This window comes from Rutidosis leptorrhynchoides, chromosome 11 (assembly GCF_046630445.1).
Source record: "Rutidosis leptorrhynchoides isolate AG116_Rl617_1_P2 chromosome 11, CSIRO_AGI_Rlap_v1, whole genome shotgun sequence".
Classification (NCBI taxonomy): domain Eukaryota; kingdom Viridiplantae; phylum Streptophyta; class Magnoliopsida; order Asterales; family Asteraceae; genus Rutidosis; species Rutidosis leptorrhynchoides.
The window spans coordinates 239,381,295-239,525,473 of NC_092343.1; the positions used below are offsets into that span (position 1 = coordinate 239,381,295).

A 144,179-nucleotide genomic window follows, 5' to 3' on the forward strand; every position below is an offset into this window, starting at 1 on the left:
AACCATAGAATGTAGTTTCACGTACTTGTGTCTATTTTGTAAATCATTTATAAAACCTGCATGTATTCTCATCCCAAAATATTAGATTTTAAAAGTGGGACTATAACTCACTTTCACAGATTTTTACTTCGTCGGGAAGTAAGACTTGGCCACTGGTTGATTCACGAACCTATAACAATATATACATATATATCAAAGTATGTTCAAAATATATTTACAACAATTTTAATATATTTTGATGTTTTAAGTTTATTAAGTCAGCTGTCCTCGTTAGTAACCTACAACTAGTTGTCCACAGTTAGATATACAGAAATAAATAGATAAATATTATCTTGAATCAATCCACGACCCAGTGTATACGTATCTCAGTATTGATCACAACTCAAACTATATATATTTTGGAATCAACCTCAACCCTGTATAGCTAACTCCAACATTCACATATAGAGTGTCTATGGTTGTTCCGAAATATATATAGATGTGTCGACATGATAGGTCGAAACATTGTATACGTGTCTATGGTATCTCAAGATTACATAATATACAATACAAGTTGATTAAGTTATGGTTGGAATAGATTTGTTACCAATTTTCACGTAGCTAAAATGAGAAAAATTATCCAATCTTGTTTTACCCATAACTTCTTCATTTTAAATCCGTTTTGAGTGAATCAAGTTGCTATGGTTTCATATTGAACTCTATTTTATGAATCTAAACAGAAAAAGTATAGGTTTATAGTCGGAAAAATAAGTTACAAGTCGTTTTTGTAAAGATAGTCATTTCAGTCGAAAGAACGACGTCTAGATGACCATTTTAGAAAACATACTTCCACTTTGAGTTTAACCATAATTTTAGGATATAGTTTCATGTTCATAATAAAAAATCATTTTCTCAGAATAACAACTTTTAAATCAAAGTTTATCATAGTTTTTAATTAACTAACCCAAAACAGCCCGCGGTGTTACTACGACGGCGTAAATCCGGTTTTACGGTGTTTTTCGTGTTTCCAGGTTTTAAATCATTAAGTTAGCATATCATATAGATATAGAACATGTGTTTAGTTGATTTTAAAAGTCAAGTTAGAAGGATTAACTTTTGTTTGCGAACAAGTTTAGAATTAACTAAACTATGTTCTAGTGATTACAAGTTTAAACCTTCGAATAAGATAACTTTATATGTATGAATCGAATGATGTTATGAACATCATTACTACCTTAAGTTCCTTGGATAAACCTACTGGAAAAGAGAAAAATGGATCTAGCTTCAATGGATCCTTGGATGACTCGAAGTTCTTGAAGCAGAATCATGACACGAAAACAAGTTCAAGTAAGATCATCACTTGAAATAAGATTGTTATAGTTATAGAAATTGAACCAAAGTTTGAATATGATTATTACCTTGTATTAGAATGATAACCTACTATAAGAAACAAAGATTTCTTGAGGTTGGATGATCACCTTACAAGATTGGAAGTGAGCTAGCAAACTTGAAAGTATTCTTGATTTTATGAAACTAGAACTTTTGGAATTTATGAAGAACACTTAGAACTTGAAGATAGAACTTGAGAGAGATCAATTAGATGAAGAAAATTGAAGAATGAAAGTGTTTGTAGGTGTTTTTGGTCGTTGGTGTATGGATTAGATATAAAGGATATGTAATTTTGTTTTCATGTAAATAAGTCATGAATGATTACTCATATTTTTGTAATTTTATGAGATATTTCATGCTAGTTGCCAAATGATGGTTCCCACATGTGTTAGGTGACTTACATGGGCTGCTAAGAGCTGATCATTGGAGTGTATATACCAATAGTACATACATCTAAAAGCTGTGTATTGTACGAGTACGAATACGGGTGCATACGAGTAGAATTGTTGATGAAACTGAACGAGGATGTAATTGTAAGCATTTTTGTTAAGTAGAAGTATTTTGATAAGTGTCTTTAAGTCTTTCAAAAGTGTATAAATACATATTAAAACACTACATGTATATACATTTTAACTGAGTCGTTAAGTCATCGTTAGTCGTTACATGTAAGTGTTGTTTTGAAACCTTTAGGTTAACGATCTTGTTAAATGTTGTTAACCCAATGTTTATAATATCAAATGAGATTTTAAATTATTATATTATCATGATATTATCATGTATGAATATCTCTTAATATGATATATATATACATTAAATGTCTTTACAACGATAATCGTTACATATATGTCTCGTTTAAAAATCATTAAGTTAGTAGTCTTGTTTTTACATATGTAGTTCATTGTTAATATACTTAATGATATGTTTACTTATCATAGTATCATGTTAACTATATATATATCTATATATATATGTCATCATATAGTTTTTACAAGTTTTAACGTTCGTGAATCACCGGTCAACTTGGGTGGTCAATTGTCTATATGAAACATATTTCAATTAATCAAGTCTTAACAAGTTTGATTGCTTAACATGTTGGAAACATTTAATCATGTAAATATCAATCTCAATTAATATATATAAACATGGAAAAGTTCGGGTCACTACAGTACCTACCCGTTAAATAAATTTCGTCCCGAAATTTTAAGCTGTTGAAGGTGTTGACGAATCTTCTGGAAATAGATGCGGGTATTTCTTCTTCATCTGATCTTCACGCTCCCAGGTGAACTCGGGTCCTCTACGAGCATTCCATCGAACCTTAACAATTGGTATCTTATTTTGCTTAAGTCTTTTAACCTCACGATCCATTATTTCGACGGGTTCTTCGATGAATTGGAGTTTTTCGTTGATTTGGATTTCATCTAACGGAATAGTGAGATCTTCTTTAGGAAAACATTTCTTCAAATTCGAGACGTGGAAAGTGTTATGTACAGCCGCGAGTTGTTGAGGTAACTCAAGTCGGTAAGCTACTGGTCCGACACGATCAATAATCTTGAATGGTCCAATATACCTTGGATTTAATTTCCCTCGTTTACCAAATCGAACAACGCCTTTCCAAGGTGCAACTTTAAGCATGACCATCTCTCCAATTTCAAATTCTATATCTTTTCTTTTAATGTCAGCGTAGCTCTTTTGTCGACTTTGGGCGGTTTTCAACCGTTGTTGAATTTGGATGATCTTCTCGGTAGTTTCTTGTATAATCTCCGGACCCGTAATCTGTCTATCCCCCACTTCACTCCAACAAATCGGAGACCTGCACTTTCTACCATAAAGTGCTTCAAACGGTGCCATCTCAATGCTTGAATGGTAGCTGTTGTTGTAGGAAAATTCTGCTAACGGTAGATGTCGATCCCAACTGTTTCCGAAATCAATAACACATGCTCGTAGCATGTCTTCAAGCGTTTGTATCGTCCTTTCGCTCTACCCATCAGTTTGTGGATGATAGGCAGTACTCATGTCTAGACAAGTTCCTAATGCTTGCTGTAATGTCTGCCAGAATCTTGAAATAAATCTGCCATCCCTATCAGAGATAATAGAGATTGGTATTCCATGTCTGGAGATGACTTCCTTCAAATACAGTCGTGCTAACTTCTCCATCTTGTCATCTTCTCTTATTGGCAGGAAGTGTGCTGATTTGGTGAGACGATCAACTATTACCCAAATAGTATCAAAACCACTTGCAGTCCTTGGCAATTTAGTGATGAAATCCATGGTAATGTTTTCCCATTTCCATTCCGGGATTTCGGGTTGTTGAAGTAGACCTGATGGTTTCTGATGCTCAGCTTTGACCTTAGAACACGTCAAACATTCTCCTACGTATTTAGCAACATCGGCTTTCATACCCGGCCACCAAAAATGTTTCTTGAGATCCTTGTACATCTTCCCCGTTCCAGGATGTATTGAGTATCTGGTTTTATGAGCTTCTCTAAGTACCATTTCTCTCATATCTCCAAATTTTGGTACCCAAATCCTTTCATCCCTATACCGGGTTCCGTCTTCCCGAATATTAAGATGCTTCTCCGATCCTTTGGGTATTTCATCCTTTAAATTTCCCTCTTTTAAAACTCCTTGTTGCGCCTCCTTTATTTGAGTAGTAAGGTTATTATGAATCATTATATTCATAGATTTTACTCGAATGGGTTCTCTGTCCTTCCTGCTCAAGGCATCGGCTACCACATTTGCCTTCCCCGGGTGGTAACGAATCTCAAAGTCGTAATCATTCAATAATTCAATCCACCTACACTGCCTCATATTCAGTTGTTTCTGATTAAATATGTGTTGAAGACTTTTGTGGTCGGTATATATAATACTTTTGACCCCATATAAGTAGTGCCTCCAAGTCTTTAATGCAAAAACAACCGCGCCTAATTCCAAATCATGAATCGTATAATTTTGTTCGTGAATCTTCAATTGTCTAGACGCATAAGCAATCACCTTCGTTCGTTGCATTAATACACAACCGAGACCTTGCTTTGATGCGTCACAATAAATCAAAAAATCATCATTCCCTTCAGGCAATGACAATATAGGTGCCGTAGTTAGCTTTTTCTTCAATAACTGAAACGCTTTCTCTTGTTCATCATTCCATTCAAATTTCTTCCCTTTATGCGTTAATGCAGTCAAGGGTTTTGCTATTCTGGAAAAGTCTTGGATGAACCTTCTGTAGTAACCAGCTAGTCCTAAAAACTGGCGTATGTGTTTCGGAGTTTTCGGGGTTTCCCACTTTTCAACAGTTTCTATCTTTGCCGGATCCACCTTAATACCTTCTTTGTTCACTATGTGACCGAGGAATTGAACTTCTTCCAACCAAATTGCACACTTTGAAAACTTAGCATACAATTCTTCCTTCCTCAATACTTCTAACACCTTTCTCAAATGTTCTCCGTGTTCTTGGTCATTCTTTGAGTAAATAAGTATGTCATCAATGAAAACAATGACAAACTTGTCAAGGTATGGTCTACACACTCGGTTCATAAGGTCCATGAACACAGCTGGTGCATTAGTTAAACCAAACGGCATGACCATAAACTCATAATGACCGTAACGTGTTCTGAAAGCAGTCTTTGGAATATCATCTTCTTTCACCCGCATTTGATGATACCCGGAACGTAAGTCAATCTTTAAATAAACAGACGAGCCTTGTAGTTGATCAAATAAGTCATCGATTCTCGGTAGTGGGTAGCGGTTCTTGATGGTAAGTTTGTTCAACTCTCGGCAGTCAATACACAACCTGAATGTACCATCTTTCTTCTTGACAAACAAAACAGGAGCTCCCCACGGTGATGTGCTTGGTCGAATGAAACCACGCTCTAAAAGTTCTTGTAATTGGCTTTGCAGTTCTTTCATCTCGCTGGGTGCGAGTCTGTAAGGAGCAAGAGCTATTGGTGCAGCTCCTGGTACAAGATCTATTTGAAATTCAACGGATCGATGTGGGGGTAATCCCGGTAATTCTTTCGGAAATACATCGGGAAATTCTTTTGCGACGGAAACATCATTGATGCTCTTTTCTTCAGTTTGTACTTTCTCGATGTGTGCTAGAACAGCATAGCAACCTTTTCTTATTAGTTTTTGTGCCTTCAAATTACTAATAAGATGTAGCTTCGTGTTGCCCTTTTCTCCGTACACCATTAAGGGTTTTCCTTTTTCTCGTATAATACGAATTGCATTTTTGTAACAAACGATCTCTGCTTTCACTTCTTTCAACCAGTCCATACCGATTATCACATCAAAACTCCCTAATTCTACTGGTATCAAATCAATCTTAAATGTTTCGCTATCCAGTTTAATTTCTCGATTCCGACATATATTATCTGCTGAAATTAATTTACCATTTGCTAATTCGAGTAAAAATTTACTATCCAAAGGCGTCAATGGACAACTTAATTTAGCACAAAAATCTCTACTCATATAGCTTCTATCCGCACCCGAATCAAATAAAACGTAAGCAGATTTATTATCAATAAGAAACGTACCCGTAACAAGCTCCGGGTCTTCCTGTGCTTCTGCCGCATTAATATTGAAAACTCTTCCGCGGCCTTGTCCATTCGTGTTCTCCTGGTTCGGGCAATTTCTAATAATGTGGCCCGGTTTTCCACATTTATAACAAACTACATTGGTATAACTTGCTCCGACACTACTTGCTCCGCCATTACTCGTTCCGGCACCATTTGTTCCTTTCGTTCTATTAACCCCTGGTCCGTAGACCTCACACTTCGCCGCGCTATGACCATTTCTTTTACACTTGTTGCAAAATTTGGTGCAGAACCCCGAGTGATACTTTTCACACCTTTGGCATAGCTGCTTCTGATTGTTGTTGTTGTTGTGGTTATTATTGTTGTTGGGATGATTGTTGTAGTTGCTGTTGTTGTTGTTGTTGTTGTTGTTGTTGTTGTTGTTGTTGTTGGGCCGTTTGTTGTAGTTGCGATTGATGTTGCGATTGTTGGGATAATTGTTGCGATTATTGTTGTAATTGCTGTTGTTGTTGTATTGGTGATTCTTATCACCGTTTTCCTCCCACTTTCTTTTGACTTGCTTCACATTGGCCTCTTCAGCAGTCTGTTCTTTAATTATTTCTTCAATCTGATTCACTAGTTTGTGAGCCATTCTACATGCCTGTTGTATGGAGGCGGGCTCGTGTGAACTTATATCTTCTTGGATTCTTTCCTGTAATCCTTTCACAAACGCGTCGATCTTCTCTTCCTCATCTTCGAATGCTCCCGGACACAATAGGCACAATTCTGTGAATCGTCTTTCATACGTGGTAATATCAAATCCTTGGGTTCGTAACCCTCTAAGTTCTGTCTTGAGCTTATTGACCTCGGTTCTGGGACGGTACTTCTCGTTCATCAAGTGCTTGAATGCTGACCACGGTAGTGCGTACGCATCGTCTTGTCCCACTTGCTCTAGATAGGTATTCCACCATGTTAACGCAGAACCTGTGAAGGTATACGTAGCGTACTTCACTCTGTCCTCTTCAGTATACTTACTTATGGCAAACACCGATTCGACCTTCTCGGTCCACCGTTTCAATCCGATCGGTCCTTCGGTTCCATCAAATTCCAAAGGTTTGCAGGCAGTGAATTCTTTGTAGGTGCATCCTACACGATTTCCTGTACTGCTAGATCCAAGGTTATTGTTGGTATGTAGCGCAGCCTGTACTGCGGCTATGTTTGAAGCTATAAAAGTACGGAATTCCTCTTCATTCATATTCACGGTGTGTCGAGTAGTCGGTGCCATTTCCTTCAAAATAGTCAAATGGAACAAGTTAATCATACAGATTATTAAGAGTAGTTAATAGTATTTCGTAGCATAATATGAACTTATTTATAAAAGCTTTTTCTTCATATTAGCGTTTTATAAGTTTAAATTCGGGTAGTACCTACCCGTTAAGTTCATACTTAGTAGCTAATATACAATTCAACTACTACAATTCTATATGAAAAACTGATTATAATAATATTTCGCATTCAAACTTTTACACAATATTTTACAAACTTACAATACCGCTTATTTTACATATAGCATGAAATATAGCACACAATAAATTTGATACAAGATGGTTGTGAAGATAATTCTAGCTAGTACACAAGTCGTTCAGCAAAGGCAATAAAGACACGTAATTCATACGTCCAGAAACAAGTCATGCATTCTGGTTTTACTAGGACTACTTCCCATCCTTGGTCTTGTGGAACATAACCGTTATGGCCGTTGATAAGACAGCGTGTTGTAACGTCGTCAAAGGGACGAGGGTTACGTAATGTCCAACAGTCCCATAACAATCTAAAAACCTCATTTCTTACCCCAATTACCGACTCCGTCACTTGTGGGAACGTTTTGTTTAATAGTTGTAGCCCGATGTTCTTGTTCTCACTTTGGTGAGAAGCGAACATTACTAATCCGTAAGCATAACATGCTTCTTTATGTTGCATGTTAGCCGCTTTTTCTAAATCACGAAGTCCAATATTCGGATATATTGAGTCAAAATAATTTCTTAACCCATTGCGTAAAATAGCATTTGGGTTCCCCGCAATATATGCATCAAAGTAAACACATCGTAACTTATGGATTTCCCAATGTGATATCCCCCATCTTTCGAACGAAAGCCTTTTATAAACCAAGGCATTCTTGGAACGTTCTTCGAATGTCTTACAAACTGATCTCGCCTTAAGTAGTTGTGCCGAAGAATTCTGACCGACTCTAGACAAGATTTCATCAATCATGTCTCCGGGTAGGTCTCTTAAAATATTGGGTTGTCTATCCATTTTGTGTTTTTATACTGTAAAATAGACAAGAGTTAGATTCATAAAAAAAATACTTATTAATACAAGCAATTTTTACATATATCATAAAGCATAAGCACACTATATTATATATATTACACCACACGAATACAACTATCTTATTCCGACTCGCTTGTTTCTTCTTCTTCGGTTTTGGTTCGTTTTGCCAAGTTTCTAGGGATATATGATGTTCCCCTAATACTAGCTGTTATTTTCCACATTGGTTTAGAAAAACCTGGTGGTTTAGAGGTTCCCGGGTCATTGTTACAACTTAAGGACTTCGGGGGTTGACGATACATATAAAGTTCATCGGGGTTGGAATTAGATTTCTCTATTTTTATGCCCTTTCCCTTATTATTTTCTTTTGCCTTTTTAAATTCAGTTGGGGTAATTTCTATAACATCATCGGAATTCTCGTCGGAATCTGATTCATCGGAAAATTGGTAATCCTCCCAATATTTTGCTTCCTTGGTGGAAACACCATTGACCATAATTAACCTTGGTCGGTTGGTTGAGGATTTTCTTTTACTTAACCGTTTTATTATTTCCCCCACCGGTTCTATTTCTTCATCCGGTTCCGATTCTTCTTCCGGTTCCGATTCTTCTTCCGGTTCCGACTCTTCTTCCGGTTCCTCTTCGGGAACTTGTGAATCAGTCCACGAATCATTCCAATTTACATTTGACTCTTCATTATTATTAGGTGAGTCAATGGGACTTGTTCTAGAGGTAGACATCTATCAAATAATATCAAACGCGTTAAGAGATTAATATATCACAAAATATTCACATGTTAAAATATATAGTTTCCAACAAAATTTGTTAAGCAATCATTTTTCAAGTAAACACGGTCGAAGTCCAGACTCACTAATGCATCCTAACAAAATCGATAAGACACACTAATGCAAAATTCTGGTTCTCTAAGACCAACGCTCGGATACCAACTGAAATGTCCCGTTCTTATTGATTAAAAACGTTCCATATTAATTGATTTCGTTGCGAGGTTTTGACCTCTATATGAGACGTTTTTCAAAGACTGCATTCATTTTAAAACAAACCATAACCTTTATTTCATCAATAAAGGTTTAAAAAGCTTTACGTAGATTATCAAATAATGATAATCTAAAATATCATGTTTACACACGACCATTACATAATGGTTTACAATACAAATATGTTACAACAAAATAAGTTTCTTGAATGCAGTTTTTACACAATATCATACAAGCATGGACTCCAAATCTCGTCCTTATTTAAGTATGCGACAGCGGAAGCTCTTAATAATCACCTGAGAATAAACATGCTTAAAACGTCAACAAAAATGTTGGTGAGTTATAGGTTTAACCTATATATATCAAATCATAATAATAGACCACAAGATTTCATATTTCAATACACATCCCATACATAGAGATAAAAATCATTCATATGGTGAACACCTGGTAACCGACATTAACAAGATGCATATATAAGAATATCCCCATCATTCCGGGACACCCTTCGGATATGATATAAATTTCTAAGTACTAAAGCATCCGGTACTTTGGATGGGGCTTGTTGGGCCCGATAGATCTATCTTTAGGATTCGCGTCAATTAGGGTGTCTGTTCCCTAATTCTTAGATTACCAGACTTAATAAAAAGGGGCATATTCGATTTCGATAATTCAACCATAGAATGTAGTTTCACGTACTTGTGTCTATTTTGTAAATCATTTATAAAACCTGCATGTATTCTCATCCCAAAATATTAGATTTTAAAAGTGGGACTATAACTCACTTTCACAGATTTTTACTTCGTCGGGAAGTAAGACTTGGCCACTGGTTGATTCACGAACCTATAACAATATATACATATATATCAAAGTATGTTCAAAATATATTTACAACAATTTTAATATATTTTGATGTTTTAAGTTTATTAAGTCAGCTGTCCTCGTTAGTAACCTACAACTAGTTGTCCACAGTTAGATGTACAGAAATAAATTGATAAATATTATCTTGAATCAATCCACTACCCAGTGTATACGTATCTCAGTATTGATCACAACTCAAACTATATATATTTTGGAATCAACCTCAACCCTGTATAGCTAACTCCAACATTCACATATAGAGTGTCTATGGTTGTTCCGAAATATATATAGATGTGTCGACATGATAGGTCGAAACATTGTATACGTGTCTATGGTATCTCAAGATTACATAATATACAATACAAGTTGATTAAGTTATGGTTGGAATAGATTTGTTACCAATTTTCACGTAGCTAAAATGAGAAAAATTATCCAATCTTGTTTTACCCATAACTTCTTCATTTTAAATCCGTTTTGAGTGAATCAAGTTGCTATGGTTTCATATTGAACTCTATTTTATGAATCTAAACAGAAAAAGTATAGGTTTATAGTCGGAAAAATAAGTTACAAGTCGTTTTTGTAAAGGTAGTCATTTCAGTCGAAAGAACGACGTCTAGATGACCATTTTAGAAAACATACTTCCACTTTGAGTTTAACCATAATTTTAGGATATAGTTTCATGTTCATAATAAAAAATCATTTTCTCAGAATAACAACTTTTAAATCAAAGTTTATCATAGTTTTTAATTAACTAACCCAAAACAGCCCGCGGTGTTACTACGACGGCGTAAATCCGGTTTTACGGTGTTTTTCGTGTTTCCAGGTTTTAAATCATTAAGTTAGCATATCATATAGATATAGAACATGTGTTTAGTTGATTTTAAAAGTCAAGTTAGAAGGATTAACTTTTGTTTGCGAACAAGTTTAGAATTAACTAAACTATGTTCTAGTGATTACAAGTTTAAACCTTCGAATAAGATAACTTTATATGTATGAATCGAATGATGTTATGAACATCATTACTACCTTAAGTTCCTTGGATAAACCTACTGGAAAAGAGAAAAATGGATCTAGCTTCAATGGATCCTTGGATGGCTCGAAGTTCTTGAAGCAGAATCATGACACGAAAACAAGTTCAAGTAAGATCATCACTTGAAATAAGATTGTTATAGTTATAGAAATTGAACCAAAGTTTGAATATGATTATTACCTTGTATTAGAATGATAACCTACTGTAAGAAACAAAGATTTCTTGAGGTTGGATGATCACCTTACAAGATTGGAAGTGAGCTAGCAAACTTGAAAGTATTCTTGATTTTATGAAACTAGAACTTTTGGAATTTATGAAGAACACTTAGAACTTGAAGATAGAACTTGAGAGAGATCAATTAGATGAAGAAAATTAAAGAATGAAAGTGTTTGTAGGTGTTTTTGGTCGTTGGTGTATGGATTAGATATAAAGGATATGTAATTTTGTTTTCATGTAAATAAGTCATGAATGATTACTCATATTTTTGTAATTTTATGAGATATTTCATGCTAGTTGCCAAATGATGGTTCCCACATGTGTTAGGTGACTTACATGGGCTGCTAAGAGCTGATCATTGGAGTGTATATACCAATAGTACATACATCTAAAAGCTGTGTATTGTACGAGTACGAATACGGGTGCATACGAGTAGAATTGTTGATGAAACTGAACGAGGATGTAATTGTAAGCATTTTTGTTAAGTAGAAGTATTTTGATAAGTGTCTTTAAGTCTTTCAAAAGTGTATAAATACATATTAAAACACTACATGTATATACATTTTAACTGAGTCGTTAAGTCATCGTTAGTCGTTACATGTAAGTGTTGTTTTGAAACCTTTAGGTTAACGATCTTGTTAAATGTTGTTAACCCAATGTTTATAATATCAAATGAGATTTTAAATTATTATATTATCATGATATTATCATGTATGAATATCTCTTAATATGATATATATATACATTAAATGTCTTTACAACGATAATCGTTACATATATGTCTCGTTTAAAAATCATTAAGTTAGTAGTCTTGTTTTTACATATGTAGTTCATTGTTAATATACTTAATGATATGTTTACTTATCATAGTATCATGTTAACTATATATATATCCATATATATATGTCATCATATAGTTTTTACAAGTTTTAACGTTCGTGAATCACCGGTCAACTTGGGTGGTCAATTGTCTATATGAAACATATTTCAATTAATCAAGTCTTAACAAGTTTGATTGCTTAACATGTTGGAAACATTTAATCATGTAAATATCAATCTCAATTAATATATATAAACATGGAAAAGTTCGGGTCACTACAATCACGAGCATTATTTCATGTTTATAACATTCGCTATGATTTTTATTTTGCCGATTAATTAATTGTTTTGTTTTGCAGGCGATTCACCTTTCAATCCAGTTTATCCCAGCCCACATACTGTTGAGCAAATTACTGAGTTATTCCGCACCCCACCCGACTCTTATGGTATGAGAATTGACGGTTTATCGGGATACACTTATGCCCCCTCTGCTGCAGCGCAAGATCAACACCAACAAATGAAGATGGCAATCCTCAACGAGCTTCGCCGCGAATTTTCAAAGCTCTCTGCGCTTGATACGCACGACAGTTTGGTGCAGAATTTCTACATGTGCTTCAATTCTGCTTATGATATGATATGCCGTTAAGAACAGTTCTTCAACATTCTTGAGGCTGAAAAACGAAGTATAACACCGAGAAGGCCAAAGATGCGGACAATGAAAAGCGGTGTGTTAACCTCTCTTATGAACTCACCGCAGCAAAAATCGCTATTGATGATTTAAAACAGCAGGTTTCTACTGCAGCTGAAAAAGAAAACAGCCTCCAAACTACTATTAATTCATTGACGGAGGAGGTTACTAGGCTAACTGCAGAGCGATACAACGCTCTAGCTGCTACAGCTTCTGCGAAGCTTGTGTTTACCAAGCTTCGCCAACATTTGCCAGAGTTGGCCAGAAAAATCCTTAACTCTCAGCCTATTTCTGCTCAATTTTCAACATATGCTGCTGTGCTACAATTGCGCGAAAGAGTGGAATTCTTGGATGAAATCGCTCCCTACCGCACCATACCAAATCCACTACCATCCGCAATGGAAGACCGCATATGTTCGCTGGCAGATGCCCGAGATGCATTTGCTACTGCGAAAGAAAACATAGCGGATATTTCAATCCCAAAAATTACGGTGATAAGCGAGCAGGATGATGCTACTGTAGATGACATCATCGAGCTCGATTTATCTAAGCCATGATTATATTGTAAAATTTAGCACGCAGCTATCTCTGCGCCATTATTAATAAAATTTTCGCATTTCCATATATATTTGCAAGTACTTTTATTTATATAGTGCTTTCATCAATAATATTCATAACACGGACTTGTCCTTTGCAATTTTCAACTTTTATTATCATGCACATAATAAGTATGTACTTTTGCGAAACAATCTGTATGCGTGTATATTTATACGTTATGAATCTTCTAAGTCCGCCAAAGCGATCCTTAGGCAATCAATTAGCATTGCGAAGCATCTAAGTATGACAAAATCAAATACTTAGGATTTTAAGTTCCTTTCGCAATAGTTATTTTCTGCGAAAGTGGGCAATTTCATCACTTCGCCGCTTAAACATCGCGAAACACCTCAGCACTATGAAACAAAATACAAAACATTTCATAAACTTTTGGCATTTCACAAACAAACTTTTTTGCATATTCTTACAAGTGTCTACTTTTTATACTCTTACAAGTGTGATCAAGACTTGCAAAAATTAAAAATAAAAACACATAGAAAGAATATCAAGTATAGGCCTTGCAACTAATTTCGCACTTTATACATATGCATTTTGGCCTTCACGTTATTTTCCCAGAGTTACGCATAATATCGCTTTAATAAAGCGGCATGCCACACATTAGGTAAAGTTCGCCCTTCTACATCTGCGAGCTTATATGAACCTGCTGCATTAATTGCCACAACTTGATAAGAACCCCCTCAATTGGGTCCTAATTTGCCAAGTTTTTCTGCTCTACTTGCATCATTATTTCGCGTTACCCATTCGCCTATATCAAAAGATAAAGCACACACTCTTTTGTTATAATACTTGGCAATTTGTTGTTTATTATTTGCCTCTCTGATAGCAGCAATCAACCGTCGCTCTTCGATGAAATTCAGATTTTCGCCCAATGCATCATCATTTGCTTCTTCCTCGAAGTTAGTGACTCTATGCATTGGCACAAGAATTTCAGCGGGTATTACTTCCTCAGAGCCATATACCAAACTAAAAGGTGTTTCCCCGGTACTTTTCTGATCAATCCTATATTAAGTTGTTGCTTAATTAAGGATTGAGTGCAATAATAGGATGAAGGATGGGATGTTTGATGATTATTTTGGGCCCCGATGATCGTCTTTCACTTTAGCAATTAAGTGATCAACCACCCCGATCCGGTCTTGATTGTTAATTAGCATAATTCACCTTAGCACAATGTAAAATCCCTTGGGCAAGATCACAAGTGGAAATCATAAAGGCTTGGGCAAAATGGCAGAGAATCAACAACCCATAAATGAGAGTCCAAGCTCTCTATTTATAGTATTCGAAATATCCGCGGTCTGCGAATTGCTTAAGTGTCCGCGAAAACACAGCGGATTAAACCGCAGTCCTTTATTAGCGCGAAAATATAACTGCTGTACTTATTTTCAGCGAATATCTCATAGCTTTGCATTATAGCTCACGCAATTCTGCTTTTGACTTTTAGCAAATAAAATATACATATACAATGTTATGTATATGATCAAGTCCCTCCAGTTTATTATGATACATTTCGCGAAGCAGATGTATCTTGATAAACTCTAAAAAATAAAGAAATAATCATTAACAATTTTTCGCAAGTGATATTTTATAATTTTTACCACTCATTTATTACCGTTGATATTATTAAACTCAACGCATAGGCACAACGGTAACTTTCGCAATTCTGTCAAATCAAAACACTGTAACGGCTAGAAAATTACCGTATACACGTTGCGGTAATTTTAGCCATTTAAATGTAATCATTACTCTTTCAACTTACTCGCCCTAATTCCAATTATAAATAGCTGAATAACTCGCATAAAAACTTTACGCTTTCTCTCTCAATTACGTGTTCAATCATATTCATCTGATTACACTCGTTCTTTGCAATTAATCTAATCAACCCTTAATACCTTCAATTCATCATCCATTCTACTTTTCTGAGTATAAATGGCGTCTTCTTCATCTGCCCATACTCCTGGAGGTTTCGTTTCCTATATGAATGAAGCGAAACTCCGAATCCTACAAAAGTGGTATCCTCCAATCGCTCAATTTGTTCCCACTGCACCTTCATTAGATGATCGAGCAAACACTCCCCCTAAAGGGATGATTACTATATATGAGGCCGCCATCTCTCAAGGCAACATACGTTTCCCACTTACCCAATTTTTTCGCAGTGTCTGCGAATATTATAAAATCGCCATTGCGCAACTCCATCCAAACGCGATTAACAAAATTGTGTTGTTTGAGATGTATTGTAATGCTATCAGCCAACAACCGCTGCTTAACGTGTTTCGCGCATGCAATAGCCTCGTTCTATATGATGGGGGATGTTTCTCTTTCCGCAGTAAACTTAGCGTAATGACTTCGCCAAAAGATTCGATTGGCAATTGGCGCAGCTCTTTCTTCTTTATCAACGACACCGCTCATGTGGATAGTAGTATACCAAAAAAGTGGTGTACTGAACTCGATGGCACTCTGAATGATAAACCCATACTTGATGATCTTGAGAACGACATTCTCAAGACGCTTAAGGGTGCAAGCCTAATTCTGCGAACATATTCAAATGTACCGATGTACATTGGTAGGGTTTAGATTCAATGGTCTTGGAGCGACTGCGATGTTCTTCTAATCGACCAGATGAATAATGGTATTTCGCCTAAACTTTTCGCATTATATAATTTTTTGTTTTTTCCTTCGCATATCGTTATGCATTTGTATTTTCGCAGTGATTGAGCTTGGCTTAATCATGAGATCGGCGGATATTAGCAGAATCAGACCTGCGCACCGCATAAAAGGCGGCAACGGTAAGATTATCCCATTGACGAACCAATCACCAACACGCTTTTCATTTCCGTCTGTGAAGACCGCGGTAAGCGGAAAGTCGCAGAAAGTGCAACGACCCCGCGCAAAAAACAAGTGCGCACTATATTTGAACAAGAAGCAAGTAAGCAATTGTTAATTTCACAATATTTGTTTATTATACCCGTATTATTTTCGCACAGATTTGAGGTTTTTGCTTATCTGTTTGTAATTGTCCTTTCAGATTCAACTGGTGAAGCTACACCGCTCTATAATATTACGGGGAATATCCCTATAGATATTCTTGAAGAACCTGGTCATGAAGATTTAACATTTCCTTCTAACACAGAAGCATCTAATCAGGAAGAAGAAGAAGAAGAAAAAGAGGAAGAAGATGCGGAAGAAGCCACAGAGGCAGAAAAAGCCGATCGATTGTACCGTAGGATCTACAAATTCATTACCAAAGAAACCAAAGAATAATACCGCAAGCTGACGTATCCACAAGCGGAAAGACAACGACTGCACAATTGCTATAATGCAATTTGCCTAGCTGTTGACAACATTGAGCGCTTTACTGAGATTTCAGATGAATATGAAAAGCAAGTCAAAATTGCTACTGCTCATGAGAGGAAAGTGCGGAGGGTGGAGGCACAGCTTAAAAAGGCTGCAGAGGAAAACATCCAACTCAAGAAGAGGGCGGAGAAAGCTGAAAAAGAATTCGCTCAGCTTGTGAAATATCTGCCAGAATTTGCAGATAAAGTGATGGATTCGCAACCAGTCACTAAAAAATTCCGAGCATACGCACAAGCATCCAACTCGCCACACGCTGCGAGTGGCATGACTTATTGTGCAAACTTGGTGACTTCTCTCAACCACTCCCCTCAGATATGGCAAGTGAAATATGTGCCACAGACGATGCCCGAGAAGCACTCTCAAGGGCAAAGAAGGAGGTTGAAAAAGTTAACATACCAGCCTTAGAGGAACTGGTTCAACAAGAGGGCATTACTTTTGCAGACATTAAAGCGTTAGAGCTATAAATTGTCTTAGTTAGATTTCAAACAATTATTTCACAATCCTTGATTGCGTTTTTTGTAATTATCCGTGCTGTTTCGCGCTTAATATAAGTGACATATTTTCATTCCACAGTTGCAACTTCGTTTATTTATATAGCGCTTTAATTACTTTATCATATATTCATAATTCAGACTTGCCCTTTGCAATTTTTGCATTCGCTATTGTGCACATAAGAAACGCGTACTTTACGCGAAACAATCTTTTAATCATTTTGAATCTTCTAAGTCCGACAAATCGATCCTTAGGCAAATTTTAGCATTGCGAAGCATCTAAGTATTGGTAAGATCAAATACTTAGGGAATTTTATACTTTCACAATATTTACAATTTAATATAAGTGGGCAATTTCATCACTTTGGCTTTTAACACATTATTTCATAATGCATACGTGCATTATTATAACATTTAAGCAGACCATGTTTAGCGAAAATCTTGCCATTTTACTTAAAGTATCCGCGGATTCGTAATTATATACACATAAACATTAACTTAGTGTTATGATAGAATGAGTAATAGCATTCTGCAAAATAATCACTACGCGTGGCCACACGCAGTGTTTTCGCTTTGTAAAGAGACAATTACTAACACTGAGATTAACTTTGCTTTATTCATTACTCTTTCGCGTTACATAGTTCAGAAAATAAAAGTAGCATATCAAGTATTGATCAAGTTTGACTATGCAGTCTATCACAACTTTCTTTACTTCAATTATTCGCATTATTCAGAGTGAATTGAATACCCTTCAACACCCATGTATTCGCTTGCCATAATCATAGCGCAAAACAGCTCTACGTCCGTAGAAGTTAGCGTTCCAATTCCCTTATTAGCAGAAAATTTGACCATGCCATGTATAGTAGAAGGGATAGCGCCAAACATGCGCAAAGCAGTACGCCCAAGTATCTTATTGAATCGCGACTGAGTTCGCATTATGTATAGATTCAATAAAGCTTGGCACCTCAGTGACTCATCACAGTCATCAACTAACTCCATTTGCAATTCCAACTGGCTAACAGGCCAAGTTGACTCTCCTGAGAATCCAGCAAGTGAAATCGCAGTAGGTTTCATCAAAACCTGAATTTCTGCGGGCAGTTTACTAAAACATTATTCGTACATGACATCTACACTGCTACCAGAGTCTACATGTACCTTCATTATCATAATACCAGTATTTGCAATGCGGCATGAAACCACCACTGGTTTGTCCACATCCGCGGTCAGACTTGCAGGAGGAAAAGTAATAGAGGGACATTTCCAACTGATAATCTGCTCAGATATTTGAAGTACAGACATTTCGCCTTGCACCTCTACCATATTAATGACCTGGATTCCACGCTGGTTTTCTTTCTTACTCACCATCTTTACACCCAAATTTTTCACTGCGGGAGCCTTTCGCTCAACCACATTTGGCGCATTTGAGGTCTTGGCTTCTGTAGGCATTATAATCGCATTTGCAGTACTTGCAGCTTTCTGCGGGATTAAATGGTCCAACTTACCTTGTTCATATGCCTCCGCGAACAATTCCGCCAAATCTCTACAGCGGTTGGTGTCATGTCCATAATCGTCATGAAAAACACAAAACTTTGACCGATTATGCCTACTATTCTCTCCCAAAGGCTGCGGGTCAGGAAAAGACTTAGCAACCCTTTCTTGTAAAAAAATTTCTTTAGGGGTTTTTGTTAGCATTTGAATGATATTGAAAGATTCGTTGTTCCACTTTTGTGTAGAATAACGATCGCGACGACCATAACCATGGTTATCATGCTGACCCTGAAACCTTTCATTTCGTGGGTAACTACCGCTGTTATTTCTTCGGGGAAATCCAGAACCATGGTAACTATCCATGTTACCATCACGAAAAGAATCATTGTCATCCCTCCAGCTTTTGTCTCTACCTCACCCACATGCAGGGGTTATAGTGCTATCCTCTCCACCCCGGAGATAATCATATGTTTCTTGCTGAACCTTAGCAAAAGTCTGCGGGACATCTCTTCGCAATCTTCGCACAAGCGTTGGATGTCGCTGCGGATTAATAGCGTGCAAAAAACCTGAGATTTTTTTATCTTCATTCAAGCTTGGGATCTTTTGGCACTCATAAATGTACCGCGTGAGTAATGCACTTAAAGTTTCCTTGTTGCCTTGTTTAATATCATGACATTCTATATGCGTCTTTTTCTGCGGTAATAGATTCTGAAATTGTAACAAGAATTTTTCGCGAAGATCGACAAAGCCTATAATACTGCGAGCTTGTAGGCTATGAAACCACTCCCTTTCTGACCCTTGCAAAGCCATAGGGAAAACTTTACAAGCAACTGGCTCATCCCAGTTATAGGTGCTCACCACCCCTTCAAAGCGTTGCAGAAAGTCTAAAGGATCGGTTAAACCGGAGTAAACCCCCAATGTTGCCGGCACAATTGGCGTAGAAACAATTGGATAGTCAGAAATATGCTGGACAAACTTGTCCGCAGCAGTAGTGATTTCAGTTGCCTTTTTTGTGCTAGTATTCGCATTCTCCGCACAAAACTTGGCTATCATATCTTGCAAGAAATTTGGCTGTTCAAACTTGTGTTGCATTGACTTTGGCACAATGCTTTTGAAAGCGTTCGGTAAAAAATGCCAAGCATCTTCTCTGCGAATATCATCAGATGCTTCACCTTCATTCCCATGACGAGGGAAAGGTGTTGGTGGTCGCCTTCGCTTAACATGTGGAATTTTTACAAATTCTTCCGCACTGTCCAAATCATTAGAAAATTCATTCTCTTCTCTTGGCACTTTCGCAGTCTTCAAATTATAAACAGAATTTAAGATAACACGTTCATCCGTGCCATCGCTATCACTGTTGCAATGATCAATGACTAAGCGATCAGCTTGTGATCCAGAATCATTCAATGGCCGTAAATAAGTTCGCGGTAAACGAGTTTCGCGAAAATCTTTTCTAGCGTGCTCAATAGCAGTACCAAGTACTTTGTCTGCTTTTCAAGCCAAAATCTTTAATCGCTTACCATCAGTGATGGTTTCTTCGCGATGTTGCTGCAAATTCCTGCGTGCAACCATTTTTTCTGCAACAACTTTTGGCTGAGATTCATTAGCATTGTTTGCAGCAGATATCTTAGCAGTCGGTTCTTGAACCGATTTACCCGTGTTTACATTAGCATTTGCTTGCGTTGGAAATGATAAAACATTCTGCGAATCACTAGACAATGCATCAGCGTTTGCACACACACCTCTTTGCTTTGCGTTTGTCATCATGACAATCAAGCAGATCAACAGATTACACCATCAAAAAATACCTGCAAATCATCACAACAAAAAGGCGATTGAAATTAAACCAACAAATTAATTGTTTGATAGCTCAAAACAAAAAATTTCAAGTTTAAATCGCAAAACGCGTCCTACGAATGGCGCCAATTGATCAATCCTATATTAAGTTGTTGCTTAATTAACGATTAAGTGCAATAATAAGATGAAGGATGGGATGTTTGATGATTATTTTGGGCCCCGATGATCGTCTTTCACTTTAGCAATTAAGTGATCAACCACCCCGACCCGGTCTTGATTGTTAATTAGCATAATTCACCTTAGCACAATGTAAAATCCTTGGGCAAGATCACAAGTGGAAATCATAAAGGCTTGGGCAAAATGGCAGAGAATCAGCAACCCATAAATGAGAGGCCAAGCTCTCTATTTATAGTATTCGAAATATCCGCGGTCTGCGAATTGCTTAAGTGTCCGCGGAAACACAGCGGATTAAACCGTAGTCCTTTATTAGCGCGAAAATATAACTGCTGTACTTATTTTCAGCGAATATCTCATAGCTTTGCATTATAGCCCACGCAATTCTGCTTTTGACTTTTAGCAAATAAAATATACATATACAATGTTATGTATATGATCAACCTGAAAGTAGTGCGATGTGCCCATAACACATTGGGCAATTCATCCACCCAACCAGTTCGCTTTTTGCATAACCTCTTTTTAATACCGCTTACAATATCGCGGTTGGTTACTTCGCATAAGCCATTAGCCTATGGATGCACCACTGATGTAAACTTTTGGATTATATTTAAATCAGTGCACCATGTGTTAAAAGGATCTTTCGCTATTTGGGCACCATTATCACTAACCAATTCACGTGGAATACCAAACCTGCAAACAATATACTCTCACACAAAATTTCGCACCTGTACTCCAGTGATAGTGCGAACCGCCTTAGCTTCAACCCATTTTGTAAAATAGTCAGTTGCCACAATCAGGAATTTGACATTGCCAGGACCTGCGGGAAATGGTCCTACAATGTCAATAGCCCACTTGTGAAATGGCCATGACAAATTAACAGGAATCATATCATGTCTTGGCATCCGATTCTGCGGAGCATGCCTTTGGCAGCTTTTACAATGCTTAACAATCTTTGCAACATCGCGATATAGGGATGGCCAAAAGTAACCCATCCGCATAATTTTTGCCGCAATAGTTTTGTAGCCTGAATGCAATACACAAGAACCATTATGCACTTCATCAATTATCATTTCTGCTTCAATTGGGCCCACACACCGCATCATTGGACCGCAATATGAATTACGATATAAGATGTCATTTTGAATGATATACATTGGTGCTCGCTCTCTTACTAAGCGAGCTTCTCGCTTATCACTTGGCAAAATATCATTGCGGATGTATTGCAAAATTGGTTCCATCCAATTTGGCTGTTCTTCTACAACAGACACAACCATTAATTCATTATCTATTGATTTGCTTGGCAATTCCTCGACCCAAACTTGTTTTCGAAAGTGCGAAAATGTTAGAGCGGCCAACTTACTCAAAGCATCCGCCTTCTTATTTTGACTTCTTGGCACTTGCGCGAGTTCAAAATGCTCGAACCGCACTGCCAATTCTTTCAACAACTGTAAATATTTATGCATTGGGGAATCATGTGCCTCAAAAGAGCCATTAAACTGATTTGCCACTAACTTCAAATATGTAAATGCGCGCAACTTAATGATATCCATTTTTCGCGCAATATTTTAACCAGCAAGCAAGGCTTCATATTCCGCTTCATTATTTGTCACATCAAAATTAAAACGTAACGCGTATGTATGCTCCTCACCACTTGGGCTTGCCACCACCAAACCCGCACCAGCGCCTTCTGCACATGAAGCTCCATCAGTAAATAAATTCCATGTTTCGTCGACTACTGATTTTAATTATGTTCGCTCATTAACCACCTCCAACTCCCCGGTCATTTTGGCGAGATAATCCGCCAAAACGTGGCCCTTTACAGCATTGCGCGGAAGGTAAGAGATTTGATAAGCACTTAACTCTACTGCTCACAACACAAGTCTACCAGATATCTCTAGTTTTGTTAAGACTTGCTTAACGGCATGGTAGTTAACACGTGCACCGGATGCCCTTGAAAATATTTTCTTAACCTTCGCGATGTTAATATGAGCGCATATACAAAATTTTCAATCGGCACATAGTTTTTCTCACTTCCTATGAGAGCTTTACTGACAAAATACACAGGTTTTTGTATTTAATCTCTTTTCACAACTAGAACTGAGCCAAAAGCTTCATTTGCTACCGATAAATAAAGGTAAAGAGTTTCGCCATTAATTGACGCTGTTAACGAAGGCAAAGTTTTTAATAACTTCTTCATTCCCTGAAACGCGGTTTCAGCTTCACTTGTCCAAACAAAGCACTTTTATTTCAAGCACCCTTTTAAAGTTTTGAAAAATGGTAATTGTCTTTCAGCGGCCTTAGACAAGAAACGCGTTAATGAGGCTAATTTTCCTGTCAAACTTTGCACTTCCTTGACCGTCTTTGGTGCCGTTATATTTTCAATAGCCGCAATTTTCTTTGGATTAGCTTGAATACCTTGCTCTGTAACAAGATATCCCAAAAAAGTGCTTTGTATCAAATGTGCTTTGTATTTTCAATAGCCACAATTTTCTTTGGATTAACTACACTTTAGCGAATTAATATTCATGTTTATCCTGCACAATGTATCAAATGTTTCCCGCATATCGTCAATAATGCGCTCTTGCGTTGTGCTTTTAATTACTAAATCATCTACATAAGCCTCAAGATTACGCCCAATTTGATTTTCGAACGCAGTGTCAATTAAGCGTTCGCACCCGCATTGATTAAACCAAAAGGCATCATTATATAAGAGAATATGCCTTTGACTATATGAAAAGTGATTTTATCTGCGTCTTCTTTGGCCATTGGGATCTGATGATATCCCCTTGCCGCATCCAAAAAACATTTATATGGAAAAGCATGTAAATATTCCACTTTCAAATCAATTTCTGGAAGTGGATAATTATATTTAGGGCATGCTTTATTTAAATCCTTGAAATCAATACACATTCTCCACGAGCCATCAGGCTTTTTTACCAACACTGGGTTCGCAATCCATGATTGATATTGAACTTCGCGTAAAATTTCAGCTCTCACCAATTTTGTTACCTCTTCGCACAGCCACTTAGCGCGATCGGGGGCCATGCCTCTACGCTTCTGCACTACAGGTTTTAAAGCTGGATTTACATTAAGTCTGTGTTCCGCAATATGACGCAGAACACCAGTCATATCATTTTCACACCAAGCAAAAACATCCATGTACTGCCCAAGTAACTGCACAATTTGTTTCTTGGTATCCGCACAAACATTGCATCCCACTTTAATTTTTTGATCGGGATATGCAGGATTAACCACTATCATGTTGTCTGCGGCATCAGCAGTTTCTTGAACTGCGCTTTTTACATTAACAGCCGCACAAATGGGCATGATGCTTGTTGAACTTATTGTCGCAACACCTTTATGCGTTGCGAATTTAATCATGCCATGAATTGTAGATGGAACAATTCCGAATTTACCTAAGGCAGCCTAACAACATGTTATAGCGAGATGAAGTCCGCATAACATAGAAATCTAACCGTGTAAGACCCAAATATTTGTTGTACATATTTAAATGGGAGAAATAATCTGATCTGGGGGAGTGGCGAGCCACGCAGGCCTTTGGCGTGCCGTACCAATGGTCTGTGACAGATTCCTTTCTCTTTTAATTAGATATTTTGAGGGCAAATTGGTAAATTCACTAAAGGGCCGACTTTAAGGCTCTAGATTCAGTTTGGTGAGCCTCATAACACCATTTTCACCTACTTCACCTCTTCCAAATTAATTTAGTGAGAGAAAGGGTTTTCTAGAGTGAGAGAACTCAAATCAAGGAAGAAGAAGCCGATTTCGGGTCTAAGTGTAAGCATTAAAGTTGTTCACCTACTTCCTAGCTACATTTTGAGTGTAGTGGTATGTTTTAATCTTAATTTCCTTGTTAATTTGATTAAGGGTTAGGGTTTGGGGTAAATGATGAACTTAAAACCCATTTGTGGGTGAATTGGGTGTTTTGGGTGAAATTGGGTCATGTAGACTCAAAGATGACTAACTAGGGTTTTCAAAGTATTAGATTGATGTTTATGAACTTAAATTAGTTAGTAAATTGCTAGCACACCTATATATATGTAAGTGGGTGTTGTGTGGGTTAGTGGATGACCCAAAACGGGTATGTTAACTTTAAAATGGCCAAATGGGTCATAATGGACCTAAGTTGGTTAATGTTGGTGAAAGATGCATAAAATTTGTATTGAAATGTGTTTTAAGCCTATCTTGGCTAATTTTAGGGTTTTGGTGTAAGTTAATCCAAAATTTGGGTTAAGGGTGCAAATGGGTTGAAATTGCACCTTGGGTCAAAATGGCCTTAGAATGGTGAAAGAATTGATTGACCAATTTGGGTTTGTGATTTATAATATGTATAATATGATAGGTACGATACATTGAGGTCTTACAAGCTCGGGTATCTTTTCACAAGAGATTTTGAGGTGAGTGGAATATCTATATATGTATGTATATGATTTATGTGCCGTATTGATGGTGTCACATAGCCGTTTGTGATAGTTGTGAGACATAGCCATTTTTGTCCACGTTTTATATTTATGCACATAGCCATGTTTATGCATATAGTGGCGAGTAATAGCCGTGTTTTACTCCCACGTTATTATCCAATTTATTGTGCGCATAGCCGTGTTTGTGTACATGATTGTGAGTAATAGCCGTGTTTTACTCACACGTTGATCAAGTGATGCCATAGCCATTTTTGGAACACTTGGGGGTGATGCCATAGCCGTTTTTGGAACACCTCGGGGGTTAGCATACCATAGCCGTTTTTGGGAGCTAACGGTTGTTATGAACATCGATGACTTGTTTCGCGAAGTCATTCCCTTGCGAAGAACTTGGTTAACCATGGTGTATAGTTGTTGACGTTAGCATTTAATTATTATTATGATTATTATGCTATTGATGTTGCTAGTTGTACGGATTGACGATACTAGCTTGGTTATTGAGACGTTATGTGTTTGTATGCGTTATATGATATCGTGGATGCGAGTAGGTAAGTCTTATATGCATGTATATATTTATTCTACTCACTAAGCGTTAGCTTACCCTCTCGTTGTTTACCATTTTATAGGTTCCGGCGTGGATAAGGGTAAGGGCATACGGTTGGATTAAAGATCCCGCTTATTGTTAGGGGACGCTTCTTTTGGATGTGTTAGCTTTTGGAGTTTGACCATGACTTGGGTAGTTTAATCCCAAACACCATGCTCATCGTTTCGTTTGGTACTTAAACTTTTGGTGGTCAAAACTCACGTTATGTATTAAACTCGTAAAACGGCCAAAGTGGGCCCCGCTTTGTAAAACTTATTTTATGTTTGAATTGTGTTAGTTTTACATGTTTGAATATGTTGTTAAAAGCGTTTTGTCTAATTATGTCGGGAAGTGGCCGATCTTTTTCGCGTTTCATGACTTTTGGGACAGACCAGTTTGGCGCGCCGCGCGGCCATATGGCGTGCCACGCCATATGCTGTTCTAGCAATTTTTTTTTATGATACCTTTACACGGGTTTGGTCGAGGTTTTGGTTTGGGGTTGTTACAAGTGGTATCAGAGTATAGTCTAAGGGATTTCGGCAACTTGAGATAGGTGCCTAGACTTAGACTTTATTGTGTGTACGCTTTATGCGGGACTTGTAGGACTTTGGGTCTAATCGGGAATTGTTAGTGCTTTGATTTATGTGAACTAACATTGTGCTAATTGATTTGTGTTGTGTTTAGCAATCATCAAGCGAGATGGACGTTGTATTAGCGAGTTAATGCGACGTGTTCACGTAACAATGATTAGCTACCATTGTTACGGGTTCAAATCGTGTCAAACAAGCGATGTACGATGATTGTCGAGCAAGATGGGGTAGCGTGGTGTATATGTATATACCTATGTGTTGAGTCCTTTCGTTTTGTTGCTTAATTTACTTCGTTTTATAGAATGAAGATGAGAAATGGACACGACACCAATGACGGAAGTACGAGTGTAGACGTTGAACTACGGCTAAGGTTGAGGCCATCTTTAAAAGGCTAAAGAATGATTTTCTTGACATCGTCCGAAAGTTCTTCCAAGAGTCGGTCGATGGACAAGTGACCGAAATGATCAATGATCGAATGAAAGCCGCAATAGAAGAGGCTTTAGAGGCTAGAAACATTTATCCTCGAGGCGAAGGGGGTGAAGCTAATGGTGGGGGTGGAAGGCGGGACTTCCACTACAAAAATTTCAAGGATACTCAACCTCCGATGTTTAATGGGGTGAGGGATCCATTGAAAAGCACATGTTGGATTTCCGATATCGAGGGAGCGTTCCGTACCGCGGAGTGTCCTCCCGAGAAGGAGATGAGGTATGGGTCTAGCATGTTGCGCGAAGAGGGCAAGTTGTGGTGGGACGATAAAATCAAATTATATGGTGAAGAGCAATGCATGTGCCTGACATGGGAGGAGTTTAAGAAAGAATTTTTCCAAGAATACCAAACTTCTTCCGATCTTGATAAGATCCGGGATGAGTTGCACAATTTGTAACAAGGTTCAATGGACTTGATTACTCTCAAGTCTACCTTCTTGGTAAAGACTCGTTTTTGTCCGGAGTATGTTGGCGATGATCAAAAGTTGATGCTAGATTTCTACCGTACTTTAAGTGATGAGTTGAAGGGTAAGATTAGCCGGGTATGGCTAAGTCTTTTGAAGATTTATACGAATTGGCTAGGGGTTTTGAGCCGGAGGTTCCAAGAAAGAGTGATTTCGCTTTTTCCAAAAGAAAGTTTGAAGGTTCTAGTCATTCTAACTTTTCAAACAAGAAAAACAAGAACAAGAAGGGGTCCGAAAGCGTCGGAAGTGTGAAGAAGGGTGGTTCAAATACTTTTACGCCTACTTGTTATAGTTGTGGGAAGTCGGGTCATTACGCCCGTGATTGTTTGACCAAGTCGGTCACGTGTTTTTATTGTGGAAAGGAGGGGCACAAGAGGCCGGATTGTCCCGATTTGAATAATGATCATGTCAAGAAGTTAGAAAAGGTGGCGGTCACGGCTAGGGGTCGCAACTACTTGATGACCAATGATGAAGCAAAACAATCCAACAAAGTTGTCTCAGGTACTTTTATGGTTAACTCTACTCCGGCAAGGATTCTTTTTGATAGCGGTGCAAATTTGTCGTTTGTGTCTCCTAAATGTGTGCCTAAACTTAATAGACCGTTAGCTAAGTTAAGTCATCCGGTAGAAGTCGAAATAGTGGACGACAAGACAGTGCTGGTGGTCGATGTGTGTAAAAATTGTGATGTTGTGTTTGGTGCCGAAAACTTTGAGATAGATCTCATTCCGATGACCTTGGGCGATTTTGATATTTTTGTGGGTATGGATTGGCTAGATCGTAATAGAACTGATATTGCATGCCATGAAAAATTTATTCATGTGAAGACCCCAAGTGGGGGAGAGTTAATTATTCACGGTGATAAGCGTAGAAGACTTGTGCCGATATGCACTTTTGCACGGGCACGTCGTCTCCTTGATAGTGGTGGCATGGCTTTTCTTGCCCATGTTGTTGATACTCGTGATGAGCCACCACCCATTCGTGAAATTCCGGTGGTTAGTGAATTCGAAGACATTTTTCCGGATGAGTTACCGGGTGTTCCGGCGGAAAGACAAGTTGAATTTCGCATTGAGTTGGTTCCGGGAGCTACTCCCATTGCTAAAACTCCTTATCGTTTAGCGCCGACGGAAATGCAAATGTTGTTAAATCAAACCCAAGAGTTGCTTGAGAAGGGTTTTATTCGACCGAGTACTTCGCCATGGGGCGCTCCGGTTTTATTAGTGAAAAAGAAGGATGGAAGTATGCGGATGTGCATCGATTATCGGGAGTTAAATAAAGTGACGATCAAGAATCGTTATCCATTACCTCGGATTGACGATTTGTTTGACCAACTCCAAGGTGCAACGTATTTCTCTAAAATCGACCTACGGTCCGGTTATCACCAAATGCGGGTCCGTGAGGAAGATATTGAGAAAACGGCTTTTCGAACGCGTTATGGGCATTTTGAATTCATAGTTTTGCCTTTTGGTCTTACGAATGCACCGGCGGCATTCATGGATCTTATGAACCGAGTGTGCCAACCTATGTTGGACAAGTCGGTAATTGTGTTCATCGATGATATACTTCTTTATTCGAAGAGTATGAACGAACATGAACGTCATTTGCGTGAAGTATTGAAGACGTTACGAAAGGAGAAGTTGTATGCTAAGTTCTCCAAATGTGAATTTTGGCTAAGGGAGGTTCAATTCCTCGGCCACATTGTGAACGAAGACGGTATTCAAGTATATGGGAAGATAGAGACGGTGAAGAGTTGGAGGCAACCGACTATGCCTACAGAAATCCGAAGTTTTCTCAGATTGGCCGGTTATTATCGTCGGTTTATCCAAGACTTTTCTAAGATCGCTTCTTCGTTGACGAAATTGACGAGGAAGAACGCGAGATTTACTTGGGAGAACGAGCAAGAAATTGCTTTTAAATTGCTAAAAGAGAAATTGTGTCAAGCTCCGGTGCTAGTGTTGCCAGAAGGAGTGGAAGACATGACGGTTTATTGTGATGCTTCGTTAAATGGGCTCGGGTGTGTTCTAATGCAAAGAGGTAAAGTCATCGCTTATGCCTCTCGATAACTAAAGGAACACGAAACGAGATATCCGACTCATGATCTTGAGTTGGCGGCGTTTGTGCATGTGTTGAAAATTTGGCGCCATTACTTGTATGGTGTCAAGAGTACGATTTATTCGGATCATAAGAGTTTGAAACAACTCTTCAATCAACGAGATTTGAATTATCGCCAACGTAGGTGGATGGATGTGGTGAAAGATTATGATTGCGAAATACTTTATCATCCGGGCAAGGCGAATGTGGTCGCGGATGCGTTAAGTCGAAAGAGTCATCACCCAGCGTTACGATTGGGATTGTTACGTATGATTATTACTAACGATTTTCTTGAAAAACTTGGTGTGATTCAAATAGAGGCTTATGTTCACAACAAGCATGCGGAACGAATCATGGGGCAATCGGAGTTCATTACCATGGGCTCGCGTGGTTTGTTGTCTTTTCAAGAAAGAGTGTGGGTGCCTAAGATGGGTGATTATCGACAAGTGCTACTTGATGAAGTACATAAGTCAAAGTATTCCATTTATCTGGGCGCGACGAAAATGTATCTAGATTTAAGAAAAGATTATTGGTGGCCGGGCATGAAACGTGATGTTGTGAAGTATGTTGAGCAATGCGTCACATGTTTGCAAGTTAAGGCCGAGCACCAAAAGCCGTATGGTAAGTTACAACCGTTAGCAATCCCAAAATGGAAATGGGAGCACATTACCATGGATTTCATCACAAAGTTACCTAAAATGGCGAGAACCCAATTTGATTCGATTTGGGTTATAGTTGATCGATTGACGAAAAGTGCTTTGTTTCTTCCCATTCAGGAAGCGATATTGTCGGAGACCTTGGCTAAGTTGTTTATCAAGGAAGTCATCTCTCGACACGGAGTTCCTATATCGATTATTTCGGATCGAGATACTCGTTTTACATCTCGGTTTTGGGAAAAGTTTCATGAAGATATGGGTACACAATTGAAATTGAGCACGGCATATCATCCTCAAACGGACGGTCAAACCGAACGTACGAATCAAACTTTGGAGGATATGTTACGGGCTTGTATTATTGATTTCGGTGGTAGTTGGGATGAGCATTTACCTTTGGTGGAATTCTCGTACAATAATAGTTATCATACTAGTATCGGGATGCCACCTTACGAGATGCTTTATGGGCGGAGGTGCCGAACTCCGATTTTGTTGGGGTGAAATTGGCCAAAAGGAAATCGGGAGTACTGATTTGGTCTTAGAAACGAATTGTAAGATTGATATGATTCGGGATCATTTGAAAAAGGCGCAAGATAGACAAAAGTCGTATGCCGACAAGCGTAGACGAATGATCGAATTTCAAGAAGGTGACATGGTGATGCTTAAGGTTTCGCCATGGAAAGGTGTTATTCGGTTTCGAAAATGGGGAAAGTTAGGTCCTCGGTTTATTAGACCATTTAAGGTTTTAGCTCGTGTTGGTGAAGTCGCGTATCATTTGGAATTACCCGAAGAGCTTGCGAGGATCCATAATACATTCTATGTTTCCCATCTCCGTAAGTGTCTTGCGGATGATTCATCTTGGGTACCATTAGACGAAATTGAGCTAAACAACAAGTTAGAATATATTGAGGAGCCGATTGCCATACTCGATGAGAAGGTCAAAAGGTTGATAAATAAAGAAGTGAGGACTTTTAAAGTTTAATGGCGTCAGAGTAAAGGTTCCGAGTTTACATGGGAGCCCGAAGAATTCGTGTTAGTTTATCTTCCTTCTTGTCATACGGCTTGGATCGCGAGGACGCGCTCCGACTCAAGTGGGGGAGAGTTGTAAGACCCAAATATTTGTTGTACATATTTAAAAGGGAGAAAGAATCTGATCTGGGGGAGTGGCATGCCGCGCAGGCCTTTGGCGCGCCGCGCCAATGGTCTGTGACAGATTCCTTTCTCTTTTAATTAGATATTTTGAGGGCAAATTGGTAAATTCACTAAAGGGCCGACTTTAAGGCTCTAGATTCAGTTTGGTGAGCCTCATAACACCATTTTCACCTACTTCACCTCTTCCAAATTAATTTAGTGAGAGAAAGGGTTTTCTAGAGTGAGAGAACTCAAATCAAGGAAGAAGAAGCCGATTTCGGGTCTAAGTGCAAGCATTAAAGTTGTTCACCTACTTCCTAGCTACATTTTGAGTGTAGTGGTATGCTTTAATCTTAATTTCCTTGTTAATTTGATTAAGGGTTAGGGTTTGGGGTAAATGACGAACTTAAAACCCATTTGTGGGTGAATTGGGTGTTTTGGGTGAAATTGGGTCATGTAGACTCAAAGATGACTAACTAGGGTTTTCAAAGTGTTAGATTGATGTTTATGAACTTAAATTAGTTAGTAAATTGCTAGCACACTTATATATATGTAAGTGGGTGTTGTGTGGGTTAGTGGATGACCCAAAACGAGTATGTTAACTTTAAAATGGTCAAATGGGTCATAATGGACCTAAGTTGGTTAATGTTGGTGAAAGATGCGTAAACTTTGTATTGAAATGTGTTTTAAGCCTATCTTGGTTAATTTTAGGGTTTTGGTGTAAGTTAATCCAAAATTAGGGTTAAGGGTGCAAATGGGTTGAAATTGCACCTTGGGTCAAAATGGCCTTAGAATGGTGAAAGAATTGGTTGACCAATTTGGGTTTGTGATTGATAATATGTATAATATGATAGGTACGATACATTGAGGTCTTACAAGCTCGGGTATCTTTTCACAAGAGATTTTGAGGTGAGTGGAATATCTATATATGTATGTATATGATTTATGTTCCGCATTGATGGTGTCACATAGCCGTTTGTGACCATAGTTGTGAGACATAGCCGTTTTTGTCCACGTTTTATATTTATGCACATAGCCTTGTTTATGCATATAGTGGCGAGTAATAGTCGTGTTTTATTCCCACGTTATTATCCGAATTATTATGCACATAGCCGTGTTTGTGTACATGATTGTGAGTAATAGCCGTGTTTTACTCACACGTTGATCAAGTGATGCCATAGCCATTTTTGGAACACTTGGGGGTGATGCCATAGCCATTTTTGGAACACCTCGGGGGTTAGCATACCATAGCCGTTTTTGGGAGCTAACGTGTGACGCCCCGTACTAAATCAACATGTACGGACCATCAACAATAGGATCATTACAAGGTCAAACACTATATGCATTTTCAAAACAAGTTTGCATTCAAGATAAAAGGTGACGTCATAACCAACGTCAAATGTTTTACATCAAAAGCATGCTTCTATGAATAGAAGCAATTAATAATTGTACGTGACCCCAATGGTCGTTACAAATCATAGTTCAAGAGTATTAAAGTTATGAATGTAAGATAAACAGTTCATGCGGTGATAACTCTAGAGCAGCGGGTGTCTACAGCAAGACTAGTACACAACGGAAGCAACCTTAAGCACCTGAGAAAAACATGCTTAAAAATGTCAACACAAAGGTTAGTGAGCTATAGTTTAAGTATAACAGTATGTAAGGTAGGCCACGAGATTTCAGTGCTACAAAGAGCGTTTCAAAACAGTATGATAAAGTATATGTTTAACCGTGGGCACTTGGTAACTAACTTAACGTTTATACCCCCTGAAAGTGCACTTGGAAAGTGCGTATGTATTACGAAGTATTAAACACCCGTTAAATGCTAGCGCTACTAGCCCGAGTGGGGATGTCAAACCCTATGGATCCATATCTAAGATTCGCGTTCACCGGTTCAAAAACCAATGACTAAACGTTACCGAGCTAAAGGGAATGTTTATGCTGTTGTATAACCCACAAATATATAAGTTTAAGTACTCATGCCTAGTATGTAAAACATAAAATGCGCATGTATTCTCAATTCCCAAAATAGTTAAAGTAAAAAGGGAATGCTATAACTCACAGTGATAAAGTGGTAGTAAAGTCGAGTCGAGAAGTAAGCAAGTACGTAGGTATGTAAAGTCCTCAACCTAAGTCCCAATAGGTTTAAATGTAAGTAAATTAGGTATTAAGGGTCATCATCATTCATCATCAAACAAAAGGTGTAAAGTAAGTTTTGTTCATGAAAGAAGTTTAAAACAAAGGCTGATTTCAGTCAGTCACCACGGCCTCTAAACCTACTGAAATAAGGTGAGACTAGTGGCCATGGCTCCGCATATGAGTCCTTTAGTTATGGTAAAAATCCCAGAAGCAAACTCATCTTTGTTTGACCGTGGCGACGGTCTAAGTGCGAGTAGGTCAGAATTTTTCAGCACAACGTTAAAAGGACATAGTGACGATCGGAGGGCCATAAATCCTAAACCGTAACTCGGATTAAGACGAGTCCTAAATGAAAAGTTATCTGCTTGAACAGAGCTAACTGAAAACCATCTTTACAGTAGCCCAGGTCTTACTTATCAGACCCAAAAACAGTAAAACTGTAGGTTCCAGTGGTTCTTGGTACTCGATACTTATCACGGTTCTCATCCTTGATGCATACAGCTTCAAGTGTACAACTCGTTGATGTGTTTGCATCATCTTCACCAAGTTTTGACCATAATAACCCAAGTATAAGTCTAATACATGTAGCACAACTCACTTAAGTGTTGTAAGTGTTTTGATGAACCAAAGTTACATCAGAGTCTTAGATTTAACACATACATGGAATATAAAAGTAATATTGAACTACAAACTTGAATGTAAACTAACTAATAAAGATCTTAAGATGTAGAACATAGTTCTTAGTTAGATCTTGAAGATCCAAGACCCAAAAGTCTAGATCTAAAGTTATTAAGTTACATCTAACACAAGTGTATGAAGTTATAACTAAAAAGTTATACTTGCATGTTCTTGAACTTTTAAAGTTAACCTTTTAGTTCCAAGAAGTATGAGATCAAGTCTAACTTGTAATACTTGACCAAATCACAACTTTAAAGTACATAAAATGAAGAAATAATCTAAATACACAAGTAATAAGTTCATGGGTTTCATACTTTTAAAGATTCAAGCCTAAGTCTTGATCTTTAGGAAGTAAACTTTTAAGTTTACTTCATGAACACAAGTTTGCTTTCAACACATGAACTTTAATCTTTTAAAAACAATAAGTGTAGAACATAACTAGAAAGTTTTGTTCTTGTTTGTTCTTGTAATATAAGATGATAAGAAGAATCAAACTAGAAAGTTTGATTCTTGTACTAGTAGGTAAATAATAATTAAGAACAAGTAACAAATCAACAACAATAACAACTAGTAAGTAATTAAACAACAAAGAACAAGTAAATAACAATCAAATGATGATGATATGTGAGTTCTTGGTCACGGTTTTGAAGTAGAAAAGGAAGAGAAGAAAGTCTCATGTTACTTACAAGAATGTAGAGAAAAATGAGAGAAAGTTGAGAGGATTTTGCAAGTAAAGTGTGTGTGAGGAAATGAGAGTAACTAGTGAATGAAGTAGTCAAAAAAAAAGAAACAAAGACTCCCTTAATGGCCTCCTTGGCCGACGGTTGCAAGGAAAGAAGGGGGAGGGCAAAAATCCACTAGTTTATTTCATGTAAAGTCTTACAAAGTTGGTTATTATGGGGTGTATGCATGGGAACAACAAGTAACTAGATTTCAAGTGTAACTTAATCCATTTAGTTTAGTTTTAAGTAATACTTACATGATTAATGGGCTAATTAATCCACTAAAGAAGTAGGGTGGGCTCTTTATGAAATGTCCCGTTCTTATTGATTAAAAACGTTCCATATTAATTGATTTCGTTGCGAGGTTTTAACCTCTATATGAGACGTTTTTTCAAAGACTGCATTCATTTTAAAACAAACCATAACCTTTATTTCATCAATAAAGGTTTATAAAGCTTTACGTAGATTATCAAATAATGATAATCTAAAATATCCTGTTTACACACGACCATTACATAATGGTTTACAATACAAATATGTTACAACAAAATAAGTTCCTTGAATGCAGTTTTTACACAATATCATACAAGCATGGACTCCAAATCTCGTCCTTATTTAAGTATGCGACAGCGGAAGCTCTTAATAATCACCTGAGAATAAACATGCTTAAAACGTCAACAAAAATGTTGGTGAGTTATAGGTTTAACCTATATATATATCAAATCATAATAATAGACCACAAGATTTCATATTTCAATACACATCCCATACATAGAGATAAAAATCATTCATATGGTGAACACCTGGTAACCGACATTAACAAGATGCATATATAAGAATATCCCCATCATTCCGGGACACCCTTCGGATATGATATAAATTTCGAAGTACTAAAGCATCCGGTACTTTGGATGGGGTTTGTTAGGCCCAATAGATCTATCTTTAGGATTCGCGTCAATTAGGGTGTCTGTTCCCTAATTCTTAGATTACCAGACTAAAAAGGGGCATATTCGGTTTAATAATCCAGCCATAGAATGTAGTTTTAAGTACTTGTGTCTATTTCGTAAAACAGTTATAAAAGCAGCGCATGTATTCTCAGTCCCAAAAATATATATATTGCAAAAGCATTTAAAAAGGGAGCAAATGAAACTCACTTTCACAGATTTTTACTTCGTCGGGAAGTAAGACTTGGCCACTGGTTGATTCACGAACCTATAACAATTTATACATATATATCAAAGTATGTTCAAAATATATTTACAACACTTTTAATATATTTTGATGTTTTAAGTTTATTAAGTCAGCTGTCCTCGTTAGTAACCTACAACTAGTTGTCCACAGTTAGATGTACAGAAATAAATCGATAAATATTATCTTGAATCAATCCACGACCCAGTGTATACGTATCTCAGTATTGATCACAACTCAAACTATATATATTTTGGAATCAACCTCAACCCTGTATAGCTAACTCCAACATTCACATATAGAGTGTCTATGGTTGTTCCGAAATATATATAGATGTGTCGACATGATAGGTAGAAACATTGTATACGTGTCTATGGTATCTCAAGATTACATAATATACAATACAAGTTGATTAAGTTATGGTTGGAATAGATTTGTTACCAATTTTCACGTAGCTAAAATGAGAAAAATTATCCAATCTTGTTTTACCCATAACTTCTTCATTTTAAATCCGTTTTGAGTGAATCAAATTGCTATGGTTTCATATTGAACTCTATTTTATGAATCTAAACAGAAAAAGTATAGGTTTATAGTCGGAAAATTAAGTTGCAAGTCGTTTTTGTAAAGGTAGTCATTTCAGTCGAAAGAACGACGTCTAGATGACCATTTTAGAAAACATACTTCCACTTTGAGTTTAACCATAATTTTTGGATATAGTTTCATGTTCATAATAAAAATCATTTTCTCAGAATAACAACTTTTAAATCAAAGTTTATCATAGTTTTTAATTAACTAACCCAAAACAGCCCGCGGTGTTACTACGACGGCGTAAATCCGGTTTTACGGTGTTTTTCGTGTTTCCAGGTTTTAAATCATTAAGTTAGCATATCATATAGATATAGAACATGTGTTTAGTTGATTTTAAAAGTCAAGTTAGAAGGATTAACTTTTGTTTGCGAACAAGTTTAGAATTAACTAAACTATGTTCTAGTGATTACAAGTTTAAACCTTCGAATAAGATAGCTTTATATGTATGAATCGAATGATGTTATGAACATAATTACTACCTTAAGTTCCTTGGATAAACCTACTGGAAAAGAGAAAAATGGATCTAGCTTCAACGGATCCTTGGATGGCTCGAAGTTCTTGAAGCAGAATCATGACACGAAAACAAGTTCAAGTAAGATCATCACTTGAAATAAGATTGTTATAGTTATAGAAATTGAACCAAAGTTTGAATATGATTATTACCTTGTATTAGAATGATAACCTACTGTAAGAAAAAAAGATTTCTTGAGGTTGGATGATCACCTTACAAGATTGGAAGTGAGCTAGCAAACTTGAAAGTATTCTTGATTTTATGTAACTAGAACTTGTAGAATATATGAAGAACACTTAGAACTTGAAGATAGAAATTGAGAGAGATCAATTAGATGAAGAAAATTGAAGAATGAAAGTGTTTGTAGGTGTTTTTGGTCGTTGGTGTATGGATTAGATATAAAGGATATGTAATTTTGTTTTCATGTAAATAAGTCATGAATGATTACTCATATTTTTGTAATTTTATGAGATATTTCATGCTAGTTGCCAAATGATGGTTCTCACATGTGTTAGGTGACTCACATGGGCTGATAAGAGCTGATCATTGGAGTGTATATACCAATAGTACATACATCTAAAAGTTGTGTATTTTACGAGTACGAATACGGGTGCATACGAGTAGAATTGTTGATGAAACTGAACGAGGATGTAATTGTAAGCATTTTTGTTAAGTAGAAGTATTTTGATAAGTGTCTTAAAGTCTTTCAAAAGTGTATGAATACATATTAAAACACTACATGTATATACATTTTAACTGAGTCGTTAAGTCATCGTTAGTCGTTACATGTAAATGTTGTTTTGAAAGCTTTAGGTTAACGATCTTGTTGAATGTTGTTAACCCATTATTTATTATAACAAATGAGATGTTAAATTGTTATATTATCATGATATTATGATATATAATATATCTTAGTATGATATATATACAGTTAAATATCGTTACAACGATAATCGTTACATATATGTCTCGTTTCGAAATCATTAAGTTAGTAGTCTTATTTTTACATATGTATTTCATTGTTAATACACTTAATAATATATTTACTTATCATTTAACATAATTAACCAAGTGTATCAATATCTTAATATGATTCATATGTACCTAGTAAGACGTTGTTATAACGATAATCGTTATATATATCGTTTTCGAGTTTCTTAAATTAATAGTCTCATTTTTATGTATATAACTCATTGTTAAAATACCTAATGAGATACATACTTATAATAAAATCATGTTAACTATATATATAACCATATATATGTCATCGTATAGTTTTTACAAGTTTTAACGTTCGTGAATCACCGGTCAACTTGGGTGGTCAATTGTCTATATGAAACCTATTTCAATTAATCAAGTCTTAACAAGTTTGATTGCTTAACATGTTGGAAACACTTTATCATGTAAATATCAATCTCAATTAATATATATAAACATGAAAAAGTTCGGGTCACTACAGTACCTACCCGTTAAATAAATTTCGTCCCGAAATTTTAAGCTGTTGAAGGTGTTGACGAATCTTCTGGAAATAGATGCGGGTATTTCTTTTTCATCTGATCTTCACGCTCCCAGGTGAACTCTGGTCCTCTACGAGCATTCCATCTAACCTTAACAATTGGTATCTTGTTTTGCTTAAGTCTTTTAACCTCACGATCCATTATTTCGACGGGTTCTTCGATGAATTGAAGTTTTTCATTGATTTGGATTTCATCTAACGGAATAGTGAGATCTTCTTTAGCAAAACATTTCTTCAAATTCGAGACGTGGAAAGTGTTATGTACAGCCGCGAGTTGTTGAGGTAACTCAAGTCGGTAAGCTACTGGTCCGACACGATCAATAATCTTGAATGGTCCAATATACCTTGGATTTAATTTCCCTCGTTTACCAAATCGAACAACGCCTTTCCAAGGTGAAACTTTAAGCATGACCATCTCTCCAATTTCAAATTCTATATCTTTTCTTTTAATGTCAGCGTAGCTCTTTTGTCGACTTTGGGCGGTTTTCAACCGTTGTTGAATTTGGATGATCTTCTCGGTAGTTTCTTGTATAATCTCCAGACCCGTAATCTGTCTATCCCCCACTTCACTCCAACAAATCGGAGACCTGCACTTTCTACCATAAAGTGCTTCAAACGGCGCCATCTCAATGCTTGAATGGTAGCTGTTGTTGTAGGAAAATTCTGCTAACGGTAGATGTCGATCCCAACTGTTTCCGAAATCAATAACACATGCTCGTAGCATGTCTTCAAGCGTTTGTATCGTCCTTTCACTCTGCCCATCAGTTTGTGGATGATAGGCAGTACTCATGTCTAGACGAGTTCCTAATGCTTGCTGTAATGTCTGCCAGAATCTTGAAATAAATCTGCCATCCCTATCAGAGATAATAGATATTGGTATTCCATGTCTGGAGACGACTTCCTTCAAATACAGTCGTGCTAACTTCTCCATCTTGTCATCTTCTCTTATTGGCAGGAAATGTGCTGATTTGGTGAGACGATCAACTATTACCCAAATAGTATCAAAACCACTTGCAGTCCTTGGCAATTTAGTGATGAAATCCATGGTAATGTTTTCCCATTTCCATTCCGGGATTTCAGGTTGTTGAAGTAGACCTGATGGTTTCTGATGCTCAGCTTTGACCTTAGAACACGTCAAACATTCTCCTACGTATTTAGAAACATCGGCTTTCATACCCGGCCACCAAAAATATTTCCTGAGATCCTTGTACATCTTCCCCGTTCCAGGATGTATTGAGTATCTGGTTTTATGAGCTTCTCTAAGTACCATTTCTCTCATATCTCCAAATTTTGGTACCCAAATCCTTTCAGCCCTATACCGGGTTCCGTCTTCCCGAATATTAAGATGTTTCTCCGATCCTTTGGGTATTTCATCCTTTAAATTTCCCTCTTTTAAAACTCCTTGTTGCGCCTCCTTTATTTGAGTAGTAAGGATATTATGAATCATTATATTCATAGATTTTACTCGAATGGGTTCTCTGTCCTTCCTGCTCAAGGCATCGGCTACCACATTTGCCTTTCCTGGGTGGTAACGAATCTCAAATTCGTAATCATTCAATAATTCAATCCACCTACGCTGCCTCATATTCAGTTGTTTCTGATTAAATATGTGTTGAAGACTTTTGTGGTCGGTATATATAATACTTTTGACCCCATATAAGTAGTGCCTCCAAGTATTTAATGCAAAAACAACCGCGCCTAATTCCAAATCATGCGTCGTATAATTTTGTTCGTGAATCTTCAATTGTCTAGACCCATAAGCAATCACCTTCGTTCGTTGCATTAATACACAACCGAGACCTTGCTTTGATGCGTCACAATAAATCACAAAATCATCATTCCCTTCAGGCAATGACAATATAGGTGCCGTAGTTAGCTTTTTCTTCAATAACTGAAACGCTTTCTCTTGTTCATCATTCCATTCAAATTTCTTCCCTTTATGCGTTAATGCAGTCAAGGGTTTTGCTATTCTGGAAAAGTCTTGGATGAACTTTCTGTAGTAACCAGCTAGTCCTAAAAATTGGCATATGTGTTTCGGAGTTTTTGGGGTTTCCCACTTTTCAACAGTTTCTATCTTTGCCGGATCCACCTTAATACCTTCTTTGTTCACTATGTGACCGAGGAATTGAACTTCTTCCAACCAAAATGCACACTTTGAAAACTTAGCGTACAATTCTTCCTTCCTCAATACTTCTAACACCTTTCTCAAATGTTCACCGTGTTCTTGGTCATTCTTTGAGTAAATAAGTATGTCATCAATGAAAACAATGACAAACTTGTCAAGGTATGGTCCACACACTCGGTTCATAAGGTCCATGAACATAGCTGGTGCATTAGTTAAACCAAACGGCATGACCATAAACTCGTAATGACCGTAACGTGTTCTGAAAGCAGTCTTTGGAATATCATCTTCTTTCACCCGCATTTGATGATACCCGGAACGTAAGTCAATCTTTGAATAAACAGACGAGCCTTGTAGTTGATCAAATAAGTCATCGATTCTCGGTAGTGGGTAGCGGTTCTTGATGGTAAGTTTGTTCAACTCTCGGTAGTCGATACACAACCTGAATGTACCATATTTCTTCTTGACAAACAAAACAGGAGCTCCCCACGGTGATGTGCTTGGTCGAATGAAACCACGCTCTAAAAGTTCTTGTAATTGGCTTTGCAGTTCTTTCATCTCGCTGGGTGTAAGTCTGTATGGAGCACGAGCTATTGGTGCAGCTCCTGGTACAAGATCTATTTGAAATTCAACGGATCGATGTGGGGGTAATCCCGGTAATTCTTTCGGAAATACATCGGGAAATTCTTTTGCAGTGGGAACATCATTGATGCTCTTTTCTTCAGTTTGTACTTTCTCGACGTGTGCTAGAACAGCATAGCAACATTTTCTTATTAGTTTTTGTGCCTTCAAATTACTAATAAGATGTAGCTTCGTGTTGCCCTTTTCTCCGTACACCATTAAGGGTTTTCCTTTTTCTCGTATAATGCGAATTGCATTTTTGTAACAAACGATCTCTGCTTTCACTTCTTTTAACCAGTCCATACCGATTATCACATCAAAACTCCCTAACTCTACTGGTATCAAATCAATCTTAAATGTTTCGCTAACCAGTTTAATTTCTCGATTCCGACATATATTATCTGCTGAAATTAATTTACCATTTGCTAATTCGAGTAAAAATTTACTATCCAAAGGCGTCAATGGACAACTTAATTTAGCACAAAAATCTCTACTCATATAGCTTCTATCCGCACCCGAATCAAATAAAACGTAAGCAGATTTATTGTCAATAAGAAACGTACCCGTAACAAGCTCCAGGTCTTCCTGTGCCTAAGACGCATTAATATTGAAAACTCTTCCGCGGCCTTGTCCATTCGTGTTCTCCTGGTTCGGGCAATTTCTAATAATGTGGCCCGGTTTTCCACATTTATAACAAACTTCATTGGCATAACTTGCTCTGACACTACTTGCTCCGCCATTACTCGTTCCGACACCATTTGTTCCTTTCGTTCTATTAACCCCTGGTCCGTAGACCTCACACTTCGCCGCGCTATGACCATTTCTTTTACACTTGTTGCAAAATTTGGTGCAGAACCCCGAGTGATACTTTTCACACCTTTGGCATAGCTGCTTCTGATTGTTGTTGTTGTTACGGTTATTGTTGTTGTTGGGACGATTGTTGTAGTTGCTGTTGTTGTTGTTGTTTTTGTTGTTGTTGTTGTTGTTGTTGGGCCGTTTGTTGTAGTTGCGATTGATGTTGCGATTGTTGGGATAATTGTTGCGATTATTATTGTAATTGCTGTTGTTGTTGTATTGGTAATTCTTATCACCGTTTTCCTCCCACTTTCTTTTGACTTGCTTCACATTGGCCTCTTCAACAGTCTGTTCTTTAATTCTTTCTTCAATCTGGTTCACTAGTTTGTGAGCCATTCTACATGCCTGTTGTATGGAGGCGGGCTCGTGTGAACTTATATGTTCTTGGATTCTTTCCGGTAATCCTTTCACAAACACGTCGATCATCTCTTCCTCATCTTCGAATGCTCCCGGACACAATAGGCACAATTCTGTGAATCGTCTTTCGTACGTGGTAATATCAAATCCTTGGGTTCGTAACCCTCTAAGTTCTGTCTTGAGCTTATTGACCTCGGTTCTGGGACGGTAATTCTCGTTCATCAAGTGCTTGAATGCTGACCACGGTAGTGCGTACGCATCGTTTTGTCCCACTTGCTCTAGATAGGTATTCCACCATGTTAACGCAGAACCTGTGAAGGTATGCGTAGCGTACTTCACTTTGTCCTCTTCAGTACACTTACTTATGGCAAACACCGATTCGACCTTCTCGGTCCACCGTTTCAATCCGATCGGTCCTTCGGTTCCATCAAATTCCAAAGGTTTGCAGGAAGTGAATTCTTTGTAGGTGCATCCTACACGATTTCCTGTACTGCTAGATCCAAGGTTATTGTTGGTATGTAGCACAGCCTGTACTGCGGCTATGTTTGAAGCTAGAAAAGTACGGAATTCCTCTTCATTCATATTCACAGTGTGTCGAGTAGTCGGTGCCATTTCCTTGAAAATAGTCAAATGGAACAAGTTAATCATACAGAATATTAAGAGTAGTTAATAGTATTTCGTAGCATAATATGAACTCATTTATAAAAGCTTTTTCTTCATATTAGCGTTTTATAAGTTTAAATTCGGGTAGTACCTACCCGTTAAGTTCATACTTAGTAGCTAATATACAATTCAACTACTACAATTCTATATGAAAAACTGATTATAATAATATTTCGCGTTCAAACTTTTACACAATATTTTACAAACTTACAATACCGCTTATTTTACATATAGCATGAAATATAGCACACAATAAATTTGATACAAGATGGTTGTGAAGATAATTCTAGCTAGTACACAAGTCGTTCAGCAAAGGCAATAAAGACACGTAATTCATACGTCCAGAAACAAGTCATGCATTCTGGTTTTACTAGGATTACTTCCCATCCTTGGTCTTGTGGAACATAACCGTTATGGCCGTTGATAAGACAGCGTGTTGTAACGTCGTCAAAGGGACGAGGGTTACGTAATGTCCAACAGTCCTGTAACAATCTAAAAACCTCATTTCTTACCCCAATTACTGACTCCGTCACTTGTGGGAACGTTTTGTTTAATAGTTGTAGCCCAATGTTCTTGTTCTCACTTTGGTGAGAAGCGAACATTACTAATCCGTAAGCATAACATGCTTCTTTATGTTGCATGTTAGCCGCTTTTTCTAAATCACGAAGTCCAATATTTGGATATATTGAGTCAAAATAATTTCTTAACCCATTGCGTAAAATAGCATTTGGGTTCCCCGCAATATATTCGTCAAAGTAAACACATCGTAACTTATGGATTTCCCAATGTGATATCCCCCATCTTTCGAACGAAAGCCTTTTATAAACCAAGGCATTCTTGGAACGTTCTTCGAATGTCTTACAAACTGATCTCGCCTTAAATAGTTGTGCCGAAGAATTCTGACCAACTCTAGACAAGATTTCATCAATCATGTCTCCGGGTAGGTCTCTTAAAATATTGGGTTGTCTATCCATTTTGTGTTTTTATACTGTAAAATAGACAAGAGTTAGATTCATAAAAAAAATACTTATTAATACAAGCAATTTTTACATATATCATAAAGCATAAGCACACTATATTACATATATTACACCACACGAATACAACTATCTTATTCCGACTCGCTTGTTTCTTCTTCTTCGATTTTGGTTCGTTTTGCCAAGTTTCTAGGGATATATGATGTTCCCCTAATACGAGCCGTCGTTTTCCACATTGGTTTAGAAAAACCTGGTGGTTTAGAGGTTCCCGGTCATTGTTACAACTTAAGGACTTCGGGGGTTGACGATACATATAAAGTTCATCGGGGTTGGAATTAGATTTCTCTATTTTTATGCCCTTTCCTTTATTATTTTCTTTTGCCTTTTTAAATTCAGTTGGGGTAATTTCTATAACATCATCGGAATTCTCGTCGTAATCCGATTCATCGGAGAATTGGTAATCCTCCCAATATTTTGCTTCCTTGGCGGAAACACCATTGACCATAATTAACCTTGGTCGGTTGGTTGAGGATTTTCTTTTACTTAACCGTTTTATTATTTCCCCCACCGGTTCTATTTCTTCATCCGGTTCCGATTCTTCTTCCGGTTCCGATTCTTCTTCCGGTTCCGACTCTTCTTCCGGTTCCTCTTCGGGAACTTGTGAATCAGTCCACGAATCATTCTAATTTACATTTTACTCTTCATTATTATTAGGTGAGTCAATGGGACTTGTTCTAGAGGTAGACATCTATCACATAATATCAAACGTGTTAAGAGATTAATATATCACATAATATTCACATGTTAAAAATATATAGTTTCCAACAAAATTTGTTAAGCAATCATTTTTCAAGTAAACACGGTCGAAGTCCAGACTCACTAATGCATCCTAACAAACTCGCTAAGACACACTAATGCAAAATTCTGGTTCTCTAAGACCAACGCTCGGATACCAACTGAAATGTCCCGTTCTTATTAATTAAAAACGTTCCATATTAATTGATTTCGTTGCGAGGTTTTGACCTCTATATGAGACGTTTTTTCAAAGACTGCATTCATTTTAAAACAAACCATAACCTTTATTTCATCAATAAAAGTTTATAAAGCTTTACGTAGATTATCAAATAATGATAATCTAAAATATCCTGTTTACACACGACCATTACATAATGGTTTACAATACAAATATGTTACAACAAAATAAGTTTCTTGAATGCAGTTTTTACACAATATCATACAAGCATGGACTCCAAATCTCGTCCTTATTTAAGTATGCGACAGCGGAAGCTCTTAATAATCACCTGAGAATAAACATGCTTAAAACATCAACAAAAATGTTGGTGAGTTATAGGTTTAACCTATATATATATCAAATCATAATAATAGACCACAAGATTTCATATTTCAATACACATCCCATACATAGAGATAAAAATCATTCATATGGTGAACACCTGGTAACCGACATTAACAAGATGCATATATAAGAATATCCCCATCATTTCGGGACACCCTTCGGATATGATATAAATTTCGAAGTACTAAAGCATCCGGTACTTTGGATGGGGTTTGTTAGGCCCAATAGATCTATCTTTAGGATTCGCGTCAATTAGGGTGTCTGTTCCCTAATTCTTAGATTACCAGACTAAAAAGGGGCATATTCGGTTTAATAATCCAGCCATAGAATGTAGTTTTAAGTACTTGTGTCTATTTCGTAAAACAGTTATAAAAGCAGCGCATGTATTCTCAGTCCCAAAAATATATATTGCAAAAGCATTTAAAAAGGGAGCAAATGAAACTCACTTTCACAGATTTTTACTTCGTCGGGAAGTAAGACTTGGCCACTGGTTGATTCACGAACCTATAACAATATATACATATATATCAAAGTATGTTCAAAATATATTTACAACACTTTTAATATATTTTGATGTTTTAAGTTTATTAAGTCAGCTGTCCTCGTTAGTAACCTACAACTAGTTGTCCACAGTTAGATGTATAGAAATAAATCGATAAATATTATCTTGAATCAATCAACGACCCAGTGTATACGTATCTCAGTATTGATCACAACTCAAACTATATATATTTTGGAATCAACCTCAACCCTGTATAGCTAACTCCAACATTCACATATAGAGTGTCTATGGTTGTTCCGAAATATATATAGATGTGTCGACATGATAGGTCGAAACATTGTATACGTGTCTATGGTATCTCAAGATTACATAATATACAATACAAGTTGATTAAGTTATGGTTGGAATTGATTTGTTACCAATTTTCACGTAGCTAAAATGAGAAAAATTATCCAATCTTGTTTTACCCATAACTTCTTCATTTTAAATCCGTTTTGAGTGAATCAAATTGCTATGGTTTCATATTGAACTCTATTTTATGAATCTAAACAGAAAAAGTATAGGTTTATAGTCGAAAAAATAAGTTACAAGTCATTTTTGTAAAGGTAGTCATTTCAGTCGAAAGAACGACGTCTAGATGACCATTTTAGAAAACATACTTCCACTTTGAGTTTAACCATAATTTTTGGATATAGTTTCATGTTCATAATAAAAATCATTTTTTCAGAATAACAACTTTTAAATCAAAGTTTATCATAGTTTTTAATTAACTAACTCTAAACAGCCCGCGGTGTTACTACGACGGCGTAAATCCGGTTTTACGGTGTTTTTCGTGTTTCCAGGTTTTAAATCATTAAGTTAGCATATCATATAGATATAGAACATGTGTTTAGTTGATTTTAAAAGTCAAGTTAGAAGGATTAACTTTTGTTTGTGAACAAGTTTAGAATTAACTAAACTATGTTCTAGTGATTACAAGTTTAAACCTTCGAATAAGATAGCTTTATATGTATGAATCGAATGATGTTATGAACATCATTAATACCTTAAGTTCCTTGGATAAACCTACTGTAAAAGATAAAAATGGATCTAGCTTCAACGGATCCTTGGATGACTCGAAGTTCTTGAAGCAGAATCATGACACGAAAACAAGTTCAAGTAAGATCATCACTTGAAATAAGATTGTTATAGTTATAGAAATTGAACCAAAGTTTGAATATGATTATTACCTTGTATTAGAATGATAACCTACTGTAAGAAACAAAGATTTCTTGAGGTTGGATGATCACCTTACAAGATTGGAAGTGAGCTAGCAAACTTGAAAGTATTCTTGATTTTATGTAACTAGAACTTGTAGAATATATGAAGAACACTTAGAACTTGAAGATAGAATTTTAGAGAGATCAATTAGATGAAGAAAATTGAAGAATGAAAGTGTTTGTAGGTGATTTTGGTCGTTGGTGTATGGATTAGATATAAAGGATATGTAATTTTGTTTTCATGTAAATAAGTCATGAATGATTACTCATATTTTTGTAATTTTATGAGATATTTCATGCTAGTTTCCAAATGATGGTTCCCACATGTGTTAGGTGACTCACATGGGCTGCTAATAGCTGATAATTGGAGTATATATACCAATAGTACATACATCTAAAAGCTGTGTATTGTACGAGTACGAATACGGGTGCATACGAGTAGAATTGTTGATGAAACTGAACGAGGATGTAATTGTAAGCATTTTTGTTAAGTAGAAGTATTTTGATAAGTGTCTTGAAGTTTTTCAAAAGTGTATGAATACATATTAAAACACTACATGTATATACATTTTAACTGAGTCGTTAAGTCATCGTTAGTCGTTACATGTAAATGTTGTTTTGAAACCTTTAGGTTAACGATCTTGTTGAATGTTGTTAACCCATTATTTATTATAAAAAATGAGATATTAAATTGTTATATTATCATGATATTATGATATATAATATATCTTAGTATGATATATGTACAGTTAAATGTTGTTACAACGATAATCGTTACATATATGTCTCGTTTCGAAATTATTAAGTTAGTAGTCTTATTTTTACATATGTATTTCATTGTTAATACACTTAATAATATATTTAATTATCATTTAACATAATTAACCAAGTGTATCAATATCTTAATATGATTCATATGTACCTAGTAAGACGTTGTTATAAAGATAATCGTTATATATATCGTTTTCGAGTTTCTTAAATTAATAGTCTCATTTTTATGTATATAACTCATTGTTAAAATACCTAATGAGATACATACTTATAATAAAATCATGTTAACTATATATATAACCATATATATGTCATCGTATAGTTTTTACAAGTTTTAACATTCGTGAATCACCGGTCAACTTGGGTGGTCAATTGTCTATATGAAACCTATTTCAATTAATCAAGTCTTAACAAGTTTGATTGCTTAACATGTTAGAAACACTTAATCATGTAAATATCAATCTCAATTAATATATATAAACATGGAAAAGTTCAGGTCACTACACTTTAAGTCCATTATCACTAATAAAGGCCCAAGTTCAAGTAACTAACAAGTAAATCCAATAAAAGCCCAAGTAATTAACTAATAACCTTAGTTAATTAAAATGATTAATAAAACTTAATCATGAATGTAAATAATACTCGAAAATATTATTCGTGTAATGTACGTGTGTCACAAAGACGTTTCGGGCATTTAAAGTTAATCGCGGTAACAAGTAAATGTATAACAATACATTCATTTAAACACAAGTATTAATAATAAATATTAATAAATAAACGTTGAAAAATCCAGGGTCGTTACATTACCCACCTGTTAAAGAAAATTTCGTCTCGAAATTTTAAGCTGAGGTAGATGGAGGAGTCGGGAAAAGGTGAGGATACTTCCGCATCATTTGATCCTCTCGCTCCCAGGTAAACTCAGGTCCTCGTTTGGCATTCCATAGTACTCGTACAATCAGAATCTTGTTGCATTTCAAAGTTTTGATCTCACGATCCATAATTTCAATAGGTTCTTCCACAAAGTGGAGTTTGTCATCAATTGTAAGTTCCTCAAGTGGTATGATAAGTTCGGGTGCAGCAAGACACTTCTTCAAGTTTGACACGTGGAAGGTAGGATGAACTGAACTCAATTGTGCTGGTAGATCCAAACGGTAAGCAACGGGTCCAACACGTTCCAAGATTTCAAAAGGACCAATGTATCGTGGGTTTAACTTTCCACGTTTTCCAAAACGAATCACACCTTTCCAAGGTGAAACCTTCAACATTACACGGTCGCCCACGTTGAATTCAAAGTCTTTACGTTTAAGATCAGCATAACTCTTCTGACGATCGCGGGCAGTCTTAAGTCTCGCTTGAATCTGAGCAATCTTCTCCGTTGTTTCGTGGACTACCTCGGGTCCGGTGATTTGTTTTTCGCCTACTTCGGCCCAACAAATAGGGGATCGGCACTTGCGGCCATACAACGCTTCAAAAGGTGTAGCATTAATGCTTGAGTGATAACTGTTGTTGTAAGAAAATTCGGCGAGTGGCAAATGCCTTTCCCAGGCCTTTCTGAAATCGATAACACATGCAAACAACATGTCTTCCAAGGTCTGAATCGTTCATTCACTTTACCCGTCGGTCTGTGGATGATATGCAGTACTCATGTCGAGACGGGTTCCCACGGCTTCTTGCAAAGAACTCCAAAATCTGGAAGCAAAACGGGGATCGCGATCTGAGATGATCGATAAAGGTACACCATGACAAGATACAACCTCTTTGATGTATAATTGAGCAAGTCTCTCCATCATATCCATTTCCTTCATAGATAGGAAGTGAGCAGATTTGGTAAGATGGTCAACGATAACCCAAATGGTATCGTATTCGCCCACCGTCTTTGGTAGCTTAGTGATGAAATCCATCGTTATGCTTTCCCACTTCCATTGCGGGATTTCCGGTTGTTGAAGTAATCCAGAGGGTCTTTAATGTTCGGCCTTAACTTTTGAACAAGTCAAACACTTACCAACATAAGTTGCAACGTCTTTCTTAAGATTTGGCCACCAGTACTGCTCCTTAAGATCGTGGTACATTTTGCCCGCTCCGGGATGAATCGAATATCTCGACTTGTGGGCTTCATCAAGTATAAGGTTCCGTAGATCTCCATAAAGAGGTACCCAAATTCTTCCGGTATAGCATCGGAGTCCAGACTCCCTAACCTCGAATCGAGAGACAAGAATGTTCAAATGTTCATGAGATATATTCTCCTCCTTGAGAGCCTCATCTTAGGCTACTCGGATCTGGCTGTTGAGGTTCGAATGGATGGTGATGTTCAGAGCCCTAACACGAAGAGGTGCCGTCCTCTCCTTTCAGCTTAAAGCGTCAGCTACAACATTGGCCTTGCCAGGATGATAGCGAAGTTCACAATCGTAGTCGTTCAACGTCTCGATCCATCGACGCTATCTCATATTCAGTTGCTTCTGATCGAAGATGTGTTGGAGAATTTTGTGGTCGGTGAAGATAGTGCTTTTTGTTCCATAAAGATAGTGTCTCCACAATTTGAGCGCAAAGACAATGGCTCCAAGTTCAAGATCGTGAGTAATGTTGTTCCGCTCATGAATCTTTAATTGACGGGAAGCATAGGCGATAAACTTTGATCGTTGCATCAGTACACAACCAAAACCACTTTTCAAAGCATCGCAATAAACGACTAAATCGTCACTGCCTTCAGGAAGAGATAGGATAGGTGCGGTGGTTATCTTCTTCTTCAAGGTTTGAAATGCTGATTCGTGTGCGGGTTCCTAAATGAACTTCTTCCCTTTGTGAGTCAGCGCGGCCAAAGGACGCGCAATCAGGGAAAATCCTTCAATAAACATTCGGTAGTAACCGGCGAGACCTAGGAATTGGCGAATGTGAGTTGGAGTAGTGGGGGTCTCCCACTTGCTGATAGCTTCAATCTTGGCGGGATCAACTTTGATACCCTGGTCGCACACAACATGGCCCAGAAATTGGACTTCCTTCAACCAAGATTTACACTTGGAGAATTTTACATAAAGTTGCTCTTGTCTCAAGAGTTCAAGTACTAATCGGAGGTATTGCTCATGCTCTTCTTCGCTCTTAGAGTAGATGAGGATATCATCTATGAAGACGATAACGAACTTATCCAGGTACGGCTTGCAGGCACGATTCATGATATCCATGAACACGGCAGGTGCGTTGGTCAATTCGAACGGTATCACGAGAAACTCATAATGACCATACCGAGTTCTGAATGCAGTCTTCATCACATCACTTTCCTTCACCCTCAATTGGTGATAAACGGATCTCAAATCGATCTTTGAGTAAACGCTCGATCCTTGTAGTTGATCAAAAAGATCGTCAATGCGGGGAAGAGGATACCGATTCTTGATCGTCAATTTGTTGAGTTCACAGTAGTCGATACACATATGGAAGGATCCATCCTTCTTCTTCACAAATAAAACAGGTGCTCCCCAAGGCGAGAAACTTGGTTGGATAAATGGTCTAGCAGTTCTTGTAGTTGACTCTATAATTCTTGCATCTCGGAAGGTGCGAGTCTATAAGGTGTACGAGCTACAGGCGCAGCTCCTGGCACTAAATCGATCTGAAATTCTACTGCTCTTGGCGGAGGTAATCCAGGCAATTCTTCAGGGAAGACATCGGAAAATTTGTTCACAATTTGAACATCGTTCACGCTCTTCACCTCAGTTTTTACCATTTTCACATGTGCTAGGACAGCAAGACGTCCATTCTTCATGATCTTTTGCGCTTTCACGCAAATAATGAGGTTCAGCTTCGAGGTACATCCCTCTTCGTAAATGACCAGTGGCTCACCATCTCCTTGTGGTATACGAAGAGCTTTATCTCTACAGATAATGTCAGCCTTTATCTTGGTCAACCAATCCATATCGACGATCACGTCAAAACTTCCCAATTTGATGGGTATCAAGTCAATTTTGAAATCTACACCAGCTATGTTGATAATAGCTCCTCGACTAATATGGTCAACTTTTTCAAGTTTTCCATTGGCGACCTCGACAAGAATACTCTCTTTTAAAGGGACTAACGACCAATTAATCTTATCGCAAAAGTGTCTACATACATAACTTGTATCGGCACCAGTATCAAATAGGACAGAAGCTAATAAATTGTTGATAGTGAATATACCTGTCACCAAGTCAGGATTATTGCGTGCAACCCCTTGCATTAACGTTGAAAGCTCTACCACGGGGTGGTCCGCCGTCTTTTCTTTTGTTGGGGCACGCATTTTTGAAATGGCCTGTCTGTCCGCATTTTTAGCACTTTTTTGGTCCATTGGTGTTCGGCTTCCCATTCAAAGTGGTGACCTTACAGTCCTTCCTGATATCCCAGTCCGTTGGCACTTTTCGCAAACAACATTACAATACCCAGTATGGTGCTTGTAGCACCACTTGTATTGTGGTAAGGTTCCCTTGTAGTTAGGGTTTGAGTTGGTGTTCGGATTGGGGTTTCCACCATTGTTGTTTCCTCTCAAACCCTCATGTCGTTTCGCCGGGTTTTGATCATAGGTCCTTCCCCCGTTGTTATCCCATTTGCGCTTCTCACTACTACCTGCTTCAGACTTACCCTTCTTCGGTTCATCGATGATAATTTGATTCATTAAAGTATGCGCCATGCGCATTGCCTCCGGGACATTAGGTGGCTTGGACGAGGTGACGTTTCCCTTAATACTCTTAGGAAGTCCCCAAAATTATCGTTCCATATTCTTGAATTCCGGGGTGACCATTGTCAGACACATCAGGGCTAATTTCAAAAACCTCCGGTTGTAACTATCAAGGTCGTTCCCAACAGCCTTTAACTGCATAAATTCAATCTCCATCTTCTGGATCTCGGTCCTAGGGCAATATTCCTCAATCAGGGCCCCTTTGAATTCCTCCCATGGGGTAGCAAATGCCTCATCGATACCCTTTGCTTGAGCCAACGTGTTCCACCACGTTAGTGCGCCGTCAGACAGCGTGCATGAAGCAAACTTGGTTTTATTCGCTTCGAGCGGTTACTAACTCGAAACACAGATTCTAATTTCTCGAACCATCTAGTGAGACCAATCGGTCCCTCTGTTCCACTGAAGTTATGAGGTTTGTAGCTTTGGAACTCTTTGTACGTGCACCCATTACGAATGGGTTGAATAACCGGTGGCGGTGGCGGTGGAGCTTGGGGTTGCATTTCCGCAATGGCTGCGGCTACCCTTTCGGCAATCATCTCCTCGATTTGGGCTGAGGTAGGTGTTGATGTTGATCGTCCGTTGGCCATGGTGTTCTAAACAAAAATTTTGACTCAAGTCAAAATCCAGTATGCAAATAGTAATAATACAGTATATGTAACCAACACGGAATCAACACATCACATGTTTATTAAGTAATACAACCAAGTACAAATACCACAGAATCATACAGTAACGTAAATAGAACATCGTGCAGGAATTAAATACGCAAAGTTCCATTCATTAATAATAAGTTGCATACATCTGTAAAGGTTCGTACAATACATAAGTGAAACATAAAACTACAACTAGATTACATATGAAATCTACTACAAAGGCCCTACGGTGATGGTGGGTGTAGGATGTACAACACGTGGGACATCTGGTCCTCGAGCTCAGTTACCCGAGCACGGAGGATCTCCACCTCCCTCATCAGTTCCTCGACAGAGGGAGTGGGTGAGGCAGGCGGTGCAGTCGGCACGGGTGGTGCTGGTGGAGCTGGTGGTACAGACGGTCCGGCTCCAGAAGTAGAGGCTGCCAAGCAGTAAGGCTTACGGATGAAGGGATTAGCAAGATACAGCACAAGCTGCTTACGGGCGGTAACCCTACGACGCCGACCAAATGCGTCAGTGAATGCTCGACCTCTGTTGATCCCCGAAATAATGGTGCCGTTGAAACGGTACCACTTCTTCGGCGGGGTGGAGGGTGGCTGAATAGGTGCATCGTCAAGGTCCTCCTCGTCGGAGTCATCATCACTAGAGTCGTCTGTGGATGAGTCGTCGGATGAAGGGTCATCAGAATCATGTGGAGGTAGCTGCACGGGTGGCTGTACTGGCTCTCCTCGGGCGGCCATCATCTGTCGGTATCTAAAAGGCGGGATCGGCACGAGTCATCCATCAGGAGTGCATCGGCACCAATGATGATACTGATTACGGAATGGACCTTCCCCAAATTCTGCAGGAATCACAACACCACCGGGATGGTGCTGTGGCTCCTGAGGTACCGGGGCAAGTGGAGCTGGAATCTCTGGGAGGTCTTGGGCTCCATCTGCAGTACCCACTGGGGCAGGCGCATGAATGCTAGCTCCGGAGGATGAAGCGTCGGGGTCACTGGTGGGTAACGGGATCGGTGTGTCGGCATCAGCAGTAGGTGAGGTGGCTGATGTAGTGACCCGAACTTTTCCATGTTTATATATATTAATTGAGATTGATATTTACATGATTAAATGTTTCCAACATGTTAAGCAATCAAACTTGTTAAGACTTGATTAATTGAAATATGTTTCATATAGACAATTGACCACCCAAGTTGACCGGCGATTCACGAACGTTAAAACTTGTAAAAACGACATGATGATATATATATGGATATACATATGGTTAACATGAGATTATGATAAGTAAGTATCTCCATAAGTATATTAACAATGAGTTATATACATATAAACAAGACTACTAACTTAAGGATTTCGAAACGAGACATATATGTAACGATTATCGTTGTAACGACATTTAAATGTATATATATCATATTAAGATATATTAATATATCATAATATCATGATAATATAATAATTTAACATCTCATTAGATATAATAAACAATGGGTTAACAATATTAATTGAGATCGTTAACTTAAAGGTTTCAAAACAACACTTACATGTAACGACTAACGATGACTTAACGACTCCGTTAAAATGTATATACATGTAGTGTATTTAGATGTATTAAAATACTTTTGGAAGACTTCAAGACATATATCAAAATACTCATACTTAACGAAAATGGTTACAGTTACTTTCCCATTCTTTTCTTTCATCAAGAATTCTAGTCGTATTCTTACCCGTATTATACACAGCTTCAAAACGTACTTACTATGGGTATATACCAATAGGAACTAGCATGGGATTCCACTCTTGATTATGTCATGTATGACTAATCAATTTTAACTTCTACCATGAGCTAGTCAACTAACTAGAACTCCTTTTAACCCCACTCACCACTCACCAATTAACACTCATCATTCACTCCATTTCACTTCTAATTCTCTTTCTAATTCTCTCTCAACACACCCACACTATTATGAACGTATTTTTCCAGTAGTTAATCATCATCTTCATCAAAAATCACTTCAAGAATCAAGCTATAATCATCATAGGAAGAACACTTCAAGAATACTTCAAAAATCCCTTCAAGTTTACTAATTTACTTCCAAGCTTTCTAATCCATTCCAAGTAATCATCTAAGATCAAGAAACCTTTGTTATATACAGTAGGTTATCTTTCTTATTCAAGGTAATATTCATATTCAAACTTTGATTCAATTTCTATAACTATAAACTATCTTAATTCGAGCAAAAATCTTACTTGAACTTGTTTTTGTGTCATGATCCTACTTCAAGAACTTTCAAGCCATCCAAGATCCTTTGAAGCTAGATCATTTCTTGTCACTTCCAGTAGGTTTACCTACTAAACTTGAGGTAGTAATGATGTTCATAATATCATTCGATTCATATATATAAAACTATCTTATTCGAAGGTTTAAACTCGTAATCACTAGAACATAGTTTAGTTAATTCTAAACTTGTTCGCAAACAAAAGTTAATCCTTCTAACTTGACTTTTAAAATTAACTAAACACATGTTCTATATCTATATGATATGCTAACTTAATGATTTAAAACCTGGAAACACGAAAAACACCGTAAAACCGGATTTACGCCGTCGTAGTAACACCGCGGGCTGTTTTGGGTTAGTTAATTAAAAACTATGATAAACTTTGATTTAAAAGTTGTTATTCTGAGAAAATGATTTTTATTATGAACATGAAACTATATCCAAAAATTATGGTTAAACTCAAAGTGGAAGTATGTTTTCTAAAATGGTCATCTAGACGTCGTTCTTTCGACTGAAATGACTACCTTTACAAAAACGACTTGTAACTTATTTTTCTGACTATAAACCTATAATTTTTCTGTTTAGATTCATAAAATACAGTTCAATATGAAACCATAGCAATTTGATTCATTCAAAACGGATTTAAAATGAAGAAGTTATGGGTAAAACAAGATTGGATAATTTTTATCATTTTAGCTACGTGAAAATTGGTAACAAATCTATTCCAACCATAACTTAATCAACTTGTATTGTATATTATGTAATCTTGAGATACCATAGACACGTATACAATGTTTCGACCTATCATGTCGACACATCTATATATATTTCGGAACAACCATAGACACTCTATATGTGAATGTTGGAGTTAGCTATACAGGGTTGAGGTTGATTCCAAAATATATATAGTTTGAGTTGTGATCAATACTGAGATACGTATACACTGGGTCGTGGATTGATTCAAGATAATATTTATTGATTTATTTCTGTACATCTAACTGTGGACAACTAGTTGTAGGTTACTAACGAGGACAGCTGACTTAATAAACTTAAAACATCAAAATATATTAAAAGTGTTGTAAATATATTTTGAACATACTTTAATATATATGTATATATTGTTATAGGTTCGTGAATCAACAGTGGCCAAGTCTTACTTCTCGACGAAGTAAAAATCTGTGAAAGTGAGTTATAGTCCCACTTTTAAAATCTAATATTTTTGGGATGAGAATACATGCAGGTTTTATAAATGATTTACAAAATAGACACAAGTACGTGAAACTACATTCTATGGTTGAATTATCGAAATCGAATATGCCCCTTTTTATTAAGTCTGGTAATCTAAGAATTAGGGAACAGACACCCTAATTGACGCGAATCCTAAAGATAGATCTATTGGGCCTAACAAACCCCATCCAAAGTACCGGATGCTTTAGTACTTCGAAATTTATATCATATCCGAAGGGTGTCCCGGAATGATGGGGATATTTTTATATATGCATCTTGTTAATGTTGGTTACCAGGTGTTCACCATATGAATGATTTTTATCTCTATGTATGGGATGTGTATTGAAATATGAAATCTTGTGGTCTATTGTTACGATTTGATATATATAGGTTAAACCTATAACTCACCAACATTTTTGTTGACGTTTAAAGCATGTTTATTCTCAGGTGAATATTAAGAGCTTCCGCTGTTGCATACTAAAATAAGGACAAGATTTGGAGTCCATGTTTATACGATATTGTGTAAAAACTGCATTCAAGAAACTGATTTCGATGTAACATATTTGTATTGTAAACCATTATGTAATGGTCGTGTGTAAACAGGATATTTTTGATTATCATTATTTGATAATCTACGTAAAACTTTTTAAACCTTTACTTATGAAATAAAGGTTATGGTTTGTTTTAAAAATGAATGTAGTATTTGAAAAACGTCTCATATAGAGGTCAAAACCTCGCAACGAAATCAATTAATATGGAACGTTTTTAATCAATAAGAACGGGACATTTCAGTTGGTATCCGAGCGTTGGTCTTAGAGAACCAGAATTTTGCATTAGTGTGTCTTATCTAGTTTGTTAGGATGCATTAGTGAGTCTGGACTTCGACCGTGTTTACTTGAAAAATGATTGCTTAACAAATTTTGTTGGAAACTATATATTTTTAACATGTGAATATTATGTGATATATTAATCTCTTAACGCGTTTGATATTATGTGATAGATGTCTACCTCTAGAACAAGTCCCATTGACTCACCTAATAATAATGAAGAGTCAAATGTAAATTGGAATGATTCGTGGACTGATTCACAAGTTCCCGAAGAGGAACCGGAAGAAGAGTCGGAACCAGAAGAAGAATCGGAACCGGAAGAAGAATCGGAACCGGATGAAGAAATAGAACCGGTGGGGGAAAGAATAAAACGGTTAAGAAAAAGAAAATCCTCAACCAACCGACCAAGGTTAATTATGGTCAATGGTGTTTCCGCTAAGGAAGCAAAATATTGGGAGGATTACCAATTCTCCGATGAATCGGATTCCGACGAGAATTCCGATGATGTTATAGAAATTACCCCAACAGAATTTAAAAAGGCAAAAGAAAATAATAAGGGAAAGGGCATAAAAATAGAGAAATCTAATTCCAACCCCGATGAACTTTATATGTATCGTCAACCCCCGAAGTCCTTAAGTTGTAACAATGACCCGGGAACCTCTAAACCACCAGGTTTTTCTAAACCAATGTGGAAAATAACGGCTCGTATTAGGGGAACATCATATATCCCTAGAAACTTGGGAAAACGAACCAAAACCAAAGAAGAAAAAACAAGCGAGTCGGAATAAGATAGTTGTATTCGTGTGGTGTAATATATGTAATATAGTGTGCTTATGCTTTATGATATATGTAAAAATTGCTAGTATTAATAAGTATTTTTTTTTATGAATCTAACTCTTGTCTATTTTATAGTATAAAAACACAAAATGGATAGACAACCCAATATTTTAAGAGACCTACCCGGAGACATGATTGATGAAATCTTGTCTAGAGTTGGTCAGAATTCTTCGGCACAACTATTTAAGGCGAGATCAGTTTGTAAGACATTCGAAGAACGTTCCAAGAATACCTTGGTTTATAAAAGGCTTTCGTTCGAAAGATGGGGGATATCACATTGGGAAATCCATAAGTTACGATGTGTTTACTTTGACGCATATATTGCGGGGAACCCAAATGCTATTTTACGCAATGGGTTAAGAAATTATTTTGACTCAATATATCCGAATATTGGACTTCGTGATTTAGAAAAAGCGACTAACATGCAACATAAAGAAGCATGTTATGCTTACGGATTAGTAATGTTCGCTTCTCACCAAAGTGAGAACAAGAACATCGGGCTACAACTATTAAACAAAACGTTTCCACAAGTGACGGAGTCGGTAATTGGGGTAAGAAATGAGGTTTTTAGATTGTTACGGGACTGTTGGACATTACGTAACCCTCGTCCCTTTGACGACGTTACAACACGCTGTCTTATCAACGGCCATAACGGTTATGTTCCACAAGACCAAGGATGGGAAGTAGTCCTAGTAAAACCAGAATGCATGACTTGTTTCTGGACGTATGAATTACGTGTCTTTATTGCCTTTGCTGAACAACTTGTGTACTAGCTAGAATTATCTTCACAACTATCTTGTATCAAAGTTATTGTCTGCTATATTTCATGCTTTATGTAAAATAAGTGGTATTGTAAGTTTGTAAAATATTGTATAAAAGTTTGAACGCGAAATATAATTATAATCAGTTTTTCATATAGAATTGTAGTAGTTGAATTGTATATTAGCTACTAAGTATGAACTTAACGGGTAGGTACTACCCGAATTTAAACTTATAAAACGCTAATATGAAGAAAAAGCTTTTATAAATGAGTTCATATTATGCTACGAAATACTATTAACTACTCTTAATATTCTGTATGATTAACTTGTTCCATTTGACTATTTTGAAGGAAATGGCACCGACTACTTGACACACCGTGAATATGAATGAAGAGGAATTCCGTACTTTTCTAGCTTCAAACATAGCCGCAGTACAGGCTGCGCTACATACCAACAATAACCTTGGATCTAGCAGTACAGGAAATCGTGTAGGATGCACCTACAAAGAATTCACTGCCTGCAAACCTTTAGAATTTGATGGAACCGAAGGACCGATCGGATTGAAACGGTGGACCGAGAAGGTCGAATCGGTGTTTGCCATAAGTAAGTGTACTGAAGAGGACAAAGTAAAGTACGCTACGCATACCTTCACAGGTTCTGTGTTAACATGGTGGAATACCTATCTAGAGCAAGTGGGACAAGACGATGCGTACGCACTACCGTGGTCAGCATTCAAGCACTTGATGAACGAGAAGTACCGTCCCAGAACCGAGGTCAATAAGCTCAAGACAGAACTTAGAGGGTTACGAACCCAAGGATTTGATATTACCACGTACGAAAGACGATTCACAGAATTGTGCCTATTGTGTCCGGGAGCATTCGAAGATGAGGAAGAGAAGATCGACGCGTTTGTGAAAGGATTATCGGAAAGAATCCAAGAAGATATAAGTTCACACGAGCCCGCCTCCATACAACAGGCATGTAGAATGGCTCACAAACTAGTGAACCAGATTGAAGAAAGAATTAAAGAACAGACTGCTGAAGAGGCCAATGTGAAGCAAGTCAAAAGAAAGTGGGAGGAAAACGGTGATAAGAATCACCAATATAAAAACAACAGCAATTACAACAATAATCGCAACAATTATCCCAACAATCGCAACATCACTCGCAACTACAACAAACGGCCCAACAACAACAACAACAGCAACTACAACAATCATCCCAACAACAATAATAACCGCAACAACAACAACAATCAGAAGCAACTATGCCAAAGGTGTGAAAAGTATCACTCGGGGTTCTGCACCAAATTTTGCAATAAGTGTAAAAGAAATGGTCATAGCGCGGCGAAGTGTGAGGTCTACGGACCAGGGCTTAATAGAACGAAAGGAACAAATGGTGTCGGAACGAGTAATGGTGGAGCAAGTAGTGTCGGAGCAAGTTATGCCAATGTAGTTTGTTATAAATGTGGAAAACCGGGCTACATTATTAGAAATTGCCCGAACCAGGAGAACACGAATGGACAAGGCCGCGGAAGAGTTTTCAATATTAATGCGGCAGAGGCACAGGAAGACCCGGAGCTTGTTACGGGTACGTTTCTTATTGACAATAAATCTGCTTACGTTTTATTTGATTCGGGTGCGGATAGAAGCTATATGAGTAGAGATTTTTGTGCTAAATTAAGTTGTCCATTGACGCCTTTGGATAGTAAATTTTTACTCGAATTAGCAAATGGTAAATTAATTTCAGCAGATAATATATGTCGGAATCGAGAAATTAAATTGGTTAGTGAAACATTTAAGATTGACTTGATACCAGTAGAGTTAGGGAGTTTTGATGTGATAATCGGTATGGACTGGTTGAAAGAAGTGAAAGCAGAGATCGTTTGTTACAAAAATGCAATTCGCATTATACGAGAAAAAGGAAAACCCTTAATGGTGTACGGAGAAAAGGGAAACACGAAGCTACATCTTATTAGTAATTTGAAGGCACAAAAACTAATAAGAAAAGGTTGCTATGCTGTTCTAGCACACGTCGAGAAAGTACAAACTAAAGAAAAGAGCATCAATGATGTTCCCATTGCAAAAGAATTTCCCGATGTATTTCCGAAAGAATTACCGGGATTACCCCCACATCGATCCGTTGAATTTCAAATAGATCTTGTACCAGGAGCTGCACCAATAGCTCGTGCTCCTTACAGACTCGCACCCAGCGAGATGAAAGAACTGCAAAGCCAATTACAAGAACTTTTAGAGCGTGGTTTCATTCGACCAAGCACATCACCGTGGGGAGCTCCTGTTTTGTTTGTCAAGAAGAAAGATGGTACATTCAGGTTGTGTATCGACTACCGAGAGTTGAACAAACTTACCATCAAGAACCGCTACCCACTACCGAGAATTGACGACTTATTTGATCAACTACAAGGCTCGTCTGTTTATTCAAAGATTGACTTACATTCCGGGTATCATCAAATGCGGGTGAAAGAAGATGATATTCCAAAGACTGCTTTTAGAACACGTTACGGTCATTACGAGTTTATGGTCATGCCGTTTGGTTTAACTAATGCACCAGCTGTGTTCATAGACCTTATGAACCGAGTGTGTGGACCATACCTTGACAAGTTTGTCATTGTTTTCATTGATGACATACTTATTTACTCAAAGAATGACCAAGAACACGGTGAACATTTGAGAAAGGTGTTAGAAGTATTGAGGAAGGAAGAATTGTACGCTAAATTTTTAAAGTGTACATTTTGGTTAGAAGAAGTTCATTTCCTCGGTCACATAGTGAACAAAGAAGGTATTAAGGTGGATCCGGCAAAGATAGAAACTGTTGAAAAGTGGGAAACCCCGAAAACTCCGAAACACATACGCCAGTTTTTAGGACTAGCTGGTTACTACAGAAGGTTCATCCAAGACTTTTCCAGAATAGCAAAACCCTTGACTGCATTAACGCATAAAGGGAAGAAATTTGAATGGAAGGATGAACAAGAGAAAGCGTTTCAGTTATTGAAGAAAAAGCTAACTACGGCACCTATATTGTCATTGCCTGAAGGGAATGATGATTTTGTGATTTATTGTGACGCATCAAAGCAAGGTCTCGGTTGTGTATTAATGCAACGAACGAAGGTGATTGCTTATGCGTCTAGACAATTGAAGATTCACGAGAAAAATTATACGACGCATGATTTGGAATTAGGCGCGGTTGTTTTTGCATTAAAGACTTGGAGGCACTACTTATATGGGGTCAAAAGTATTATATATACCGACCACAAAAGTCTTCAACACATATTTAATCAGAAACAACTGAATATGAGGCAGCGTAGGTGGAACGAACTGTTGAATGATTACGACTTTGAGATTCGTTACCACCCGGGGAAGGCAAATGTGGTAGCCGATGCCTTGAGCAGAAAGGACAGAGAACCCATTCGAGTAAAATCTATGAATATAATGATTCATAATAACCTTACTACTCAAATAAAGGAGGCGCAACAAGGAGTTTTAAAAGAAGGAAATATAAAGGATGAAATACCCAAAGGATCGGAGCAGCATCTTAATATTCGGGAAGACGGAACTCGGTATAGGGCTGAAAGGATTTGGGTACCAAAATTTGGAGATATGAGAGAAATGGTACTTAGAGAAGCTCATAAAACCAGATACTCAATACATCCTGGAACGGGGAAGATGTACAAGGATCTCAAGAAACATTTTTGGTGGCCGGGTATGAAAGCCGATGTTGCTAAATACGTAGGAGAATGTTTGACGTGTTCTAAGGTCAAAGCTGAGCATCAGAAACCATCAGGTCTACTTCAACAACCCGAAATCCCAGAATGGAAATGGGAAAACATTACCATGGATTTCATCACTAAATTGCCAAGGACTGCAAGTGGTTTTGATACTATTTGGGTAATAGTTGATCGTCTCACCAAATCAGCACACTTCCTGCCAATAAGAGAAGATGACAAGATAGAGAAGTTAGCACGACTGTATTTGAAGGAAGTCGTCTCCAGACATGGAATACCAATCTCTATTATCTCTGATAGGGATGGCAGATTTATTTCAAGATTCTGGCAGACATTACAGCAAGCATTAGGAACTCGTCTAGATATGAGCACTGCCTATCATCCACAAACTGATGGGCAGAGCGAAAGGACGATACAAACGCTTGAAGACATGCTACGAGCATGTGTTATTGATTTCAGAAACAGTTGGGATCGACATCTACCGTTAGCAGAATTTTCCTACAACAACAGCTACCATTCAAGCATTGAGATGGCGCCGTTTGAAGCACTTTATGGTAGAAAGTGCAGGTCTCCGATTTGTTGGAGTGAAGTGGGGGATAGACAGATTACGGGTCCGGAGATTATACAAGAAACTACCGAGAAGATCATCCAAATTCAACAACGGTTGAAAACCGCCCAAAGTCGACAAAAGAGCTACGCTGACATTAAAAGAAAAGATATAGAATTTGAAATTGGAGAGATGGTCATGCTTAAAGTTGCACCTTGGAAAGGCGTTGTTCGATTTGGTAAACGAGGGAAATTAAATCCAAGGTATATTGGACCATTCAAGATTATTGATCGTGTCGGACCAGTAGCTTACCGACTTGAGTTACCTCAACAACTCGCGGCTGTACATAACACTTTCCACGTCTCGAATTTGAAGAAATGTTTTGCTAAAGAAGATCTCACTATTCCGTTAGATGAAATCCAAATCATTGAAAAACTCCAATTCATCGAAGAACCCGTCGAAATAATGGATCATGAGGTTAAAAGACTTAAGCAAAACAAGATACCAATTGTTAAGGTTCGATGGAATGCTCGTAGAGGACCCGAGTTCACCTGGGAGCGTGAAGATCAGATGAAGAAGAAATACCCGCATCTATTTCCAGAAGATTCGTCAACACCTTCAACATCTTAAAATTTCGGGACGAAATTTATTTAACGGGTAGGTACTGTAGTGACCTGAACTTTTCCATGTTTATATATATTAATTGAGATTGATATTTACATGATTAAATGTTTCCAACATGTTAAGCAATCAAACTTGTTAAGACTTGATTAATTGAAATATGTTTCATATAGACAATTGACCACCCAAGTTGACCGGCGATTCACGAACGTTAAAACTTGTAAAAATGACATGATGATATGTATATGGATATACATATGGTTAACATGAGATTATGATAAGTAATTATCTCCATAAGTATATTAACAATGAGTTATATACATATAAACAAGACTACTAACTTAAGGATTTCGAAACGAGACATATATGTAACGATTATCGTTGTAACGACATTTAAATGTATATATATCATATTAAGATATATTAATATATCATAATATCATGATAATATAATAATTTAACATCTCATTAGATATAATAAACAATGGGTTAACAATATTAATTGAGATCGTTAACTTAAAGGTTTCAAAACAACACTTACATGTAACGACTAACGATGACTTAACGACTCCGTTAAAATGTATATACATGTAGTGTATTTAGATGTATTAAAATACTTTTGGAAGACTTCAAGACATATATCAAAACACTCATACTTAACAAAAATGGTTACAGTTACTTTCCCATTCTTTTCTTTCATCAAGAATTCTAGTCGTATTCTTACCCGTATTATACACAGCTTCAAAACGTACTTACTATGGGTATATACCAATAGGAACTAGCATGGGATTCCACTCTTGATTATGTCATGTATGACTAATCAATTTTACCTTCTACCATGAGCTAGTCAACTAACTAGAACTCCTTTTAACCCCACTCACCACTCACCAATTAACACTCATCATTCACTCCATTTCACTTCCAATTCTCTTTCTAATTCTCTCTCAACACACCCACACTATTATGAACGTATTTTTCCAGTAGTTAATCATCATCTTCATCAAAAATCACTTCAAGAATCAAGCTATAATCATCATAGGAAGAACACTTCAAGAATACTTCAAAAATCCCTTCAAGTTTACTAATTTACTTCCAAGCTTTCTAATCCATTCCAAGTAATCATCTAAGATCAAGAAACCTTTATTATATATAGTAGGTTATCTTTCTTATTCAAGGTAATATTCATATTCAAACTTTGATTCAATTTCTATAACTATAAACTATCTTAATTCGAGCAAAAATCTTACTTGAACTTGTTTTTGTGTCATGATCCTACTTCAAGAACTTTCAAGCCATCCAAGATCCTTTGAAGCTAGATCATTTCTTGTCACTTCCAGTAGGTTTACCTACTAAACTTGAGGTAGTAATGATGTTCATAATATCATTCGATTCATATATATAAAACTATCTTATTCGAAGGTTTAAACTCGTAATCACTAGAACATAGTTTAGTTAATTCTAAACTTGTTCGCAAACAAAAGTTAATCCTTCTAAATTGACTTTTAAAATTAACTAAACACATGTTCTATATCTATATGATATGCTAACTTAATGATTTAAAACCTGGAAACACCGTAAAACCGGATTTACGCCGTCGTAGTAACACCGCGGGCTGTTTTGGGTTAGTTAATTAAAAACTATGATAAACTTTGATTTAAAAGTTGTTATTCTGAGAAAATGATTTTTATTATGAACATGAAACTATATCCAAAAATTATGGTTAAACTCAAAGTGGAAGTATGTTTTCTAAAATGGTCATCTAGACGTCGTTCTTTCGACTGAAATGACTACCTTTACAAAAACGACTTGTAACTTATTTTTCCGACAATAAACCTATACTTTTTCTGTTTAGATTCATAAAATACAGTTCAATATGAAACCATAGCAATTTGATTCATTCAAAACGGATTTAAAATGAAGAAGTTATGGGTAAAACAAGATTGGATAATTTTTCTCATTTTAGCTACGTGAAAATTGGTAACAAATCTATTCCAACCATAACTTAATCAACTTGTATTGTATATTATGTAATCTTGAGATACCATAGACACGTATACAATGTTTCGACCTATCATGTCGACACATCTATATATATTTCGGAACAACCATAGACACTCTATATGTGAATGTTGGAGTTAGCTATACAGGGTTGAGGTTGATTCCAAAATATATATAGTTTGAGTTGTGATCAATACTGAGATACGTATACACTGGGTCGTGGATTGATTCAAGATAATATTTATTGATTTATTTCTGTACATCTAACTGTGGACAACTAGTTGTAGGTTACTAACGAGGACAGCTGACTTAATAAACTTAAAACATCAAAATATATTAAAAGTGTTGTAAATATATTTTGAACATACTTTAATATATATGTATATATTGTTATAGGTTCGTGAATCAACAGTGGCCAAGTCTTACTTCTCGACGAAGTAAAAATCTGTGAAAGTGAGTTATAGTCCCACTTTTTAAATCTAATATTTTTGGGATGAGAATACATGCAGGTTTTATAAATGATTTACAAAATAGACACAAGTACGTGAAACTACATTCTATGGTTGAATTATCGAAATCGAATATGCCCCTTTTTATTAAGTCTGGTAATCTAAGAATTAGGGAACAGACACCCTAATTGACGCGAATCCTAAAGATAGATCTATTGGGCCTAACAAACCCCATCCAAAGTACCGGATGCTTTAGTACTTCGAAATTTATATCATATCCGAAGGGTGTCCCGGAATGATGGGGATATTTTTATATATGCATCTTGTTAATGTTGGTTACCAGGTGTTCACCATATGAATGATTTTTATCTCTATGTATGGGATGTGTATTGAAATATGAAATCTTGTGGTCTATTGTTACGATTTGATATATATAGGTTAAACCTATAACTCACCAACATTTTTGTTGACGTTTAAAGCATGTTTATTCTCAGGTGAATATTAAGAGCTTCCGCTGTTGCATACTAAAATAAGGACAAGATTTGGAGTCCATGTTTATACGATATTGTGTAAAAACTGCATTCAAGAAACTGATTTCGATGTAACATATTTGTATTGTAAACCATTATGTAATGGTCGTGTGTAAACAGGATATTTTAGATTATCATTATTTGATAATCTACGTAAAACTTTTTAAACCTTTATTTATGAAATAAAGGTTATGGTTTGTTTTAAAAATGAATGTAGTATTTGAAAAACGTCTCATATAGAGGTCAAAACCTCGCAACGAAATCAATTAATATGGAACGTTTTTAATCAATAAGAACGGGACATTTCAGCTGACGAGTCTGAACTGCCCAAAATGATAGCAGGTGGAATATCCGACATCTGAACAAGGAAAAATAAATTTTCCATGTCAGTAAGTCATAAATCAAGCACGTATTAGGCCAACAGTCTAAATCATGTGTAACAGTAAGTAGCATGGCAATAATGACAAGTATCATGCAATCGAAACATATAATAGCATGCAGTAGTGAAATCATGTAATAGCATACGGCATATAGTAGTAAAAGTAAGCAGTAGCATGCCGTAAGTTCAGAGGAAACAAGTAAACTAGCAAGTTGTAGAGTAGCCCTATTAGTGAATCCTACTCGGGTCGATCCAGACTCACTAATGCAACCTAATTCCCTACAACCAATGCTCTGATACCAAATGTGACGCCCCGTACTAAATCAACATGTACGGACCATCAACAACAGGATCATTACAAGGTCAAACACTATATGCGTTTTCAAAACAAGTTTGCATTCAAGATAGAAGGTGACGTCATAACCAACATCAAATGTTTTACATCAAAAGCACGCTTCTATGAATAAAAGCAATTAATAATTGTACGTGACCCCAATGGTCGTTACAAATCATAGTTCAAGAGTATTAAAGTTATGAATGCAAGATAAACAGTTCATGCGGTGATAACTCTAGAGCAGCGGGTGTCTACAGCAAGACTAGTACACAGCGGAAGCAACCTTAAGCACCTGAGAAAAACATGCTTAAAAATGTCAACACAAAGGTTGGTGAGCTATAGTTTAAGTATAACAGTATGTAAGGTAGGCCACGAGATTTCAGTGCTACAAAGAGCGTTTCAAAACAGTATGATAAAGTATATGTTTAACCGTGGGCACTTGGTAACTAACTTAATGTTTATACCCCCTGAAAGTACACTTGGCAAGTGCGTATGTATTACGAAGTATTAAACACCCGTTAAATACTAACGCTACTAGCCCGAGTGGGGATGTCAAACCCTATGGATCCATATCTAAGATTCACGTTCACCGGTTCAAAAACTAATGACTAAACGTTACCGAGCTAAAGGGAATGTTTATGCCGTTGTATAACCCACATATATATAATTTTAAGTACTCATGCCTAGTATGTAAAACATAAAATGCGCATGTATTCTCAGTTCCCAAAGTAGTTAAAGTAAAAAGGGAATGCTATAACTCACAGCGATAAAGTGGTAGTAAAGTCGAGTCGAGAAGTAAGCAAGTACGTAGGTCCGGAAAGTCCTCAACCTAAGTCAAATAGTACTAAGTTAGTAAATCGTCCCAATAGGTTTAAATGTAAGTAAATTAGGTCTTATGGGTCATCATCATTCATCATAAAACAAAAGGTGTAAAGTAAGTTTTGTTCATGAAAGAAGTTTAAAACAAAGGCTGACTTCGGTCAGTCACCACGGCCTCTAAACCTACTGAAATAAGGTGAGACCAGTGGCCATGGCTCCGAATATGAGTCCTTTAGTTGTGGTAAAAATTCCAGAAGCAAACTCTTCTTCGTTTAACCGTGGCGAAGGTCTAAGTGCGAGTAGGTCAGAATTTTCAGCACAACGTTAAAAGGACATAGTAACGATCGGAGGGCCATAAATCCTAAACCGTAACTCGGATTAAGACGAGTCCTAAATGAAAAGTTATCTGCTCGAACAGAGATAACTGAAAACCATCTTTACAGTAGCCCAGGTCGTACTTATCAGACCCATAAATAGTAAAACAGTAGGTTCCGGTGGTTCTTGGTACTCGATACTTATCACGGTTCTCATCCTTGATGCATATAGCTTCAAGTGTACAACTCGTTGATGTGTTTGCATCATATTTACCAAGTTTTGACCATCATAACCCATGTGTAAGTCTAAGACATGTAGCACAACTCACTTAAGTGTTGCAAGTGTTTTGATGAACCAAAGTTACATCAAAGTCTTAGATTTAACACATACATGGAATATAAAAGTAATATTGAACTACAAACTTGAATGTAAACTAACTAATCAAGATCTTAAGATGTAGAACATAGTTCTTAGTTAGATCTTGAAGATCCAAGACCCAAAAGTCTAGATCTAAAGTTATTAAGTTACATCTAACACAAGTGTATGAAGTTATAACTAAAAAGTTATACTTCCATGTTCTTGAACTTTTAAAGTTAACCTTTTAGTTCCAAGAAGTATGAGATCAAGACTAACTTGTAATACTTGACCAAATCACAACTTTAAAGTACATAAAATGAAGAAATAATCTAAATACACAAGTAATAAGTTCATGGGTTTCATACTTTTAAAGATTCAAGCCTAAGTCTTGATCTTTAGGAAGTAAACTTTTAAGTTTACTTCATGAACACAAGTATGCTTTCAACACATGAACTTTAATCTTTTAAAAACAATAAGTGTAGAACATAACTAGAAAGTTTTGTTCTTGTTTGTTCTTGTAATACAAGATGATAAGAAGAATCAAACTAGAAAGTTTGATTCTTGTACTAGTAGGTAAATAATAATTAAGAACAAGTAACAAATCAACAACAATAACAACTAGTAAGTAATTAAATAACAAAGAACAAGTAAATAACAATCAAATGATGATGATATATGAGTTCTTGGTCACGGTTTTGATGAAGAAAAGGAAGAGAAGAAAGTCTCATGTTACTTACAAGAATGTAGAGAAAAATGAGAGAAAGTTGAGAAGATTTTGCAAGTAAAGTGTGTGTGAGGAAATGAGAGTAACTAGTGAATGAAGTAGTCAAGAAAAAGAAACAAAGACTCCCTTAATGGCCTCCTTGGCCGACGGTTGCAAGGAAAGAAGGGGAAGGGCAAAAATCCACTAGTTTATTTCATGTAAAGTCTTACAAAGTTGGTTATTATGGGGTGTATGCATGGGAACAACAAGTTACTAGATTCCAAGTGTAACTTAATCCATTTAGTTTAGTTTTAAGCAATACTTACATGATTAATGGGCTAATTAATCCACTAAAGAAGTAGGGTGGGCTCTTTAAGTCCATTATCACTAATAAAGGCCCAAGTTCAAGTAACTAACAAGTAAATCCAATAAAAGCCCAAGTAATTAACTAATAACCTTAGTTAATTAAAATGAATAATAAAACTTAATCATGAATGTAAATAATACTAAAAAATATTATTCGTGTAATGTACGTGTGTCACAAAGACGTTTCGGGCATTTAAAGTTAATCGCGGTAACAAGTAAATGTATAACAATACATTCATTTAAACACAAGTATTAATAATAAATATTAATAAATAAACGTTGGAAAATCCAGGGTCGTTACATAATGGTTATTATGAACATCGATGACTTGTTTCGCAAAGTCATTCCCTTGCGAAGAACTTGGTTAACCATGGTGTATATGTAGTGACCCGAACTTTTCCATGTTCTTATATATTAAATGAAATTGATATTTACATGATTAAATGTTTCCAACATGTTAAGTAATCAAACTTGTTAAGACTTGATTAATTGAAATAGGTTTCATATAAACAATTGACCACCCAAGTTGACCAGCAATTCACGAACGTTAAAACTTGTAAAAACTATATGATGACATATATATGGATATATATATATAGTTAACATGATATTATGATAAGTAAACATATCATTAAGTATATTAACAATGAACTACATATGTAAAAACAAGACTACTAACTTAATGATTTTGAAACGAGACATATATGTAACGATTATCGTTGTAACGACATTTAATGTATATATATCATATTAAGATATATTAATACATCATGATATCATGATAATGTAATAATTTAACATCTCATTTGATTTAATAAACAATGGGTTAACAACATTTAACAAGATCGTTAACCTAAAGGTTTTAAAACAACACTTGCATGTAACGACTAACGATGACTTAACGACTCAGTTAAAATGTATATACATGTAGTGTTTTAATATGTATTCATACACTTTTGAAAGACTTCAAGACACTTATCAAAATACTTCTACTTAACAAAAATGCTTACAATTACATCCTCGTTCAGTTTCATCAACAATTCTACTCGTATGCACCCGTATTCGTACTCGTACAATACACAGCTTTTAGATGTATGTACTATTGGTATATACACTCCAATGATCAGCTCTTAGCAGCCCATGTGAGTCACCTAACACATGTGGGAACCATTATTTGGCAACTAGCATGAAATATCTCATAAAATTACAAAAATATGAGTAATCATTCATGACTTATTTATATGAAAACAAAATTACATATCCTTTATATCTAATCGATACACCAACAACCAAAAACACCTACAAACACTTTCATTCTTCAATTTTCTTCATCTAATTGATCTCTCTCATGTTCTATCTTCAAGTTCTAAGTGTTCTTCATAAATTCTACAAGTTTTAGTTTCATAAAATCAAGAATACTTCCAAGTTTGCTAGCTTACTTCCAATCTTGTAGAGTGATCATCCAACCTCAAGAAATCTTTCTTATTTACAATAAGATATCTTTCTAATACAAGGTAATACTCATATTCAAACTTTGATTCAATTTCTATAACTATAACAATCTTATTTCCAGTGGAAATCTTACTTGAACTTGTTTTCGTGTCATGATTCTGCTTTAAGAACTTTCAAGCCATCCAAGGATCCTTTGAAACTAGATCCATTTTTTTCATTTCCAGTAGCTTTATCCAGAAAAATTGAGGTAGTAATGATTTTCATAACATCATTCGATTCATACATATAAAGCTATCTTATTCGAAGGTTTAAACTTGTAATCACTAGAACATAGTTTAGTTAATTCTAAACTTGTTCACAAACAAAAGTTAATCCTTCTAACTTGAATTTTAAAATCAACTAAACACATGTTCTATATCTATATGATATGCTAACTTAATGATTTAAAACCTGGAAACACGAAGAACACTGTAAAACCGGACATACGCCGTCGTAGTAACACCGCGGGCTGTTTTGGGTTAGTTAATTAAAAACTATGATAAACTTTGATTTAAAAGTTGTTCTTCTAGGAAAATGATTTTTCTTATGAACATGAGACTCTATCCAAAAATCATGGTAAAACTCAAAGTGGAAGTATGTTTTCTAAAATGGTCATCTAGACGTCGTTCTTTCGACTAAATTGACTACCTTTACAAAAATGACTTGTAAATTATATTTCTGACTATAAACCTATACTTTTTCTGTTTAGATTCATAAAATAGAGTTCAATATGAAACCATAGCAATTTGATTCACTCAAAACGGATTTAAAATGAAGAAGTTATGGGTAAAACAAGATTGGATAATTTTTCTTGTTGTAGCAACGTGAAAATTGGTAACAAATCTATATTAATCATATCCTAGCTAACTTATATTATACTATACATGTATTCTAATATATTATGTAATCTTGGGATACCATAGACACGTATGCAAATGTTTTGACATATCATATCGACCCATGTGTATATATTATTTGGAACAACCATAGACAATCTATATGCAGTAATGTGGGAGTTAGCTATACAGGGTTGAGGTTGATTCCAAAAATATATATACTTTGAGTTGTGATCTAGCCTGAGACGTGTATATACTGGGTCGTGGATTGATTCAAGATAATATATATCAATTTTTTTCCTGTACATCTAACGTTGGACAACTAGTTGTAGGTTACTAACGAGGACAGCTGACTTAATAAACTTAAAACATCAAAATGTATTAAAAGTGTTGTAAATATATTTTGAATATACTTTGATATATATGTACATATTTGTTATAGGTTCGTGAATCGATCAGTGGCCAAGTCTTACTTCCCGACGAAGTAAAAATCTGTGAAAGTGAGTTATAGCCCCACTTTTAAAATCTAATATTTTTAGGATGAGAATACATGCAGGTTTTATAAATGATTTACAAAATAGACACAAGTACGTGAAACTACATTCTATGGTTGAATTATCGAAATCGAATATGCCCCTTTTTATTAAGTCTGGTAATCTAAGAATTAGGGAACAGACACCCTAATTGACGCGAATCCTAAAGATAGATCTATTGGGCCTAACAAACCCCATCCAAAGTACCGGTTGCTTTAGTACTTTGAAATTTATATCATATCCGAAGGGTGTCCCGGAATGATGGGGATATTCTTATATATGCATCTTGTGAATGTCGGTTACCAGGTGTTCACCATATGAATGATTTTTATCTCTATGTATGGGATGTATATTGAAATATGAAATCTTGTGGTCAATTGTTACGATTTGATATATATAGGTTAAACCTATAACTCACCAACATTTTTGTTGACGTTTAAAGCATGTTTATTCTCAGGTGAATATTAAGAGCTTCCGCTGTTGCATACTAAAATAAGGACAAGATTTGGAGTCCATGTTTGTATGATATTATGTAAAAAATTCATTCAAGAAACATATGTCGATGTAATATATTTCTATTGTAAACCATTATGTAATGGTCGTGTGTAAACAGTATATTTTAGATTATCATTATTTGATAATCTACGTAATGCTTTTGAAACCTTTATTGATAAAATAAAGGTTATGGTTGTTTTAAAAATGAATGCAGTCTTTGAAAAACGTCTCATATAGAGGTCAAAACCTCGCAACGAAATCAATTAATATGGAACGTTTATAATCAATATGAACGGGATATTTCAGTTGGTATCAGAGCGTTGGTCTTAGAGAACCAGAAAATTTGCATTAGTGTGTCTTATCGAGTTTGTTAGGATGCATTAGTGAGTCTGGACTTCGACCGTATTTTCTTTAAAAATGATTGCTTAACATTTTTGTTGGAAACTATATATTTTTAACATGTGAATATTATGTGATATAGTAATCTCTTAACGTGTTTGATATTATGTGATAGATGTCTACCTCTAGAACAAGTCCCATTGACTCACCTAATAATAATGAAGAGTCAAATGTAAATTGGAATGATTCGTGGACTGATTCACAAGTTTCCGAAGAGGAACCGGAAGAAGAGTCGGAACCAGAAGAAGAATCGGAACCGGAAGAAGAAATAGAACCAGTGGGGGAAATAATAAAACGGTTAAGTAGAAGAAAATCCTCAACCAACCGACCAAAGTTAATTATGGTCAATGGTGTTTCCGCCAAGGAAGCAAAGTATTGGGAGGATTACCAATTCTCCGATGAATCGGATCCCGACAAGGATTCCAATGATGTTATAGAAATTACCCCAACATAATTTAATAAGGCAAAAGAGAACAATAAGGGAAAGGGTATAAAAATAGAGAAATTTGTTTCCAAACCCGATTAACTTTATATGTATCATCAACACCCGTATTTCTTAAGTTGTGATAATAACCCGGGAACCTCTAAACCACCAGATTTTTCTAAACCAATGTGGAAAACGACGGCTCGTATTAGGGGAACATCATATATCCCTAGAAACTTGGCAAAACGAACCAAAACCAAAGAAGAAGAAATGAGCGAGTCGGAATAAGATAGTTGTATTCGTGTGGTGTAATATATGTAATATAGTGTGCTTATGTTTTATGATATATGTAAAAATTGCTTGTATTAATAAGTATTTTTTTATGAATCTAACTCTTGTCTATTTTACAGTATAAAAACACAAAATGGATAGACAACCCAATATTTTAAGAGACCTACCCGGAGACATGATTGATGAAATCTTGTCTAGAGTCGGTCAGAATTCCTCGGCACAACTATTTAAGGCGAGATTAGTTTGTAAGACATTCGAAGAACATTCCAAGAATGCCTTGATTTATAAAAGGCTTTCGTTCGAAAGATGGGGGATATCACATTGGGAAATCCATAAGTTACGATGTGTTTACTTTGACGCATATATTGCGGGGAACCCAAATGCTATTTTACGCAACGGGTTAAGAAATTATTTTGACTCAATATATCCAAATATAGGACTTCGTGATTTAGAAAAAGCGGCTAACATGCAGCATAAAGAAGCATGTTATGCTTACGGGTTAGTAATGCTCGCTTCTCACCAAAGTGAGAACAAGAACATCGGGCTACAACTATTAAACAAAACGTTCCCACAAGTGACGGAGTCGGTAATTGGAGTAAGAAATGAGGTTTTTAGGTTATTACAAAACTATTGGTCATTACGTAACCTTCATCCTTTTGACGACGTTACAACACATTGTCTTACTATCGGTCACAACGGTTATGTTCCACAAAACCAAGGATGGGAAGTGGTATTAGTAAAACCAGAATGCATGACTTGTTTCTGGACGTATGAATTACGTGTCTTTATTGCCTTTGCTGAACGCCTTATTTATTAACTTGAATTATCTTTGCAACTACTTTGTATCAAAGTTTTATGTGCTATATTTCATGCTATATGTAAAAAAAAGCGGTATTGTAAGTTTGCAAGTTATTGTATAAAGGTTTAAATATGATATTTTTTTTATGTGATTAGTTTTTCATATAGAATTGTAGTAGTTGAAATGGTATGTTAGCTACTAAGTATGAACTTAACGGGTAGGTACTACCCGAATTAAAGAGTATAAAACGCTAATATGAAGAAAGAGCTTTTATAAATAAGTTCATATTACGCTACGAAATACTATTGACTACTCTTGATATTCTATATGATTAACTCGTTTCATTTGACTATTTTGAAGGAAATGGCACCGACTACTCGACACACCTTGAATATGAGCGAAGAGGAATTTCGTGCCTTTCTTGCTTCAAACATAGCCGCAGTACAGGCTGCGCTACATACCAACAATAACTCCGAATCTAGCAATGCAGCTAACGGCGCAAGAAATCGTGTAGGATGCACCTACAAAAAATTCACTGCCTGCAAACCTTTGGAATTTGATGGAACCGAAGGACCGATCGGATTGAAACGGTGGACCGAGAAGGTCGAATCGGTGTTTGCCATAAGTAAGTGTACTGAAGAGGACAAAGTGAAGTACGCTACGCATACCTTCACAGGTACTGCGTTAACATGGTGGAATACCTATCTAGAGCAAGTGGGACAAGATGATGCTTACGCACTACCGTGGTCAGCATTCATGCACTTGATGAACGAGAAGTACCGTTCCAGAACCAAGGTCAATAAGCTCAAGACAGAACTTAGAGGGTTACGAACCCAAGGATTTGATATTACCACGTACGAAAGACAATTCACAGAATTGTGCCTATTTTGTCCGAGAGCGTTCGAAGATGAGGAAGAGAAGATCGACGCGACGCCTATTGTACGAGAAGAAGGAGAACCCTTAATGGTGTACGGAGAAAAGGGCAACACGAAGCTACATCTTATTAGTAATTTGAAGGCACAAAAACTAATAAGAAAAGGTTGATATGCTATTCTAGCACACGTCGAGAAAGTACAAACTGAAGAAAAGAGCATCAATGATGTTCCCTTCGCAAAAGAATTTCCCGATGTATTTCCGAAAGAATTACCGGGACTACCTCCACATCGATCTGTTGAATTTCAAATAGATCTTGTACCAGGAGCTGCACCAATAGCTCGTGCTCCTTATAGACTCGCACCCAGCGAGATGAAAGAACTGCAAAGCCAACTGCAAGAACTGTTAGAACGTGGTTTCATTTGACCAAGCACATCACCATGGGGAGCTCCTGTTTTGTTTGTCAAGAAGAAGGATGGTACATTTAGGTTGTGTATTGACTACAGAGAGTTGAACAAACTTACCATTAAAAACCGTTATCCACTGCCGAGAATTGACGACTTATTTGATCAACTACAAGGCTCGTCAGTTTATTCGAAGTTCGATTTACGTTCTGGATATCATCAAATGCGAGTAAAGGAAGTTGATATTCCAAAAACTGCTTTTAGGACGCGTTATGGTCATTACGAGTTTATGGTTATGCCGTTTGGATTGAGTAATGCACCAGCTGTGTTCATGGACCTTATGAACCGAGTGTGTGGGCCATATCTTGATAAGTTTGTCATTGTTTTCATCGATGACATACTTGTTTACTCAAGGAATGATCAAGAGCACGAAGAACATTTGAGAAAAGTGCTAGAAGTATTGAGGAAAGAAAAACTGTATGCTAAGTTTTCAAAGTGTGCATTTTGGTTGGAAGAAGTTCAATTCCTCGGTCACATAGTAAACAAAGAAGGTATCCAAGTGGACCCAGCAAAGATCGAAACCGTTGAAAAGTGGGAAACCCCAAAAACTCCGAAGCATATACGTCAATTTTTAGGATTGGCTGGTTACTACAGAAGATTCATCCAAGATTTCTCCAAAATAGCAAAACCCTTGACTGCATTAACGCATAAAGGGAAGAAATTTGAATGGAAGGATGAACAAGAGAAGGCGTTTCAATTATTGAAGAAAAAGCTAACTACGGCACCTATATTGTCATTGCCTGAAGGGAATGATGATTTTGTGATTTATTGTGACGCATCAAAGCAAGGTCTCGGTTGTGTATTAATGCAACGGACAAAAGTGATTGCTTATGCGTCTAGACAATTGAAGATTCACGAGCAAAATTATACGACGCATGATTTGGAATTAGGCGCAGTTGTTTTTGCATTAAAGACTTGGAGGCACTACTTATATGGGGTCAAAAGTATTATATATACCGACCACAAAAGTCTTCAACACATATTTAATCAGAAACAACTGAATATGAGGCAGCGTAGGTGGATTGAATTGTTGAATGATTACAACTTTGAGATTCGTTACCACCCGGGGAAAGCAAATGTGGTAGCCGACGCCTTGAGCAGAAAGGATAGAGAACCCATTCGAGTAAAATCTATGAATATAATGATTCACACTAACCTTACTACTCAAATAAAGGAGGCGCAATAAGGAGTTTTAAAAGAGGGAAATTTAAAGGATGAAATACCCAAAGGATCGGAGAAGCATCTTAATATTCGGGAAGACGGAACTCGGTATAGGGCTGAAAGAATTTGGGTAACAAAATTTGGAGATATAGGAGAAATGGTACTTAGAGAAGCTCATAAAACCAGATACTCAATACATCCTGGAACTGGGAAGATGTACAAGGATCTTAAGAAACATTTTTGGTGGCCAGGTATGAAAGCCGATATTGCTAAATATGTAGGAGAATGTTTGATGTGTTCTAAGGTCAAAGCTGAACATCAGAAACCATCAGGTCTACTACAACAACCTGAAATCCCGGAATGGAAATGGGAAAACATTACCATGGATTTCATTACTAAATTGCCAAGGACTGCAAGTGGTTATGATACTATTTGGTTAATAGTTGATCGTCTCACCAAGTCAGCACACTTCCTGCCAATAAGAGAAGATGACAAGATGGAGAAGTTAGCACGACTGTATTTGAAGGAAGTCGTCTCCAGACATGGAATACCAATCTCTATTATCTCTGATAGGGATGACAGATTTATTTCAAGATTCTGGCAGACATTACAGCAAGCATTAGGAACTCGACTAGACATGAGTACTGCCTATCTTCCACAAACTGATGGGCAGAGCGAAAGGACGATACAAACGCTTGAAGACATGCTACGAGCATGTGTTATTGATTTCGAAAACACTTGGGATCGACATCTACCGTTAGCAGAATTTTTCTACAACAACAGCTATCATTCAAGCATTGAGATGGCGCCGTTTGAAGCACTTTATGGTAGAAAGTGCAGGTCTCCAATTTGTTAGAGTGAAGTGGGGGATAGACAGATTACGGGTCCGAAGATAATACAAGAAACTACCGAGAAAATCATCCAAATTCAACAACGGTTGAAAACCACCCAAAGTCGACAAAAGAGCTACGCCGACATTAAAAGAAAAGACATAGAATTTGAAATAGGAGAAATGGTCATGCTTAAGGTTGCACCTTGGAAAGGTGTTGTTCGATTTGGTAAACGGGGGAAATTAAATCCAAGGTATATTGGACCATTCAAGATTATTGATCGTGTCGGACCAGTAGCTTACCGACTTGAGTTACCTCAACAACTTGCGAATGTACATAACACTTTCCGCGTCTCGAATTTAAAGAAATGTTTTGCTAAAGAAGATCTCACTATTCCGTTGGACAAAATCCAAATCAATGAAAAACTTCAATTCATTGAAGAACCCGTCGAAATAATGGATCGTGAGGTTAAGAGACTTAAACAAAACAAGATACCGATTGTTAAGGATCAATGGAATGCTCGTAGAGGACCCGAGTTCACCTGGGAGCGTGAAGATCAGATGAAGAAGAAATACCCGCATCTATTTCCAGAAGATTCGTCAACACTTTCAACAGTTTAAAATTTCGGGACGAAATTTATTTAACGGGTAGGTACTGTAGTGACCCGAACTTTTCCATGTTCTTATATATTAAATGAAATTTATATTTACATGATTAAATGTTTCCAACATGTTAAGTAATCAAACTTGTTAAGACTTGATTAATTGAAATAGGTTTCATATAAACAATTGACCACCCAAGTTGACCAGCGATTCACGAACGTTAAAACTTGTAAAAACTATATGATGACATATATATGGATATATATATATAGTTAACATGATATTATGATAAGTAAACATATCATTAAGTATATTAACAATGAACTACATATGTAAAAACAAGACTACTAACTTAATGATTTTGAAACGAGACATATATGTAACGATTATCGTTGTAACGACATTTAATGTATATATATCATATTAAGATATTTTAATACATCATGATATCATGATAATGTAATAATTTAACATCTCATTTGATTTAATAAACAATGGGTTAACAACATTTAACAAGATCGTTAACCTAAAGGTTTCAAAACAACACTTACATGTAACGACTAACGATGACTTAACGACTCAGTTAAAATGTATATACATGTAGTGTTTTAATATGTATTCATACAATTTTGAAAGACTTCAAGACACTTATCAAAATACTTATACTTAACAAAAATGCTTACAATTACATCCTCGTTCAGTTTCATCAACAATTCTACTCGTATGCACCCGTATTCGTACTCGTACAATACACAGCTTTTAGATGTATGTACTATTGGTATATACACTCCAATTATCAGCTCTTAGTAGCCCATGTGAGTCACCTAACACATGTGGGAACCATCATTTGGAAACTAGCATGAAATATCTCATAAAATTACAAAAATATGAGTAATCATTCATGACTTATTTACATGAAAACAAAATTACATATCCTTTATATCTAATCCATACACCAACGACCAAAAACACCTACAAACACTTTCATTCTTCAATTTTCTTCATCTAATTGATCTCTCTCAAGTTCTATCTTCATGTTCTAAGTGTTCTTCATAAATTCTACAAGTTCTAGTTTCATAAAATCAAGAATACTTCCAAGTTTGCTAGCTTACTTCCAATCTTGTAAAGTGATCATCCAACCTCAAGAAATCTTTCTTATTTACAGTAAGATATCTTTCTAATACAAGGTAATACTCATATTCAAACTTTGATTCAATTTCTATAACTATAACAATCTTATTTCGAGTGGAAATCTTACTTGAACTTGTTTTCTGTCATGATTCTGCTTCAAGAACTTTCAAGCCATCCAAGGATCCTTTGAAACTAGATCCATTTTTCTCATTTCTAGTAGCTTTATCCAGAAAACTTGAGGTAGTAATGATGTTCATAACATCATTCGATTCATACATATAAAGCTATCTTATTCGAAGGTTTAAACTTGTAATCACTAGAACATAGTTTAGTTAATTCTAAACTTGTTCACAAACAAAAGTTAATACTTCTAACTTGACTTTTAAAATCAACTAAACACATGTTCTATATCTATATGATATGCTAACTTAATGATTTAAAACCTGGAAACACGAAGAACACTGTAAAACCGGACATACGCCGTCGTACTAACACCGCGGGCTGTTTTGGGTTAGTTAATTAAAAACTATGATAAACTTTGATTTAAAAGTTGTTCTTTTGGGAAAATGATTTTTCTTATGAACATAAAACTCTATCCAAAAATCATGGTTAAACTCAAAGTGGAAGTATGTTTTCTAAAATGGTCATCTAGATGTCGTTCTTTCGACTGAAATGAATACCTTTACAAAAATGACTTGTAACTTATATTTCCGACTATAAACCTATACTTTTTCTGTTTAGATTCATAAAATATAGTTCAATATGAAACCATAGCAATTTGATTCACTCAAAACGGATTTAAAATGAAGAAGTTATGGGTAAAACAAGATTGGATAATTTTCCTTGTTGTAGCAACGTGAAAATTGGTAACAAATCTATATTAATCATATCCTAGCTAACTTATATTGTATTATACATGTATTCTAATATATTATGTAATCTTGGGATACCATAGACACGTATGCAAATGTTTTGACATATCATATCGACCCATGTGTATATATTATTTGGAACAACCATAGACACTATATATGCAGTAATGTGGGAGTTAGCTATACAGGGTTGAGGTTGATTCCAAAAATATATATACTTTGAGTTGTGATCTAGCCTGATACGTGTATACACTGGGTCGTGGATTGATTCAAGATAATATATATCAATTTTTTTCTGTACATCTAACGTTGGACAACTAGTTGTAGGTTACTAACGAGGACAGCTGACTTAATAAACTTAAAACATCAAAATGTATTAAAAGTGTTGTCAATATATTTTGAATATACTTTGATATATATGTACATATTTGTTATAGGTTCGTGAATCGACCAGTGGCCAAGTCTTACTTCCCGACGAAGTAAAAATCTGTGAAAGTGAGTTATAGTCCCACTTTTAAAATCTAATATTTTTGGGATGAGAATACATGAAGGTTTTATAAATGATTTACAAAATAGACACAAGTACGTGAAACTACATTCTATGATTGAATTATCGAAATCGAATATGCCCCTTTTTATTAAGTCTGGTAATCTAAGAATTAGGGAACAGACACCCTAATTGACGAGAATCCTAAAGATAGATCTATTGGGCCTAACAAACCCCATCCAAAGTACCGGTTGCTTTAGTACTTCGAAATTTATATCATATCCGAAGGGTGTCCCGGAATGATGGGGATATTCTTATATATGCATCTTGTTAATGTCGGTTACCAGGTGTTCACCATATGAATGATTTTTATCTCTATGTATGGGATGTATATTGAAATATGAAATCTTGTGGTCTATTGTTACGATTTGATATATATAGGTTAAACCTATAACTCACCAACATTTTTGTTGACGTTTAAAGCATGTTTATTCTCAGGTGAATATTAAGAGCTTCCGCTGTTGCATACTAAAATAAGGACAAGATTTGGAGTCCATGTTTGTATGATATTATGTAAAAACTGTATTCAAGAAACATATGTCGATGTAATATATTTCTATTGTAAACCATTATGTAATGGTCGTGTGTAAACAGTATATTTTAGATTATCATTATTTGATAATCTACGTAATGCTTTTGAAACCTTTATTGATAAAATAAAGGTTATGGTTGTTTTAAAAATGAATGCAGTCTTTCAAAAACGTCTCATATAGAGGTCAAAACCTCGCAACGAAATCAATTAATATGGAACATTTATAATCAATATGAACGGGACATTTTAGTATAGTTTTTGACGTTAGCATTTAATTATTATTATGAATATTATGCTATTGATGTTGCTAGTTGTACGGATTGACGATACTAGCTTGGTTATTGAGACGTTATGTGTTTGTATGCGTTATATGATATCGTGGATGCGAGTAGGTAAGTCTTATATGCATGTATATATTTATTCTACTCACTAAGCGTTAGCTTACCCTCTCGTTGTTTACCATTTTATAGGTTCCGGCGTGGATAAGGGTAAGGGCATACGGTTGGATTAAAGATCCCGCTTATTGTTAGGGGACGCTTCTTTTGGATGTGTTAGCTTTTGGAGTTTGACCATGACTTGGGTAGTTTAATCCTAAACACCATGCTCATCGTGTCGTTTGGTACTTAAACTTTTGGTGGTCGAAACTCACGTTATGTATTAAACTCGTAAAACGGCCAAAGTGGGCCCCGCTTTGTAAAACTTATTTTATGTTTGAATTGTGTTAGTTTTATATGTTTGAATATGTTGTTAAAAGCGTTTTGTCTAATTATGTCGGGAAGTGGTCAATCTTTTTCGCGTTTCAAGACTTTTGGGACAGACCAGTTTGGCAATCCGCGCGGCCATATGGCGCGCCGCGCCATATGCTGTTCTAGCAACAAAAAAATTTGTGATACCTTTACACGGGTTTGGTCGAGGTTTTGGTTTGGGGTTGTTACAAACCGCGCTCGCCGCACTAAACTATCATCATTTTCATCGAAAAGCTCAACATCTAAAGACAATACACCCATAGGCAATGAGGATTCTCCGCAAAACCAGTTAGCGAGGCTGCGGTTGGTTGTAAATTTGCTCTAATACTCTCCGGCAGTTGAACAAAACATTGCTCATAAACAATGTCAACACTGCTACCAATATCAACATGAACTTTCATGATTGTGATTCCAGTTTCCGCTACCTTGCACGATACTACTATCGGCATTTCAGAGAAATCATCACTTTGCATTTTTGAAAAACTAATTGGCGCAGACTACCAATTTTGATACATTTTTTATGACTTTCACTTTCTTCCTCGTTTTTGAGCATTTGCTTGCACAACGAAAACAATACCACGATCAATTCCAATATTGCTCATTACTTCAATTAAACAAGCAATTTACTGCCAATTACAAACGTATTCGCCTGTGAATCATCAAAATAACACACGATTAGAATTAAAAAAGGTAATTGATTGTTTGATAGCACAAAATAAAAAATTTCAAGTTCAATTGGTAAAACGTGTCCCACGGATGGCGCCAATTGATCAATCCATAATTAATGTGTTACTTAATTAAGGATCGAGTGGAATGAGATTAAGATGGAGGATGAGATGTTTGATGATTATTTTGGGCCCGATGATCGTCTTTCACTTTAACTATCAAGTGATCAACCACCCTGACCTGGTCTTGATTGTTAATTAGCATGATTCACCTTGAAAACAATGTAAAGTTCCTTGGGCAAGATCACAAGAGAAAATTACAAAGGTTCAGGCAAATGGCAGAGAACCAACAACCAATAAATTAGAGGTCATGCTCCCTATTTATAGTATTCGAAATATTCACGGTCTGCGGATTATTTAATTATCCGCGAAAACTTAGCGGAGTAAACCGCAATCTTTTATTAGCGCAAAAACTGATCCGCTATCTTTATTTTCAGCGAATATCCTAAGCCTATTGATTATAGTTCGCGTAACATCTGTTTTTAGCCTTTAGCAAACAAAACTTACATATACAATACTATGTATATGATCACTTGTTATAAAGTTTTCATTTTTTGCAAAAAAAAAATAAATAAATAAAAAATAAAAATAAATGTTGCATATATAGAAATTAAATTTAAAATATCTAATTGGCTTGCAATTTGATTAACACACTACATAAATTGACTAGATCCAACAATCGACCTTAAAATGAAAAAGTTGTTGGCATCAGATTTCAAACCATAATTTGATGTTTTAATTATATTTGTTTTTTTTTATAACAATTTGTTGGCATCGAATACTTTTATTTGCCACGCAAGCACGCGCTTTTGGACGAAAACCTTGAAGGAAAATCGTGTGTACTTTTAACAATTCATATTAACGCAGCGGATAATTAAAATAATAATCTTTTATTATTTTACGAAATATTTAAATTATTAAATAATAAATTATTTAATGAAACATGCATACGATTAATCTATCCCCTAGAGATCCAGTTACACCATAATAATTGTCATGAATATAAAAATAAAAGAGGAGTAAACGGTATACCTTTCTTGAAGAAACTGATGAACGGAGAGAAACCTACGATCAAAGGGTATGACCGTCTCTTTGAATAGTCCACTACACTTTCAACAACGTCAATGGATGCTAGTCCAAACCCAAGAAACTTATCAATATAATCAAGTTATATTGATAACTCAAAATAATACTCCGTATAAATTCGAAAAGAACCCAAAAATTGATTCGCTGGTTTTGGTATTCCTCCATAACAACGATTGGAAAATATGAATTTTATTTATTGTGGGCTTTTATGCGTATGCCTTTTTAGACCAAAAGAGTGAATATATATATATATATATATATATATATATATATATATATATATATATATATATATATATATATTCTATATTAACCGACTCTTTATACGGCAAAAGAGAAAAGACGCGTACAAGATATTTGGTTTCCAAATCCATTTATTCAATTGAACGTAGCCATCAAGCATAATTAAATAAAATTTACATTTTGTTAATTAATTAATTAAGCAATTAATTAATTAACTTAATCTAAATACTTAAATATTCATTTAAATATTTATTAATTCATAACGGAGTATTTTAACTAGTTTCGTTACATGAGTAATATATATACATCATATATATATTTTATTTGACGTCTAGTTGTATATATGTGTGACCCCAATGGCTCAAATGAATTTAGCCATATAGTTATCTGTTGTACCTTACACATTAATCCTACAGACTCCCACTTGTGTATGGTACAACAACAAGTAACTATACAAACAATGGATACCGTATAGCAACAGGTCATTGTCCCCAAATTCACGTGAGGGTAGTTTCTCTGAACTGTGTATAGTAAGTGTTAAATGTCATTCGTCCCTTTGTTTCAGATACTTTAGTTAAACTTGAGATATGGATCATCAGTCATTCTCATTTGTTTAACAATTTCATTTCTCGATCTTAGAACTGAATTAGATCACCAAACTAATTAAGTATCATCTTAATTACATCTGGGTGCGGCCACACAAATATCTTATTCATTCATCAAGGAGCTCAAAAGTATCTAACTCCAAACATTTTGGAGGAACAAATCCTACGTTGCATACACGTGTCTCTCACGAGCTTTACATTGTACCCAATAATGGCCTTTATTACAGCCTTATTCAGGACAACATTTAACCATATCAAAGTATAATGTTTCACACATCAAAACTGGCGTGCATCTCAAGTCTAAGGACATAAAGACATAATCACTAAAAGATTCACTACTGACAACGATCCATGTAGTGATATCTCGGTTGGGTCATTCCAATATTCATCATCAATGAATACATATGAATTTGGTCTCTACAAGTTAACTATTTATCATCAATAAATATAACCAAACATTAATATTAATCTTAATTCATGTTATTCCCATAACATAATCAATTACAGAGATTTTGAATAATCAACAACTATTCATGGATTAAACACGCTAATATAGAACACAGTGATATAAATGAAAACGATCATTCCAACTATATATCAATTCATTAAGATAAAACTGCTTAATGTTCCAAAATTATCCAAATAATAAATTACAAATTAAAAAGATCAGTAGCATAACGAAGTCCAATACTACTAGCATGATCGTCATGCTTGTTATGTGTCATGGGCTTCGTGAACGGGTCAGCCACATTATCATCTGTATGAACCTTAAGAATACTAATATCATTCCTCTCAACGACTTCTTGAATGTAGTCAAACTTTCGAAGAATGTGTCTGCTACCCTTACGTACACGTGACTCTTTCGCAAGTATAATAGCACTTGAATTATCACAGTACATTTCTATAGGGGATTCAATGCTGGAAACTACTCTGAGTTCAGCAATAAACTTTCGAATCCAAACAGCTTGCTGTGCAGCTTCTGAGGCAGCAATATATTCTGCTTCCATTGTAGACTGTGCAACTGTGCTGTGCTTCGAGCTCTTCCAATCAACTGCCCCGCCATTCATGACAATGACATATCCTGACTGGGATCGAGAATCATCTCGATCAGTTTGAAAACTAGCATATGTATAGCACTTAATACTCAACTCTTCTTTCAAATCACCGTAAACCAAGAACATATCTTTAGTTCTTCGCAAATACTTAAGAATGTTCTTAACAGCCATCCAATGTTCTTCACCTGGATTCTGTTGATAGCGACTCGTCAAACTCAAAGCTAACGAGACATCAGGTCTAGTACATAACATGGCATATATGATGGATCCTATAGCCGAAGCATACGGGATACCTTTCATTCATCTTATCTCATCAAGTGTGACAGGACTTTGAGACTTGCTCAAGATTATACCCTTTTGTACGGGCAATGCTCCGCGCTTAGAGTTCTGCATGCTAAATCTACTCAAGATTTTATCAATGTATGTACTTTGACTCAAACCAATAAGCCTTTTGGATCTATTTCTATAGATCCCGATTCCAAGAATATATTTAGCTTCTCCAAGATCCTTCATGGAAAAACATTTTCCACGCTAGGACTTGACATCTTGCAAAGTTGGAATGTCATTTCCAATAAGTAGTATATCATCAATGTAAGATCCTGAATTTTATGCATCAGAAAATGTTCCTGAAAGTGTCAGTAAATGTGTGCATCAGAAAGCGCCACAAAAGGTCTACCTAACAGTTATGCATTTTCAGAATTTACATCAGAATCAGGATTAGTCAGAATCAGTCCCTGAACTTCAGAATATGTTTAGACCCTTGTGCGCGCCGCGCACATTCAAGGGTGCGCGCCGCGCACCCCACCTGGGACAGTTTTCTGTCTTTTTCTATTTTGAGTTAAATGAGGGGCTTTTTGGTCTTTTCACTTGAGGACGGATCTGTAGCCTTATTATCAGACTTGGATCCAATTTTGGATCACTTTCACATCCACAAATGTGACGACCCGGAAATTTCCGACCAAATTTAAACTTAATCTTTATATAATTTCATGTTTCCAACACGATAAGCAAAGTCTGTAATGTTGATGTTTCAAAAACTTTAACACGTGTTCATATATTCACTTGACCTTTGACTATTCCCGATGATTCACGAACAACTAAATTGTAAATAGATATATATAAGTTTATTTAAAATATTATTTGAAATAATATATGATTTAATTGTTGGAAATAAATATATAAAATAATATCAGTATATTTAATATTATTAATTTAATATATAATATATAGATATGCACATAATTAAATATATATATATATATATATATATATATATATATATATATATATAAATATGTATATTATAAAAAGAAATATTATATATTGTAATTGTTATAATCAATGTCGAAAAATAATAATAATATATAATAATTATTATTTAAAAAGTATATATATAAATAAAGTATATAGAATATACATTCTGTGATTTCGAAGTTATTTAATGAACGACGTTAACGCTCAATTGTCATGTGATAGATAGTAAAAGAGTTAAAAAGAAACTTATGTGATTTTAAAATAAACGGTGATCTGAAAATGAGTTTTATAAATTATAGGCTTAGTAAAAATGTATTTAGGAGCTATTTATTAAATTTTAAAACTTTTTATATTTTACTTGGGGTTGGGAGTGAATAATTAATGTAATTTTTATTTAATAGTTAATGCTCGATTTTTATACCATAAAGACCAAAATAAATAAATATAATTAATTTAAAAATATGAGATTTTTCTGAACACTTTTATCCGCCACTGGTTTCGCACGATACACAGCCCGTGAAAACTGTCGGTAGGATACCAACAATTTAAGATCACGGAATGTAAATTATATTACTGTTTCTCCTGTGTCTTCTTTCCACATGTGAATTCCTTTACTTTTAACATACATTATTATTATTATTTTGTTTATAATTAAATATGTAGATTGATTGATAGAAGATAGATACATCAGTAGATATAGATATACATGGCATACTTAAACATATATTCATTCATCACACAACAAACCTTCATATTCTTCTTCTTCTAAGATCTTCACCATTCTTGGCCGTCATCACCTTCCACCGGTCACCACCTTAACCGCGAGCACTATAATCTCCTGTCACCACAACAATCACCACCATTGAAACTATCTATCAACCCATTTCTGTTACTAATCTATCCACTATCCTCACTACATTCGAACAAACCTCGATCACCCATCGTGAACACCTTCATTGACCACCATCAATCACCAGTTAACACCCAATACAACCTACCACCACCGTCACCCTCACACCCACCACCCTAACCACCGGGACCATCACCATCCACCACCATATTTTTCTTTTTTAATTTGTTGGCTTAGAGAACCACCACCATTGTTATCTTATTATTTTTTCGATCAACAACCATCGCCACCCCATCGGTCACCGTGAAACCACCACAAACCCACCTCCACCTCTTTCCTCTCTCTCTATTTTTCTCTCACTACACCATGAAACACCACCACTGCTTGTTATTGTTTACGATAGCTGATACTATTAGTTTCTGTTTACTGTTTCTGAACAGAAACAAAAACGATGATGATAATGTTGACTTAAATGGTGACGAGGAAGAAGGAAAATGAAAATGATGATGAATAGTTTCAAGATGATGTTACTATGATTAGGATATTATCGATGAGATGAATGATAATAATTGATGACGATGATTACGTGATGGTATGATGATGCCGTGTTAAATGATGATGAAGATAAAAACGAAGATGTTGTGAAGAAGATGATGAAAAGTGGTAAATGATTATGATAATGATTTACGATGATTGTGAAGGCAAACCGAAGGCCGCTGCACACTTTCGTTTCTATTCGATCAGACCCAGAAAAATTATCATTATCGGACATCTAACATATGCAAGCTTTCTGTTTCCATTTTGACGACTAAACCACCATTTTTTTCCTTTCTTGGTTCGAAGTACGTGTGCTGCTACTATTTGACTTCTGTTTCTATTTCTATTACCTATTAACTGGATTGAAGGTAGATGATGATGAACACGATGGAAGGGATGATGATATGATAGTTGTGTGAAAGAATGAAAACAGAAATAAACTGGATATGTATATATAAATCGTTATTAAATTAGAAAACAGAATTGGATGGATGGTTGAGGGTGTTTGCGGTTGTTCGAATGGTCGCGGGTTCGAGCCTAGCGGGTGCCATTTTTTTTATTCCGATTAATTGGAGGTAGTTTCCATTTTTAAATTATTATTGTTATTATATTGTTATTATTACCAATAATATAAATATTATTATTATTATTATTATTATTATTATTATTATTATTATTATTATTATTATTATTATTATTATTATTATTATTATTATTATTATTATGGTTATGATAAGTATTATTATTATTAACATTATTATTATGATTATTAATATTGTTATTATTAGTATCATAACTACTAATATTATTCTTATTATTAGTAAAGGTATTAACTAACAATTATTATTATTATTATCATTTAAATAAGTATTATTATCATAACTATAATTATTATTATCACCATAAATATTACTATTAGGGTTGTTATTATTATTACCAATAATATTTATATAAGAATTATTATTAAATTCACTAAAATTTGTACTTGTATCATGTTATAATTAATAGTATTATTATTATTATTATTACTACTAGTATTATAATTATTATTATTTTTACTATACTTAATATAATTGTAGTATTGGTATAATTATTATTTTAAACAAACAAATGATATATATATATATATATATATATATATATATATATAAAGATACTTAATATATATGACATAACAAAATTTATTTTTTTTATACAAAATGAATATATAAAACATATACATATTAATAATATAAATAAGATATAACTAATATATATATATATATATATATATATATATATATATATATATATATATATATATATATATATATATATATATTGTTAAATTACAAGTACATGGTTTAATATATATAAATGAATGATATAGGTTCGTGAATCCGAGGCCAACCCTACACTTGTTCATTGTTGTCATATGTATTTTTACTACAAAATACAGTATTGTGAGTTTCATTTGCTCCCTTTTTAAATGCTTTTGCAATATATATTTTTGGGACTGAGAATACATGCGCTGCTTTTATAAATGCTTTATGAAATAGACACAAGTAATCGAAACTACATTCTATGGTTGAATTATCGAACTGAATATGCCCGTTGTTGAACTTGGTAGCCTGAGAATTGGTGTTTATTATAATTGCCAACAATTGACGCGAATCCTAAAGATAGATCTATGGGCTTTGACAAGCCCAGTCAGAGAATTTGAACTGCTTTAGTACTTCGATTTATCATGTCCGATGTGAGTCCCGGAATGATGGGGATATTCTATATGCATCCTGTTAAGGTCGGTTACCAAGTGTTCAATCCATATGAATGAATTTTAAATCGCGAGTTATGCGTGACAATATATGAAATCTTGTGGTCTATTAAAATGATGAAAATGAATGATTATGATAAACTAATGAACTCACCAACCTTTTGGTTGACACTTAAAAGCATGTTTATTCTCAGGTATGAAAGAAATCTTCCGCTGTACATTTGATCATATTAGAGATATTACTTGGAGTCATTCATGACATATTTCAAAAGACGTTGCATTCGAGTCGTCGAGTTCTTCAAGATTATTATTAAGTCAATTATATTTGGATATATTATGAAATGGTATGCATGCCATCAACTTTCGATGTAATGAAAGTTTGTCTTTTAAAAACGAATGCAATGTTTGTAAAATGTATCATATAGAGGTCAAGTACTTTGCTATGTAACCAAATGTAATGTATTCGTCCAGATGGATTGGGACCGGGCACTACAGGTGGTATCAGAGCGGTGGTCTTAGCGAACCAGGTCTTGCATTAGTATGTCTAACTGATAGTTGTTTAGATGCATTAGTGAGTCTGGACTTCGACCGTGTATGCATGTCAAAAGTTTTGCTTATCATTTTGTGTCAAAAAGTATCTACTTATTGTTAACACCTATTTCCTTATGAGGTAAGGCTTAGTATGTCAACACGATACTAGAAGTTATCTAGCTTTAAGTGGGCGAGTGTTGCCGATTGATGTTTGCTCTTGGAAAATAATCCCTGCAGACCCGGTTCACAAGTGTAGAAACTTGTGGGGTGGCTTAATCAATCTGTCGTCCGTAGAGCGTAAAAGTGCTAGCCGGATGACTTGTAGTGAGAGAAAGTGCTAGAGAGAGAGATGAAGTCTCAGCTCTCAAATTTGTCAGAATGTCTGAACTGTGTAAAATGATGAATCAAGGGGTCTATTTATAGTGTCAGATCCACCGGATTATTCGGGGACACGTGTCAGATGATGATACGTTCTGTTACTTGTGATCAGAAATTCATGCTGAAAGTGGCGTTCTCCGGCCAGGGCTTATGCGCTAGGCGGCCTCCAGGGCTTATCCACAAAACTGTTGTTTTCAGCCTTCCTGATGCTACTTTTATGCAACCATTATGCCTTTTATATGTGTATACGATAGGATACACCATTAAGTCCCCCCAGTTTAATGACTTAAGCGTTTGAAAAATGATTAAGTTGTTAAACTTTTGATAACGCATGCCAAACTAGCCTGTTCATTACCCATTTGCATCGGGGGAAACATTACAAGCATTAAATGCAGATGTATTTTACTGACACTGTGATGATTAATTTTAAATGGTTGAGAATCTCCACGCGCCTCCAGCTGTAAAAAGTGTCATTTCGTACCCTACATTTAAACTTACCCGTACACGTGTCACAATCGTGTCCATAAAAATTGCATCAACAAACTCCTATATAAACCGGCATAACCTTTTATCTTCACTTTTTTACCTTTGCCAAGATCTAAAAAGCACATTTTTTCCCAAATCTTCATCGCTTTCTTCATCCTTCAACTTTTTAAGGTTTATCGTCGTCCAAGGTCAGTGACACTTCATCTTACTGCTATTTTTTTCCTGTTGATATCTTTTTACTTTATTACCATGGCTTCTACACCGAGTACTGGCCAAGAACACGCAGAGCCCTCTTCTTCAAATGCTGCTGACATTCCAGAAGTTAGCACGATGGCTTCATCACTGACAGGAGAATACTTAGATGGTTTGAAGATTGTCTTTCACCATCTTAATCAATTCAACCCTGTTCTTCCTACCAACAGGCAGACTGCTAACCATCCTCCTGATGGAAAAATTACTTTATACGCCTTACAACTTACCCACGGCAACCTCCGTGTTCCCCCTACAAACTTTCTCCTTCGCCTTCTTAGATATTATAAGGCCTGCCTGAGCCAAATGCATCCCCACGGCCTTCAAAAAATTATCCTTTTTGAAATGTACTGTAATGCCAGCAATATTAATCCTCGTATTAAAGTTTTTATCTCTTTGTTTAGAATTCGTACAATTAGCGACTGCTGGCTTACTATTGATAGTAAATGAAATACCCATTTTGTTGGTACAAATAGAGTATCAAACTTGAAGGAATGGAAGAGTCCGTTTTTCTATGTTGATGAAACTGTTATTTCGGAGGAGTTTTCCGTTGTCCGAAAATGGGGTGCTATTGATGCTGGTGTGGGAAAAGGTGTTAAGATTTCTACCACAGAGCAACGCATAGTAAATAGTTTGAAAGAGCTCCGCCTTCCGCCCAGATCATACGAGAAGTATGAGGGGATTCTTGTGCTGTGTAGAGTGAGTCAAGAATGGCCAAGCACTTCTGTGCCAGTACTCCGTGAGAAGAATTAGGGTAGGATGTGATATGATCATCCTAATATATATATATATATATATATATATATATATATATATATATATATATATATATATATATATATATATATATATATATATATATATATATATATATATATATATATATATATATATATATATATATATATATATAAATGCTCGTCTTATTGTTCACCATGTTTGCTTATATTAATGTCCATGTTTAATTTTTGCAGCCAACTCCGAGATGCAAGTTCGCTCTGATTTCTTATCTCTCGATCTTGAGGATGAAGTTGAGATCACTGACCGTGCTAAAACTACTAAAGAGCTAGAAGCAGAGAGGGCTACAGCGGAGGCTAAGGCTGCTGCTGAAAATGGGGAAGAAATCATTGTCAGCAGTTCTGATCGTGAGTCTGGGTCTGAACAGACAGACACTGAACGGACAGCGGATGACACCACCACTGTCGAGCAGCAGACATCAGGCTTGGTTGACATCACGGGTGAAACAAACCCCACTCCTCCTCCAACCCAAAAGACAAGGAAGAAGAGCATAGGCTCTAAGAGGGCAAAAAGTACAGAGGGGAGCCAAAAGCAGAAACACAGAAGAAGTATGTCCATTCTGCTCTTTCTAGATAATGCAGATGTCTTTGCTTATAACTGTTATATTTGTTCATAATGCTAACTTGTTTCTGTTAGTGATTTTAGCAGAATCTGATGATAGCTAAGGGAAGGTTACTGAAGGCGGTGAGCAGAGGCCGGAGGAGAACCTTGAAGGTGAAGGAGATAAGGGTCTGAAAACTCCTGACCCAAACTTTACTCCATTTGAGGAATCTGAATTCCATGAAGAGAGGCCGGAAGGCGACTCTGCTTATCATTCTCCTCCTCCTAATACCACTAACCCTGCTGTCACATCTTCCAATGTTCAAGAGCCATCTCTTCCTGCTCATGTGAGGACATTGCAAGCGATCATTCAGAATCCTGCTACTAAGGACAAAGAATTTTCAACTCTTCTTCAGGTATGAATGATAAAACTTCCTGCATGTATATGCTTGCAATTTATTTATGTGAGTTGCTTGAAATTAACCATAAAATTTTTCTTCTACAGGGTTATGCTATCCCTGAGCTAAAACCCCAGTTCACCGATCTCTGCTCTGAGCAGCTCAGGGAATCAACTGCTGCAGCTCATGTATTGCTGACCAACCATCTGGATTCTGTGCTACAACTGCAGAAGCAACAGGAATCCATACTTGCCTTTGCCCGTGCTGAGATTGCTCAAGGTGCAAATGCTCTCAAAAGAGTAATTGATGCTGAACGTGCCTTGACTGATGCTCAGAATATATTGAAGGCTAGAGAAGCTGAACTAAAAAGTGCTCAAGATGCCGCTGTTGCTCTACAAGAGGAGAAGGACAGGTTGGTGGATGCTGAAAAGAAAAAGTTTGAGGAGGAGCAGGTGAAGGTGAGTGAGCTAGAGAAGGAGTTGAGTGCAGAGAGGGAGAAATCTGCTGAGCTTCTCCAGAGGGCGGAGAAGGGTGAGAGTAATTTTGCTGAGCTTAAGAAGGGGATACCGGGTGTGATAGCGAAGGTTCTTGGATCCAATCTTATGGGGAATCCCTACAATGATTATGTTGAAGCTGTTCGCACTCATTTCATTTCTGATGTTACAAATAAAATTACCAAACGCCTTGCCCCAAACCAGACGCTTCCTGCTGCTATTGCCAACCTTATGCGTCCTGGAACTATGGAGAAGGTGGATGAAGCCAAAGACAGATTAATTAATTTGAAGATAGATGTTTATGATGAAGTGTGTAGCAGAGAGGAGTCATCTGCTCAGGATGTACTCAATGTTCAATTTTCATAAACTTGCAACTATTTGATGAACAACCGTTTGTAATGAACGTTGATAATTTAAATGCCATAAACATATGCTTATTGTAGTGATTATGCCAAATACTTTGATGTTTATTGTTTATAACCCATCTGCTATGCACTGAGCGTATCATAAAATTTCATGTACAATTGTATATTGTACAACTGAATAAAGCATTTTGAAAACTGTTTAAGATAATTCGCTTTTGGGTGTCTTGCATTGTTAATTTCAGTTGAATGAGCAACATATCAAAAATTCACTTTGCAAACACTATGCCTTCAAATATTCAGTTAGACACTCGTAATCTGTTATACGCTTTCCGTCATCAAATTAATGAGGAATAATTATGAAGTGTTCTTCAAAGAATGATTACAAAATAATCTTTCCGTCATACGCCTTCCATCATAAAGTACATGAGGAAGAATTTTTGAAATATTGTGTGAAGATTAGCTATGGGTTAGTGACCTATCCATAATACGCCTTCCGTCATAAAATATATGAGGAATAATTGTGTAATATTTTTGGCCTTCATATAAAATATAAATTTCTTTCGTTCTGTGAAGTAAGTTTTTATAATGTTTGTCATGACAAGTATCTGAGTTTTGTATTTTGCCTCGGTGCGTTCTAGTAAAACTTTAACATTTTCTAGCCGATCCATTGTGCCTTTGCTGGCCGGCACAAAAGCTTCCGCCATTGGAGGTATAAAAATACTCTCCTTCTGAGGGCAGGATATAAATGCAATGTTTTATATTTGTCACAGGCAGCACTTTGCATAAGAAAAATATAAAATTTTATTGATCAGTACTGTGAAATACATAAACAATTGATGACGAATTTAGGTGGATCAAGCCTAATTAGTACATCATGAATGTTTAGTGTATGCAATTGAAAACATAGGCACTGTAAAGATGACCACAATGGTCTACAGTAAATTGATAAATTTTGTTCTTCAGAAATGCTAACAAATTGCTCTTATTGAAATGATAAATTTTGCTCTTGATAAAATGCTGGAAATTGTTTCTTCAAACACCAAGCACCTAGCGCTATCCGGCCTGAACACTTGATCATGGTATAAAGAACTCCTGAACCTCATCCTCCCTGAACAACCGATTACGCCTCCTCTGATTCATATTGCCTTCTGGTAAGTTTGCAAAGGTGGATCGTTCCCTTGTTGGTGCCACATACTGTGAGTGTATGGCGGCTACTCCATTTGGAGTTGGGAATCTGATCTCTACATAAGCCGTTAATGTTATCGCTCCAAATTTAGCTAACGCTGCCCGTCCAAAAAGGACATTAAATCGAGAGTTGCCATTCAGAATAGTGAAATCGATTGTTTCGGTTCTCAATAGTGGAAATGTTCCCAAAACGACCTCCAAACGAACTCGCCCTATTGCATTCACTGGCATTCTTGTTAGCCCAAAAACCTTCAAACTCGTCCGCCTAGCTCTAACCTGCGCATGCCTTGGAAAAGCCTTGAAACAATGCCAATAAATGATGTCAGCCTCACTGCATGTATCTGTGTAGATATGGCTGATGAACTTGTTTGCAATTTCTGCTGAAATGACCACTGGCTGAATGGACAAGGCCCAGTTTTGAATTGGTTGAAAAATGATTGGGGCATATCTCCAGCTATCAACATTGTTATCTGACTGCTCACTGTCCTCATAGTGACTTCCATTCAACCACACCATTTTGATTACAACGTCTGGAGTTGACTCACGCTCCGTGATCCGGTTTCCGTACTGGTTTCTGTTATCTCTTCCGCCATGCTCTTCCCTTCCCCTGTTCTCACCTCGACGACCTCTTCCACCATCATTCTTTTGCCATCTAAATTCCCTGCGAGGATCATTTCTCCTATATTGTTTTCCTGGCAACAAGTGGTTTAACTCTCCTGCTTTGATCTTTGCAATGATTTCTCTCATCAGAGATTTGCAATTATCTGTATCATGACCCCATGCCTCATGAAATTCGCACCATAGCTCACTTTTTGGACCCTCTCTTTCTTCCATAGGTGCCGGAGGATTGAAAGTGGTAAGAATTGGTTCGGTGAAAAGAATCTCTTTGGGAGTTTTAGTCCGCGCCATTATCAAAGGATGCCTTTCTATTGGCCTCCTGTTGTGATGAAAATCGTTGGGATGATTGTTGCCTCTCCATCCACCATTAGAATTATCATTCCTTCTCTGACTTCGATCAAAGTACCGCCCTCCGTTATGCTGCTTGCTGCTACTGCTGCCATCAAACTTGTTCATCCCCCGCTCACCGGCTTGAACATGCTTCTGTGCAACTTCCAACGCCTGATGCAGAGTTTTTTGAAAGTCATACCTTAACGCATGGACAAGTGCACTAAACCGTTGTTGATCCAAACAGAAAATGAAACCAGATACTAGCTGAGATTCAGGACAATCAGGTATCTTCTGTGCTTCAAGTGTGTATCGCTTCATGAAATTACTCAAGGACTCATTATGATGCATTGTGATCTCATGTGCATCAAGATGTATCAAAGTGCAGCTACGAAGATTTTGATACTGCATAACAAACTTTGCACGGAGGTCCAAATAACTTGTGATGCTTCTAGGCGGCAAGCTAGTAAACCATTCCCTTGCCATTTTCTGCAGCACCATTGGAAACATATGACAAGCTACCTCGTCATCCCAATGCTGCAACCTCATTGCACCTTCAAACATAGTGAGGAAATCCTCAGGATCTGTTGTACCATCATAAACTCCAATTGCCGGTATGCTAAGATTCCTTGGCAACGAATAGTTAGCAATTCGATCAATGAAACACTGAGTAGATTCTGCCATAGCTGGTGGCTTTGTAGCTTACTCTCCAGTAATGAGGGTGAAGAAATTATCTACAGCCACAACACGAACAGCGGGCTGCGCTAAGCGTTGCTTATACTTTGCCGGAGCTGTCTGCATAAGGATGTCATTTAAGAGCTACACTGCCTGCTTCTCAGACATGAACTCATCTTTGTCAATTTCATCATCAGAATCATTATTAATATAGCTCAAGTCATTATCATCCTCAGAATCATCAACAAGACTGCCCAGCTTGTCAAGTAGTCTGGATAACCTATACTTTGATATAGATTTCCTTTTCATGATTTGCCTATCTTTGCCATCCGCCATCCGTCGAAAAGGTATAAATGATGGACATCGCCGTGGTTGCATCAATGGTCGCCTCCATTTGGAAGCCTTTCTGCACTTTTGGTTGTTGTTTCTTCAATTACTGGCCTTTTCTCTGAATTAGTTGCCAAACGCTTAAGCTTTTCTGTAGTTTCAGCTACTGTTTCTTCAATTGTACCGTCTGGTGGCGAAACAGGCACATCTTCAACAGTTATCATGTCTTCAGTTAATGGATTGTTGACTGCTTCAAGTACAAATGGAGCTTCAGTTGTTTTTGTTCCTTTTCCATTTCGCGTGTTCTTTGCATTAGTGGATGGCGCCATTGTTAACACCTATTTCCTTATGAGGTAAGGCTTAGAATGTCAACACAATACTAGAAGTAATCTAGCTTTAAGTGGGCGAGTGTTGCCGATTGATGTTTGCTCTTGGGAAATAATCCCTGCAGACCCGGTTCACAAGTGTAGAAACTTGTGGGGTGGCTTAATCAATCTGTCGTCCGTAGAGCGTAAAAGTGCTAGCCGGATGACTTCTAGTGAGAGAAAGTGCTAGAGAGAGAGAGAGAGAGATGAAGTCTCAGCTCTCAAATTTGTTAGAATGTCTGAATTGTGTAAAATGACGACCCAAGGGATCTATTTATAGTGTTAGATCCACCGGATTGTTCGGGGACACATGTCGGATGATGATACGTTCTGTTACTTGTGATCCGAAATTCATGGTGAAAGTGGCGTTCTCCGGCTAGGGCTTATGCGCTAGGCGGCCTTCAGGGCTTATGCATGACGGAGCAGCCTGTACAGCGGAGAATGCTGGATGGATAATTCCACAAAACTGTTGTTTCCAGCCTTCCTGATGCTACTTTTATGCAACCATTATGCCTTTTATGTGTGTATACGATAGGATACACCATTACTTATCATTCTTAGAAAAGTACCTGCTTATCGTTCTTAGGGAATCACTTGCTTATCACTCTTAGTCTAAACACATTTTACTGCATTGATTGCATGAATAGTTTATAGACAAAATTCATATCTTAGCGTATTTGATAATTCATATCTTAGTGCATCTGTTACTGTAGACTTGCCTGACATATGCCGTAAATTCCTCTGTAATCTACGAAATCTTTTGCTCTATATAGATATTCTATGTAATTAGAATATCATCCGATAGCCGAAAATCATTTCATATTGAAAAATCCTTTATTCGAAAGTACGAAATGGAACTCGTTACTAGTTCAAATTCCTCGGGTTCTGACAGCTATTCCGACATGGATGTTCACCCTAAGCTCTGAAAGCAGCGTCACTAGAATGAATCAACCAATCATCCATCCCCAATTCATCTGATGGGTTTGTAGTCTACTTAATCATTGGAGATAAGAAGAAGGTGATCCTTTCCATTAACCGAATTCACCTCTTGACGATGAACTTGAAGCACTTACCGGTAAAAATTAAATGAGATTAATATCATATTAACTCATTAAATCCATGATTACATCTACAGAAAATATATATGCAAGTATATTTTCACAAAGTTTGTAATTAAAAATTCTTTCGTACAAAGTGTTAATGGTGAAAATATTTTAACGGGTAGGTAATGTAGTGACCCGAACTTTTCCATGTTTATATATATTAATTGAGATTGATGTTTACATGATTAAATGTTTCCAACATGTTAAGCAATCAAACTTGTTAAGACTTGATTAATTGAAATAGGTTTCATATAGACAATTGACCACCCAAGTTGACCGGTGATTCACGAACGTTAAAACTTGTAAAAAAACTATATGATGACATATATATGGTTATATATATAGTTAACATGATATTATGATAAGTAAACATATCATTAATTATATTAACAATGAACTACATATGTAAAAACAAGACTACTAACTTAATGATTTTGAAACGAGACATATATGTAACGTTTATCGTTGTAACGACATTTAATGTATATATATCATATTAAGAGATATTCGTACATCATAATATCATGATAATATAATAATTTAAAATCTCTTTTGATATTATAAACATTGGGTTAACAACATTTAACAAGATCGTTAACCTAAAGGTTTCAAAACAACACTTACATGTAACGACTAACGATGACTTAACGACTCAGTTAAAATGTATATACATGTAGTGTTTTAATATGTATTTATACACTTTTGAAAGACTTCAATACACTTATCAAAATACTTCTACTTAACAAAAATGCTTACAATTACATTCTCGTTCAGTTTCATCAACAATTCTACTCGTATGCACCCGTATTCGTACTCGTACAATACACAGCTTTTAGATGTATGTACTATTGGTATATACACTCCAATGATCAGCTATTAGCAGCCCATGTGAGTCACCTAACACATGTGAGAACCATCATTTGGCAACTAGCATGAAATATCTCATAAGATTACAAAAATATGAGTAATCATTCATGACTTATTTACATGAAAACAAAATTACATATCCTTTATATCTAATCCATACACCAACGACCAAAAACACCTACAAACACTTTCATTCTTCAATTTTCTTCATCTAATTGAACTCTCTCAAGTTCTATCTTCAAGTTCTAAGTGTTCTTCATAAATTCCAAAAGTTCTAGTTTCATAAAATCAAGAATACTTTCAAGTTTGCTAGCTCACTTCCAATCTTGTAAGGTGATCATCCAACCTCAAGAAATCTTTGTTTCTTACAGTAGGTTATCATTCTAATACAAGGTAATAATAATATTCAAACTTTGGTTCAATTTCTATAACTATAACAATCTTATTTCAAGTGATGATCTTACTTGAACTTGTTTTCGTGTCATGATTTTGCTTCAAGAACTTTGAGCCATCCAAGGATCCATTGAAGCTAGATCCATTTTTCTCTTTTCCAGTAGGTTCATCCAAGGAACTTAAGGTAGTAATGATGTTCATAACATCATTCAATTCATACATATAAAGCTATCTTATTCGAAGGTTTAAACTTGTAATCACTAGAACATAGTTTAGTTAATTCTAAACTTGCTCGCAAACAAAAGTTAATCCTTCTAACATGACTTTTAAAATCAACTAAACACATGTTCTATATCTATATGATATGCTAACTTAATGATTTAAAACCTGGAAACACGAAAAACACCGTAAAACCGGATTTAGGCCGTCGTAGTAACACCGCGGGCTGTTTTGGGTTAGTTAATTAAAAACTATGATAAACTTTGATTTAAAAGTTGTTATTCTGAGAAAATGATTTTTATTATGAACATGAAACTATATCCAAAAATTATGGTTAAACTCAAAGTGGAAGTATGTTTTCTAAAATGGTCATCTAGACGTCGTTCTTTCGACTGAAATGACTACCTTTACAAAAACGACTTGTAACTTATTTTTCCGACTAGAAACCTATACTTTTTTTGTTTATATTCATAAAATAGAGTTCAATATGAAACCATAGCAATTTGATTCACTCAAAACGGATTTAAAATGAAGAAGTTATGGGTAAAACAAGATTGGATAATTTTTCTCATTTTAGCTACGTGAAAATTGGTAACAAATCTATTCCAACCATAACTTAATCAACTTGTATTATATATTATGTAATCTTGAGATACCATAGACACGTATACAATGTTTCGACCTATCATGTCGACACATCTATATATATTTCGGAACAACCATAGACACTCTATATGTGAATGTTGGAGTTAGCTATACAGGGTTGAGGTTGATTCCAAAATATATATAGTTTGAGTTGTGATCAATACTGAGATACGTATACACTGGGTCGTGGATTGATTCAAGATAATATTTATCGATTTATTTCTGTACATCTAACTGTGGACAACTAGTTGTAGGTTACTAACGAGGACAGCTGACTTAATAAACTTAAAACATCAAAATATATTAAAAGTGTTGTAAATATATTTTGAACATACTTTGATATATATGTATATATTGTTATAGGTTCGTGAATCAACCAGTGGCCAAGTCTTACTTCCCGACGAAGTAAAAATCTGTGAAAGTGAGTTATAGTCCCACTTTTAAAATCTAATATTTTTGGGATGAGAATACATGCAGGTTTTATAAATGATTTACAAAATAGACACAAGTACGTGAAACTACATTCTATGGTTGAATTATCGAAATCGAATATGCCCCTTTTTATTAAGTCTGGTAATCTAAGAATTAGGGAACAGACAACCTAATTGACGCGAATCCTAAAGATAGATCTATTGGGCCTAACAAACCCCATCCAAAGTACCGGATGCTTTAGTACTTCGAAATTTATATCATATCCGAAGGGTGTCCCGGAATGATGGGGATATTCTTATATATGCATCTTGTTATTGTCGGTTACCAGGTGTTCACCATATGAATGATTTTTATCTCTATGTATGGGATGTGTATTGAAATATGAAATCTTGTGGTCTATTGTTACGATTTGATATATATAGGTTAAACCTATAACTCACCAACATTTTTGTTGACGTTTTAAGCATGTTTATTCTCAGGTGATTATTAAGAGCTTCCGCTGTCGCATACTTAAATAAGGACAAGATTTGGAGTCCATGTTTGTATGATATTGTGTAAAAACTGCATTCAAGAAACTGATTTCGATGTAGCATATTTGTATTGTAAACCATTATGTAATGGTCGTGTGTAAACAGGATATTTTAGATTATCATTATTTGATAATCTACGTAAAGCTTTCTAAACCTTTATTTATGAAATAAAGGTTATGGTTTGTTTTAAAAATGAATGCAGTCTTTGAAAAACGTCTCATATAGAGGTCAAAACCTCGCAACGAAATCAATTAATATGGAACGTTTTTAATCAATAAGAACGGGACATTTCAGTTGGTATCCGAGCGTTGGTCTTAGAGAACCAGAATTTTGCATTAGTGTGTCTTATCGAGTTTGTTAGGATGCATTAGTGAGTCTGGACTTCGACCGTGTTTACTTGAAAAATGATTGCTTAACATTTTTGTTGGAAACTATATATTTTTAACATATGAATATTATGTGATATATTAATCTCTTAACGTGTTTGATATTATGTGATAGATGTCTACCTCTAGAACAAGTCCCATTGACTCACCTAATAATAATGAAGAGTCAAATGTAAATTGGAATGATTTGTGGACTGATTCACAAGTTCCCGAAGAGGAACCGGAAGAAGAGTCGGAATCGGAAGAAGAATCGGAACCGGAAGAAGAATCGGAACCGGATGAAGAAATAGAACCGGTGGGGGAAATAATAAAACGGTTAAGTAAAAGAAAATCCTCAACCAACCGACCAAAGTTAATTATGGTCAATGGTGTTTCCGCCAAGGAAGCAAAATATTGGGAAGATTACCAATTCTCCGATGAATCGGATTCCGACGAGAATTCCGATGATGTTATAGAAATTACCCCAACTGAATTTAAAAAGGCAAAAGAAAATAATAAGGGAAAGGGCATAAAAATAGAGAAATCTAATTCCAACCCCGATGAACTTTATATGTATCGTCAACCCCCGAAGTCCTTAAGTTGTAACAATGACCCGGGAACCTCTAAACCACCAGGTTTTTCTAAACCAATGTGGACAACGACGGCTCGTATTAGGGGAACATCATATATCCCTAGAAACTTGGCAAAACGAACCAAAACCGAAGAAGAAGAAACGAGCGAGTCGGAATAAGATAGTTGTATTCGTGTGGTGTAATATATGTAATATAGTGTTCTTATGCTTTATGATATATGTAAAAATTGCTTGTATTAATAAGTATTTTTTTTTTATGAAACTAACTCTTGTCTATTTTACAGTTTAAAAACACAAAATGGATAGACAACCCAATATTTTAAGAGACCTACCCGGAGACATGATTGATGAAATCTTGTCTAGAGTCGGCCAGAATTCTTCGGCACAACTATTTAAGGCGAGATCAGTTTGTAAGACATTCGAAGAACGTTCCAAGAATGTCTTGGTTTATAAGAGACTTTCGTTTGAAAGATGGGGGATATCACATTGGGAAACCCATAAGTTACGATGTGTTTACTTTGACGCATATATTGCGGGGAACCCAAATGCTATTTTACGCAACGGGTTAAGAAATTATTTTGACTCAATATATCCGAATATTGGACTTCGTGATTTAGAAAAAGCGGCTAACATGCAACATAAAGAAGCATGTTATGCTTACGGATTAGTAATGTTCGCTTCTCACCAAAGTGAGAACAAGAACATCAGGCTACAACTATTAAACAAAACGTTTCCACAAGTGACGGAGTCGGTAATTGGGGTAAGAAATGAGGTTTTTAGATTATTACGGGACTGTTGGACATTACGTAACCCTCGTCCCTTTGATGACGTTACAACACGCTGTCTTATCAACGGCCATAACGGTTATGTTGCACAAGACCAAGGATGGGAAGTAGTCCTAGTAAAACCAGAATGCATGACTTGTTTCTGGACGTATGAATTACGTGTCTTTATTGCCTTTGCCGAACGACTTGTGTACTAGCTAGAATTTTCTTCACAACTATCTTGTATCAAAGTTATTGTGTGCTATATTTCATGCTTTATGTAAAATAAGCGGTATTGTAAGTTTGTAAAATATTGTATAAAAGTTTGAACGCGAAATATTATTACAATCAGTTTTTCATATAGAATTGTAGTAGTTGAATTGTATATTAGCTACTAAGTATGAACTTAACGGGTAGGTACTACCCGAATTTAAACTTATAAAACGCTAATATGAAGAAAAAGCTTTTATAAATGAGTTCATATTATGCTACGAAATACTATTAACTACTCTTAATATTCTGTATGATTAACTTGTTCCATTTAACTATTTTGAAGGAAATGGCACCGACTACTCGACACACCGTGAATATGAATGAAGAGGAATTCCGTACTTTTCTAGCTTCAAACATAGCCGCAGTACAGGCTGCGCTACATACCAACAATAACCTTGGATCTAGCAGTACAGGAAATCGTGTAGGATGCACCTACAAAGAATTCACTGCCTGCAAACCTTTGGAATTTGATGGAACCGAAGGACCGATCGGATTGAAACGGTGGACCGAGAAGGTTGAATCGGTGTTTGCCATAAGTAAGTGTACTGAAGAGGACAAAGTGAAGTACGCTACGCATACCTTCACAGGTTCTGCGTTAACATGGTGGAATACCTATCTAGAGCAAGTGGGACAAGATGATGCGTACGCACTACCGTGGTCAGCATTCAAGCACTTGATGAACGAGAAGTACCGTCCCAGAACCGAGGTCAATAAGCTCAAGACAGAACTTAGAGGGTTACGAACCCAAGGATTTGATATTACCACGTACGAAAGACGATTCACAGAATTGTGCCTATTATGTCCGGGAGCATTCGAAGATGAGGAAGAGAAGATCGACGCGTTTGTGAAAGGATTACCGGAAAGAATCCAAGAAGATATAAGTTCACACGAGCCCGCCTCCATACAACAGGCATGTAGAATGGCTCACAAACTAGTGAACCAGATTGAAGAAAGAATTAAAGAACAGACTGCTGAAGAGGCCAATGTGAAGCAAGTCAAAAGAAAGTGGGAGGAAAACGGTGATAAGAATCACCAATACAACAACAACAGCAATTACAACAATAATCGCAACAATTATCCCAACAATCGCAACATCAATCGCAACTACAACAAACGGCCCAACAACAACAACAACAACAACAGCAACTACAACAATCATCCCAACAACAATAATAACCGCAACAACAACAACAATCAGAAGCAACTATGCCAAAGGTGTGAAAAGAATCACTCGGGGTTCTGCACCAAATTTTGCAACAAGTGTAAAAGAAATGGTCATAGCGCGGCGAAGTGTGAGGTCTACGGACCAGGGGTTAATAGAACGAAAGGAACAAATGGTGTCGGAACGAGTAATGGCGGAGCAAGTAGTGTCGGAGCAAGTTATACCAATGTAGTTTGTTATAAATGTGGAAAACCAGGCCACATTATTAGAAATTGCCCGAACCAGGAGAACACGAATATACAAGGCCGTGGAAGAGTTTTCAATATTAATGCGGTAGAGGCACAGGAAGACCCGGAGCTTGTTACGGGTACGTTTCTTATTGACAATAAATCTGCTTACGTTTTATTTGATTCGGGTGCGGATAGAAGCTATATGAGTAGAGATTTTTGTGCTAAATTAAGTTGTCCATTGACGCCTTTGGATAGTAAATTTTTACTCGAATTAGCAAATGGTAAATTAATTTCAGCAGATAATATATGTCGGAATCGAGAAATTAAACTGGTTAGCGAAACATTTAAGATTGATTTGATACCAGTAGAGTTGGGGAGTTTTGATGTGATAATCGGTATGGACTGGTTGAAAGAAGTGAAAGCGGAGATCGTTTGTTACAAAAATGCAATTCGCATTATACGAGAAAAAGGAAAACCCTTAATGGTGTACGGAGAAAAGGGCAACACGAAGCTACATCTTATTAGTAATTTGAAGGCACAAAAACTAATAAGAAAAGGTTGCTATGCTGTTCTAGCACACGTCGAGAAAGTACAAACTGAAGAAAAGAGCATCAATGATGTTCCCATTGCAAAAGAATTTCCCGATGTATTTCCAAAAGAATTACCGGGATTACCCCCACATCGATCCGTTGAATTTCAAATAGATCTTGTACCAGGAGCTGCACCAATAGCTCGTGCTCCTTACAGACTCGCACCCAGCGAGATGAAAGAACTGCAAAGCCAATTACAAGAACTTTTAGAGCGTGGTTTCATTCGACCAAGAACATCACCGTGGGGAGCTCCTGTTTTGTTTGTCAAGAAGAAAGATGGTACATTCAGGTTGTGTATCGACTACCGAGAGTTGAACAAACTTACCATCAAGAACCGCTACCCACTACCGAGAATCGACGACTTATTTGATCAACTACAAGGCTCGTCTGTTTATTCAAAGATTGACTTACGTTCCGGGTATCATCAAATGCGGGTGAAAGAAGATGATATTCCAAAGACTGCTTTCAGAACACGTTACGGTCATTACGAGTTTATGGTCATGCCGTTTGGTTTAACTAATGCACCAGCTGTGTTCATGGACCTTATGAACCGAGTGTGTGGACCATACCTTGACAAGTTTGTCATTGTTTTCATTGATGACATACTTATTTACTCAAAGAATGACCAAGAACACGGTGAACATTTGAGAAAGGTGTTAGAAGTATTGAGGAAGGAAGAATTGTATGCTAAGTTTTCAAAGTGTGCGTTTTGGTTGGAAGAAGTTCAATTCCTCGGTCACATAGTGAACAAAGAAGGTATTAAGGTGGATCCGGCAAAGATAGAAACTGTTGAAAAGTGGGAAACCCCGAAAACTCCGAAACACATACGCCAGTTTTTAGGACTAGCTGGTTACTACAGAAGGTTCATCCAAGACTTTTCCAGAATAGCAAAACCCTTGACTGCATTAACGCATAAAGGGAAGAAATTTGAATGGAATGATGAACAAGAGAAAGCATTTCAGTTATTGAAGAAAAAGCTAACTACGGCACCTATATTGTCATTGCCTGAAGGGAATGATGATTTTGTGATTTATTGTGACGCATCAAAGCAAGGTCTCGGTTGTGTATTAATGCAACGAACGAAGGTGATTGCTTATGCGTCTAGACAATTGAAGATTCACGAACAAAATTATACGACGCATGATTTGGAATTAGGCGCGGTTGTTTTTGCATTAAAGACTTGGAGGCACTACTTATATGGGGTCAAAAGTATTATATATACCGACCACAAAAGTCTTCAACACATATTTAATCAGAAACAACTGAATATGAGGCAGCGTAGGTGGATTGAATTATTGAATGATTACGACTTTGAGATTCGTTACCACCCGGGGAAGGCAAATGTGGTAGCCGATGCCTTGAGCAGGAAGGACAGAGAACCCATTCGAGTAAAATCTATGAATATAATGATTCATAATAACATTACTACTCAAATAAAGGAGGCGCAACAAGGAGTTTTAAAAGAGGGAAATTTAAAGGATGAAATACCCAAAGGATCGGAGAAGCATCTTAATATTCGGGAAGACGGAACCCGGTATAGGGCTGAAAGGATTTGGGTACCAAAATTTGGAGATATGAGAGAAATGGTACTTAGAGAAGCTCATAAAACCAGATACTCAATACATCCTGGAACGGGGAAGATGTACAAGGATCTCAAGAAACATTTTTGGTGGCCGGGTATGAAAGCCGATGTTGCTAAATACGTAGGAGAATGTTTGACGTGTTCTAAGGTCAAAGCTGAGCATCAGAAACCATCAGGTCTACTTCAACAACCCGAAATCCCGGAATGGAAATGGGAAAACATTACCATGGATTTCATCACTAAATTGCCAAGGACTGCAAGTGGTTTTGATACTATTTGGGTAATAGTTGATCGTCTCACCAAATCAGCACACTTCCTACCAATAAGAGAAGATGACAAGATGGAGAAGTTAGCACGACTGTATTTGAAGGAAGTCGTCTCCAGACATGGAATACCAATCTCTATTATCTCTGATAGGGATGGCAGATTTATTTCAAGATTCTGGCAGACATTACAGCAAGCATTAGGAACTCGTCTAGACATGAGTACTGCCTATCATCCACAAACTGATGGGCAGAGCGAAAGGACGATACAAACGCTTGAAGACATGCTACGAGCATGTGTTATTGATTTCGGAAACAGTTGGGATCGACATCTACCGTTAGCAGAATTTTCCTACAACAACAGCTACCATTCAAGCATTGAGATGGCGCCGTTTGAAGCACTTTATGGTAGAAAGTGCAGGTCTCCGATTTGTTGGAGTGAGGTGGGGGATAGACAGATTACGGGTCCGGAGATTATACAAGAAACTACCGAGAAGATCATCCAAATTCAACAACGGTTGAAAACCGCCCAAAGTCGACAAAAGAGCTACGCTGACATTAAAAGAAAAGATATAGAATTTGAAATTGGAGAGATGGTCATGCTTAAAGTTTCACCTTGGAAAGGCGTTGTTCGATTTGGTAAACGAGGGAAATTAAATCCAAGGTATATTGGACCATTCAAGATTATTGATCGTGTCGGACCAGTAGCTTACCGACTTGAGTTACCTCAACAACTCGCGGCTGTACATAACACTTTCCACGTCTCGAATTTGAAGAAATGTTTTGCTAAAGAAGATCTCACTATTCCGTTAGATGAAATCCAAATCAACGAAAAACTCCAATTCATCGAAGAACCCGTCGAAATAATGGATCGTGAGGTTAAAAGACTTAAGCAAAACAAGATACCAATTGTTAAGGTTCGATGGAATGCTCGTAGAGGACCCGAGTTCACCTGGGAGCGTGAAGATCAGATGAAGAAGAAATACCCGCACCTATTTCCAGAAGATTCGTCAACACCTTCAACAGCTTAAAATTTCGGGACGAAATTTATTTAACGGGTAGGTACTGTAGTGACCCGAACTTTTCCATGTTTATATATATTAATTGAGATTGATGTTTACATGATTAAATGTTTCCAACATGTTAAGCAATCAAACTTGTTAAGACTTGATTAATTGAAATAGGTTTCATATAGACAATTGACCACCCAAGTTGACCGGTGATTCACGAACGTTAAAACTTGTAAAAAAACTATATGATGACATATATATGGTTATATATATAGTTAACATGATATTATGATAAGTAAACATATCATTAATTATATTAACAATGAACTACATATGTAAAAACAAGACTACTAACTTAATGATTTTGAAACGAGACATATATGTAACGTTTATCGTTGTAACGACATTTAATGTATATATATCATATTAAGAGATATTCGTACATCATAATATCATGATAATATAATAATTTAAAATCTCTTTTGATATTATAAACATTGGGTTAACAACATTTAACAAGATCGTTAACCTAAAGGTTTCAAAACAACACTTACATGTAACGACTAACGATGACTTAACGACTCAGTTAAAATGTATATACATGTAGTGTTTTAATATGTATTTATACACTTTTGAAAGACTTCAATACACTTATCAAAATACTTCTACTTAACAAAAATGCTTACAATTACATTCTCGTTCAGTTTCATCAACAATTCTACTCGTATGCACCCGTATTCGTACTCGTACAATACACAGCTTTTAGATGTATGTACTATTGGTATATACACTCCAATGATCAGCTCTTAGCAGCCCATGTGAGTCACCTAACACATGTGGGAACCATCATTTGGCAACTAGCATGAAATATCTCATAAGATTACAAAAATATGAGTAATCATTCATGACTTATTTACATGAAAACAAAATTACATATCCTTTATATCTAATCCATACACCAACGACCAAAAACACCTACAAACACTTTCATTCTTCAATTTTCTTCATCTAATTGAACTCTCTCAAGTTCTATCTTCAAGTTCTAAGTGTTCTTCATAAATTCCAAAAGTTCTAGTTTCATAAAATCAAGAATACTTTCAAGTTTGCTAGCTCACTTCCAATCTTGTAAGGTGATCATCCAACCTCAAGAAATCTTTGTTTCTTATAGTAGGTTATCATTCTAATACAAGGTAATAATCATATTCAAACTTTGGTTCAATTTCTATAACTATAACAATCTTATTTCAAGTGATGATCTTACTTGAACTTGTTTTCGTGTCATGATTTTGCTTCAAGAACTTTGAGCCATCCAAGGATCCATTGAAGCTAGATCCATTTTTCTCTTTTCCAGTAGGTTCATCCAAGGAACTTAAGGTAGTAATGATGTTCATAACATCATTCAATTCATACATATAAAGCTATCTTATTCGAAGGTTTAAACTTGTAATCACTAGAACATAGTTTAGTTAATTCTAAACTTGCTCGCAAAAAAAAGTTAATCCTTCTAACATGACTTTTAAAATCAACTAAACACATGTTCTATATCTATATGATATGCTAACTTAATGATTTAAAACCTGGAAACACGAAAAACATCGTAAAACCGGATTTACGCCGTCGTAGTAACACCGCGGGCTGTTTTGGGTTAGTTAATTAAAAACTATGATAAACTTTGATTTAAAAGTTGTTATTCTGAGAAAATGATTTTTATTATGAACATGAAACTATATCCAAAAATTATGGTTAAACTCAAAGTGGAAGTATGTTTTCTAAAATGGTCATCTAGACGTCGTTCTTTCGACTGAAATGACTACCTTTACAAAAACGACTTGTAACTTATTTTTCCGACTAGAAACCTATACTTTTTTTGTTTATATTCATAAAATAGAGTTCAATATGAAACCATAGCAATTTGATTCACTCAAAACGGATTTAAAATGAAGAAGTTATGGGTAAAACAAGATTGGATAATTTTTCTCATTTTAGCTACGTGAAAATTGGTAACAAATCTATTCCAACCATAACTTAATCAACTTGTATTATATATTATGTAATCTTGAGATACCATAGACACGTATACAATGTTTCGACCTATCATGTCGACACATCTATATATATTTCGGAACAACCATAGACACTCTATATGTGAATGTTGGAGTTAGCTATACAGGGTTGAGGTTGATTCCAAAATATATATAGTTTGAGTTGTGATCAATACTGAGATACGTATACATTGGGTCGTGGATTGATTCAAGATAATATTTATCGATTTATTTCTGTACATCTAACTGTGGACAACTAGTTGTAGGTTACTAACGAGGACAGCTGACTTAATAAACTTAAAACATCAAAATATATTAAAAGTGTTGTAAATATATTTTGAACATACTTTGATATATATGTATATATTGTTATAGGTTCGTGAATCAACCAGTGGCCAAGTCTTACTTCCCGACGAAGTAAAAATCTGTGAAAGTGAGTTATAGTCCCACTTTTAAAATCTAATATTTTTGGGATGAGAATACATGCAGGTTTTATAAATGATTTACAAAATAGACACAAGTACGTGAAACTACATTCTATGGTTGAATTATCGAAATCGAATATGCCCCTTTTTATTAAGTCTGGTAATCTAAGAATTAGGGAACAGACACCCTAATTGACGCGAATCCTAAAGATAGATCTATTGGGCCTAACAAACCCCATCCAAAGTACCGGATGCTTTAGTACTTCGAAATTTATATCATATCCGAAGGGTGTCCCGGAATGATGGGGATATTCTTATATATGCATCTTGTTATTGTCGGTTACCAGGTGTTCACCATATGAATGATTTTTATCTCTATGTATGGGATGTGTATTGAAATATGAAATCTTGTGGTCTATTGTTACGATTTGATATATATAGGTTAAACCTATAACTCACCAACATTTTTGTTGACGTTTTAAGCATGTTTATTCTCAGGTGATTATTAAGAGCTTCCGCTGTCGCATACTTAAATAAGGACAAGATTTGGAGTCCATGTTTGTATGATATTGTGTAAAAACTGCATTCAAGAAACTGATTTCGATGTAGCATATTTGTATTGTAAACCATTATGTAATGGTCGTGTGTAAACAGGATATTTTAGATTATCATTATTTGATAATCTACGTAAAGCTTTTTAAACCTTTATTTATGAAATAAAGGTTATGGTTTGTTTTAAAAATGAATGCAGTCTTTGAAAAACGTCTCATATAGAGGTCAAAACCTCGCAACGAAATCAATTAATATGGAACGTTTTTAATCAATAAGAACGGGACATTTCAGGTAATACCCGAGGAATATTTAGATTTCACATTAACAAGTTACACTGTACATTCTTCGAATCTGATTCAACGGTCATTTACTATCCAACTTACATCCACATATATACAAATTCGTTCACCACAAGTAACCATTTTCATTCAATTTCATATTTGGATTTTGACCTATCAGAATCCAACAAGTGGCATAATGAAGAAAACATTTAACAAAATAAAATTTGTTAGAAACAAACAAATTAACTATGAGAAATTTTGTTAAGAATCCACGCTAACTGTTCCTAGCTAACTGGTAGTCGATACACAACCTGAATGTACCATCTTTCTTCTTGACAAACAAAACAGGAGCTCCCCATGGTGATGTGCTTGGTCGAATGAAATCACGCTCTAAAAGTTCTTGTAACTGACTTTGTAATTCTTTCATTTTGCTGGGTGCGAGTCTGTATGGAGCACGAGCTATTGGTGCAGCTCCTGGTACAAGGTCTATTTAAAATTCAACGGATCGATGTGGGGGTTATCCAGGTAATTCTTTCGAAAATACATCGGGAAATTATTTTGCGACAGGAACATCACTGATGTTCTTTTCTTCAGGTTTAACTTCCTCGATATGTGCTAGAATGACGTAACAACCTTTTCTTATTAGTTTTTGCGCCTTCAAACTACTAATAAGATTTAATTTCGCGTTGTTCTTTTCTCCGTACTCCATTAAAGGTTTTCCTTTTTCACGCATAATGCGAATCGCATTTTTGTAACAAACGACCTCTGCTCTCACCTTTGTCAACCAGTCCATGCCAATTATAACATCAAAACTCCCTAACTCGACTGGTATTAAATCAATTTTAAATGTTTCATCCCCCAGTTTAATTTCTCTCTCCCGACATATATTATCTGCTGAAATTAATTTACCGTTTACTAATTCGAGTAAAAATTTACTATCCAAAGGCGACAATGGGCAACTTAATTTAGCACAAAATTCTCTACTCATATAGCTTCTATCCGCACCCGAATCAAATAAAACATAAGCAGATTTATCGTCAATAAGAAACGTACCGTAATAAGTTCTGGGTCTTCCTGTGCTTCTGTCGCATTAATATTGAAAACTCTTCCACGGCCCTGCCCATTAGTATTCCCCTGATTCGGGCAATTTCTAATAATGTGGCCCGGTTTTCCACATTTATAACAAACAGCGTTGGTATTACTTGCTCTGGCACTATTTGTTTCGGCATTACTTGTTCCGACATTATTTGTTCCTTTAGTTCTGTTAAACTTTGGTCCATAGACCTCACACTTTGTCGCGATATGACCATTTCTTTTACACCTGTTGCAAAATGTCGTGCAAAACCCCTGATGATTTTCTTCACACCTATGACATGGCTGTTTTTGGTTTTTGTTGCTATTGTTATTATTGAGGTTGTTGTTGGGATTGTTATTGTTGTTGAAACGGTTGTTGTAGTTGTTGTTGTTGTTGGGATGTTTATTGTAGTTATTGTTAGGATTGCGGTTATTGTTGCGATTGTTGTTACGGTTGTTGGGATAGTTGTTGCGATTATGGTTGTAATTGTTGTTGTTGTTGTACTGGTGACTCTTATCACCGTTGTTCTCCTACTTCCTCTTGAGTTGTTTCGTGTTGGCTTCTTCGGCCACCTGCTCTTTAATTCTTCCCTCAATCTGATTTATGAGTTTATGAGCCATTCGACTTGCCTTCTGTAAAGAAGCAAGCTCGTGTGAACTTACTTCTTCTTGAATCCTTACTGGTAACCCTTTTACAAACGCGTCGATCTTCTCTTCTTCATCTTCGAATGCTCCCGGACACAATAGGCACAACTCTGTGAATCGTCGTTCATATGTGGTAACGTCGAACCCTTGTGTTCGTAACTCTCTAAGTTCTGCCTTGAGTTTATTGACTTCGTTTCTAGGACGGTACTGCTCGTTCATCAATTGCTTGAATGCCGACCACAGTAGTGCGTAAGCAGCATTTTGTCCTACCTATTCAAGATAGGTGTTCCACCACGTTAACGCAGTACCTGTGAAGGTATGCGTAGCGTACTTAACTTTGTCCTCTTCAGTACACTTACTTATGGCAAACACCGATTCGACTTTCTAGGTCCACCGTTTCAATCCAATTGGTCCTTCGGTTTCATCAAATTCCAAAGGTTTGCAGGCAGTGAATTCTTTGTAGGTGCATCCTACACGATTTCTTGCGCCGTTAGCTGCATTGCTAGATTCAGAGTTATTGTTGGTATGTAGCGCAGCCTGTACTGCAGCTATATTCGCAGCAAGAAAAATACGAAATTCCTCTTCGTTCATATTCATGGTGTGTCGAGTAGTCGGTGCCATTTCCTTCAAAATAGCCAACTGAATCGAGTTAATCATACAGAATATTAAGAGTACTCAATAGTATTTCATAGCATAATATGAACTCATTTATAAAAACTTTTTCTTCATATTAGCGTTTTATAAGTTTAAATTCGGGTACAACCTACCCGTTAAGTTCATACTTAGTAGCTAATATACAATTCAACTACTAAAATTCCATATGAAAAACTGATTATAATAATATATCACATACAAATATTCTTCAAACTTACAACTTCACTATATTACATATAACATGAAATATAGTACACTTTGATACATGACAATTTTGAAGATAAATCTAGTTAAAGGAAATAAAGACACGTAATTCATAAGTCCAGAAACAAGTCATGCATTCTGGTTTTACTAAGACGACTTCCCATCCTTGGTCTTGTGGAAAATAACCGTTATGACCATTTGCTAGGCAGCATGTTGTAATGTCATCAAAAGGACGAGGGTTTTGTAATGTCCAACAGCCCCGTAATAATCTAAAAACCTTGTTTCTCACCCCAACTACTGAATCTGTCACTTGTGGGAAGGTCTTATTTAAAAGTTGCAATCCAATGTTCTTTTTCTCACTTTGGTAAGAAGCGAACATCACTAACCCGTAAGCATAACATGCTTCTTTTTGCTGCATGTTAGAAGCTCTTTCTAATTCACGAAATCCTATGTTGGGATATGCTGAGTCAAAATAGGTTCTTAACCCGTAGAGTAAAATTGCATTTGGGTTCCCCGCATTTAATGATTTAAAGAAAACATGGCGTAACTTACGGTCTCCCTAGTGTGATATACCCCACCTATCAAAGGAAAGCCTTTTATAAACTAAGGAATTTCTGGAAAGTCTTTCAAATGTTTGACAAGTTAATTTCGCCATAACTAAATGTGCTGATGAATTCTCACCGACTCTAGACAAGATTTCCTCAATCATATCCTCTGGTAGGTCTTCTAAAATATTCGGTTGTCTACCCTTAACGTCCATTTTGTTTTTATACTGTAAAATAGACAAGGATTAGATTCGTAAAAGATAATTAACAAACAATACAAGCAATTTTTACATAGAACATAAAAGTACAAGCACACTACAATACATATAATACACAACATGATTACAACCCTCTAATCTGAATCACTGGTTTCTTCTTCTTCGAACTTGGTTCGTTTTCCTAATTTTCTAGGAATATATGGTGTTCCTCTAATACGAGCCGTCGTTTTCCTTAATGGTTTAGAAAAACCTGGTGGTTTAGAGGTTCTCGGGTCATTGTTACATTTTAGGAAATACGAATGTTGTCGATACATATAAAGTTCATCGGGGTTGGAATCGGGTTTCTCTATTTTTATACCTTTTCCCTTATTATTTTCTTTCGCTTTATTAAATTGGGTCGAGGTAATTTCTATAACATCATGGAATCCTCATCAGGATCCGATTCATTGGAAAATTGGTAATCTTCCCAATATTTTGCTTCCTCGGCGGAAACACCATTGACCATTATTAACTTTGGTCCGTTGGTTGAGGATTTTCTTTTATTTAATCGATTTACTATAGGTATCAATATTTCTTCCTCCGGAACCTCTTCTTCTTCTGGTTCCTCCTCTTCCGATTCATCCTCTTCTGGTTCCTCTTCTTCCGGTTCCTCCTCTTCCGGTTCCTTCTCTTCCGGTTCCTCTTTGGGAATTTGTGAATCTTCCTAAAATATATTCGACTCTTCATTATTATTAGGTGAATCAATGGGATTTGTACTAGAGGTAGACATCTATGACACAATATCAAACACGTTAAAAGATTAATGTATCACATAATATTTATATGTTAATAATATATAGTTTCCAACAAAAAAAATGTTAAGCAATCGTTTTTGAAGAAAAACATGGTCGAAGTCCAGACTCACTAATGCATCCTAACAAACTCGGTAAGACACACTAATGCAATTTTCTGGTTCTCTAAGACCAACGTTCAGATACCAACTGAAATATCCCGTTCATATTGATTATAAACGTTCCATATTAATTGATTTGGTCGCGAGGTTTTGACCTCTATATGAGACGTTTTTGAAAGACTGCATTCATTTTTAAAACAACCATAACCTTTATTTTATCTATAAAGGTTTAAAAAGCATTACGAAGATTATCAAATAATGATAATCTAAAATATACCATTTACACACGACCATTACATAATGGTTTACAATAAGAATATATTACATCAAAAATAAGTTTCTTGAATGCAATTTTTACATAATATCATACAAGCATGGACTCCAAATCTTGTCCTTATTTTAGTATGCAACAGCGGAAGCTCTTAATAATCACCTGAGAATAAACATGCTTAAAACGTCAACAAAAATGTTGGTGAGTTGTAGGTTTAACCTATATATTATCAAATCATAATAATAGACCACAAAATTTCATATTTCAATATACATCCCATACATAAAGATAAAAATCATTCATATGTTGAACACCTGGTAACCGACATTAACAAGATGCATATAAGAATATCCCCTATCATTCCGGGAAATCCTTCGGACATGATAAAAACAACATCGAAGTACTAAAGCATCCGGTACTTTAGATGGGGTTCGTTAGGCCCAATAGATCTATCTTTAGGATTCGCGTCAATTAGTAGATCGGTTTACTAATTCTTAGGTTTCGAAGCAAAAGGGGCATATTCGGCTTCGATCATTCACCCATATAATGTAGTTTCATTTACTTGTGTCTATTTCGTAAAAAAATTATAAAACTGCATGTATTCTCATCCCAAAATATTAGTTTTTAAAAGTGGGACTATAACTCACTTTCACAGATTTTTACTTCGTCGGGAAGTAAGACTTGGCCCCTGGTCGATTCACGAACCTATAACAAATATGTACATATATATCAAAGTATATACAAAATATATTTACAACATTTTTAATACGTTTTAATGTTTTAAGTTTATTAAGTCAGATGTCCTCGTTTGTAACCTACAACTAGTTGTCCACAATTAGATGTACAGAAATAAATCGATATATATTATCTTGAATCAATCCACTACTCAGTGTATACACGTCTCAGGCTAGATCACAACTCAAACTATATATATTTTTGGAATCAACCTCAACCCTGTATGGCTAACTCCAACATTACTGCATATAGAGTGTCTATGGTTGTTCCAAATAATATATATAGATGGGTCGATATGATATGTCAAAACATTTGCATACGTGTCTATGGTATCCCAAGATTACATAATATATTAGAATACATGTATAATACAATATAAGTTAGCTAGGATATGATTAATATAGATTTGTAACCAATTTTCACGTAGCTACAACAAGCAAAAATAACCAATCTTGTTTTACCCATAACTTCTTCGTTTTAAATCCGTTTTGAGTGAATCCAATTGCTATGGTTTCATATTGAACTTAAGTTTATGAATATATAAAGAAAATGTCTAAGTTTATAGTCAGAATTACAGGTTACTAGTCGTTTTTGTAAAGGTAGTCATTTCAGTCGAAAGAACGACGTCTAGATGACCATTTTGGAAAACATACTTCCACTTTGAGTTTAACCATGATTTTTGGATATAGTTTCATGTTCATAAGAAAAATCATTTTCCTAGAAGAACAACTTTTAAATCAAAGTTTATCATAGTTTTTAATTAACTAACCCAAAACAGCCCGCGGTGTTACTACAACGGCGTATATCCGGTTTTACGGTATTTTTCGTGTTTTCCGGTTTTAAATCATTAAGTTAGCATATCATATAGATATAGAACATGTGTTTAGTTGATTTTAAAAGTCAAGTTAGAAGGATTAACTTTTGTTTGCGAACAAGTTTAGAATTAACTAAACTATGTTCTAGTGACTTCAAGTTTAAACCTTCGAATAAGGTAGTTTTATATATATGAATCGAATGATGTTATGAACATCATTACTACCTCAGGTTTTATGGATAAACCTACTGGAAATGAGAAAAATAGATCTTGCTTCAAAGGATCCTTGGATGGCTTGAAAGTTCTTGAAGCAGAATCATGACACGAAAACAAGTTCAAGTAAGATTTCCACTCGAAATAAGATTGTTATAGTTATAGAAATTGAATCAAAGTTTGAATATGAGTATTACCTTGTATTAGAAAGATATCTTACTATAAATAAGAAAGATTTCTTGAAGTTGGATGATCACTTTACAAGATTGGAAGTAAGCTAGCAAACTTGGAAGTATTCTTGATTTTATGAAACTAGAACTTATAGAATTTATGAAGAACACTTAGAACTTGAAGATAGAACTTGAGAGAGATCAATTAGATGAAGAAAATTGAAGAATGAAAGTGTTTGTAGGTGTTTTTGGTCCTTGGTATATGGATTAGATATAAAGGATGTGTAATTTTGTTTTCATGTAAATAAGTCATGAATGATTACTCATATTTTTGTAATTTTATGAGATATTTCATGCTAGTTGCCAAATGATGGTTCTCACATGTGTTAGGTAACTCACATGGTCTACCAAGAGCTAATCATTGGAGTGTATATACCAATAGTACATACATCTAAAAGCTGTGTATTGTACGAGTACGAATACGGGTGCATACGAGTAGAATTGTTGATGAAACTGAACGAGGATGTAATTGTAAGCATTTTTGTTAAGTAGAAGTATTTTTATAAGTGTCTTGAAGTCTTTCAAAGGTGTATGAATACATATTAAAACACTACATGTATATACATTTTAACTGAGATGTTAAGTCATCGTTAGTCGTTACATGTAAATGTTGATTTGAAACCTTTAAGTTAACGATCTTGTTAAATGTTGTTAACCTAATGTTTATTATATCTAATGAGATGTTAAATTATTATATTATCATGGTATTATGATATATTACTATATCTTAATATGATATATATACATTTAAATGTCGTTACAACGATAATCGTTACATATATGTCTCGTTTCGAAAACCTTAAGTTAGTAGTCTTGTTTTTACATATGTAGTTCATTGTTAATATACATAATGACATGTTTACTTATCATTTATCATGATTAAACATAGTGTATTAATATCTTAATATGATTCATATGTATTTAGTAAGACGTTGTTATAACGATAATCATTATATATATCGTTTCGAGTTTCTTAATTCAATAAACTCAATTTTATGTATATAACTCATTGTTAAAATACCTAATGAGATACTTACTTATCATAATATAATGTTAACTATATATATAATCATATATATGTCATCATATAGTTTTTACAAGTTTTAACGTTCGTGAATCACCGGTCAACTTGGGTGGTCAATTGTCTATATGAAACCTATTTCAATTAATCAAGTCTTAACAAGTTTGATTACTTAACATGTTGGAAACACTTAATCATGTAAATATCAATTTCATTTAATATATATAAACATGGAAAAGTTCGGGTCACTACAATTATAACCTCAATATATACATTGTTATTTTATCATCGTTATCGGAGAACCGTTTATATTCCTCCACATTAGCAGTAAACTTACCAGCAACTTCATTACTCATTGGCTTAAGTTGCACCGAAGAACCATTATAATTGTTCATTTAAACCCTAACATATACTCAACCGCATCTTGTAACAAGAACTGCCATACCAATTACCGGGAATCAGCAATCAGTACTTTGAAAACTCACAGCATATCTATATCAAGAGTTATATGTATAGCCTTATCTCTTAGAATTATGACCTTCCATTCTGAAATTTTGAAAAGCACCCAGCCTACAAATCAATACATTGAACTTTGAAAAAGCTGAATGAAGCAGCAGAAACTGTAGAAAATCGTAAATGACCTTAATCGTCGAAAGTTTGATGATAAAGAATAGTATGTTGGAAAAGCTCAGAAAAGTTGGAACTGGAAAACGGATTGAACTAACCACGAAGGTGACCAAGGACAAATACAAGGACCATACCCTATATTCAAAGAATCCAGATAATTCTGGATCCGTTGAAATCTTTAGAGAATATCTTGCTCCGAAGTTATGTTAAATCTTGTGGAAAATCTTTCTTCATCAACCTTAGATCTTAGAAATTCTGAAAATATCATCATAAATATCTTCAATATTCCTGAGGATATTTTCACAACTCTTCTTATCCGAAATTAGTTATCTCTTCCTGCTATCGGTGTTACATCATAAAAGAAACTATTTTAGTTTCTAAATTCTGAAACCTTCAAGTTTAAAATATGAATGATTTTGAAGTAGTGTTGGGGACTGAAGCATGAGTTAGTATAATATATTGACACTTGATCAACGTGATTATATTACAGTAAGTCATGTTGAGTTTCTAATGGAACGTGATGATTCACAGATCATAACGTCATCATGTGCCATGTTACACAACTCTTTCATTCTACTTAAATATATCAAGAAAGTATATTCTTGATAGTTCTATTCTCAGTGACTCTGGTAATTTGACAAATCAAAACATGCTATTACATACTTTCTTGTTTAGAACATTAAGTTCATTCGAAACTCCATACTTACGAATTCTGGACCGTTACTCGTTTTACTAGAGATCGAGAGGAGAATAAAAAGGCAAAGAGCTCTGAAACATAAGGGAAGATACAAAACTTGACAACAACACCGAAATCACAAACCGTGTACATTAATACGAATAGCAATATAAAGACAAGGGAGTATGATGAACACAATAACCCCAAGAGCGAAGTAGAAGTAAACAGATACCTCCGGTGGTAGGTAAAAACGAAGAATGATCGATATGAAGGCCAGGAATATATCCAAAAATTAAAACTGGATGAAGCATATTGACTGATGATTTGAAAGTATGAATTAAAATATAGAAAATGGGAGTGGTGGGAAGTAATGGAGCGGAAGAAGTTTATTTATAGTGAAAATACCAGACAAAGTAATCGAGACATATGATCGCATTTAATTATAGAGATCTTAATTTCTATAAATCCCAAAGAATCAGATCTTATAGATTTCCAAGATTTTCTTTTAAATTCCTTGATTTCCGGAAATCAGCTGTGACTACGTCAAAGAGTTAAATATCTATCTCAATCTTTTGTGATAGCTTCACTTGTACTCTTCATAAAAATCGAATTATTTTATCCCTATTACTCAATGGTAATAAAACTCTAATTTCTAGCTCGTATGTGTCATGAAAACATATTTATTGTTAGCCATGACTATCTCACTCAAATTTCGGGAAGAAATTTCTTTAACGGGTAGGTACTGTGATGACCCGGAAATTTCCGACCAAATTTAAACTTAATCTTTATATAATTTCATATTTCCGACACGATAAGCAAAGTATGTAATGTTGATATTTCAAAAACTTTGACATGTGTTCATATATTCACTTGACCTTTCACTATTCCCGACGATTTACGAACAACTAAATTGTAAATAGATATATATAATTTTATTTGAAATATTATTTGAAATAATATATGATTTAATTGTTGGAAATAAATATATAAAATAATATCAGTATATTTAATATTATTAATTTAATATATAATATATAGATATGCACATAATTAAATATATATATATATATATATATTATAAAAAGAAATATTATATATTGTAATTGTTATAATCAATGTCGAAAAATAATAATAATATATAATAATAAATATTTAAAAATTATATATATAAATAAAGTATATAGAATATACATTCTGTGATTTCGAAGTTATTTAATAAACGACGTTAACGCTCAATTGTCATGCGATAGATAGTAAAAGAGTTAAAAAGAAACTTATGTGATTTTAAAATAAACAGTGATCTGAAAATGAGTTTTATAAATTATAGGCTTAGTAAAAATGTATTTAGGAGCTATTTATTAAATTTTAAAACTTTTTATATTTTACTTGGGGTTGGGAGTGAATAATTAATGTAATTTTTATTTAATAGTTAATGCTCGATTTTTATACCATAATGAGCAAAATAAATAAATATAATTAATTTAAAAATATGGGATTTTTCTGAACACTTTTATCCGCCACTGGTTTCGAACGATACACAGCCCGTGAAATTATATTACTGTTTCTCCTGTGTCTTCTTTCCACATGTGAATTCCTTTACTTTTAACATAAATTATTATTATTATTATTATTTTATTTATAATTAAATATGTAGATTGATTGATAGAAGATAGATACATCAATAGATATAGATATACATGGCATACTTAAACATATATTCATTCATCACACAACAAACCTTCATATTCTTCTTCTTCTAAGATCTCCACCATTCTTGGCCGTCATCACCTTCCACCGGTCACCACCTTAACCGCGAGCACTATAATCTCCTGTCACTACAACAATCACCACCATTAAAACTATCTATCAACCCATTTCTATTACTAATCTATCCACCATCCTCACTACATTCGAACAAACCTCGATCACCCATCGCGAACACCTTCATTGACCACCATCAATCACCGGTTAACACCCAATACAACCTACCACCACCGTCACCCTCACACCCACCACCCTAACCACCGGGACCATCACCATCCACCACCATATTTTTCTTGTTTAATTCGTTGGCTTAGAGAACCACCACCATTGTTATCTTATTATTTTTTCGATCAACAACCATCGCCACCCCATCGGTCACCGTGAAACCACCACAAACCCACCTCCACCTCTTTCCTCTCTCTCTATTTTTCTCTCACTACACCATGAAACACCACCACTGCTTGTTATTGTTTACGATCGCTGCTACTATTAGTTTCTATTTACTATTTCTGAACAGAAACAAAAACGATGATGATGATGTTGACTTAAATGGTGGTGAGGAAGAAGGAAAACGAAAATGATGATGAATAGTGTCAAGATGATGTTACTATGATTAGGATATTATCGATGAGATGAATGATAATAATTAATGACGATGATTACGTGATGGTATGATGATGCCGTGTTAAATGATCATAAAGATAAAAACGAAAATGTTGTGAAGAAGACGATGAACAGTGGTAAATGATTATGATAATGATTTACGATGATTGTGAAGGCAAACCGAAGGCCGCTGCACACTTTCATTTCTATTCGATCAGACCCATAAAAATTATCATTATCGGATATCTAACATATGCAAGCTTTCTGTTTCCATTTTGACGACTAAACCACCATTTTTTTTCTTTCTTGGTTCGAAGTACGTGTGCTGCTACTATTTGACTTCTGTTTCTATTTCTATTACCTATTAACTGGATTGAAAGTAGATGATGATGAACACGATGGAAGGGATGATGATATGATAGTTGTGTGAAAGAATGAAAACAGAAATAAACTGGATATGTATATATAAATCTTTATTAAATCAGAAAAACATAATTGGATGGATAGTTGAGGGTGTTTGCGGTTGTTCGAACGGTCGTGGGTGAAGCGATCCGTCCTAATCCATCTGGACGAAGTCCATATCGATTACAAACGATTCACAACAGTTGATTACATCGCGAGGTAATTGACCTCTATATGATACATTTTACAAACATTGCATTCGTTTTTAAAAGACAAACTTTCGTTACATCGACGGTTGACAGGCATGTATAGCATTTCATAATATATCCAAATATAATTGACTTAATAATAATCTTGATGAACTCAAAGACTCAAATGCAACATCTTTTGAAATATTTCATGAATGACTCCAAGTAATATCTCTAATAAGAGCAAATGCACAGCGGAAGATTTCTTTCGTACCTGAGAATAAACATGCTTTCAAGTGTCAACCAAAAGGTTGGTGAGTTTATTAGTTTAACATAAATAAACATTTCCATCATTTTAATAGACCACAAGATTTTCATTTCCAGTTCTCATAAATATACGTCTCATGCATAGAGACAAAATAATCATTCATATGGTGAACACCTGGTAACCGACATTCACAAGATGCATATAAGAATATCCCCATCATTCCGGGATCCTCCTTCGGACATGATATAAATTTCGAAGTACTAAAGCATCAGGTACTTTGGATGGGGCTTGTTGGGCCCGATAGATCTATCTTTAGGATTCGCGTCAATTAGGGTGTCTGTTCCCTAATTCTTAGATTACCAGACTTAATAAAAAGGGCATATTCAATTTCGATAATTCAACCATATAATGTAGTTTCAATTACTTGTGTCTATTTCGTAAAACATTTATAAAAATTGCGTATGTATTCTCAGCCCAAAAATATAAAGGGTAAAAAGGCAAATGAAACTCACAATACTGTATTTTGTAGTAAAAATACATATGACGACATTGAGCAATGCAGGGTTGGCCTCGGATTCACGAACCTATATCATTTGTATATTCATTAATATATATATATATATATATATATATATATATATATATATATATATATATATATAATAGTAATTGAATAAATATCTTTATTATATTTTAATTTATATATTATGTATAGTTGATTAGTGTATATATTCAATTTAATTTAATATTTGTATTGTTATATTCATACGTCCATATTTATATATATAATTGTTTAGTATTACATTTAAAATCGATAGTTTGTCTTTTGTAAGTATTTATATAAATAATCTTAATAAATTGGATGTATATATAGTTATATGAAATTTTATTTTTATTATAGTATATATAATAAGTATATTTATGTATAAAAATATTTATCTATTTGAAAAGATAGTTTTTGATGATAATAATGATTTACTAATAATAATAATAACTTTATTAATAATAATAATATTGTTAATACTGATACTTACAACAATAACAGAATTTTATTGATAATGATAATATTTTTATCTCATAACACGCTTCCTAAGTTTCTAATATCTTCATATGAAAATAATACAAAAAAAAAATGTTTAGTGTTATTACTAATCTTAATGATAATAACTGTAGTTTTTAAATGAATCAAAAAGTTTGATAATAATAATACTGAAAATAATACTTTTGATAAAAATACATAATGCTTAATGATCATAATAATAATAACAACAATCTTTTTATTATTAATGTTAATATTTATATTAATACTTAAGTGACAATAATAATAATAATAAATACATTAATGATACTTATAAGATTTATAATAATGATAATAATAATAATAATAATAATAATAATAATAGTTATACTAATTATAATCATAATAACAATAATAATAATAACAATAATAACAATTATAATAACAATAATCATAATAATAATAATAATTATAATGGAAAAAAAAATATATACCATTTTTAAAGGTTTCTTAAAAAAAATTGCTCAAAATGAGGCTCGAACCTGAGACCTCTCGTTCACCCACAATACACCCAAACCACTCCTCCATCGACTATCTTTCTGATTATTAATTCATTCCAATTAATTATAACCGTTGCTTCATTGTTCTTAATTCATCTCCTCCCTCAAACCATAAATCGACCAAGGAGCAAAACCGATGGTTAATGTGCTACTAAGTAGTTTTTGGATTTAAAACAGATACGTAAAACAATTAATGAGTGTTTAAATGAATTGGAAAAGAAAAAAATATATATATATATATTTATCAGAAATTTAGTCTGCTGTGTCGTGTTTTACAAAAAAAAAATCGCTTTTTGAATTCGAGCTAGTATTAGAATATGTTTTCAACATGAAACAGGTTGCAAATACCTCCTAGAATCTTTTTAAATCCTTAATTGATCCAAAAACCACAACCAGAGTTATAATTTCGCGAAGAACAGATGTTGACTTTTTTTTAAATTGAAAACTTTGACCTCCGAATTAGAATTCAATACTAAAAATTGTAACTTGAAATCTTGCAGATAGTTTAAACACATGATGTTTAACAATACTGCAGTTATAGATTTTTAAATAAAACCCTAATTCGAATTTTTGGCAAAAAGAATAAAAAGCAGGGTTATCGTGACCTGTTTTCTTGATTTTCTGTGTTTTTATTTCCAAATTCCAGTACACGATTTATATAAGATAATAAGTACTTGATTAAACAGTGGAATTAATTCTAATTGATTTGTGGAATTGACTGGTAACGAGTTTAGACAAAAAAATTCAATCAAAAAATAATAAAAACAGAATAAGAAATAAAAACAGAATAAATATGTTATAGGTTCGTACCAATTTATCTGTTATTAATTCAATTAAGTTTTGTTTTGTTTCTAACACTGAATCGACAAGGTTAAAAAATGGATAAGGAAATATAACAGATTTTGTACATCTTCTTGACTTTTTGTTTATATTTAATTTATAGTAATTATTAATAAATATATAAATATATTAATAAAAGAAATATTTTATAATTTAATGAAAATACTACTACTAATAAATAATAATAATGAAAATGTGAAGATTTTAATAATGACATTAATGATTTCCTAAAAAAATTAATAATAATTATTACTAGGATAATAATAATAATAATAATTTTTAATGATAATATCTATAATTAAAATAATAATAATATAATAACATACATGTATCAAATTTTATATGTTATTATTTTAATAGTATTAATAACACTGATATTAATATTAATAATGGAAGTAATATTAACAACACTAATATAATGTCTATGTTTTATCTTATGATTACATTTATGTTTATTAATTATTATATATATATATATATATATATATATATATATATATATATATATATATATATATATATATATATATATATATATATATTGTATATTTTATACCTTTTAATAATTTACATATAGTACTAATTATGTATAGATGTTACATAAATATTTCAACTACTATATATAATTATGTTTTCATTATTAAGTAAATAATTATATTATATATTATTTATATTGAAACAAATAATCTCAGAGTATACATTTAATACTTTGCTAACATTGACAAATTTTGTATATTCTATCTACTATCTACATTTACATAAATAGTTTTAAATAATAAGGTTAAGTTTTCTTTCACATTCACATAATAGTTCATATATATATATATTTATTTACAATTACAATAATTGTTCGTGAATCGTCGGCACAGTCAAAGGGTAATTGAATATATAAACACAGTTCAAAATTGTTAAGACTTTAACATAACAAACTTTGCTTATCGTGTCGAAACTATAATAAGATTAAGTTTAAATTTGATCGGAAATTGACGGGTCGTCACAGTACCTACCCGTTAAAGAAATTTCGTCCCGAAATTTGAGTGAGGTGGTCATGGCTAACAATAAAAATGTTTTCATGACATATATGAGTTGATAAAATAGAGTTTTTGTGATGACCCGGGAATTTCCGACCAAAATTAAACTTAATCTTTATATGTTTCCGACACGATTTAAACTGAATCTCAAAAACTTTGAACTATTTTTTTTTCATGAAGGCATTTAACCATTAACTATTCCCGACGATTCACGAACCTTTGTGTGTAAATGAATATGTACATATATGTAAATATAAGAATGTATAATAATTAGAAGTAATGAAACATAACTTAAATTAAATATGTAAAATAAATTACAAAATAATTAAGCGTAATTTAAAATGAATCTATATGTGATTCCTATGTATAATTATTAAATGCATATTGTAACAAAAGGTATAAATAATAAATAAATAATATATAAGTAGTGCATATTGATATACAAAAGTATTATTACTAATATTAGTAATAGCAACAATAATATTGATATTATTATAAGTAGTGTATTTATTATTAGTATTACTAATAATATTATTGTTATCATTTCTTATTAAGATTATTATTATTAACTTATTCAAATAATCAATTTTATGATTATTAGTATTATTATTAATTACTATTATTATTAATATAATTATTAGAATTATTAATATTATTATTTATCCTTTATTATTACTATTTCATTTATCAAGAGTATTAATAATATTAAGTAATATTATTAATAGTAATAATATAGTTAAAATTATTAATATCCAAAATTATAAATTTTACAAAGATATATGAAAACAGTTATACAAATAATTATACTGATGATTTACATATACAGATACATGTTAGGAATCTGTACAAATACGTATTATATACAGATATATAATAAATATACATACAAATATAAACGTATTCAGTTATAGATCGTTTTGAACTGTATATGATTTGTTTTTGTGATTCTAAATTCGTACCAATCAGTATCTGTGACGACCCCGTCAAAACACTTAACGGATCCGTCAGTTGGTCCCATAGCTTGATCGGACTTAAATGAATTAAATAAACAAAGTTGCATTCTTTTATTTCAAAATGTTGCCCAAAAAGGAAACAAACCCAATTAAGTAGTTTAAAATCAACCAACCATAGTAATGAACCAAAAGTTGACACAAAACATTGCCAACAAACCCACAATTTAAATTATCTAAAATAGAATGCAAACTTAAGTTTCATAAATAGTTTCATAAAATCTGCCCAAATGCATGCAGACTCTTCTAACGACAGCGGAAGCATCAAATAACTCAAGTACCTGTGAAAACATGCAAGTAAACTGTCAACACAAAGGTTGAGTGAATTATAGGTTTAAATAAATAAGTAAACTTTAGACCACAAGATTTAAAAATGTTAGAAAACATTAAACATTATTCCATTATCAATGAGCCACCTGGTAACCACTTAACCCTTTATTTACCCTTGCCAAACACAATAAAAATATACACTTGGACAGTGTATCTACAACAAAATACGAAGTACTAATCATTCCGATTATAAATTGCTAGCGCGACTAGCTCGAAATGGGGTTGTCAAACCCGATAGATCTATCCGTAGGATTCGCGTTCACCGGTAGAAACCAATGATTACAGTTACCAGACTAGGGAATATTTTTGTCCAACTCACAATGAATAATTAAATTTAACTGTTACTTGTGTCTAACCGTAAATAAAAATATGCATGTAATCACATCCCAAAAAGTATACTTTGAAAAGTATATAAAAACGGGACTATAACTCACCTTAATTAGCAACCGAAGAAATCTCACAAACAAGCGAACAGCAAGTAAAGTAAAGTGATCAAGAAAGATCACAACGCCGACCTATAAATAAAGCAGGTCGAAATAAATAACTAACTTAGGCCAAGTCTTAGTATGATAGCTATTGTACATGTTGCAAGTAGGCATAGAACATTACTCAGCAAGCATCGGTTTGATTGGAACAGCATAAGGACGCACACTTTCTATTTTTAGAAAGTTTCTATTTTTAGCAGGTTTCCATTTTTGGAAAGTTTTCTATTTTAGGAAAGTTTCTATTTTTGGAAAGTTTCTATTTTTGGAAAGTTTCGAAATTTAGAAACTTCTATTTTTAGAAAGTTTTGAAGTTAGGAAAGTTTCCTTATTTAGAAAGTCAACAGAAGTCAACTGAAAGTCAAAGTCAACCGAAAGTCAACTCAAAAGTCAACCTTGGTCAAACATAGTCAACATTAATTTGAAAAGTGTAAGTTATAATAATAACATAGGTTATAATGTTATTTAAAGTCAAAAGTGTATAATAATGTCTTAACATAAGTTTAATTAAATAAAATGAATTATTAAAGTTAATATAAGTTGAAATGTTATAATTAGTACGACATAAGTATTTAAATAAATTAATTAAATACTAATCATAATATAAGTATTATTAATAATAATAATTTTTAAATTATATCATAAGTATTTTTAATTAATAATGAATTATTAATCATATCATAAGTTTCTAATTAAAATTATTAAATCATAAGTATTTAATAATTAAATAATAATTAAGTCTTATAATAATTAAATAATTATTTAATCTTTATTATAAGTCTTTTAATAATTTCTCAAAAACAAATTTAATACTTATCATAAGTATTTTCCTTTAATAATAAAAGTATTATTAATCATAAGTTTAATTAAAATGTTAATTAAATCATAATTAATAATTAAATGATATAATAAATATTTATATCATAAGTTTTAAATAATAATAATTACTTCTTTTATCTAAAGTAATTTATTAATAATGAAATCCATAATTTTTATCATAAGTTTAATCATTAACCACAAGTTTTAAGTTTAAAAGTTCATCGGGTCGTATCTTGAGCCCCGGGTGTCGGTTTCGGGCGAGCCACATATGCATTTCCGCCTACTCAAACCACCCAACACAATTATGAACTCAAGAACAGTCCCTAGGTCGTGGATATCAGCCATGACCACACTTGGAAAAATCAATTTACTCAAAACAGTAATTCGGGCACAACGGGTGAACCGTGGCTCAGATTTAGGTGACCCGAACATGAAAATTCGTCTCACCATCAGTCCTAACCAAATGAAACACCCTAAAGACACCAAGGATGGTCACAAAGTCGGACCCAACCTTGTTCATGCCAAGAACACCTTTCAATCTTTAACAAAAATCAAATTAAGCATATCTAGGGCTCCGGGAATCGAAACGACATGAATCCGGAGTCTAAAATTAATGTCTTGATGAGAGGAACTCATTTATGTACTTTATTTTAACATGCATATCAGTTACAAAGTCAGAAAACGCGAATCAAACTGCTGTCCAAAATTTACAAACCGAAAACATATGCAAACGAGTAATTCTACGCATCCAAACAACATTACAACAACTAATAAACATCATACTAATAATATAAACACAAAATACAGAAATATAAATAAAAATGAAAAGTTCTAGGGTTAGGGTTTATACCCAAATCGAGAATCAAAGTATATAATCGCGTAGAGAACGAAGAGAGGAACACGTTTATGCTAGCTATCTCTTGATCCAAGCTTGAAAATTAATGAAGATGATGATAATGGTGGTGGTAGGCGACGGCTAGGGAGAAGGGAGAAGAGGGAGAGAAAAACTAAATTAGGTTTAGATGAAAGTAGAAGTAAAATTGCAAAAATGGGAAAACAAGAGCCAACACTCCCTCCCCTTGGGAGTGTTCGGCCGAATTTGCAAGGGGGTGGGCCCCTTAGTGGGCCAACTTGTCCATTATTGAAAAACGTGCAATTCCTGATGGCCCGAAAGCCCGAACGAATCCCGAAATGCGAAAACACGCTTACGCGATTAAAATTTCGGAAAGATAACAAACGCGCGACGAAAAATAAATATAAATACACCTATTAATAATATGATCATAAAATATCATATTTAAAATATTTAGGATTTAAAAATCCCGAAAGCTCGACCGTTGGTTTAAAAACCGAAAAGATTCGCCGGATGGAAATCCACGAGACGTAGAAACGTATAAATTAAAATATGAATACATATATTCACATAACACATAATAATTATTATATATATATATTATTACAAAAATAATAATATAGGTCATAGAAATGACGTGGCACACTAACAGTTAACGGTCGTTAAATAATTAACGGAAAAAGATAACTGAAAAAGTAGGGTCGTGACAGTACCTTCCCGTTACGGAAATTTCATCCCGAAATTTAAGCAGGCGCAGGGGTTGACTCGGCATCTGAGAACAAATGCGGGTACTTCTGCTTCATTTGGTCTTCACTCTCCCAAGTGAACTCGGGACCGCGTCTAGCATTCCATCGGACCCGAACAATAGGAACTCTGCTCTGTTTAAGAGTCTTAACCTCTCGGTCCATGATCTCAACTGGCTCCTCAATGAAATGCAATTGCTTGTCAACTTGAAGTTCCTCCAAAGGAATAGTCTGATCAAATTCAGCCAAACACTTCTTTAAGTTCAAAATATGGAAAACATCGTGAACATCACTGAGTTCTTGTGGCAACTTCAAACGATAAGCCACCGGTCCAACTCTTTCAATGATCTCAAACGGTCCCACGAAACGAGGACTTAACTTCCCTCTTTTACCAAAACGAATAACACCCTTCCAAGGCGAAACTTTTAACATAACACGATCACCAACTTGAAATTCAACATCTTTCCTTCCTTTGTCGGCATAACTCTTTTGCCGACTTCTAGCAGTTCTCAACCTTTCTTTAATTTGCACAATCTTCTCAGTAGTCTCGTGAATAATCTCTGGACCTGCAAGTTGAGCATCCCCAACCTCATTCCAACAAATAGGATACCTACATTTCCTACTGTACAAAGCTTCAAACGGTGCGGCTTTAATACTTGCGTGATAACTGTTGTTATAAGAAAACTCAGCTAACGGCAAATACTTATCCCACCCATTCCCAAAATCAATCACACAAGCTCGCAACATATCTTCTAATGTCTGAATGGTCCTCTCACTTTGACCATCCGTTTGAGGATGATAAGCGGTGCTCATATCTAATCGAGTTCCCAAGGCTTCCTGTAAAGATCGCCAAAACCTCGATACAAAACGACTGTCTCGGTCCGAAATAATGGATACAGGAACACCATGCCTAGAAACAATCTCCTTTAAGTACAAACTAGTGAGCTTCTCCATTGAATCTATTTCCCTGATTGGCAAAAAGTGAGCCGACTTAGTGAGTCGATCTACAATCACCCAGATAGTGTCATAGCCACCCGCAACTCTCGGTAACTTAGTAATAAAATCCATTGTAATTCCTTCCCACTTCCACTCGGGAATCTCGGGTTGTACCAACAGTCCAGACGGTTTTTGATGTTCAGCTTTAACCTTAGCACAGGTCAAACACTTAGCCACATACGTAACCACATCACCTTTCAAATTTGGCCACCAATACAGCGCCTTAAAGATCATGATACATCTTTCCTGAACCAGGATGAATAGAGTACCTAGACTTATGAGCCTCATCCAAAACAAGTTGTCGCAGTTCACCAAACTTCGGAACCCAAAGACGTCCTACAAAGTACCTAGTACCATCTGCTCGAATCTCAAATTTCTTAGCCATACCTCTTACGTTCTCTTTCACAAAATTCTCTTCCTTCAAGGCTTCTTGTTGTGCCTCAAGAATCTGCCTTGCTAGGTTTGTTCTAATTGTCATATTCAAGGCCCTAAACCTGCGAGGTTCAGCCCTTTCTTTACGACTCAACGCATCCGCCACAAACATTGGCCTTACCCGGATGATACAAAAGTTCACAATCGTAATCATTCAACGTCTCAATCCATCTTCGTTGTCTCATGTTCAACTGTTTCTGATTGAGGATATGTTGAAGACTTTTGTGATCTGTGTACACAGTACTCTTGACCCCATATAAATAATGTCTCCAAATCTTAAGTGCAAAAACAACGGCCCCCAACTCTAAATCATGAGTTGTATAGTTCTGCTCGTGAATCTTCAACTGACGTGATGCGTACGCAATAACTTTCTTTCGTTGCATCAAAACACAACCAAAGCCTTGACGCGAAGCATCACAATAAACAACAAAATCATCATTACCCTCAGGTAGTGACAATATCGGAGCGGTAGTCAACTTCTTCTTTAAAATCTGAAAAGCAGTCTCTTGTTCATCCTTCCACTCGTACTTCTTCCCTTTATGCGTTAAAGCAGTCAAAGGTTTCGCGATACGAGAGAAATCTTGTATGAACCTTCTATAGTAACCTGCTAATCCTAGGAACTGACGAATCTGAGTAGGAGTTTTCGGGGTTTCCCACTTTTCAATCGCCTCAATTTTAGCAGGATCAACTTGTATTCCCTGTTTACTAACAATATGACCAAGGAACTGAACTTCTCTTAACCAAAAAGCACACTTAGAGAACTTAGCGTACAACTCTTCTTTCTTTAACAAATCAAGCACTAACCACAAGTGTTCTTCGTGCTCTTCATCACTCTTAGAATAGATAAGGATGTCGTCGATGAAAACAATAACGAACTTGTCCAGATAGGGTCTACACACACGGTTCATGAGGTCCATGAACACAGCAGGTGCATTTGTCAATCCGAACGGCATAACAAGAAATTCAAAGTGACCGTAACGGGTGCGAAAAGCAGTTTTTGAAACATCAGATTCTTTAACACGCAACTGATGATAGCCAGAACGAAGATCAATTTTTGAATAAACAGAAGAACCCTGAAGCTGATCGAACAGATCATCAATTCTCGGAAGAGGATAACGATTTTTAACAGTGAGCTTATTCAGTTCACGATAATCAATGCATAAACGAAAAGAACCATCCTTCTTCTTAACAAACAGAACAGGAGCTCCCCAAGGGGACGAACTAGGACGAATAAAACCTTTGTCTAACAACTCACGGAGTTGACTTGACAATTCTTGAAGTTCAGAAGGCGCAAGACGATAAGGAGCACGTGCTACAGGAGCAGCGCCGGGAACAAGATCAATCTGAAATTCTACCGCGCGTTGCGGCGGAAGGCCAGGTAAGTCATCGGGAAACACCTCGGGAAAATCCCTAACAATATGAACGTCATCAACGTTCTTTACTTCCTTACTAGGATCAACAACATGAGCAAGGATAGCATGACAGCCTTTGCGGAGATGTTTACGAACTTTCATACAGCTAATAAGGTTTAACTGTGTGCATTTCTTATCTCCAAAGACCATCAGTGGCTCTCCAATCACATCAGTAATACGAATAGCCTTATCATAACACACGATCTCAGCACGGTTCGTAGACAGCCAATCCATACCAATAACAATATCAAAACTACCAAGTTCAATCGGTATCAAATCTATCTCGAAATCCCTACCACCCAGGTTAATGTTACACTTACGATGTACAGTCTTAGCAGTAAGTTCCTTACCATTAGCTACTTCAACAACATAAGTATTGTCTAAGAGAGTTAACGGCGTTTTGATTCTCGGACTTAATTTACTCGACACGAAACTTAAATCAGCCCCTGAATCAAATAACACATAAACTGATAAATCGTTGACTGAGAACATACCAGTAACAAGCTTAGGATCTTCCTCCGCATCCTTAGCATTAATGTTGAACGCTCGGCCGCCTGCAGTCTCTGCAGTTTTCTTGTTGGGACAAGCATCTCGGAAATGCCCCAGCTTCCCACACTCATAACAAACCCTTGGATTACCTCCATTATTCGATTTCCCATTACCGTTACCGTTACCACCTCTATTACCAACATTATTATTATTACCACCAGTCGCGGGAGTAGCAGATCCCGGCAAAAGCACTGTACAATCTTTAGCAATGTGCCCTTGCTTAGAGCACCTCTTACAAGTAACTGTTCAGTAACCATCATGAGCTTTATAGCAACGAGGACACACACGCTGATTTCTGTTATTAGCACCTGAGGTATCCTGTTTCTTCTGCTGACCCTGGTTTTGATTGCGGTTGTTATCCCACTTTCGTTTCCCATTATCAGCCTTCTTGACAACCTCCTCACTACTTTCAACAACTGTAGTCTTGCTTCTTCTCAACACCTTGTCATTAAGTATGTGGGCCATAGACATAGCTGCCTCAATAGTCTGGGGTTCACTGGACTCAACCCCGTGTTCAATCTTCTCGAACAAACCATCAATGTAAGCCTCAATTTTGCGGTCCTCATCCGCATAAACCCTAGGACACAGCAAAGTTAACTCGAAAAACCTTCGTTCATAGGCATCTAACTCGGTGCCATGCATTTTCAAATTCTTGAGCTCAACCTCTAGCTTCTTAAGCTCACCCCGAGGTCTATAGCGGGTGATCAATCTTTCCTTAAAATCATTCCAGGCCAAACCATAAGCTACATCGCTTCCCAAACTACTAACCAGATTGTTCCACCATGTCAAGGCACTATCCTTGAGAGTGCAACTAGTAAAACTAACTTTGTCCTCTTCACGGAGCCGACTGACCCTGAAAATAGATTCGATTTTCTCGAACCAACGAGTAAGCCCTATTGGTCCTTCCGTACCACTGAATTCTTGGGGTCGACCAGCCATAAAAGTTTTGTGGGAGCATCCCACGTTGTTGTTCACATTGGCGTTAACATTAGCATTTGCTGCCATAGCAGCAGCAATTCCTTCATTGATCAGGCGTTGCATACGCGCTTCAGTGGACTCCCTTGGAGGCATGATCTTCAAAATAGAATAACACATCCGTTAGTACCAAGAATAATACTAGTGTCATAAAGGAATAGATCAAAACACGAAAAGACTAACCATTAAGATATTAGTCAACTAACACTATGAGTAATAACATGACAGTTATGATTGTTATAGAAATAACCATCACATGCATACATATTTTATGATAACATCATACAACATACATAGCACCTAACATACATGAACATATATTACGCATAATATAACATGCCAAGAGCCATAATATCAGAAATAAAACATGATAATAGACGTCATAAAAATAACCATCCATACATAATGAAAAAAAATATCCCATAACAAAAGCTTAATAAAATCCTCGGCAAAACGCCGTACATAACCCAAAATGTATGTATAAAAAAGACATTAAGTCTGATGAAATAGATAATCAATATGAATAATCACATCACATTCGCTTAGAGCGGGTGTGATAAGCTGGTCCAGTATGAGTCTCAGCAGGATCCTCATACTTACGCAACTTCCCTTTCACAACATCCAACTCTTCCTTCAACACACGAACAGTGCTCTCGAGAGCCTCGAACTTAGCATTAACTTCTCGATCACGCTTACGGTTCGCATCCTCAACCCTATGCTTGAAAGTGATAAAGTTACCCATGTCGGCACGGATCTCGTCCATAACTTCATTATGTGGCAAGGTGCGCAAACAATCACTAAGGGCGTTAATACGTGTCACTTCATTATAAGCCCGGTTCATATGAGTAATGGTAGAAAAATAGTAATGAACAGGATCATCGATCTCTGGTTGATTAGCACGACGTCTAGCAGGAGACGGTGGAGCAGGAGCAGCAACAGAGTTATCGCTCGAAGTCGACATCTGCAAACAGCAAAACCGCAAACCACATACTAAAAAGATATGAAAGCTAATAATATAACTTATACGAAATGAAATGCATAATAATGCTATAGCAAAAAGGTCGGGCTGTAGACTAGACTCTAATGCACCCTAATAACCACGGGTTGACCACATTAAGACCGCCTAGTTCCCTACAACCAGAGCTCTGATACCACATGTGACGACCCCGTCAAAACACTTAACGGATCCGTCAGTTGGTCCCATAGCTTGATCGGACTTAAATGAATTAAATAAACAAAGTTGCATTCTTTTATTTCAAAATGTTGCCCAAAAAGGAAACAAACCCAATTAAGTAGTTTAAAATCAACCAACCATAGTAATGAACCAAAAGTTGACACAAAACATTGCCAACAAACCCACAATTTAAATTATCCAAAATAGAATGCAAACTTAAGTTTCATAAATAGTTTCATAAAATCTGCCCAAATGCATGCAGACTCTTCTAACGACAGCGGAAGCATCAAATAACTCAAGTACCTGTGAAAACATGCAAGTAAACTGTCAACACAAAGGTTGAGTGAATTATAGGTTTAAATAAATAAGTAAACTTTAGACCACAAGATTTAAAAATGTTAGAAAACATTAAACATTATTCCATTATCAATGAGCCACCTGGTAACCACTTAACCCTTTATTTACCCTTGCCAAACACAATAAAAATATACACTTGGACAGTGTATCTACAACAAAATACGAAGTACTAAATATTCCGATTATAAATTGCTAGCGCGACTAGCTCGAAATGGGGTTGTCAAACCCGATAGATCTATCCGTAGGATTCGCGTTCACCGGTAGAAACCAATGATTACAGTTACCAGACTAGGGAATATTTTTGTCCAACTCACAATGAATAATTAAATTTAACTGTTACTTGTGTCTAACCGTAAATAAAAATATGCATGTAATCACATCCCAAAAAGTATACTTTGAAAAGTATATAAAAACGGGACTATAACTCACCTTAATTAGCAACCGAAGAAATCTCACAAACAAGCGAACAGCAAGTAAAGTAAAGTGATCAAGAAAGATCACAACGCCGACCTATAAATAAAGCAGGTCGAAATAAATAACTAACTTAGGCCAAGTCTTAGTATGATAGCTATTGTACATGTTGCAAGTAGGCATAGAACATTACTCAGCAAGCATCGGTTTGATTGGAACAGCATAAGGACGCACACTTTCTATTTTTAGAAAGTTTCTATTTTTAGCAGGTTTCCATTTTTGGAAAGTTTTCTATTTTAGGAAAGTTTCTATTTGGAAAGTTTCTATTTTTGGAAAGTTTCCAAATTTAGAAACTTCTATTTTTAGAAAGTTTTGAAGTTAGGAAAGTTTCCTTATTTAGAAAGTCAACAGAAGTCAACTGAAAGTCAAAGTCAACCGAAAGTCAACTCAAAAGTCAACCTTGGTCAAACATAGTCAACATTAATTTGAAAAGTGTAAGTTATAATAATAACATAGGTTATAATGTTATTTAAAGTCAAAAGTGTATAATAATGTCTTAACATAAGTTTAATTAAATAAAATGAATTATTAAAGTTAATATAAGTTGAAATGTTATAATTAGTACGACATAAGTATTTAAATAAATTAATTAAATACTAATCATAATATAAGTATTATTAATAATAATAATTTTTAAATTATATCATAAGTATTTTTAATTAATAATGAATTATTAATCATATCATAAGTTTCTAATTAAAATTATTAAATCATAAGTATTTAATAATTAAATCATAATTAAATAATAATTAAGTCTTATAATAATTAAATAATTATTTAATCTTTATTATAAGTCTTTTAATAATTTCTCAAAAACAAATTTAATACTTATCATAAGTATTTTCCTTTAATAATAAAAGTATTATTAATCATAAGTTTAATTAAAATGTTAATTAAATCATAATTAATAATTAAATGATATAATAAATATTTATATCATAAGTTTTAAATAATAATAATTACTTCTTTTATCTAAAGTAATTTATTAATAATGAAATCCATAATTTTTATCATAAGTTTAATCATTAACCACAAGTTTTAAGTTTAAAAGTTCATCGGGTCGTATCTTGAGCCCCGGGTGTCGGTTTCGGGCGAGCCACATATGCATTTCCGCCTACTCAAACCACCCAACACAATTATGAACTCAAGAACACTCCAAGAACAGTCCCTAGGTCGTGGATATCAGCCATGACCACACTTGGGAAAATCAATTTACTCAAAACAGTAATTCGGGCACAACGGGTGAACCGTGGCTCAGATTTAGGTGACCCGAACATGAAAATTCGTCTCACCATCAGTCCTAACCAAATGAAACACCCTAAAGACACCAAGGATGGTCACAAAGTCGGACCCAACCTTGTTCATGCCAAGAACACCTTTCAATCTTTAACAAAAATCAAATTAAGCATATCTAGGGCTCCGGGAATCGAAACGACATGAATCCGGAGTCTAAAATTAATGTCTTGATGAGAGGAACTCATTTATGTACTTTATTTTAACATGCATATCAGTTACAAAGTCAGAAAACACGAATCAAACTGCTGTCCAAAATTTACAAACCGAAAACATATGCAAACGAGTAATTCTACGCATCCAAACAACATTACAACAACTAATAAACATCATACTAATAATATAAACACAAAATACAGAAATATAAATAAAAATGAAAAGTTCTGGGGTTAGGGTTTATACCCAAATCGAGAATCAAAGTATATAATTGCGTAGAGAACGAAGAGAGGAACACGTTTATGCTAGCTATCTCTTGATCCAAGCTTGAAAATTAATGAAGATGATGATAATGGTGGTGGTAGGCGACGGCTAGGGAGAAGGGAGAAGAGGGAGAGAAAAACTAAATTAGGTTTAGATGAAAGTAGAAGTAAAATTGCAAAAATGGGAAAACAAGAGCCAACACTCCCTCCCCTTGGGAGTGTTCGGCCGAATTTGCAAGGGGGTGGGCCCCTTAGTGGGCCAACTTGTCCATTATTGAAAAACGTGCAATTCCTGATGGCCCGAAAGCCCGAACGAATCCCGAAACGCGAAAACACGCTTACGCGATTAAAATTTCGGAAAGATAACAAACGCGCGACGAAAAATAAATATAAATACACCTATTAATAATATGATCATAAAATATCATATTTAAAATATTTAGGATTTAAAAATCCCGAAAGCTCGACCGTTGGTTTAAAAACCGAAAAGATTCGCCGGATGGAAATCCGCGAGACGTAGAAACGTATAAATTAAAATATGAATACATATATTCACATAACACATAATAATTATTATATATATATTATTACAAAAATAATAATATAGGTCATAGAAATGACGTGGCACACTAACAGTTAACGGTCGTTAAATAATTAACGGAAAAAGATAACAGAAAAAGTAGGGTCGTGACAGTATCTAATCAATTGAACAACTCCAAGAATTTGTAGCAATCACATTCAATCTTTTATATTTTATTTTGTTTGTTGTCCTTGGGAATATTTTCTGTCGACCAATTGGCAGTATAAGACAACGAATTATTAGTAATATCATATTCAACCAACTTCACGTTTCCAATATCAATTATCAATTACATCTGTCTACATCGAATTATTTCTGAAACAGAAAAGAATGTTGAAAGAAGTCGACCTCTGTTCTTTATCATTTTCCCAAATACTTCAAATCTGAATTCCCACCATTGGGACGTGCTGCAAAACTCTAGCTAAACAACCGAAGAGCACCACCACTTCATCTCCATCTACAATCACCACGATCATCATCTATACGTATGTTTATATATATATATAATTTCATTTTCTGTATCAATTTGACAACCAAGAAATTTATAACCACCATCATCAAACTCCATCACTATGATCAACCTCAAATACCCTCACCACCTTGAACCCATGAAACGCCATCTTTAAACCCATCAATATCTACCACCCTTCGAAAACACCTTGATTTTTCCTTTTTTCATTATGAAATCACCCAAACACCACCACAAAACAACCACAAACCCACCTGCAGCGTGTTTCTTTTTTTTGTTGTTTCGGCAGATTCGAGCAGCAGCAAAAGCTGCCACGGTTGGTATATTTTTTTTTTTACCAAACCTCATCGTTACAATTGCAATTTTTTTTACAATAAAGAAAATGAACCACCACTTGAATCACCTATTTATATATATACATATATCTAGGTATCGATATGCTTTCATGCGTTTTTTTTTACCTTTCTGTTTGGGTCCAGCGAGCACCAACCATAAACCCTTCTTATACACCTTTAAATTTGTGGCAGACAACTTTAAACAAAGTAACACCACCTGTATTTTTTTAAACGATTGATACAAATGAGCTTGGATCGTTATCTACCAAACAAACCCCACGTCATCATTTGTTTAATTGGATTCTAAATATCACGTGCAATCTTCTTTTTAAACTTGCACCTTATGAGTTGACCTTAGACATGTAAAAGTTCAATATTAATTCAAAAGGAAAGTAACCATGTTGTGGATGGGGGACAAGGTGACATCATGGCCAACCAAGGAGGACGGCCACTAATTTTGCTTTGGGAAATTTTTGCATAACCATGTGGGTAATACAACATTTAGTGGTGATAAATACTAAATGATGATGATTCTGTGAGGGAAGGATGTCACGAAGGAGGAGATGGAATGATGATGGGGGATGACGTTGAGGATTACAGTGAAATGTCAATTGTTACAAGGTTTACAATTTGGGCCTGGTACCGTGTTATTGAATCCATAAATGAGAATTGCTGGGCCGAATACTTGTGTTTTCTGTATTGGGCCGAAACCCAATTTTCCTGTGGGCCAAGAAGGGAGTTGAGCATGATGTTGGTTCGGTGATAAGATATAGATATACGTTAATGATGATGATGGAAATAACGATGAGTTGATACATGAACAAGATAAAAAGGGAAATAGGAATACAACGGATTACATATATATATATATATATATATATATATATATATATATATATATGTATATATATATATATATATATATATATATATATATATGGATCGCTACATATTTCAGAAAGACAGGAATAGAGGAACGGTTTAGGGGTGTTGTTGGTTAGTGAGAGATCTTGAGTTCGAGCCCGGTCCATGGCAATTCTTTTTAGAAAAAGCTTATAAGGGTATACACAAATTATTTTATTTCTATTATTATTATTATTATGATCCTTAATATTATTGTTATGATTATTATTATTAATTATTAATGTTATTATTACAATTATTACTACAAGTATTATAAATATTAGTATTATTATTATCTATTATTATTATTAACATAATTAGGAACGTTATTGTTATTATTATCAATAGTTTGAAAATAATAAAATTTATTATTATTTTCCTTAAATATTAGTATTAGTATCATTTTATTAGTTATTAGTATTATTATTATCAATATTAACATAAACATCATTAAAAATAAAATTTATTGTTATTAT

The 144,179-nt window shown here is 35.4% G+C and overlaps 3 protein-coding genes across 3 annotated transcripts; all 3 read right to left on the reverse strand.

Moving 5' to 3' along the window:
- Window positions 1-14,099: 14,099 nt before the first annotated feature.
- Window positions 14,100-15,145, reverse strand: LOC139875481 (uncharacterized). Its single transcript, XM_071862818.1, has 2 exons — window positions 15,117-15,145; window positions 14,100-14,421 (listed from the first exon to the last, which is right to left on the reverse strand). Exons 1-2 carry the CDS (start codon window positions 15,143-15,145, stop codon window positions 14,100-14,102), a joined length of 351 nt encoding a protein of 116 aa, XP_071718919.1.
- Window positions 15,146-20,530: 5,385 nt separating this feature from the next.
- Window positions 20,531-22,273, reverse strand: LOC139875482 (uncharacterized). The gene is made up of 3 exons (XM_071862819.1): window positions 21,769-22,273; window positions 21,449-21,555; window positions 20,531-20,557 (listed from the first exon to the last, which is right to left on the reverse strand). Exons 1-3 carry the CDS (start codon window positions 22,271-22,273, stop codon window positions 20,531-20,533), a joined length of 639 nt encoding a protein of 212 aa, XP_071718920.1.
- A 15-nt stretch (window positions 22,274-22,288) lies between these two features.
- LOC139875483 (uncharacterized) lies at window positions 22,289-83,917 on the reverse strand. The gene is made up of 4 exons (XM_071862820.1): window positions 83,702-83,917; window positions 23,887-24,149; window positions 23,399-23,817; window positions 22,289-22,410 (listed from the first exon to the last, which is right to left on the reverse strand). The coding sequence occupies exons 1-4, from the start codon at window positions 83,915-83,917 to the stop codon at window positions 22,289-22,291; spliced, it is 1,020 nt and encodes a 339-aa protein (XP_071718921.1).
- Window positions 83,918-144,179: the final 60,262 nt, after the last annotated feature.

Coding starts and splice junctions, on each gene's coding strand:
- LOC139875481 (XM_071862818.1), bottom strand. CDS start 15,145: ATGGCTAAAATTACCGCAACGTGTATACG. Junction 14,422..15,116: donor ATTACCGCAACGTGTATACG/GTAATTTTCTAG, acceptor AACTTAATATAG/GATTGATCAGAAAAGTACCG.
- LOC139875482 (XM_071862819.1), bottom strand. CDS start 22,273: ATGGATATCATTAAGTTGCGCGCATTTACATATTTGAAGTTAGTGGCA. Junction 21,556..21,768: donor AATTGATGAAGTGCATAATG/GTTCTTGTGTAT, acceptor TTGACATTGTAG/GACCATTTCCCGCAGGTCCT. Junction 20,558..21,448: donor GCACTATCACTGGAGTACAG/GTGCGAAATTTT, acceptor GATGATTTGCAG/GTATTTTTTGATGGTGTAAT.
- LOC139875483 (XM_071862820.1), bottom strand. CDS start 83,917: ATGCAAAGTGATGATTTCTCTGAAATGCCGATAGTAGTATCGTGCAAG. Junction 24,150..83,701: donor AGAATCCTCATTGCCTATGG/GTGTATTGTCTT, acceptor ACATGTTGTTAG/GCTGCCTTAGGTAAATTCGG. Junction 22,411..23,398: donor TTTTGGTTTAATCAATGCGG/GTGCGAACGCTT, acceptor CTTCATGTGCAG/AAGGCGCTGGTGCGGGTTTG.